Genomic DNA, 144,179 nt, shown 5'->3' with positions numbered 1-144,179 from the left:
CATTGACACCGGTGTGTCAGACCCACCATACTTGCTCCGGACACTGCGAGAGGGCTGTACAAGCAATGATCACACGCACGGCACAGCGGACACACCAGGAACCACGGTGTTGGCCGTCGAATGGCGCTAGCTGCGCAGCATTTGTGCACTGCCGCCGTCAGTGTCAGCCAGTTTGCCGTGGCATACGGAGCTCCATCGCAGTCTTTAACACTGGTAGCATGCCGCGACAGCGTGGACGTGAACCGTATGTGCAGTTGACGGACTTCGAGCGAGGGCATATAGTGGGCATGCGGGAGGCCGGGTGGACGTACCGCCGAATTGCTCAACACGTGGGGCGTGAGGTCTCTACAGTACATCGATGTTGTCGCCAGTGGTCGGCGGACGGTGCACGTGCCCGTCGACCTGGGACCGGACCGCAGCGACGCACGGATGCACGCCAAGACCGTAGGATCCTACGCAGTGCCGTAGGGGACCGCACCGCCACTTCCCAGCAAATTAGGGACACTGTTGCTCCTGGGGTATCGGCGAGGACCATTCGCAACCGTCTCCATGAAGCTGGGCTACGGTCCCGCACACCGTTAGGCCGTCTTCCGCTCACGCCCCAACATCGTGCAGCCCGCCTCCAGTGGTGTCGCGACAGGCGTGAATGGAGGGACGAATGGAGACGTGTCGTCTTCAGCGATGAGAGTCGCTTCTGCCTTGGTGCCAATGATGGTCGTATGCGTGTTTGGCGCCGTGCAGGTGAGCGCCACAATCAGGACTGCATACGACCGAGGCACACAGGGCCAACACCTGGCATCATGGTGTGGGGAGCGATCTCCTACACTGGCCGTACACCACTGGTGATCGTCGAGGGGACACTGAATAGTGCACGGTACATCCAAACCGTCATCGAACCCATCGTTCTACCATTCCTAGACCGGCAAGGGAACTTGCTGTTCCAACAGGACAATGCACGTCCGCATGTATCCCGTGCCCTCCAACGTGCTCTAGAAGGTGTAAGTCAACTACCCTGGCCAGCAAGATCTCCGGATCTGTCCCCCATTGAGCATGTTTGGGACTGGATGAAGCGTCATCTCACGCGGTCTGCACGTCCAGCATGAACGCTGGTCCAACTGAGGCGCCAGGTGGAAATGGCATGGCAAGCCGTTCCACAGGACTACATCCAGCTTCTCTACGGTCGTCTCCATGGGAGAATAGCAGCCTGCATTGCTGCGAAAGATGGATATACACTGTACTAGTGCCGACATTGTGCATGCTCTGTTGCCTGTGTCTATGTGCCTGTGGTTCTGTCAGTGTGACCATGTGATGTATCTGACCCCAGGAATGTGTCAATAAAGTTTCCCCTTCCTGGGACAATGAATTCACGGTGTTCTTATTTCAATTTCCAGGAGTGTATATATATTAAAAAAAACCAAGGACAAATTCCCACAGCTAAGAAAGATGCTCATGGTACTTGTGCACAAATCGAAACTGCATTAACACTAAGGTGTGATAATTAAGTAAGAATGAAAAATAGATCTGCTCTCAAGCTAAGTTAATTTTTGAGTGACTGAAAGAAGAAGCTGGGGAGGTGGCCAGAGATGAACTGTTTAAAGCTGGTAACAGTTGCTTAGCTGATTTAAAAGTTGCTGAAATTGACACAGCATTGAAGAAAGTGGATAGGTGGCAAGTGCTGATAAACAGAGTGCATCACTTTATCCAGAGAAACTTGAGGCAATGATAGAAGGCAGTGGCTATATTCAGTATAGACGAAACTGGTTTGCTCACGAAGAAAATGCTTAAAAGAAATTTTATCATGTGTGAATAAAAAAACCTTGCCAGGTTTTAAGCCCCCAAGGTTGACTGAAAATGATAGTAGGCACAAATCAACTGATGACTGTAAATTAAAACCACTCTTAGTTTATCAGACAGAAAATCTATGAGCTTTAAAAACATATGTAAAGCTGGGTTGCCCATGATGTGGAAGTTGAATGGTAGAGATTGGGTGACAGTTTTCCTTTTTTAGAAGAGGTTTGGTCATCACTTCATACCAGAAGTCAAACATTTTTCTCAATTAAAGCAAAACCCATTAAGAGTTGTCTGCTTGTGTCTGTATGTGTGGATGGATATGTGCGTGTGTGCGAGTGTATACCTGTCCTTTTTTCCCCCTAAGGTAAGTCTTTCCGCTCCCGGGATTGGAATGACTCCTTACCCTCTCCCTTAAAACCCACTTCCTTTTGTCTTCCCCTCTCCTTCCCTCTTTCCTGATGAGGCAACAGTTTGTTGCGAAAGCTTGAATTTTGTGCGTATGTATGTGTTTGTTTGTGTGTCTATCGACCTGCCAGCGCTTTCGTTCGGTAAGTCACCTCATATCACTCTCTCTCTCTCTCTCTCTCTCTCTCTCTCTCTCTCTCTCTCTATATATATATATATATATATATATATATATAACACGATAAAGCAAAACAAGGAACTTAATGTTAAATAATTTCGGAAGCAATTCATTGTTTTAGATCTGTGGGAATCATTGGACAATCTTTGAATGAAATTTCACAAATAACTGTAAATAGCATCTGGAAAAAACTATGTCCAATTTTTTTCTTCACTAAAACCCAGGACTCAGCAAAAGATCCTGATCAAATTGATAATGTGATTCCTGACGTGGGCAATCTTAGTAGACCACTTCATTTGGAGGTGGATGGTGGTGACGTTCAAGAACTAGTGGGTCCAGAAAATCAGGTGCTGACAATTGATGAGCTTATAGAAATGCATAAGAAAGTGAAAAATACTAAAAACCTGATTTTTTAGACCCATTTTCTCAGAAGATCAAATGACGGTTGCAGTCTTGACATGAGGCCTCTGTTCAGTTGAAAAAGTGTCAAAATTTTAGAAGAAATAGACTCCAATGAATGCACATTTTTGCTACAAAACAGGTCATCAAAAATTAACTAGCATGCTATGAGGAAATTTTGTATGAGAAGAAAAATTTGACTCATCAGATGACATTGTCACATTTTATGAATACTTCTCTGTTACAATAACTGCAATTTAGAATGCAACAACGCATAATACTCTCCTGTAATACAATTTTTTGTAATGTTCAACATTTTATTGAGCATTGCTCTTCTAAATTACATTCTTTACTTCACTTCCTGGTCCTGTTTAGGTGTAATTTTTATGTATTCATACGCAAAATTGGACGAAAATTTATGCAAATTTGACTTACATGGTTACTGCTCAGTCCCACCTATTGTGCAAGTCAGGGGTATTGTTTAAAAGAAACCCAATTTTTATTATCAAAACTTAAATGATTCATCTGATGCCCTACCTGTATAGTTTGGCCCTTTCTATTGTGATTATTCTATCTGTCTGTCCACCCTGTAAAAGACCAATATCCCATTATAATTTGATCTCTTCACCCCAAAATTGCAGGCCCTCATTGAGGCGATTTGATGTTTTCCAGACAGTTGTGCCTGTTGTCCTGTCTCCACTTTGATCCCACCCCACCTTCTTTTTCTTTTGTCATTATTTCTCTGCCAGTGTCTATGCCTTCAGTTTCTATTGTTGCCTCTTGACCTACCATCATGATATTCATGTCTAACATTGCCTTGATTTCTTCTCCTATAATTCTCCCCACTGACCCCATAAGTCCATCCTACATGGTTATTATTCTCCTGGCTAACATTTTATGGATTGTTTCTCTCCACAACTGTATCTAATTTGTCTACATATTTAAGAAATAGATCCAATGAATCATTTTGTCCATGTACTAAATCCCACTGTAGTCTTCCAAACAATCTTCTTTTGAGTGGATCTATCTGAGTCATTTGATCAAATGATTTATTTCAGTGTACAAAGTTCTGTAAATGGTTCCAGTTCTCCCTCTAAAAATAGGCCTATTTAAAAATTCTATCTTGCTCAGACTGTCCACAATTAGATCCAAAAACTTTTCTCAGATTCACTAAATGTTACACTCTGGTCAGATTTTTGATTGGCCCCTGATAATGGTTTCCTGTCAATAAACCTTTAGACAAATTTTATCTTCAAATTGTGTGTCATCTACAAAGTTATCTTTTACAAAGATATCTCTATAGTGTTGCAACAAATCAACAGGTTGTAACTTGTCACAAGGAAACCTATTCATCACTGTTCACACAAACCTCTGGATAAAGTATTTTCCTGAATTGCATTTGCTTTTTTGTCTGACATATTTACATCTTCACTTTTAATTCTTCACTGTCCTTTCTCTGCCTGGAATTTTCTTTGTCAAACTCATTTTCTAAGGCTGTGGCCCTATTTTCAACTAAGTCTATGCACTATTCTGTCATATTTCAGATTTTGCTGTAGACTCTGTCCTCCCAATTCTAGACTCCCTCTTCTCTGATTTAGAGCGTAAATAATTACTACTGAATTTCATTGTACATTCCAGATCAGATATTAAAAAATCACTATTGGATTTCTTCTGTTTTTATTTCTCCTATTTGGCTTAAAACTGTTGTCACCAAATCTTTCTGGTCTGGTTTCCTTTCAAGTTGCAAAGTTGTATCCCGATCCCAAGCTAATTAACTCCCCTCCCCCTCCCCTTGCCTTATTGACTGCATTTTCGTTAATTGTCACTTTCTTTATCTATTTCATGAACCTCTTTATAAAAAAAATGAATATTTGAACTTTAAGTACTTACACTGATATCTCACAACAGGGGCTGTGAAAATTTTAAGGAAAAATTCATGGGAGGTGGACCCACCTGTCTTGACATTTGCCGCTTCATGGAATACACATTATTGCTTAACAATAAGTATTATAACTACAATTTAAAAACCTGGTTAAAAGAACAAAAACACTCACAACAAAAAACTTCAACTGGATCATTCTAACAATTTATACCATTAAGAAGAGGGCTTAAAATCAGGAGTACACAGTCTCCAAAAACAAGAAGTCACACCAATTAAATGTGTCTGCAAGCAGTTGCAACAGTAAAATGAATCAGTACAATGAATTACAAATGACTGCTCTAAATGTACTAACAATCCGAAGCATGCATAACACGTTAAACAAATAGACAATGCTGACCCAAAATACAAAAAGGATAACAAGTGAAGCAACTGATTGCGGTATTTGGAAAGCCCTTAATGATCTATAAGCATTAATAAAATCCCTTAAGCAATAAAATACACCATACTCCCATATGCAAGCAAAGCTGGAAGGGATACGGTTTAAAATGTGACTCCCAGAAGTTACACATGAACAGAAATGTTGAAAATGACCCCTAAATAAATATAAAATCCCCAAAAAAACAAGATAAGCTGGCAAATACATTAGGCAGCTTTCACAGACAACAAGCAGGCAAGTTTTACAATGAGTGGAGTTATCTAATGACTGTGGATAAAAAGAAAAAACTCGGCAGCTCATACTCGTAAGTAAAAGGCTTTAAAACTTAAAACTCTCAACAAGTAGTAATAATGGTGCAAGATTTAAAGAAGTAGTTAAAGAGCAGGTATAGCGGAGTGGATTTCAATCCATTTTAGATTCTACTGATTTAATACATGATTACTCAAAAGTGAGTAATGGAAATGGTTTTGGCCAGTCTTCTCCATCAGGCAACCATTACAATAATCACAATATAAACAAAGACCATTGTGTCACCTGTGTGCCACAAATGGCAGAACCTTTGATAAATAAGCATGCACAAGACAACTAAAGTTTGTTGTACTTTAATAAAAGAAGGTGACACAATAGCAGATACAATGATTGGTACCATCCAAATCATACAAATACATGGGTCTACATCATAAAAACAATGGAACCCTAAGTTAGGAAATTCCACGCAAGGAACTTAGAGCAGTTAAAGAGCAGATATAGTGACGAGCAACCCTGAGCTTGCAGAACATGCTTTGAAGCTTATGTGCTTACTGAATTCACAATGTCAGATAGATCAAGAGTTCTCAGTTAACTGGCATTCCTGTTTCCTGGACCAGGTGCAGAGATGTGGGTCCCCCCTCCTCCCCTGCAGCAGAGACACATCCATCATCGAATGACATCTAGATTGGCCTGCAATCTGGTGCCTCCACCAGTCATACCATGTTGGCTCAAGTTAAGTGAATTTGATCATTTGATACATGCCATGGGGGGGAGTGTTGGCAATTAACTGGGAAATCTTGATCTATCTAATATTCTGAATCCCGTAAGCACATAAGCTTTGAAGCATGATCTGAAAGGCCAAGGTTTTTCATCACTATACCTGTTGTTTCACTATTCATTTAAACCTTGCATCCTTATTGCTTCTCCTAGAGTGTGTTAAGTTTTAAAGCATTTTGCTTTTGGGTATGAACTGTTGAGTTTTTTCTTTTGATCCACAACCATTACATAATTCCCCTCATTCTAAAATTTGAGTTCTTTTTGCCTGTTGGTTGTGATACCAGCATACTGTATTTGCCAGCTTATCTTGTGTTTTGGGAGATTTTGTATTTATTTATGGGTCATTTTCAACATTTCTATTAGTGTGTACCAGCTGGGAGTCACATTTTAATTGTATCCCTTCCCAGCTTTGCTTGTATTTTGGTAGATTGTGTATTTTATTACTAAAGGCATTTTATTAAGGCTTATAAATGATTAAGGGCTTTCCATCAGCCAAAATCAGTCTGTGACTTGTTACACTTTCTGCATTTTGGATGAGCACTGACTATTTGTTTAACATGTTATCCATGCTTGGGAACTGCTAGCACATCTAGTGCAGTCATCTGTTATTCATTTTACTGTTGAAACCACTTGCAGCCACATCTAATTGGTGTGTCTTCTTATTAGTTTTTCAAGACTTATGTGTTCTTGACTTTAAGCCCTGTTCTTAATGGTATAAATTGTTAAGGTTTTTTTATTAATTTAATCCTGTTCAAGTCTTTTGTTGTGAGCATTGTTATTCTTTCCATCAGGTTTTTGAATTGTAGTTTAATAATTGTTAAGCAATAAGTTGTATTCCATGAAACAACAAATGATAAGTTATGTGAATCCACATTCCATAAGTTTTTCCTTAAAATTACCACAACTGCTGTTGTGAGGTATCAGACAGTATATGTACTTAAAGTTCAAATATTAATTTCTTTTAATAAAGTGAATGATAACTTCATGAAGAAAGTGACAATAAATGAAAATTCAGTCAATCAGGCAAGGGGAGGGGGTTTATCAGCTGTGGATCAAGACACAACTTCACAACTTGAAGGAAAACCAGACCAGAGATATTTGGTGAGAATAGTTTTAAACCAAATAGGAAAAATGGGAACTGCAAAGCAGTCAAATAGTTATGTGTTTATATCTGACTAGGAATGCACAATGAAATTCAATAGTGATCATTTAAGCTCTAAATCATAGAACATGGAGTCTAGAACTGGGAGGACAGAGTCTACGACAAAATCTGAAATATGAAAGAACAGTGCATAGACTTAGTTGAAAACAGGGCCACAATTTTAGATAATGAGTTTGACAAAGAACACCCCAAACAGAGAAAGGACAGTGAAGAATTAAAAGCCGTGAAAAAAGCAATAGCGAAAGTTAGTAATTTAGGTACTGAAACAGAGGGAAAGAGAACCAAATGAAATGGCAAAATAAATGAGGCAGGACAGACTGCTGCAAAAGATGTAAATATGTTAGATAAAAAAGGAAATGCAATTCAGGAAAATACTTTATCCAGAAGTTTTTTTTGCGAACAGTTGTTAATAGGTTTTCTTGTGACAAGTTACAACTTGTTGATTTGTTGCAACACTATAGAGATATCTTTGTAACAGATAACTTTCTACATGTCAGATAATTTGAAGATAAAATTTGTCTAGAGGTTTACTGAAGGAGAAGTATTGTCACGGGCCAATCAAAATTATGACCAGAGGGTAATGTTTAGTGAATCTGAGAAAAGTTTTTTGAACTAATTGTGGACCGTCTGAGCGAAACAGAAATGTTAAATAGGCCTATTTTTAGAGAGAAAACTGGAACAATGAAAGATTTGTAGTAGAACCCAAGTACAGAACTTAGTACACTGAGATAAATCATTTGATCAAATGACTCAGGTAGATCCACTAAAAAAAAGATTGTTTTGAAGACTACAGTTGGATTTAGTTCTACACAAATTAGATACAGCTATGGAGAGAAACAATCAATAAAACGTTTGTCAGGAGAATAATGACCATGGAGGATGGAATTGTGGGGTCAATGGAGAATTACAGTAGAAGAAATCAAGGCAACAGTAGACATGAATATCATGATGGTAGGGCAAGAGATGACAATGGAAACTGAAGGCACAGACACTGGCAGAGAAATAATGATAAAAGAAACAGACAGATGGGACAGGATCAAAGTGGAGACAGGACAACATCAGATCGCCTCAATGGGGGCCTGCAGTTTTGGGGTGAACAGATCAAATTATAATAGGATATCTGTCTTCTACAGGGTACACAGATAGATAGAAAAATCACAATAAAAAGAGCAAAAGTCTACAGGTAGAGCATCAGATGAATCGTTTACGTTCTGATAAAAAAAATTGGGGTACTATGTGCGATGAGGAGTCATTAAGCAATAATGAGAGTAATACCCCTGACTTACACAATAGGTGGGAGTGAGCAATAATCATGTAAGTCAAATTTGCATAAATTTGGATCCAATTTTGCATATAAATATATAAAAATTAAATATAAATGGGACCAGAAAGCAAAGAAAACAATGTAATTTAGAAGAACAATGTTTCATAAAAAGTTAAAAAATACAAAAATTTATATTACAGGACAGTATTATGCATTGTAGCATTGTAAATTGCAGTTATTGTGACAGAGAAGGATTCATATAATGTGACAATGTCATCTGATGAGTCCATCTTTTTCTTCTCACGCAAAATTTCCTCATAGCATGCTAATGAATTTTTGACAGCCTGTTTTGTAGCAGAAATGTGCATTCATTGAAGTCTAGTTTTTCTAAAATTTTGACACTTTTTCAACCGAACAGAGACCTTATGTCAAGACTGCAACCGTCATTTGATCTTCTGAGGAAAATGGGACTAAAAAAATCAGGTTTTTCAGTATTTTTCTCTTTCTTATGCATTTCTATAAGTTCATCAATTGCAGCACCTGATTTTCTGAATCCACTAGTTCTTGAACTTCACCACCATCCACCTCTAAATGAAGTTGTCTGGTGAGATCGACCATGTCAGCAATCACATTATCAATTTCATCAAGATCTGTTGCTGAGTCTTGGGCTTTGGTGGAGAAAAAAATTGGACATAGTTTTTTCCAGATGTCATTTAAAGTTATTTGTGAAATTTCATTTCAAGATTGTCGATTGATTCTCACAGAATCTAAAACAATGTATTGTTTCCGAAATTATTTAACACTGAGTTCTCTGTTTTGTCTCAGATGCATAAATGAGCAATCTCATGAAGTAAGCTTAAAGTGGTTTAATGGCTCCCTGGTCCATTGGTTGTTGCAAGCTGGTTGTATTCAGTGGCAAACATATAACTTTCACCTGTTGATCAAAATAAATTAGAATAACAGGAGAATGACCTGGTGCATTGTCAACTAATAGACTAATAGCATCACTCTTACTGGATGTTGCTTTGATTGGCTATACTGTTTGACTTCAGATATCAAGTGAGGACCAATCCTGTTCTAAAAAAGGTTAAGCTGTCACGCAGACTCTAGCATTCAACTTCCATATCATGGGTAATTCAGCTTTACATGTTTCTTTAAATCTCACAGATTTTCTGTGTGATAAACTAAGAGAGGTTTTAATTTATAATCGTCAGTTGCATTTGTGCCTACTATCATTTTCAATCAAACTCTGTGGCTTTAAAACCTGGCAAGGTTTTTTCTTCATACGTGACAAAATTTCTTTTAGGCATCTTCTTCCTGAGTAAACCAGTTTCATCTATGCTGAATATGGTTTGGCAGGTACAGCCACTGTTTTCTATCATTGCCTCAAGTTTCTCTGGATAGAGAAACCATTTATCCACTTTCTGCAATGCTGTGTCAATTTCAGCAACTTTTAAATCTGCTTAGCAACTATTACTGAGCTAGGCTGGGCTGAGCATGAAGTTCAAAATAATAGTGAGGAAAGTGAAATGCACATTATTTCTAAATTGGAGGGATTATTTGAAGAAAAGGAAGACTTAGTTAAAGAAAGTGTTGGGCTCCAAGACCGTAAAGATGATGCAATGGTGGGAATAAGATTATGTCAGTGATGTTCTAAGTAATATCGGTGTAGGCAGTGATGATGGAGGTACTACTGCAGTGGTAAGATAATTTGAGAGTTCTGAAATTGAGTGTAGAACAAACAATGGAAAAACCGGAATGGCATAAAAAAACATTATGGAAAGGATAGATTGCTACTCATCATATAGAAGACATGTTTAGATGCGGACAAGCACACAAAAAAACTACTACATGTGTGATCCTTTGCTCTAAGGGATATGCTAATTTAGTGAACACTGAGAGGGAATAAATGGGTGGGGATTGTTTCAAAGATGTTGAAAATGATTTGTTATGTGAAGTTTCTTAGTGGAAGGAAATTTGAAGGAGTTAGGTTCCCCATAAATTAAAGTTACAATAGACCAGGCGGAGAGGAGCCACAGGGAATCATAGCAAATTAGTAAGGAATCACGTGTTGTTGACCTTCAAAATGGTTTGGTCAGGTAGATGCAAATTTCAGTTGGAATAAAAATGGAATAATAATCACTGAGACTGCAATTGATCTATTTATTTCAAATTGTAGTAGTAACTATGGTCAAATTAAAGAAATAGTAATTTATGGTGATAATCAATATCACAGTGAGGACAAGTTTATGGATTACTCAAACAAGCAAAAGTTTGAACAGTTGGCAAACTGTAAGTGAATCTGTACTTTAAATGCTGATCAAAAAGGCCACCCAAGGGAAATGTTACAGGAAATTTGAGATACATGTTGTCAAAAACCTCACAAAGTTAAAAACTATCAGTGCACATTTCACCTATATCATCATCAGTCATTTTTAAAAAGTTTTATAGTATTCCTCCTCCTAAAAGAAAAGAAATAGGAAGAGAAATATGGAAGGCGGAAATGTGGAGACTAATAGAAAGGAGTAGAAATGAAGACAATAACCCTTTTGTTGTTGTTTCAAAAAGAAGTGAAGGTGTTTGGCTAGAGCTTATTTAGTTATTTATTTTCTGTTCTGTGGGACCAAATTAAGGAGATGTCTCCATGGTCATGGAACGAGTCAATACATGAAATTATAATAAGATAGTAGAAAGAGATAAAACGAAATATAAGTAACATATTCAGGCAACAATTCGTAAGTTTAAATAAAGAAAATCAACAACGTAACAGTGGAATTTGCTTAATTTTTCAGCTCTTCCAGGAGCTCCTCGACAGAATAGAAGTAGTGAGCCATGAGGAAACTCTTCAGTTTAGACTTAAAAGTGCTTGGGCTACTGCTAAGATTTTTGAGTTCTTGTGGTAGCTTATTGAAAATGGATGCAGCAAAATACTGCACTCCTTTCTGCACAAGAGTCAAGGAAGTGCATTCCACATGCAGATTTGATTCCTGCCTAGTATTGACTGAGTGAAAGCTGCTAACTCTTGGGAATAAGCTAATATTGCTAACAACAAATGACATTAAAGAAAATATATACTGTGAGGGCAATGTCAGAATCCCCAGACTATTGAATAGGGGTCGACAAGAGGTTCTTGAACTTGCACGACACATAGCTCGAACAGCCTGTTTTTGAGCCAAAAATACCCTTTTTGAATCAGAATAATTACCCCAAAAAATAATACCATATGACATAAGCATATGACAATATACGAAGTAGACTACTTTTCGTGTTGAACTGTCACTTATTTCAGATACTGTTCTAATGGTAAATAAAGCAGCATTTAGTTTCTGAACAAGATCCTGAACATGGGCTTTCCACAACAGCTTACTATCTATCCGAACGCCTAGGAACTTGAACTGTTCCGTCTTATAAAATGCCCATTCTGTCTGATCAAAATATCGGTTCTTTTTTAATTGTGACTTAGGAACTGTAAAAACTGAGTCTTACTGTGATTTAGCATCAAATTATTTTCCACAAGCCATGAACTTATTTCATGAACTACATTATTTGATACTGTTTCAATATTACACACAAGATCCTTCACTACCAAGCTGGTGTCATCAGCAAACAGAAATATTTTTGAATCACCTGTAATACTAGAAGGCATATCATTTATATAAATAAGAAACAGCAGTGGCCCCAGCACTGACCCTTGGGGAATGCCCCACTTAACAGTGTCCCATTGGGACTGAACATCACTACCACTCTCAATATTGCGGAATATAACTTTCTGCTTTCTGTTCTTAAAGTAAGAGGCAAACCAATTGTAAGCTACTCCCCTTACTCCATAATGGTCCAACTTCTGTAGTAATATTTTGTGATCAACACAGTCAAAAGCTTTCGTTAAATCAAAGAAAACACCTAGTGTTCACAACCTTTTATTTAATCCGTCCAAAACCTCACACAGAAAAGAGAATATAGCATTTTCAGTTGTTAAACTATTTCTAAAACCAAACTGTACATTTGACAGCAAATTATGTGAAATTAAATGCTCCAGTAACCTTGTATATACAACCCTCTCGATAACTTTAGCAAACACCGATGGCATAGAAATAGGTCTATAATTGTCAACATTATCCCTTTTTATAAAGTGACTTCACTACCAAGTACTTTAATCGGCCAGGAAACCGACCACTCCTAAAGGAAAAGCTACAGATATGGCTAAGTACTGGGCTAACATACATAGAACAATACTTCAGTATTCTGCTAGATAACCCGTCATATCCATGAGAGTTCTTGCTCTTTAGTGATTTAATTATTAACTCAATCTTCCTCTTGTCAGTATCATGGAGGAGCATTTCAGGTAACAGTCTCGGAGCACTTTTTTCTACAAGCGCTATATGATTCCCTGTTGGGACTAGGTTTCTATTTAGTTCACCTGCTATATTCAGAAAGTGATTATTAAATACTGTACATATATGTGACTTATCAGTAACACGGACATTCCCACTACGCACTGATTCTATATCCTCGACCTGTCTCTGCAGACCAGCCACTTCCTTTACGACTGACCATATGGTTTTAATTTTATCCTGAGGCTTAGCTATTCTATCTGCATACCACATACTTTTTGCCTTCCTAATAACTTTTTTAAGCACCTTACAATACTGTTTGTAATGAGCTGCTGCATTTAGATTTTGACTATTTCTAATGTTTTGATACAATTGCCACTTTGTTCTACAGGATATTCTTATCCCTCTAGTAAGCCACCCAGGCTGCCTGTTTGTGCTAGTACCCTGTTTTGAACATTCTAATGGAAAACAACTTTCAAAGAGCACGAGAAAATTCTTGAGGAAAGCATTATATTTATCGTCTACAGTATCAGCACTATAAACATCTTGCCACTCTCGTTCCTTGATAAGGTTTACAAAGGTCTCAGCAACTGGATCAGCTTTCCTAAAAAGTTGATAACTATATTTAACATGTGTTGCAGCACAAAAATCTTTTAGAGTTAAAATTTGTGCATCATGATCTGAAAGGCCATTCACCTTTTTGCTAACAGAATGCCCTTCTAGTAATGAGGAACGAACAAAAATGTTGTCTATGGTTGTTCTACTGTTCCCTTGCACTCTCATTGGAAAGAATACGGTTTGCATAAGATTATATGAATTAAGGAGGTCTACCAGCATCCTTTTCCTTGCACAATCACCTATACAATTAATATTGAAGTCACCACATATAACTAACTTTTTGTATTTCCTACGAAGTGAACCAAGAACCTCCTCTAGCTTTAGCAAAAATGTTGTGAAATCGGAGTCTGGGGATCTACAAATAACAACAGTTAGATGTTTAGCTCCACTAAATTTAACCACACCTTGACTTAAGATACCTTAACAAATTTTTACTAAGAGAAAACAATCACCCTGATATGGATGAGCTAGTGCACAAATTTAAGTGTGTAAAGGTTATGAGCAGTCTAGATTTAACAGTTGGCTTTCATCAAATTCCTCTGGAACCTTGCCTTAGGAAATATGCTGCATTTGAAAATGGAGGTAAAAGCTATTTATATTTAGGTCCCACTTGGGATAAATTTGCCAGTCTTTTGGGAGTGACATTTCGTTCAAGTTAGGTATATCTATAGGTATAATTTTTATTACTGGTAAAACAAGGGAATAACGTTTAGACTTATTAAGGAAAGTTTCAAACAAACTAAAAGATTGGGAAAGACTTTGAAACGGGAAGAGCATAAATTTTTGGTAAATTAATTGAAACTTCTGTGGAATATTATTTCTGAAAAAAGAATTTTGCCAGATAAAGCTCAAATTGATGCTATTGCAAATTTTCCTGCTCCAAAAACCAAGAAATGGTATAAATGATTTTTGGCCTAACAGTATTTTACAAAACAAGCTTTAACTGTCACATGATTAAGTAAATTTTTAATGAAAAATTCAAGTGTGTCAGGATGTATATGTGGGGGAAATATATATATATATATATATATATATATATATATATATATATATATATATATATATATATATATATATATATATATATATATATATATATATATATTAGAGAGAAACATTCCACGTGGGAAAAATATATCTAAAAAGAAAGATGATGAAACTTACCAGACAAAAGCGCTGGCAGGTCGATAGACACACAAACAAACACAAACATACACACAAAATTCTAGCTTTCGCAACCAATGGTTGCCTCGTCAGGAAAGAGGGAAGGAGAAGGAAAGACAAAAGGATATGGGTTTTAAGGGAGAGGGTAAGGAGTCATTCCAATCCCGGGAGCGGAAAGACTTACCTTAGGGGGAAAAAAGGACAGGTATACACTCGCACACACACACATATCCATCCACACATACACAGACATAAGCAGACATTTTTTCTTTTTTTATATATATATATATATATATAAAAAAAACCTAAAACCTACTTTTGTACTGACGAGACATGTCTTTACCATTTAGTTTAGTGACAGATAGTAGTGATACGGGTTTAGGTTTAGAAGCACATTTATTTCAAAAGAGGAAACAGGGGGTCGAGGTGGAACATCATTCAATTGCATTTGCCAATTGTGTATTACAGAAACATGAGAAATCTTACACCATAACTGAAAAGGAATTCCTTGCAATTCATTTGGCATTCAGTGAGTTTAAAACCTACCTTCTTGGACACAAAGCAACTGCTTACTTCGACCACAAAGCACTAACCTGCATTGAAGAATGCAGTCTAATCATAATATAATAACCATATGGATTATATTTTTGCAGCAATTTATGACATTAAGTAGACTACATTCATGGTAAAGATTATGTCACTGATATCTTGACAACACTAGATCCTAGACTTAACACAGGTATTTAATAAGATCAACAATGTGGTATTACTATGCATTCCAAATTTAAGCTTTAGGAACCTACAGAAATGATTAACACTCAATTAACATCCAACATCCACTAGCAAGTAATGTACCTTCACTCATGATGCATGTAATTTGAGAGTGTACGCATCAATACAGTTCACAGACCCGCTTATAGAGACCACCCCAATCAGTTCCCTGGCATGCTCTAGTGAGCCACCAAAGAAACAGCATTATTTAAGCAATTGCAAAAGAGTGCTTGGCCTATTCTTTGTGCTTTATTACTGTTATCTGGTGGCTGTATTCAGTGCTGTGTGCAACCTGTAACTTTCACGTTGATCTTTAAAGTACTATGTTCCAAAAATCATGTTTGTTCCTGCTATAACAGCAAGTAAAACAGATCACATGTAATATTAGGGAAAACAAGCAAATCAAGTAAACCGACTATTGGCAAGATTACATAAAATACCATCAGTTGGTCATGTAGACAAGATGCCCATGTAGGGCCAAAACAAACTAAAAGGTTGTCAAAAACTGCTTTACAGATGATAATGGGAGAGCAGGATGGTAAGTAACTATAGTGGTCATCACTGTAACTGAAATCTCACCATAATTCTCAGTAAGTAGGAACTTAAGTCACATACCAACCAATCAATGGCTGCAATCAGTTGAGCATTTTCATCAATCACACTCTTATTTAAACCTTTGAAACTCATTGACGGGAAACCATCACAGCACCACAGGAAACATATGCTGCTTCTGGATGACACAAATCCAAATACAAGTAGGTGTCCAAGCAACACACCAAAATACATCTACATCAGGCAATTTCCACTGATCTGGCTGACACAGGACATAATGTAACCAGCTCTGACAACATTCCAACTGGAGCAGCAAGGCAAGGATCATATTGCCCATGATACCACAGCATTACTGCCTGCTGTCACCACATAAAACTGCTTAATGCCCTATCACTGAGAGGGAACGACTGTCCCCAGGGTGATACTTAAACCATCCTGACCATCATTGTGCTTCCTCTGGTGGTAGAAAATTGCTCTGACTCTACCATCATCATTGATGCCAACTAAAGGGATCTATCGATGATGAACCATGCTGTGGTGTACCCACATGGCACAGTCATAGCTGATGTACCTCCTAGATTACCTGTTGGGGAAATTCTGAAAATACCAGTGGGTAGGGGGAAAGAGAATTCAAAATTACGTATTTAAATGGAGTCAAAGATGAGGGAGAAACTCTGAAAATTTGCAGTGATACTAGAAGAAACCAAAATCATAATGAAAATTGGGAATTAGTCAAAAGCTGTTTAGGAGAAAGAGGGAGGAGAATGTTGAGCAATAATATAAATGGCATAAAGCAATTTTATTCAGAAGACCAAGACCAAATTTTGATGATTGGAAATTATTCTGGCCAAAACAACCTAGTGACCACATAATAAAGTACCTACATGATAGTTTTGGCCACTGTGGATCTACAAATTGCTTACAAAAGATATAGGAAAACATACATTGTGTTGGTGCACAAGTCTGTAGTGTTTTTCCATAAGTTTAATAAACACAACAGATACACATAATAGAGACTTTGGTCATTAATAATATATTTCCTGAACTATTTACAACAGTCTGCCAAGGCTGGGTATCTTTTTGATTCCGTGACTTTAGGAATCATGAGGTTTTGAAGTGAAGAATTTGTTGAACCATGTTCAAAGCACATTTTCATCCAGAAAGGCAGTTCTTTGGAAGTTGTTTGATAAAGAGCAGAAAAGGTGAAAATCTGGGGGCACAAGATCACTTGAATAACGTGGGTGCAGAATGACTTCCCAACCCAATTCCTCTACTGTGTTTTTTGTGGATGGGCATTATCATGGAATAACATCACTTCATGCAGTCTCCCTGGTCACTGTTCTTGCATTGGGTTTGCAATATGTCTCAGTTTTTCACAGTAAATGTCAGCAGTAATGGTTACACCTTGGGGAAACAATGTCATCACTGTTCCACCATATTAATAACATTTTAATTACTTTTGAATACATTATGGGAGTGACAATGATCAATATGTTACAAATAATTACCATTAAAAACAGTCTCGATCACAATTTATTTAGTATGGTGACTGGTTTCGACCACTACTGTGGTCATCTTCAGACCAATGAGTAAGAACCTGCTTGGTCTGAAGATGACCACAGTAGTGGTTGAAACTGGTCACCATACAAAATAAATGGTGATCAAGACTGTTTTTAATAGTAATTATGAATAACATTTTCTTTGGTGGATGCATGCAGGTCTTTGTTCAGGAGTTGCTGCTTTGTTTGGGCCAAATCATTCCTTTCTTTTCCTAATGCTAGCATAATGACACTGTTTCTTATCACCAGTAATAATGTAAGATAGGAATGGTTAGTGTTCGTGAGTCAACTGGTGACAAGCAAGCAGAGATGCACATATGGCTACTTGCTGATATTTGTGATTTTGGCTTAAAGTATATCATATCAATACACCCTATATTTTGAACCTTCCCCATTATAAGAAAATGATGCATGATGGTGGAATGGTCACAGTTCATCATGTTTGTCAGTTCTTGAGTACAATGACATGGATAATTGGGGATTACAGTGTTTAAATGATCTTCATTAAACCCCATAGGTCTTCCTGAATGTGGAGAGTCACTGACATCAAAACAATCCTCCTTAAAATGAGAAAACCATTTTCTTCACATGCTCTGTGCTGTGACGTTATCCCCATGTATGGCGCAAATGTTTCTGGTTGCCTCCACTGCTGTCACACTTCCACCCCCCACAACACAAAAAGGTCACAAATGTTCAGATTTCTTCACTTGGAACTCCATCTTCTAGTGTACACAGTTCCACTCATTACGGTAACTCCAACTGATAAAATGACAATATGTAGACAGAAAGAGCAAGAATGAACTACAAATAAAACAAGACAATTAAGAAACAAATCCTTAGCAACTGGATTACCAACATCCAATACGGAAATGCTATGAACTTATGCACACGTAATACTTTTGTAATATTCGGAGAAGGGTAAAAAAGAAACTTGCTGTTAGTGGCCATTGTCAAGGAGTAAAAGTTAGTATTCAGAGCACACTCAGTTAGCTGTGCGGTCTAACGCACTGCTTTCTGGGTGGGAAGGTGTGCTAGTCCACCGTCATGAATCCACTCAGGTGATTAGAGTAGAGGTCCCGTTTGCTATCCAGTCTGTGGATGGTTTTTTGGGCGGTTATCCATCTGCCTTGGCCAATGCAGGCTAGTTCTCCTCATTCTGCCTCAGTTACACTGTATCAGCGATTACTGCGCAAACATTTTCTCCACGTACGCGTACACTATAATTACTCTACCACGCAAACATTGGGGTTACACTCATTTGGTGTGAGACGTTCCCAAGGGGGTCCACTGGGGGCCAAACTGCACCATAATCCTGGGTTCACTGTGGGGTGGCGGAGAGGTAAGTGGACTACTGTAGCCTGTTGTGGGGTTGTGAACCACTGGGGGCTATGGCGGAGATGAAGCCTCTGTGTCATTTCTTGGTCTACAGTTCCATACAATACAACAGTAATCAGACCTGAAGCGCATTGATGCAGAACACTGTGCCTAAACATTTAGATTTCGCAGCAGTTGACATTTTTGAGCCATTACCAAAGACAAAATGGGGATTTTCTTACATATTCATAACTGTCACATTTTTTTCCAAATTTATAAAGTTATATGCAATGAAAAAAGTGGCAAGCAAACAGATCGTTTCCAAAATAACAAGTTATTATTTTATGCATGCTGGTATACAAGCTGTTCTGTCAGACAATGGGTCTCAATGTACATCTAAATCATGAGATACTTCATAAATGAAACAAAGATGTAACACATTTTTTCTTCTGGTGTACCACACTTCTGGTAACCCAGCTGAGAGATGCGTGAGGGAAATAAGAAGGCTCTGTAGGACATATTGTAGTAAAATCATGTTAACTGGATTGAACATGTCAATGATTTTGAGAAAATAATGAATATTTTACACCATACTTCAAATAGATTCCCATCTTCAGATAGATATCATGCTTACAAGAATCCTCCAAGTCTCATTTCTGAAAATATTGAATACTGAGTCTGTGAAGTCATGACACATCAGCAAACGGAAGAAAATGTTAAAGAGACTATGAAAAAGCAATCAGAAGCAAGAAAGGGGAGACATAATGTGAAAGGAAATTTAGTTCAGTTTAGGGTGGGGGATTTGGTTTTGGTGAAAACACAAGCAAAATATAAATTTATGACTTCTGAATTCAAGAAATTTTTGACATGTACATAGGGCATTTTGAGATAAAAGAAAATCTCATGCAATGCATACACACTTATTTATCCACAATTCAGGAAATTGTTTGTGCTGCAGAGCGTCACTGAATTAAAACTTTATAAACATGAAGCTTAATACAAAAATTTGAGTGATATGGAATTGTTTTTCCTTATTTTTTTCAAAATTATATCTTTTGAGAAAAATGATGGAAAATTTGCACAATATTTGAAAAAGGGGGATATGTGTTTTTAGCAACACGTGTCGTTTAACTAAAAAGATCTATCTGGCCTGAATTGTGGTATTCAAAATGTTGCACTAGAACAAACTACATTGTTATGTTTGGACTGAAAATTCTGGTATGATGACTCTCTCTGTTTTCATAATACGCAAATATTTTTCTTATTGACTTACATAAACTTTAAAATGTATTGGTTAACATTCTGCAGGCAAGAAATGAAATGAAAGTTTAGGTGCATGCTGAGAGGAAGGTACACAGACTGTTTATCTCGTGTCAGAGAGGAAGGGACACACAGGATTTATCTCCTGTCATAGTTTTTACTTTTTTTTGCATGAACTCAAGGGTTAATTTGTCAGCAATCAGGAAGTTGTATGCTGGTGAAGGCATTTACATGCTTCTTGGTAAAGAGTTGAGAAAGGAAACAGAAGTGTATATAGTACAGATTTTTCTTCTGTCTTTTATAAATACATCTTGAGTACTCCACAAGTAAAGAAAGTAAGTCTTCTGCAAGCTCACTGCAGGTTACTGCAATCCAGCTTAAGAAATTTGTATTCTTTTAGTGCTTAGTTGTGTTTATGCATTATTTGTTCTCTTGTACAATGAATATTTTGAAATGTAAGTAAATGTGGCCCTTGTATAAACTGTATATTGAAATTAATTGGTCTTGTGGGGGTAGAATAAGTTGAATTTTGAAGCTTCCTCTAATTATATTTCACCATGAATATGGAAGATTGGTGTTAAAAACTTGTCTATAACTGAGTTGGAACAAATTATTTTTTATTACTTATACTATTTGTCTTTTACTCAGCTGAAATTTTTATCACTTTTAAATTAAATATGTTTTTATGCCATGCTATGTCTAAGAATTATGCTTGTATGAATATAATAGAGGGAAATATTCCACATGGGAAAAATATATCTAAAAACAAAGATTTTGTAACTTACCAAACGAAAGCATTGGTACCATAGAGACAATAACAAACACAAACACACACACAAATTTCAAGCTTTCGCAACCCACGGTTGCTTCAACAGGAAAGAGGGAAGGAGAGGGAAATACGAAAGGATGTGGGTTTTAAGGGAGAGGGTAAGGAGTCATTCCAATCCCGGGAGTGGAAAGACTTACCTTGGTGGGAAAAAGGGACAGGTATACACTTGCATACACACACACACACACACACATATCAATCTGCACATATGTCTGCTTGTGTCCCCTTTTTCCCCCCAAGGTAAGTCTTTCCACTCCCGGGATTGGAATGACTCCTTATCTTCTCCCTTAAAACCCACATCCTTTTGTCTTTCCCTCTTTCCTGATGAAACAACCTTGGGTTGCGAAAGCTTGAAATTTGTGTGTCTGTATGTGTTTGTTATTGTCTCTATCAATGCTTTCGTTTGGTAAGTTACAGAATCTTTTTTTTTTTTTTTTTTTTTTTTAGATATAATTATGCTTGTATGACGTAAAAGGAATTTATGGTTATACTTAGCTATAAGGTTCTCTGGAATTCTCACACATTTTGGCACTTTCCTGCAAACTCCAACACCCATCTTTTTTTTCTTTTTTTTTTTAACAAAAAACATGTCAATCTTCCAAACTAATGCAGTGATGAAATACTGTATCCCAGAACCTGGGTTGGTTGAAGTAGATGTGTGTGTCCTCAGTGAAACAAAGTTCAAGGGGAATGGAAATGAAAATCTAACAGATTACATTCATTTCTACAGTGCTGTCAAAAATGTGGAAAGGGCCAAGAGAGGAATGTAGGTAGTGATTCATAAGAAGAACGATGATATTAATCTCAAATAACAAGCACAAAGTCACTGATGTTGGGGCTAATGGACTTACAAATGACACTGACAGCAAAGATGTGTTTAATGAAAAATTAATAAATGTGCTAGGGAGCATCTGTGCCCACAAAGAAAATAATTTTAATGGAATATTTTAAACATGACTACACTTCACCAACTGTGCATGAAAGAGCCTCAATGAGATGAAATTGGCTCACTGTTATTTTCAGTCCACTGAAGGTCTTTAATGGAAGATTTGATTGAAAAAGTCGGTGTGGCCACCAATTGTGGAGTAGTGGGAAGATAAGGAGATGACACAGTAAATACAAATGGAGAATAGTTATTGGATATATGTGAGACATTGTCCTTAAAGATTTCCATTGGTTTCTTTTCTCATAAGCAGTACACACAGGAGAAACCTTCCATTATACGAGGTCAATAATAGACCGTATTACTCAAAATAAAAATTTGAACATAAGAACAAATGATATTAGAATCCATAATGGTGCAGGATGTGGCTCAGACTATTTCCTGCTAGGTGCAATGATGGTGGTAACATTCGAAGGCCAAAGACAAATTAAAGGGGAAAGTATTCCCATGAGGACAGTGGATACTATCAAATACAACTTAGATGGCTTGAAACAAGAATCCGTACAATTTCTTTACAAATTAGAATCATCAAACAAACTGAGACTCTTAGATGAAGGAACAGTGCCGTATATGTAGCAAGGCATTAAAAAATGCATGTATCAAGCATCATTTGAAGCACAGAGGCAGTAAGAAGAAGAAAGAAAGTGGCTCCCAGAATGGTGGACTCAAAGCATTGAAGAAAAAGGAAACCTAGAAAATATATTCCGTAATAATTGGTTGAGAATGTAGAGTCTTGTATTTTAGAATGATTAGAGAATAAAAATGGACATCTGCAAAAGGCAAAATGAGATCTGAAAGGATAAACGCAAAAAAAATGATAAACACAAGCAGGCTAAAAACTAGCGGCAGCATGGAAAATAGTTGCAGGGCTGCATAAAGAAGTAAAACAAAGAGCAGGCCTGCTGATTGTCAGTCTGATACAGTGAGTGTAGCATTTTAGATGCCTGCTAACAGAAGAAACGACAGAATACAGAGAAATTAAGTGGGAGACACAGGAGAACCACAAGGGTGAACATGCAAAGGAAGTAACTACAAATGAGCTACAGAATGTGGCTACAAAAATGAAAATTGGGAAATCACTGTTGCCTGGAAATATCCCAAAAGAATTAGTGAGGTATGGCCCAAGCACTCTGTATGAATATCTGAGCATGTTATTTAATAAATGTATGTGGTATGGCAAGGAAATTTCAGGAAAGTGGAACTTGGCATATCTAAGCTCCATACATAAAAAAAGGAAGCAAGGAAGTGTTTGGCAGTTATTGTGGGATCAGTGTCACAAGTTCTACTAGCAGGCTATGTAGGAGGATTTTAAAATCACGAATGGAAATGTTTGTAAATTAAATGGAAGAACAGGGTGCCTTTAAAAGAGGCATGGACACTTTACCCTACGACAGACATGGAAAAGAGATTGGAAAGGAATCAAAGCAATCACTTGCTATCATAGGTCCTGATAATGTATATGTACTGCTAAAGCTATTGTTTGAGATGCTGTGGTCAAGGGAACTGCCAAAAATTTATGTAAGAAAAATCACATACCTCTACAGGTTGGCAGAATGTGTAGTTTAAATGGGGAAAGAAGTTTCTAGGTAGGCCTTCAGTATAACTAAAGGACTGAGGCATGGATGCTGTCTCTCTCCCACACTCGTTAAGATTATGTGCAGAAGACACTATATCTATGGTGTAAGAAGTGCATGGGCATGGGGAATGAAGTAGGGAACCAGTGTATGTACACACTGTACTATGCTGGCAATCAGGTTATTGCAGCAAACAATGAATCCTTATGAATAAATAATAAATCCTTATGAAGTTGCTGGAATAGTACAAAGAGTGGGACTAGAAAATTAATTTTCAGAAGAAGGAATGTTTATGTTGCAGAGAACAGGGCCACAACTTTGACATTGATGGACACCTTATTAAAGTGAGTAATAACTTACGTACTAGGATGTAAGATGGGGCAGAGATATTCAACAATGGCTCAGGTGGGGTAGAGTGGCTACCCAAAAATTAAATACCATACTTTGGTTCTCAAAAATGACTGTAACAGTTAAAATTAATTTATGCGGATCCAGTGTGAAATCAATAACAAGCTATTGGAGTGCTGGGAAGTCACAGACTGAAATAAAAAGAGAGTTAAGAACTTTAGAAATGAACCACTTGAGAAGAGCATGTAAAATTTCCCTATTTGAGAATGTAAGAAATGAGGAAAAACGAGAAAGGACACAGGCTCACTATTGTATTACAGAGAGAATAGAATAAAGACATCTAGGAGGGTTTGGGTATGTTACAAGAACGGTTGAAGACATATGGGCCAATGAGAGTACTTTCATGGCGAACTGCTGGTCAAAAAAGAGGAGGAAGACAATAAAAAGTCTGGATAAGTGGTATCCAAGAAGTGATGGAGAGAAGAGGAATAGAAGAGGATGAGGAGAAATGGCAAGGTAGAGGCATTTGGGGGCAGAGTTGTGGGATGCAGTGACAGCTGTAGGACCAAAGGTCAAGGAAACAGACGTGACTACAGTAATTGTGTATAGACCAATGTGGATGAGTAGGAAATAATGAAAGAGTTTTATAAATATTTGTGAAGCATTAAAAATATAAAGCATTCTTTCCTTTTGGATGGATAATGAAGGAGAAATGTGCAGAGGAAAAAACATATTTTGAATTTAGTAATCACTTATTTAATTTGAATTTTCTTGTATAAAAATAAATATATGTCAGTCACATAGAGTTTGATATAAATATGAAGAATAATACTTTCTAGAATGTTTGTAAGTGTATGCCAGATGCCAGTCAATGGAAAGTCCGGGTTGGAACTTCAACAAACACAAAGGATAGATTACTATGGCAACTCTACTGCTGAACAAAAGCAGCAATTGAGATTGGGGCAGGGAAGGTAGAGGAGGCAGAGAAGGGCAAAGCAGTATATGGGTGCGGTGAGAAAAGAGCACTGTCTGGAGGAGTGTGCAGGGTGTAGAAAGCAACAGGACAAGGTTCCCAGGGGCAGGCAATTATTGACGGGGGAGAGGCTGAGGCTGGGTAGTGGAAAAGGAGAAGAGCAGAGAGGGGAAAAGACTGGTGGATGCACTGGCAGAAAGCAGTGCATAATGAGGGTGAGGGGACATGAACAGGAAGGAGAGTACTCAACAGAAGGGGTGGAAACTATTGGGTGGAGGGTACAAGAACAGCAGGTTGTCATAGATTGAGGCTAGTATAACTTCAGGAGGGACAATGACTACGTTTACATACAACACATCTTCCAAAAGATGAAAACCAAATTTCGGTAATGGTTGTGCTTGCTTGTGTGAAAGAATGGTGTGCGGTTCTCTTTCTGTTTCTGACAAAGGCTGTGGCCAAAAGGTAATGTGTGTCTCTTAACTGTGCCAGTTTATGGCTTAATGTGTCACCTTAGTCGGTAGGAGTCTATCTTTTCCTCATATTGTTGACATTCCAAATTGATATTGCCATTGTTTATTTTCTCGTGAATACCTGATGCTCCATAGCAACACGCACTCCCATACATCATAAATGCATGATATTGAGTGTCTAGATGGTGGGGGGGGGGGGATGGGGGTTTATAATGCATCTGTTTTATAGGGAGCTTTGTTCAATAGTAGATTACAATACCTACCCTGATTAACAAAATTTCAGATTCCATTCTTTTTTCAGCTATGTTTTACCTAAAATAGCAAATGTGATGTTCAAGAAGAGAGTCTATGTGACTGTTGTGTTTCCTGTGATACCATTTTTATCTCTGAATTTAAAGAAGTTAATTATCCTACAAATTCCATTTGTTACATTTGATTATAATTGGCATTGATTTCTCACTACACAATATTTTGATAAAAATTTTTTTGAAACATTTCATTGCCAGTTAAATAAAGAACTGCTGTAAGTTTTGTAAAAACCAGTTGCAAGGAAGAAAGTAGATAATATTTGTGGCTCGAGAAATGAGATACATATCACAAATTTTAAAACTATTCAGTAATATATAATTAATTTACTTCTATAAATTTTACTTATACCAGAGTCACATTTCCTTGGTAAATATTAACTCAAGTATGCAGAAAAATATGTATAGTCTTGCTATGGAAATGAAGTAAGCAAGTCTTTGTTTGGAACTTCTGCAAAACATTCCATGTTTTTAGAGCTGTGTAGGGCACTATGATTTATATGTGCATCACGTACATCCTCTTCATTTAAAACTGTAACTTTTGAAGGCATACACATCTGAAATAAATTATAATCTCAACATGTGAAAGACTCTCTTTAGCATAATGCAAAATGCTAAAATGTGAAATTGGTTGTTTGACAAGACTGATGTGGAAATAGACCAGAAGGCCTTGTAATAGAGAATAAGGGTCTTCACTAACATTCCAGATCTGAGACCTGAAAATCATATCATAGACTTTGTCATGATGACAATTGGAGCTACAAATGTTATTACAAAACAAGATTGATGTCTCTAGTCACGACAACAATAATTCTTGAACTGGTATTTGTGCACTGCTATTTCCTGTTCCATTCAGTACTGCATTTACATTTCAGTTTTTCCTAATCAAGAAATGCAAATACTTTGTCAACAATTTTGTAACAAAGATTTTTTAATTGGACTTATGTGGTGGCAGTATTAGAAGCACAGGGAAATTCACAACCTTAGAGGAAATGCTTGTTCCATTTCATTGGATGCTGTGGCTTTCTGCAGTTCATGCCCAACACACTTGTCAAGCATGGCTTGAAGCTGTATGCATTATATTATAGAAAGACATTTTACATTTGGAATTTTGAAGGATAATGTGGCAGACAGAATCTCATATCACATTTTGCATTTGACCAGAATATGGTTACTGTATAAAAATTCTGTTAACCAATCAATGGCACTCACAAGAATATAATTGTGGACAACTATTATAGTAGTTATCTTTCAGCACAGCATATTACAGAAAATTAGCTAATATTCAGAGACCAACTGGAAAAATAACATGAAAGAATTTCCTCCAGAATTTTTACCAAACAGGTAGTGAGAAACTGGAAATTGTCTCTTCAGATTTCAAGAAAACTTCTGTCTTGTTTTGTGTCTAACGAGAAGAAACAAGGTTGAGCTTTATCTGTCATCATTGAATGATACTGATAAAATAGACACCACCAAAGGTAAGTCTTTTGTAAATTTGGACTACTATGCAACCAGTGGTGGAAGTATACTGTTAATTACATGCGTACATCAAACGCCACACAAAAGACAACAACACCTTCGCCTTGTTTTTCTGTTATCTGGATATTGCTTGAATAAATTCCCAATAGTTACTTTTTGCAAATAATCCAAGAAAAGGTTCAGAAGAACAACATGTCTTGCAAACCTGGCCTTTGTTCTAACAGAGAACCTCTACAATGAAAGTACTTAACTCTCTACTTTACCAGGGAATACACAAGGATTTTTGTAATCTTGTGTCAGAGTTAGGTGTTAGAGTTAGTGGTCATGGAGCATCTAGGATTAAAGTAGACAATAGCGTTATTGTAAACCCATCTAAAATATAATATTCCTACCTGGAGTTTCCACAGTTCAAATCAAATATCTGAGTGTTTGAATGGATTCTCCATAAATGTGTCAAAGTCAGTTATTGATGTAAAGAGTATCAGAGTAAAGTAAATCTCTTTGGACTCCACCAATAAGCTGTCTATCTCTTAAAAAAAAAAAAAAAAAAAAAATAGTCTCAATAAAGGCTGTGGAAAATCTTATATTATCATAAAAAACCTATGCTGGCTGGATGGGATACCCACTAAAGTGATTACAGCAATGTTTCATGTCATAGCAACTCTAGTAGCTCAACAATCAATCAATCTTTTGTACAGGGATGCTTTCCTGATGTGTTGAAATATGCTTCAGTCAGACATCTGTTCTAAAAAGGGCCAAGGGAAGAAACAAGAAACTCTTGCCCTATTTCTATTCTTTCAGTCCTGTTAAAAGTGTTGGAGAAAGTAACTGCAAACCAAATTATAGGGAAGTATAACTTCAAACGCAGTAAATTATTATTCTAACTAGAGTACATTATCACAGGGTGTACCTCAAGACTCCATTTTACGGCCAAGCATGCTGCTTTTGTATGTTAATTACTGACCGTTAAGTATATATTCATTATCATTTTTGTCTACAGAACATGAACTTCAGATCATGACACAGAAAAATTCTGGGATCTACCGTAAGTACTATGGATACCCTAGACTACCGTTTCAGTTAAATGGGTTTTATATCTTATTTATTAATTTTTTATTTGGTATGTGTATTCTATGGATCCGTACATGCGATAATTTGCTTCGATGTGGAACATGTCAATACAATTAGACAAATACAATTAATACTACAGAGTAATAATAATGTAGTATTTTCAAACTGAACATTGCAAAAACCCATATGAGAACACTTCAAAACCAAAAATTTGAAATTTTTGAAACTTAAAAAAAAAGAAAACCTATAAAATTATGGAAGAAATTAAAGTAATAATATTTCTTGAACTAAATGTGTACAAAAACATAAGAAGGAAATTTTCAGATATATGTATACTTCAAAGCAAAATGAGTCTAGTCACACATTATTTCAGAAGCTAAAAATCCTAAATGTTCTTTCCATATATATTTATGAGATTATAATCTTCTTTCACAGCAGACAAAACTTACTTGACAAGGATCATTCTAACCACATCTACATCTATGTGATTACTCTGCTATTCACAATAAAGTGCCTGGCTGAGGGTTCAATGAACCATCTTCAAGCTGTCTCTCTACCATTCCACTCTCGAATGGCACGCAGGAAAAATGAGCACTTAAATTTTTCTTTGCGAGCCCTGATTTCTCTTATTTTATCGTGATGATCATTTTTCCCTATGTATGTGGGTGTCAACAGAATGTTTTCGCAATTGGAGGAGAAAACTGGTGATTGAAATTTCATGAGAAAACGCCTTTGTTTTAATGATTGCCACTACAATTCACATATCATGTCTGTGACACTATCTCCCCTATTTTGCAATAATACAAAACGAGCTGCCCTTCTTTGTACTTTTTTGATGTCATCCGTCACTCCCACCTGATGCAGATCCCACACCGCACAGCAGTACTCCAGAATAGGGCGGACAACCGTGGTGTAAGCAGTCACTTTAGTAGACCTGTTGCTCCTTCTAAGTGTTTTGCCAATGGGTCGCAGTTTGCTATACCCACAATATTATCTATGTGATCATTCCAATTTAGGTTATTTGTGTTAGATGTCACATAATTGAAATTAAGCTGATTTCTTTTAGTACTCATGTGAATAACTTCACACTTTTCCTTATTCAGGGTCAACTGCCACTTTTCGCACCTTACAGATATCTTATCTAAATCATTTTGCAAGTCATTTGGATCATCTGATGACTTTACAAGACAGTAAATGACAGCATCATCTGCAAAGAATCTAAGTCGGCTACTCAGATTGTCTCCTACATCATTAATATAGATCAGGAACAATAGAGGGCCAGTAACACTTTCTTGGGGAACTCTGGATATTACTTCTGTTTTACTTGATGACTTTCTGTCTATTACTACAGACTGTGACCTTTCTGACAGTAAATCATGAATCCAGTCGCACAACTGAGGCAATACTCCATAGGCATGGAGTTTGGTTAGAAGACGCTTGTGTGGAACGGTGTCGAAAGCTTTCTGGAAATCTAAAAATATGGAATCAATTTGACATCCCCTGTCGATAGCACTTATTACTTCATGAGTATAAAGAGCTAGTTGTGTTTCACAAGAACGATATTTTCTGAAACCGTGCTGACTATGTGTCAAAAATGGTTCAAATGGCTCTGAGCACTATGGGACTCAACTGCTGAGGTCATTAGTCCCCTAGAACTTAGAACTAGTTAAACCTAACTAACCTAAGGACATCACAAACATCCATGCCCGAGGCAAGATTCGAACCTGCGACCGTAGCGGTCTTGCGGTTCCAGACTCCAGCGCCTTTAACCGCACGGCCACTTCGGCCGGCGACTATATGTCAATAAATTGTTTTCTTTGAGGTACTCCATAATGTTCGAATACAGCATATGTTCCAAAACCCTACTGCAAATTGACGTTAGTGATATAGGCCTGTAATTCAGCGGATTACTAGTACTTCCCTTTCTGGGTACTGATGTGACTTGAGCAATTTTCCAGTCTTTAGGTACAGATCTTTCTGTGAGCAAGTGGTTGTATATAATTGCTAGACATGGAGCTATTTTATCAGCATACTCTGAGAGGAAGCTGACTGGTATACAATCTGGATTGGAGGCCTTGTCTTTATTAAGTGATTCAAGCTGATTTGTTACTTCGAGGACATCTACTGCTATGTTTCTCATCTTGGCAGTCTTTGTCTTCTTTGGTGAGGGAGTTTTGGAAAACCGTGTTTAATAACTCTGCTTTAGTGGCACTGTCATCAGTGACTTCACTGTTGTTATCACGCAGTGAAGGTATTGATTGCGTCTTGCCACTGGTGTGCTTTATGTATGACCAGAATCTCTTTGGGTTTTCTGCCAGATTTCGAGACAGAATTTCATTGTGGAAATTATTAAAAGCTTCTCGCATTGAAGTATGCACCATGTTTCGAACTTCTGTAAAACTTTGCCAATCTTGGGGATTTTGTATTCTTTTAAATTTGGCATGCTTTTTTCATTGTTTCTGCAACAATGATCTGACCCATTTTGTGTAACAAGGGGGATCAGTACCATCACTTATTAATTTATGTGGTATTTATCTCTCAATTGCAGTTGATACTATCTCTTGAAGACATTCCACAACTCTTCTACACTTACATGATCAGATCGGAAGGAGTGATGACTCTCTTAAAAAGGCATTAAGAGCATTTTTATCAGCTTTTTTAAATAGATGTACTTTGCGTTTCTTTTTTATGGTTGCAGGTGTTACAGTATTCAGCCTAGCAGCAACTGCCTTGTGGTTGCTAATCCCTGTATTCGTCACAATACTGACTATTTGTCCAGGATTATTTCTTGATAAAAGGTCACGTATGCTTTCACAACCATTTACACTTTGAGTGGGCTCATGAACTAATTGTTCAAAATAATTTTCTGAGAAAGCATTCAGTACAATTTCGGATGACATTTTATGCCTGCTGAAGGCTTTAAATGTATAATTTTTCCAGCATTAACCTGTGCATGATGTTTTAGCAATAATCTCTGTCTTGCATATTACTCCGTCTATCACCTTTAAGCTCTCTGGTTTTCACATCTCATCTGGTGCAGTCCCCAACAATCAGTCTTTCTTTCTCTTCACATCAAGCTAGTCTCTCCTAAACGTGCAGTTCTGGGTGACTTTTCCAAATTACTGCTTTTCTTAATGCTCTCCAGTTCCTTTCCTTTGACTCCTCTTCCTGCCCTTTCATCCCTTCTGACAGAAAAAGGAGCCACTGGCCCTGAAAGGGAAACATTCCACGTTGGAAAAATATATCTAAAAACAAAGCTGCTGTAACTTACCAAACGAAAGCTTTGGTATGTTGATAGGAGACAACAAAAAACTTGTCTCTGTATATGTGCAGATGGATATGTATGTGCGTGCGAGTGTATACCTGTCCCATTTTCCCCTTAAGATAAATCTTTCTGCTCCCGGGATTGGGATGACTCCTTACCCTCTCCCTTAAAACCCACATCCTTTCCTTTCGTCTTTCCCTCTCCTTCCCTCTTTCCTGATGAAGCAACCGTGGGTTGTGAAAGCATGAATTTTGTGTGTGTGTTTGTGTTTGTTAGTGTCTCTATCAACATACCAACACTTTCGTTTGGTAAGTTTTTTTTAATATATATATATGGTTATAATAGAGGGAAACATTCCACGTAGGAAAAATATATCTAAAAACAAAGATGATGTGACTTACCAAATGAAAGTGCTGGCAGGTCGACAGACACACAAACAAACACAAACATACACACAAAATTCAAGCTTTCGCAACAAACTGTTGCCTCATCAGGAAAGAGGGAAGGAGAGGGAAAGACGAAAGGATGTGGGTTTTAAGGGAGAGGGTAAGGAGTCATTCAAATCCCGGGAGCGGAAAGACTTACCTTAGGGGGAAAAAAGGACGGGTATACACTCGCACACACACACATATCCATCCACACATATAAAGACACAAGCAGACATATTCAAAGGCAAAGAGTTTGGGCAGAGATGTTACGGTAAAAAGGAGAAGGTGAATACAAAGTGAAACTACTGGCAAAATCAGAAAGAAAAAATAAGACGACAGAAAAGATTTCGAAATGCAACAGTGACAATAACAAATGTAATTGTTGCGTTCAAATTAATGATATGAATGTAATAGAGGGAAACATTCCACGTGGGAAAAATATATCTAAAAACAAAGATATGTGACTTATCAAATGAAAGCTCTGGCACATCGATAGACACACAAACAAACACAAACATACACACAAAATTCTTGCTTTCACAACCAACGGTTGCTTCGTCAGGAAAGAGGGAAGGAGAGGGAAAGACGAAAGGATGTGGGTTTTAAGGGAGAGGGTAAGGAGTCATTCCAATCCCGGGAGCGGAAAGACTTACCTTATGGGGAAAAAAGGACAGGTACACACTCACACACACACACACACATATCCATCCGCACATACACAGACACAAGCAGACATGTGTGTGTGTGTGTGCGAGTGTATATCTGTCTTTTTTTCCCCCTAAGGTAAGTCTTTCCACTCCCGGGATTGGAATGACTCCTTACCCTCTCCCTTAAAACCCACATCCTTTCGTCTTTCCCTCTCCTTCCCTCTTTCCTGATGAAGCAACCGTTGGTTGCGAAAGCTTGAATTTTGTGTGTATGTTTGTGTTTGTTTGTGTGTCTATTGACCTGCCAGCACTTTTGTTTGGTAAGTCACATCATCTTTGTTTTTAGATATATTTTTCCCACATGGAATGTTTCCCTCTGTGTGTGTGTGTTTACCTGCTGCTGCTTGGTGATTGGATTTTTTTATCTATCTAACTACACAATATTGAAAATAGTTGTGTATGAAAATTTCAACATTCATTTTACCTTTTATCTGGCTGGAAACACTGATGCCCAAATGTGGTATGATTCTCACATTAACATTTTCAACAGAATCACAAGGACATCATGCAGCAGCACTTGATTAATTACTTCTAAATCGAGCTGTCTTTATGGATCACATGTAAGCTCCATAGTAAATAGCTTATCTGAACATGACAGTCAAATGATAGCAAAAATGCATTTCTACAAATAAGTTTTTCCTAAGCAGGGAAATATGCTTTTCACAGAATAATAAGTGATACTCAGTTGCACTATTCAGAGAAAATTTATGGGAAGAGTATTGCAAAGATAGGTTTATCAAGGATATCTAGTTTTCCTACTAAAGTTCAAACTTCTAATACTCCACACTCCAATTTGTAGAATGTTATCCCTTTGTTGATTTTTCCATCTTTTTCTCATGGTCATCTCCACCTTGGCAGCCCCTTCCAGAGATCCAAATGGTTGACTGATCAGAAATATTTTGTCAATACAGAGATAATCATGACATTTTTTTTTCAATTACAGGCCACATAACCTATGGATATTCCTTATGTTTCTTTAACGCAAGAGTTTCAGTTTCCTTCTGCTTCCTCACGCCATTTATCACTGCTGATTCTTCCACATTTAAGAGGCAGTTTCCTATCCCCATTAACTGTTCCACCCTCTTTGATAAGGCCGCTGGAAGAATGAAGATGAGTTCTTACGCCAGAAGTTTTTAAACACCATTGATGATGATTTTTATTAAAAATTTCAGCTGTAGTGGTGTTTGAACCCAGGACCCAGGATGCTACTCTTATATGAACAAGACCGGCAGACTCAAATTTAAATTCTTTAAAGTCGTTCCTACATGATTTCCTATTGGATAGCTCTTTTCTTATCTTTATTGGTCATGTTTGAATTTTAAATTATGGTTTTGCAAATCCTGCAAAATTTCTGCTGAACAACACTTTATACTGTTACAGGTATGGACAATGACACAGTAGTCATATACTAATGTTCCAGCTTTATGGTAGACCATAAGCATTGTTCTATATGTCAAGATCTTTTAACAATCTTAAATTTGCAGGATGTCTGTCCAATGTTACAGCCCTCTCATTCTATGATTTCACTGCTTCTGGCTCTTGTTGGTATGTGCCTAAAGGTCATTCATACCATTTTCTTGCCATTTACAATCACAGAATTGTCTCTCAACCACCTTGTCTGCTTCTTCTACTCTCACGGGAACCATTAGTTACAAATCAGCTTTCTCGGTCTCTTAATAAAAATATTAGTATTATTTACAAACAACACTGGCTATTCTGCTGACAGGTGGAATGATTAAGTATTTACAAACATTAAGAATACTGACTGGTCAAACACAGAGCCTTTAGGAACTCCATAGCTAACTTCCGTGTACCCTAAAAAGTAAAATTTATTTTCATGATGTATTTCTCCCAACTGTTGTCTGCCAGAAAGATAGGACTTAAAACTTGTCGCAACTTCATATGCATAGTCCACGTATATAAAGGGGAATGTCTTGACTGACTGATTCACCATCACTCAGCCCAAACTGCTAAGGACAGAAACCTTAAATTTGGAGAGGGTGTTGATCTTCCACTGTAGAGAGGGTGTTGATCTTCCACTGTAGGCATCATTTAAGATAGGATTTTTTTTAAAATTCCATCTCTAAGGGGGTGAAATAGGGGATGAAAGGCCTTTTTGAAAATATGTTGCTATTAAGGCAGGAATTGGTATTTGGTTTTCTCATCAAAAATAAAGAAACATGTGTCTCAGCACTTTTGGAAATTCAACCACTAACTGGGTAAAATAGTGACTTAAAGTTTTTTTGAAAATAAATCATTATTAAAGTACCACAAATGCTCTATTAAAGCTACACTTATGAAAATAGATATTAAATTTCTCTGTTTGGGGAGGGGGGGAAGTGTTTAAGTGCTTTTGGAAATTCGACCCATAATGGGATCAAATAGTGGTCGAAAATTTTTATTAAAATATCTAATTATGAAAGCATTATTAAAGATAAACCTAAGAACATTTGTATTTGGTTTCTGGGTTAGAAATAAAACTGTATAATTCACTGTTCCTGGAAATTCAGTCCCTAAGGGGGTACACATTTTTAAGAAAATATTTCGTTACCTTAAAAGTTTTTAAAGCTAAATCTATGAAAAACTGGTATTTCACTTCTCAGCTAGGTATAACAAAATATGTGGTATGGCATGGAAGTTTCTATGGAAATATTGCCACAACAACACAAAAGGCATGATTAACAAAATCCTTGAACTTCTGCAATCAGAATCAGTTTTTGGTTAGTAGTACATTCACAAAAGACAATGCTTCTATGTCCTTAATTAGTGTGAAAAGTTTTTTTTCTGAAACAGTTTTAAGAATCAATACTTTATTTTTATCCCAAAATGTTATAGATAGCCTTTCGTGAATGTCTCTTTCAGTTGTTTTAGGAAAACTAAATTATAGTGAAGTTGGTTAATAGTTTTATATCTGATGATGTGTATCAGCCTTTGTGAGAAGTGGCTTTAATGCTGACTATTTTAGATTTGTTGCATATATTCCTGAACTAAATGATACATTCATTATATTAGTAAGCTGGGAGTCTATTTTGTTTGAACTTTATCTGAGGATCTGATCTGCAGTATCATGACCACAGCAAACTTTATTTTTCATATGGTTCTAATGGCTCTAAGCACTATGTGACTTTACATCTGAGGTCATCAGTCCCCTAGACTTAGAACTACTTAAACCTAACTAACATAAGGACATCACACACATCCATGCTCGAGGCAGGATTCGAACCTACGACCATAGCTGCAGTTCCAGACTGAAGCGCCTAGAACCATTCGGCCACAGTGGCTGGCTTAAGTTCAACAATTTCATTTTGTAGTAATGTTTCACATAATAATTTAGACAATCTTTGCTTTTTACATTTATTAAAGATATTAACAATGTGTACAGGATCTTCAACATTTCATTGTTTACTTTTATGATGAATTTATTGTACTTTACTTTATTTCTACGCAAGATATTATTAGCAAATTTATGGACTGATTTCATTTTGTTGGTTCCTTCTCTGATACCTAGAAGTTATTTTCTAACTTTCCTATAAACATTTCAGCAGCTTCTTACATATGGTTCAATAACTGTAGTTTGATTTTGCTGCTGTAGTAAGTTTCCTACAAATTTACAGTGCTTTCCTCACATTCTGTCTTTCCATGTTAACTTTCATTTTCTTCACTGGGAATGTAACATCAAAGCAACATTTATGGCTACAGTTGAGTTTTTTTGTTGAAATTATCACGGGACTTATTTTTTCAAATTACTTGATGTAGAATGCAATTAAAAATCCATTTGTTGTCTTCATTAATAACTCTAGTTGTCATATAGCTGTGATTTATTCTAATGTTGTTTTTAAGTGTAAATTTAGATGCCTTGTGATCTGAAAAATCAGTATTTTCCACCTCATTGTCATTATCATATGTCCTTTTGCCAGTAAATATCTGAGCATTGCAGCTTCACTTCTTCGTGTAATGAACCACATTGTTATCAGCAGAGTAAATGACAATGAAGGTTGATCCTTCCCAACTGTCCTGTTTCCCCCCCCCCCCCCCCCCCCCATATCCTCCCACCCCCACACCATAAATTATTGTTATTATTATTGCTATTAATTTAATTGTATGATAACTTCGGCAGGGCTTGTCCAGCTTAATGTTGTTATCTATCACATTCCTTTGGTTATCAGGAATTAATGAGCTAGCTTGTTTGTCTGGAAACTGTTAATTACAAAAGAATAATCTCAGATTTTGTTGACATTGTTAATATGTAAAAATATACCCAATTAGCAAACTTCTTGTTAAAGTATATGAAAAACCAGTCTAAAGAGCTGATGTACCCCTACAACCAATGATTAACTACTCTTGTAGTCATTTAATCCCGGAGTAATTAGCATCCGTACTGTTGAGTGGTAAATTCGAGGGCGAATTTCTCCGAAGGGTGGAGGAATGTTGAGTGGTACTTAAGTAAATAAATTAGTGAAATCAAAGTGAAGTAGAAATTAGAATATAAATGAAAAACTTGGTTTAGTTTAGAGAATTACATACTGGCAAACAGCGGGCAGAACAGCAGAGCAGAAGAGACAATGACCGTGAAGTCAGCAAGTTCCACAAAAGCAGACGCTGTTGATTCAGCCGTCAGGGCATCGCCCGACCGGCTCACGTGTTTCTCAGTTGTCACATGTGAGCAAAGGCCCTCGCCTACATTCCAAGAGCCAATGACCGACGTTAAGAAGACTCTTCGAGAAGCTTTTCAACGTGACAGAAGAGGCAATGACCGGCTCACGTGATTCTCAATTGTCACATGTGATCAAAGGTCCTCGCCTACATTCCAAGAGCCAATGACCGACGTTAAGAAGATTCTTTGAGAAGCTTTTCAACGTGACAGACGAGGCAATGACCGTGAAGCCGTTCACCTCCTGTGAACTGAAGTGAATAAATACGCGAGACGCAGTGGGCCCGACACACGAAGTAAGAAGGGAAGAGTAGCAGTTGTTTTCAGTCAGTTTCGGTGCTGAAGACCGTCATGCAAGAAGAGACTCCATCATACACAGACGGACCAAGTCCGCCGCTGTAATTGAATAGCAAGCAGCAGCCTCGGCGCCAGAAGACAGAAGTTAAAAGGTATTTCAAGTCTGATTTTTACGTACCCGGGTGACTCGTGAGGACGGGAAGGAGACGGCCTCACATCAGCAGTCACCTGTGAGCTGGGATGAAGATCTGACAACCAAAGACTGGCAAGCGGGATTCCGTTGTTCAAGTCCGGGACATTGGCCTTCCCCCGCCGCGCCACTCCACTGGCCGAAGCACAACACACGTGGCCGCTTAGAGAAGAGAAACGCTGGGACGCCACATCCAAGGTATCACCATCCAATGCACGACTTAGCTTGCAATAATTAAACGGGCCACCTAGCGCTGCGCGTCTCCAGTCAGCTGGGCGAGACGGCGACATGAGATACACACTGCCACACGTCATCAGACGCTGCCGCTGCCGCAGCAGAAGGCTTCGCAAACGACACAGCTGCCGCTCTCAGAGCCAGAACATCGAGTAAGGAAACAGTTGTACAAATCTTCAATAAAAATTATCTTATGTAAAAATGCTGTTTCATTCTACCTCATATCCGAGCCAAGGAAGAACCCACCCTGCCCACATGTTGTTAAGAGGGAAAAATTAATTTATTTAGTATTTTCACCCCGACATAATGCTTTAGAATTAAATGCCCATTGCAGTGATGCGCATCCTGACAATTGACTAGCATCATTAGAGAAAACCCAGTTACATTTAGTGACAGAACTGTTACATTACATAAAACATCAATATTGAAATAGAATCCCTTCATTAGGCAAACTAACTAGCTTAATTCATTCAACAGGAATTTTTACTGTACCTAAAAGCCTTATTAAAACTAATCTCTCTCCACTATTCAGTTACACAGGAATGTATATCTTTAATTGTAATTTGTGAAAACTTAGTAAACAACAGCTAACTTAAATTTTAATTATTGTAAACTTATAACAGAAGCATGTTGCAGGCCATTTTAAGCCAGTCTGTGGGGTTTTATGAAATGTGGAAGATCTATTTCTGCAAAAATGGGAAAATGTACCACAGACAATTGGGAGTTCAGTCTATGACTCAGTGATTGGTCTTAATGAATGACTGTGAACTCGTAATTAATTTCATGAAGTGTGTTGATTTCTAATGATGTCACTGCTAACTGTGATGACAGGATTAGACTATGAACAATGTTACTTTGCTATGCACATCATTTTCATATTGATATGGTTGTTAGATTTCAAGGACAGTGATTTTAGAACTTTATTCAGTGACAGTATTAATTATATTATATTTGTTGATGATCTTTAAAATGTACTGTTGAAATGTTCTTGTCCCTTAAGCAAAAAACTTATAAGCATAATGGACACATTTTTCTCTGAAAAGTTGTAATTTTGTGGCAAATAATCAAAGCAACATAACAAGAAAGACAGCATCATTTTCAAAATTCAACCCCAGTGATTCTGGTATTTTTTTCCAGGATTTCCTGAACTTTCATTCTTAAGAATTTACCTTGTTTCCTTGTCTCTAGGGGCTCTTAAGGTCCCTTATTATTCAGTCCAAATGAACGGAAGTAACTAAGTTGTTTCTGAGTTTAACAGTGGTTACAAAGAAGGTCAAAGTATGCTGCAGAAAATGGAAAATGTCTTCAGGAAGCGGATGGTCAGTTCCCTCAGCACCATGCTCCCTATTTCATGTCACAAACTACAAATCAATCTTGAATGATTTTACTTATCGTTTGAAATAAAATATGACTTGACGATAGGCCACAGTGCACCATTCTGTCAATTTCAGAAAGTAGCGTGAGTCATCTTGTATGGACAAGTCTCAGTATTTCCTTAAACTATCTCCACAGACTGTAATAATTCTCTCAGTGACTGAAATTTTGATGCAAAGAAACCAAAATTACTGTATATTTCAAGAGTTAGTGCCCCTACATCACAAGGAAATGTCGTAAGACCATGTTTTACAGTATTATTTAAGATATGGCAGTTGTAAAGCTCATAAAGTTGATTAATTGTCATTTTTAGGTAAGATAAAATCCATCTGTTTTTGCCATAGTTTGCTTGAACATCGTCAGCACTGTATGCACTTACTTGATTCAGATGAAAGCCATTAGATTCTATGATGTTCTTTAATGTATGGAAAATGTCCTTGTGGGTTTATCTGGAGTCTTCACAAAAATCTAGCAGCCTCTTATATGTGTCCTATAATCAAAATCAAAGTATTGAACTGCATACAGAAAAGTTTTTAATTTCCATTGTTTGAAACATCCAAGGAAACAGAAAAATGGAAGACTTTACTGAGATTTCCTATGACTTCATCCTGACCGTATGTGCCAAACATTTTCCAAGACAGCCATTGCCTGAACTCTGCTACATGAATTTTTAGACACAGTAGTAGTATCTGGAAACAAGGAATGATGCAATTTCATTTGTCAATGTTGCTAGGGCCACACTTTACTCCATATAAACAGATGCAACTTCAGCATGTATCGTGGCATCTCAGGTGTTTTTTTCATTTTTTTATTTTATTTTATTTTTTTAAATAGGATACTGCTGCTGTGGCAGAACGGGATTTTGCATCTTCTGAAGATCCACTACAGATTTTCTCCCTTCAAATTTTATTGAAAGCATGGCAGGGCAACCACACAATTTACTGTGAAGTCATTTCCTCTTGTCAATCACATGGGAAAAATCTTTGTTCTCCAACCAGTCTTTCATTATTTTATTTTGGAAATATCATTACATTACAATGAGCACATTAGCTGATAAGAAAAAAATGTCAACACTTTTGTTTTCTCAAGGATGCACAGAAACAAAGTCTTGTACTTGGATATTTAGTGTTTCCAAATACAGTACACTTCAGTTACATGTAAATGTGTTCTTGGCTTGACTGAACAATTACGGTTTATTATATCATCAGTGATTAAAGTAGAAAAGAAGGATAGTAAGTGGTTACATAGTTTCTAGTATATATAAAAAAGAAAGTTGATCATTCTTTTATTTTGATTGTTTTAAATACATCATCAGGATCTCATGGCTAGTAAGATACTTAATGCTAAGACTGTGTAGTTTTCTTTAGCAACATGTATAAGTTTATGTGAGATCATACTCTGCGGTCTTTGATTGGCTAAAAATATTCCTATAAATGCTTAAATGCTATAGGAATAAAACCTCTGTACGTTAATTCTGTTCTGTCTCACTTGGACTTAAATTTGGAAGCTGAGTGTAAGAAATCACATGCTCGTGATGTTCATAATTATTGTTTTCTAAACATGATGTAGCTCATGACGGTGTGGGTCATCACACGACACTATATCTGATGGTCTTTTGTACTGTTGGTGACAGGCTGTAACAGACTATAAGAGCATAAGTTTTATCAGACAGTCTGTTTCAGCAAAATTATTCTGGATGTGTGATGGCATCATATGAATAAACCTACAATGTTTCAGCTGCTATTACAAGCAGCCTTCATGAAGGTGACTACTTTTGGCTTCTGGTTTCTGCTTTTCACTTGGTATTTGAATTTTCCATATCAAGTTTTGATTTGATGGCTGGATCAATGGAGAGGGATATCATATATCACTTTTGAGAAATTCTGATGTGAATTTTTTATTGATCGTCATCAGAAAATCCAGTGGAAGCTACCAGTGTGATACAGTGTTGCTTATGTAATGGCTAGTGGCATCTGAGACCTGTCAATGCTTTGTGGTACTTATGTTGCATGGGCTGCTCCACTAACATAGTCTGCCTGCTGGTTTACTGTAATTGGCAGATGAGATGGTGAGTTAGTAGCCACTTTGAATACCACTCTCCTTATCATCATAAAGAAAACTGTGAGTCTTTCGATTAACAAGGAGAACACACTGAATCAGCAATAATGACAGCCTGGAAGGTGAACTTCAGCAGCTATGAACCACTTTCAGGGTAAACAGCTATAGTGAGAGTACCATAAACAAAGCTATGGGAACAAAAGACAGCATCCCAGAAGACTACCATGGAAAATTTCCTGCCTATCATAAATACAAGCTTCTTGTGATAGGGTGGGCAAGATTCTACTCTAGGGCTGAATTAAATCTTCTACTAAATCAACAACAAAGCAGAAGACTTCCTGAGTTTCACTAATAAATTCATGAGCAAGCTTCACATACCAGGAGTATTGAGTGTAGTGACGATTGTAGACTGTGAAATATTGCAAGCTGAAAATTACTCCAGTGATTGTATTTTATGCTCCCGTGAATAACTGATTATGTTTTGCTTTTTCATTTTATATGTAATGTAGCTGCACACGTAATACATAATGTGTACAGGAATATGTCAAAATGTTAGCTATATGGGGAATTCCATTTAAAATTATAGATCAACTGTTTATGTTTATCCTCCCACTTAAAATGGTGAAACTAGTTTTACTATAAGCCTAATTGTTTTAAAATTTATGCCAATTAAAGTTGTGAAAATTTCATCTAATGGGAAAACTGTGCTAATGGGTGGCATTGAAGGTATTGTTACTATTCATTAAAAATCATACATCATCTTTCTGAGGACATATCTTAAATTAACAAACTTATGAAGTAACTGAGATTAAATGTTTGGATATTGTTTTGCTTTAATGCTTACAAGATTCTGAACTTTGATAATATATTTTTGTTTCTATATTTTTCTGAACCAGATGATACCCATCCCTGGGTAATAAAGTCACTAATTAGGATTTTGAATAATTTAGAATCATAAAAGATTCGTTTTGAGATGAATTCTACACTCATAAACAGGGAATTCCAGATTACAGACGCTTAAAAATGTTTTATGGACTTTGACAATTTACTAACCTGAAACACTTTCCATAAACTAGACAACAGTAAAGTGTTAAAGTCCATGCATAAATAATAAAATCTAAAGTAGCCAGTTTCAAAACATTAAGTGGTTTCACAAATCACACCACATTCTTACGTCAGTCTTTAAATAGCCACCCATACCCAAAATTGCCAGTTCTGGTCAAGCAAGTAAACATGTACTTACTACATAATAGTCTGTAACCAGTGAGCAAACTGGCAACATCTTATATCTTATGTTGCATAATGTTTTTGATCTGTGGTCAGTAATCACGTGAATAAGATACATGCACAATAATTCTGTGTCCAAATATCATGATGCCCATATCTCCAGATCTGTTAATGTGAAAGTCTGCCACCCATATGCAGGCACACTATAACTACATCAGTGAAAGTGAGAACCTGTGCTTCGACATCATAACATTGTAACATCATAACATTGTAACAAATACATAGCTGCCAACCCGGAGAAGAGGCTGTGCCAGCAATCACTCTACAGTGTGGAGGGGGCATGAGTTTACTCTACTCCTCTGGCCACAAAACTCCCAAATCTGAACCTAACCAAGAAACTGCAGGAAAATTGTGAGACTACCTCAGTCAGGCTGTTTGCACCATGGATCTTGAACTGAGAAAACAAGCATAGCTGGCCACAGCACTAGAATTTGTACGGCTCCACATCTCGTAATGGTCTGCACTGCACTAGACAATTATTCAGGTTTTTTATAGGTGGTCACATCAATGTCACTTGGCAATGTATATTTAATTGATGATATATTAATTTTCATTTCCATATTACAATTAATCCAAATTATTGTTTTCAATAAGAAAACCTCTTCAGCCACTAAATCACTCACACTTCCAACTGACAGGAAAATCTGCAGTTCACAATCCACAGCCACATCCATATTTCCTATTAACTGCTGCCTCCTACATTCGTTCTTTTCCACCTCATAGAAAGTGAGGTAATTTTTTTTTTATTTTTTTTGACATTGCCCTTCCATAGGGCAGAAGCTCATGTAATTTGCTAATGATAGATTTTTCTAGAGTGAGATAACGAATCCTGCCATCTTCATTGTTGTTGTTGTTGTTGTTGCTGCTGCTGGGGTGTTGAGAAATGAGAGACTAAATTTTTTTTCAGCTGTGGTACTGCTGCTAGTGTGAAGCAAATCAGCACTTTTTTTGTGGGAATCATGTCTCTATTTAATATTTTTATAAATATGATTTTGAACATTACAGAGGCACTCCTCTACCTATATGGTCTGTGACTAGTTCATAAATTTTGTTTCTTGTCCACTCCATTTCATAATGGAACACATCTAGAGACAACACACAACACTACTGTACAGACAGAGCAAACAGAAATTTTAGCAACGTGCAGTGGCATTAGTGGCAGGAGGCCATTTCCTTTGATCTGTACTCGCACAGCCATGGAACACTGGTTCATGTTGCGAAAATGACAACATGTTGTGAGTATTGGTAGTCCAATAGTAGCCATCAACAGTGCTGTGAACAGCATTGCAGACTGTGTCAAACTCAGTGCAAATGCACCTTTAGTAAGCTGTGGTGATGAAATAATTTGTAGAATAATTTACTCCACACTCAATGCAATCTATTAAACATTTTAGCAGCTTATTATAGTGAAATGTAAACAGTACCTTTTTAGAATTTTTAACACATATTTTTTGTAAGGCACACATGCTGTGTTGTGGGGCAATTGATACGATTGACAATGAAGGCACTTCATATGCCTAAATCGCAGTGCAAACACATTTACTACTTAAAGATGACCAATGCTGCAATCATCTGACCTTCTGGAACTTGCTACAAAATTGAATTTAAAATCTGAGCTTTTTTTTGCATATGTATATGTAGGGAGTGATTTTTATGCTTTGACTTCATGCAATACAACAAGGCAGTTACATAGCAAGCTCCAAAAGATCAGGTGATGGCAGCATAAGACTGCTGAAACCATTCGTCTTGGAGTAATAAATGTGTCTGCACTGAGATCACGGTGTATGAAGTGTGTTCATTGTAAATCATATTGTTTGCCCCATGGCACAGCATGTATACCTTACGTATATACTAAAAAAGTGCTGTTTACACTTCCCTATCATATGCTTCCTACATGTTTTCAGTATGTAATTTCAGAGACTATGAGACACATAGAACAGGGTGCATCAACAGGTATGTGATTTGTCATGCCTAGGCTATTTTTGTGATACAGAAGATTCCATCAGCAGATGTACTGAAAAAAAAGAGCTATACATGTGGCTTGGTCAGCAGACTAAATGTATTTAAGAACAAGCAGATAAATGTGGTAGGTGCAAACAGTTTGGACTTTGCCATTTTGTAGCTAGACAGCTTCTTACCACTAAGTGAAAACTCTTAGAGGCTATTGAGATAACAAAATGGCCTTCCAATATGAATTACAAGGAGAGTTACAGGTTTTCAAGAGGAGTCTCACATAGTACATTTTTTGGTCCACTCCTGTTCCTTACATATGTGAACGGCTTTCCACTTGATGTTCACCAATGTAAACAGTACACTGGAGATAACAGGAAGCACTGACCACAGGCTAAGCACCACTGTGTCACATACACAATTTGCTCATAAGATCCAGTAAATACTGCATCTGACATCTGTCCTTGATCCTGCCGTCCAATCACACTAGGGCAAAATGCTTAGCAATTCGTAAATAATAGATATAAAACACTAATCATAAGCCATATATAGTCACCATGATTAAGGTTCCTACACAAGCAACCAAACTACTGGTAGTTTTATCACACATGTCGTGGTCACATACCCAAAAGAATTTTATTGAAATGAGAAAAGTTTAGAGATTAAGAAATTTTACGGTTGATTTCTTATAACATTTGCTGTTATGAAATTTACATTCAACACCTAGCTTAATTCTGCATTCTGACTGAATTTGAAGTTCATCACTGATGTCAGCACATTGTATGGTGGTGGCTCAAGAAAACGTCATTAATTGTCAGAGATTTTATTAGGGGAAAAAAAAACCATAATACCATCATTCCATGACCAGTGTGTACTGATATCTGTTGATGATTCTGATGTAACAGGTGGTGGTCAGTGACCAGCTGTCAACTGTGCCAGAACACTGAGACATGAAATCAGTTGTAGCATGTGCACCACCCCATTCTACCCTACAGTTCAGGTCAGGGCGCACCTGCAGACACTGAAGTCCACACGATTCTTGCAGAGGGAGACAGCCCCCAGCGATAATGTCTGACCCTGTGAATGGAGGCATACAGCATCAGTCTACCCGCACAAGAACAGGCAGCCGAGCAGCTGCACCACCCAGGCCACAAATGGCTGCCCTCCAAGGAGGACGACTAGCTGCAGCTAAAGTTAGTTTGAATGTAGCCCACCAGCTGGAAGATGGGAGTGAACTTAGACGCCATGGTAGGCTCATTAATTGTTGAGCCCAGGCCTCATGAAGGCAACATGCAAAATCATATCACCCCAATACCTGACATGGATCTTCCAAAGTAGTAGGTGTTGAAAGATTGTCATGCCTTTGATTAAAACTGATGAGTATTTATATAGGTTTGGTGCTCATTTGTTTTTCCAAGGCACTGCTTCTAATGAAGTACACCAAAGAAAGATGGTGGCCAGAAAGTGTGGCAACTGGCCTGCCATCGTTGTGTTCGGCCCGTCTTTATGAGGCCTCATCAGCACTGCAAGCAGTGGGAACAGGCTGATGGATTGCTAAGTCTGATGTAATGTTGTTTTGGTCACCTCTGCATTCGCTGGCTTCCATGACACTTTTACAGCAGCCAGGCACTGCTGCTATTTTCATCTGTAGTACTGATAAAGAGCAATGGTGCTGTATTAACTCTATCCTCTGATACAGTCTGGATCTTAGCTCCTTGTAATTCTGCAAAGAAGCAACATGCAAGTCCATCCACATTAATAATCGTATTGTACACACTAAAAATGGTATACAATACAGTTCCTCTGTCAATATGAACCTCAATGTTTGTTGACTGCTTATTAAGCATACAGCATTAGCAAACTGGGGAAAAAAGTTAATGAACATCATTGTGACTCCAAGTGCACTGTGTCATTAATCCAATTAGTGTACTTTAGTACAAGATAAGCATTTGCAACATCATTTGTTGAATAACCTTATTTATAGAGTCATACATCCGTATTACTAGACACAATCAATATAGAACAAACTAAAAGGGACAGTGGTAGACTGTTTCACTCTTGCAAATTCTCATAATATACCACGTCTCGCGTAATCATATCCTGCGCTTGACATGTTCTCCAGTTTACTGGTAACTCTTCCTCTCTCAACAAATTATCTTAACAAATATTGGTAATTTGTTAACAGTAAAGGTTATAACAGACCAAAATCTGGTGAAACTGATCAAATGAATCATTCAATTCCAGTTTTGTATATATTTCAAGTGAGGAATACAATACAGGAAGCTAATTTTCAATTTATTTTAATTTTGTGTTTGTTTATAAAGGTTGACAACCAAATATAAAGTCAAGGCATAATAGTCATCGTATTAAATATACATTCAAGCAGTCCAAAATATAACTTTTAAGAACATTATCATGCCAAAAATATGTAATTTATTTTCAATGTAATAATATTTAGTTTCAAAGGGACCATGTGTACTTACGAATTTTCAAATCTGTTCCATGATGTATATAGCAATATATTATTATTCACTTGTTAACTTTTGATTACTTGATTATGAATACATATACAATTTCACTCAAAATTTTGCCTCATGCATGGAAAATGCAATTTAGGAAAGTATAAAACTTTTTCAAGTCAAATATTTTGGACATTTACAACAAACTAAAAGCCAAGAATATTCTGAGTATGAACCTAGACTCACTGAAAATAAAGCTGCATGATACTCTATTTCAGTGACGCTGCTACGCACTTAAAGAATTCATGAATGATTAACTGAATATTTGAACAGGGTGTAGTCTATCAGTTGTCTCATTATGTAAATATGTGAAGATATCTTTTCACAAAAAAGTTGCATTTATGTTTACATCACTTTATTAACCATAGTTTTGTATCAATTTAATTGTGTAAACCATATTTTGATGTGTCTCCTGTACTCTAATCAAATGATTAGCTTATGTATGTTATGAGACGAATAAATCACAATTCACAATTCATACTGGTATTATTTAAACTTTTTGCCATCAGAAGTTTGATTTACAGGCTTTTTACAAATGGGAAGTGTACTTTATTTATACTTTCTTACTGTTTGTAATTGCCACACATCAAATATGTAAATTAATTTCATAACATCTTTCTAGTATGTTCTAGAAAAATGCAATTTATTATAACAGTGCTTGGTGCCAAAACTGGCTCAGTAGTACTTTACATGTACCAGAGTGGCAACCTATGTTATGATGTATATGTGTCGTCTGTTCTTTCACACAGGTCTGAAACAACAGACACCATATTGATCCTGCAGCCACTATGAATTAAGACACAAGGGAATTAAAGTCATAACCTGCCAGTGGGCATTGATTTGTATCGATGGAGCATGGTGAAAATTTGTGCCAAACTAGGGTTCAAACTCTGGTCCCCTGCTTACTAGGTAGATGTGCTGACCACTAGACCATCCAGACACAGTGGTCACCACAACTGCTGGACTACCCTAGCATGCCCCCCATGAGACCCAAATTCTCAACCATTACTAATGTAGTGCCCCTGCTCATTAGCCTCATTACTCGCAGCATCTCGCTGATACACATAGGAGTTTGAGCTCCACGTGCATCTGCACTGAAGGGATCATTGGCCTCATTGCCATAATTATGTATGTGGTGTCTGTTCGAATGAAAGAACAGAGACCACATATATAATTACAGCAATGAAAACCAACGATCCCTTCAGTGCATATTCACATCAAGTACGAATCCTTATGGGGATTGGCAAAATACCTCTCAGTGTTTTGTGCGCAAGTACAATAGCAGTTCCCTCTTCAATAGTTCACACATGCGCGTGCGCACGCGCGCGCGCACACACACACACACACACACACACACACACACACAATACTCTGGGTCTTTTTTGATCCATATAACATGTTTCAGTTTCATGTCTCTTGATTTAGAACCTTTTTGAGTGAATACTCATACACTGCCATATGCAAAGGTTTGTCTGGAGAGCAAGCTTATCATTTCCAAATCTGTAATTATAGCAGTGCATGTTTTTGTTTCCCCCAACCAATGGTCACTGATGCAAATTATTGAGACTCTCTTAAGATTATTAGTTAGAAGCATTTGTTATTGTACTTCAGCCTTTTATATTTCAGTACTGCAATTTTAAAGGAAGCACATATTCTGCCCTTTGCCTATTGTTTACCTTAGTAATTTATTGGTGTTTCTTAACAGCAGACCCTCCTCCAGATATGGTGGTAGCATTACCACTCTCCTGTATGCTGGTTGTGTGCTTGCTGTCACTTCTAGTGGTTGTTGTCTTTATGCCATTTCTTTTGATACTGACATTGTTTTTGCTGCAGCTGCTGTGCACTGTTTTTAGCCTAAAAAAGCATCCACCATCAGTGACATTTACAGCTTGGCATTAATACACTTCACATACCACACGTAATCAATTACACTGTCAGAACAACTCAATGAAGTTCATTCCTGTCATATGTTAAATAGACTCTCATATCTAAGTCAAACGTGTTTCAGGTAACCCCGTTTTACAATATACTCTGAATGCTTTGATGGACTCTTACCTTAATCTTGTTTGTTTTAGGCAGTTAAATTTTTGTTTATTGAAAAACCACTTTCAACTGTTGCATCCCCATGTAAAAAGATTAAACTCAGTTCAATAACTTACCAAAGTTCCTAGTAGTTTTATTACCATAATAAAGCATTAATGAAAGCCATCTATGTTTAGAAATGAACTTAATTTTCTAAATAGCTTCTAAAATTTTGTCCAAAAGTGGTATCCAAAAATGGTATGTTTTACACAGCAAAGACTACTATATTGTACTTTGTCTCATCAGACATATACAAAACACACATACACAGATATGAAATCTTCATGGGTTATCAGCCGAGTGGCGTCGTCTTCTAGTCACAACGTTTCAATGGATTGCATATCCATCATCTTCAGGTGAAGCTGATGGACTGCGTATCCATCATCTTTGCCTGAAGATGATGGATACGCAATCCATTGAAACATTGCGACTAGAAGACAACGCTACTCAGCTGATAACCCATGAAGGTTTCATAGCTGAAATACGCCAAGATAGCCTGCAATCGCGTATAACACACATACACATTCACACATGTGCGACATTAGTACACACAGGCATCAGTGACCTTGCATATGTGTGTGTGTGTGTGTGTGTGTGTGTGTGTGTGTGTGTGTGTGTGTATGTGTGTGATGAAGCCACTCAGTGCCTCACCTACATGATGATTAGCAGTCTATCCTTTTCACATGCATTTCCAACCAGTATTTTTCATTGTTCGTTCTAGCAATCAGTTAAAGATATTCACAACAGAATATAAAATGCCATTCTGATATACACTAATGAATGTATAGATTGTATGGGAATTAGTTTTATAGTTCATTTTCATTTCTCTCTTATTATTAAACACAAAGACAGTTAGAAAATAAATACATTGGCAAGCAAATTTAAAAAATTCCTAGGTCCCGGAAGGGAATGTTATCAGCTGTATGATCATTCTTAACACACACCTCTAGGTCAGTGCAATTAGATAGATTTATAAGCGCAAAGCAGGAGGAACTAAACTTTATTACTTAACTTATCCACATGCTGGCACCATCTCATTTAATTATCCAACTGGATGACTAGGAACTTCATATGTGGTGCCTCATCCAGCATGTGCTCAATTGTCTATACATTGTGGGGCGTATGTCCTTACTTACAAGAAATGGTTGGTACAGGGTTCAAAAGTCACCATTAGTGTAGCAGGTAGAAATGGGCAGCAAATACAGTGTCTATACGTAAGGAACTCACAAGGACCAAGTAGTAATATTGGGTGAGGTGAGAAGTGGCCAACAGTCTGCGCACTGACAGTGCAAACTACATACATTTGACTTAGATATGAGAGTTTATTTAACATATGACAGGAATGAACTTCATTGAGTTGTTCTGACAGTGTAATTGATTACGTGTGGTATGTGAAGTGTATTAATGCCAAGCTGTAAATGTCACTGATGGTGGATGCTTTTTTAGGCTAAAAACAGTGCACAGCAGCTGCAGCAAAAACAATGTCAGTATCAAAAGAAATGGCATAAAGACAACAACCACTAGAAGTGACAGCAAGCACACAACCAGCATACAGGAGAGTGGTAATGCTACCACCATATCTGGAGGAGGGTCTGCTGTTAAGAAACACCAATAAATTACTAAGGTAAACAATAGGCAAAGGGCAGAATATGTGCTTCCTTTAAAATTGCAGTACTGAAATATAAAAGGCTGAAGTACAATAACAAATGCTTCTAACTAATAATCTTAAGAGAGTCTCAATAATTTGCATCAGTGACCATTGGTTGGGGGAAACAAAAACATGCACTGCTATAATTACAGATTTGGAAATGATAAGCTTGCTCTCCAGACAAACCTTTGCATATGGCAGTGTATGAGTATTCACTCAAAAAGGTTCTAAATCAAGATACATGAAACTGAAACATGTTATATGGATCAAAAAAGACCCAGAGTATTGTGTGTGTGTGTGTGTGTGTGTGTGTGTGTGTGTGTGTGCGCGCGCGCGTGCGCATGCGCATGTGTGAACTATTGAAGAGGGAACTGCTATTGTACTTGCGCACAAAACACCGAGAGGTATTTTGCCAATCCCCATAAGGATTCGTACTTGATGTGAATATGCACTGAAGGGATCGTTGGTTTTCATTGCTGTAATTATATATGTGGTCTCTGTTCTTTCATTCGAACAGACACCACATACATAATTATGGCAATGAGGCCAATGATCCCTTCAGTGCAGATGCACGTGGAGCTCAAACTCCTATGTGTATCAGCAAGATACTGCGAGTAATGAGGCTAATGAGCAGGGGCACTACATTAGTAATGGTTGAGAATTTGGGTCTCATGGGGGGCATGCTAGGGTAGTCCAGCAGTTGTGGTGACCACTGTGTCTGGATGGTCTAGTGGTCAGCACATCTACCTAGTAAGCAGGGGACCAGAGTTTGAACCCTAGTTTGGCACAAATTTTCACCATGCTCCATCGATACAAATCAATGCCCACTGGCAGCTTATGACTTTAATTCCCTTGTGTCTTAATTCATAGTGGCTGCAGGATCAATATGGTGTCTGTTGTTTCAGACCTGTGTGAAAGAACAGACGACACATATACATCATAACATGGGTTACCACTCTGGTACATGTAAAGTACTACTGAGCCTGTTTTGGCACCAAGCACTGTTATAATAAATTGCATTTTTCTAGAACATACTAGAAAGATGTTATGAAATTAATTTACATATTTGATGTGTGGCAATTACAAACAGTAAGAAAGTATAAATAAAGTACACTTCCCATTTGTAAAAAGCCTGTAAATCAAACTTCTGATGGCAAAAAGTTTAAATAATACCAGTATGAATTGTGAATTGTGATTTATTTGTCTCATAACATACATAAGCTAATCATTTGATTAGAGTACAGGAGACACATCAAAATATGGTTTACACAATTAAATTGATACAAAACTATGGTTAATAAAGTGATGTAAACATAAATGCAACTTTTTTGTGAAAAGATATCTTCACATATTTACATAATGAGACAACTGATAGACTACACCCTGTTCAAATATTCAGTTAATCATTCATGAATTCTTTAAGTGCGTAGCAGCGTCACTGAAATAGAGTATCATGCAGCTTTATTTTCAGTGAGTCTAGGTTCATACTCAGAATATTCTTGGCTTTTAGTTTGTTGTAAATGTCCAAAATATTTGACTTGAAAAAGTTTTATACTTTCCTAAATTGCATTTTCCATGCATGAGGCAAAATTTTGAGTGAAATTATATATGTATTCATAATCAAGTAATCAAAAGTTAACAAGTGAATAATAATATATTGCTATATACATCATGGAACAGATTTGAAAATTCGTAAGTACACATGGTCCCTTTGAAACTAAATATTATTACATTGAAAATAAATTACATATTTTTGGCATGATAATGTTCTTAAAAGTTGTATTTTGGACTGCTTGAATGTATATTTAATAGGATGACTATTATGCCTTGACTTTATATTTGGTTGTCAACCTTTATAAACAAACACAAAATTAAAATAAATTGAAAATTAGCTTCCTGTATTGTATTCCTCACTTGAAATATATACAAAACTGGAATTGAATGATTCATTTGATCAGTTTCACCAGATTTTGGTCTGTTATAACCTTTACTGTTAACAAATTACCAATATTTGTTAAGATAATTTGTTGAGAGAGGAAGAGTTACCAGTAAACTGGAGAACATGTCAAGCGCAGGATATGATTACGCGAGACGTGGTATATTATGAGAATTTGCAAGAGTGAAACAGTCTACCACTGTCCCTTTTAGTTTGTTCTATATTGATTGTGTCTAGTAATACGGATGTATGACTCTATAAATAAGGTTATTCAACAAATGATGTTGCAAATGCTTATCTTGTACTAAAGTACACTAATTGGATTAATGACACAGTGCACTTGGAGTCACAATGATGTTCATTAACTTTTTTCCCCAGTTTGCTAATGCTGTATGCTTAATAAGCAGTCAACAAACATTGAGGTTCATATTGACAGAGGAACTGTATTGTATACCATTTTTAGTGTGTACAATACGATTATTAATGTGGATGGACTTGCATGTTGCTTCTTTGCAGAATTACAAGGAGCTAAGATCCAGACTGTATCAGAGGATAGAGTTAATACAGCACCATTGCTCTTTATCAGTACTACAGATGAAAATAGCAGCAGTGCCTGGCTGCTGTAAAAGTGTCATGGAAGCCAGCGAATGCAGAGGTGACCAAAACAACATTACATCAGACTTAGCAATCCATCAGCCTGTTCCCACTGCTTGCAGTGCTGATGAGGCCTCATAAAGACGGGCCGAACACAACGATGGCAGGCCAGTTGCCACACTTTCTGGCCACCATCTTTCTTTGGTGTACTTCATTAGAAGCAGTGCCTTGGAAAAACAAATGAGCACCAAACCTATATAAATACTCATCAGTTTTAATCAAAGGCATGACAATCTTTCAACACCTACTACTTTGGAAGATCCATGTCAGGTATTGGGGTGATATGATTTTGCATGTTGCCTTCATGAGGCCTGGGCTCAACAATTAATGAGCCTACCATGGCGTCTAAGTTCACTCCCATCTTCCAGCTGGTGGGCTACATTCAAACTAACTTTAGCTGCAGCTAGTCGTCCTCCTTGGAGGGCAGCCATTTGTGGCCTGGGTGGTGCAGCTGCTCGGCTGCCTGTTCTTGTGCGGGTAGACTGATGCTGTATGCCTCCATTCACAGGGTCAGACATTATCGCTGGGGGCTGTCTCCCTCTGCAAGAATCGTGTGGACTTCAGTGTCTGCAGGTGCGCCCTGACCTGAACTGTAGGGTAGAATGGGGTGGTGCACATGCTACAACTGATTTCATGTCTCAGTGTTCTGGCACAGTTGACAGCTGGTCACTGACCACCACCTGTTACATCAGAATCATCAACAGATATCAGTACACACTGGTCATGGAATGATGGTATTATGGTTTTTTTTTTCCCGTAATAAAATCTCTGACAATTAATGACGTTTTCTTGAGCCACCACCATACAATGTGCTGACATCAGTGATGAACTTCAAATTCAGTCAGAATGCAGAATTAAGCTAGGTGTTGAATGTAAATTTCATAACAGCAAATGTTATAAGAAATCAACCGTAAAATTTCTTAATCTCTAAACTTTTCTCATTTCAATAAAATTCTTTTGGGTATGTGACCACGACATGTGTGATAAAACTACCAGTAGTTTGGTTGCTTGTGTAGGAACCTTAATCATGGTGACTATATATGGCTTATGATTAGTGTTTTATATCTATTATTTACGAATTGCTAAGCATTTTGCCCTAGTGTGATTGGACGGCAGGATCAAGGACAGATGTCAGATGCAGTATTTACTGGATCTTATGAGCAAATTGTGTATGTGACACAGTGGTGCTTAGCCTGTGGTCAGTGCTTCCTGTTATCTCCAGTGTACTGTTTACATTGGTGAACATCAAGTGGAAAGCCGTTCACATATGTAAGGAACAGGAGTGGACCAAAAAATGTACTATGTGAGACTCCTCTTGAAAACCTGTAACTCTCCTTGTAATTCATATTGGAAGGCCATTTTGTTATCTCAATAGCCTCTAAGAGTTTTCACTTAGTGGTAAGAAGCTGTCTAGCTACAAAATGGCAAAGTCCAAACTGTTTGCACCTACCACATTTATCTGCTTGTTCTTAAATACATTTAGTCTGCTGACCAAGCCACATGTATAGCTCTTTTTTTTCAGTACATCTGCTGATGGAATCTTCTGTATCACAAAAATAGCCTAGGCATGACAAATCACATACCTGTTGATGCACCCTGTTCTATGTGTCTCATAGTCTCTGAAATTACATACTGAAAACATGTAGGAAGCATATGATAGGGAAGTGTAAACAGCACTTTTTTAGTATATACGTAAGGTATACATGCTGTGCCATGGGGCAAACAATATGATTTACAATGAACACACTTCATACACCGTGATCTCAGTGCAGACACATTTATTACTCCAAGACGAATGGTTTCAGCAGTCTTATGCTGCCATCACCTGATCTTTTGGAGCTTGCTATGTAACTGCCTTGTTGTATTGCATGAAGTCAAAGCATAAAAATCACTCCCTACATATACATATGCAAAAAAAGCTCAGATTTTAAATTCAATTTTGTAGCAAGTTCCAGAAGGTCAGATGATTGCAGCATTGGTCATCTTTAAGTAGTAAATGTGTTTGCACTGCGATTTAGGCATATGAAGTGCCTTCATTGTCAATCGTATCAATTGCCCCACAACACAGCATGTGTGCCTTACAAAAAATATGTGTTAAAAATTCTAAAAAGGTACTGTTTACATTTCACTATAATAAGCTGCTAAAATGTTTAATAGATTGCATTGAGTGTGGAGTAAATTATTCTACAAATTATTTCATCACCACAGCTTACTAAAGGTGCATTTGCACTGAGTTTGACACAGTCTGCAATGCTGTTCACAGCACTGTTGATGGCTACTATTGGACTACCAATACTCACAACATGTTGTCATTTTCGCAACATGAACCAGTGTTCCATGGCTGTGCGAGTACAGATCAAAGGAAATGGCCTCCTGCCACTAATGCCACTGCACGTTGCTAAAATTTCCGTTTGCTCTGTCTGTACAGTAGTGTTGTGTGTTGTCTCTAGATGTGTTCCATTATGAAATGGAGTGGACAAGAAACAAAATTTATGAACTAGTCACAGACCATATAGGTAGAGGAGTGCCTCTGTAATGTTCAAAATCATATTTATAAAAATATTAAATAGAGACATGATTCCCACAAAAAAAGTGCTGATTTGCTTCACACTAGCAGCAGTACCACAGGTGAAAAAAAATTTAGTCTCTCATTTCTCAACACCCCAGCAGCAGCAGCAACAACAACAACAACAACAACAATGAAGATGGTAGGATTCGTTATCTCACTCTAGAAAAATCTATCATTAGCAAATTACATGAGCTTCTGCCCTATGGAAGGGCAATGTCAAAAAAAATAAAAAAAAAATTACCTCACTTTCTATGAGGTGGAAAAGAACGAATGTAGGAGGCAGCAGTTAATAGGAAATATGGATGTGGCTGTGGATTGTGAACTGCAGATTTTCCTGTCAGTTGGAAGTGTGAGTGATTTAGTGGCTGAAGAGGTTTTCTTATTGAAAACAATAATTTGGATTAATTGTAATATGGAAATGAAAATTAATATATCATCAATTAAATATACATTGCCAAGTGACATTGATGTGACCACCTATAAAAAACCTGAATAATTGTCTAGTGCAGTGCAGACCATTACGAGATGTGGAGCCGTACAAATTCTAGTGCTGTGGCCAGCTATGCTTGTTTTCTCAGTTCAAGATCCATGGTGCAAACAGCCTGACTGAGGTAGTCTCACAATTTTCCTGCAGTTTCTTGGTTAGGTTCAGATTTGGGAGTTTTGTGGCCAGAGGAGTAGAGTAAACTCATGCCCCCTCCACACTGTAGAGTGATTGCTGGCACAGCCTCTTCTCCGGGTTGGCAGCTATGTATTTGTTACAATGTTATGATGTTACAATGTTATGATGTCGAAGCACAGGTTCTCACTTTCACTGATGTAGTTATAGTGTGCCTGCATATGGGTGGCAGACTTTCACATTAACAGATCTGGAGATATGGGCATCATGATATTTGGACACAGAATTATTGTGCATGTATCTTATTCACGTGATTACTGACCACAGATCAAAAACATTATGCAACATAAGATATAAGATGTTGCCAGTTTGCTCACTGGTTACAGACTATTATGTAGTAAGTACATGTTTACTTGCTTGACCAGAACTGGCAATTTTGGGTATGGGTGGCTATTTAAAGACTGACGTAAGAATGTGGTGTGATTTGTGAAACCACTTAATGTTTTGAAACTGGCTACTTTAGATTTTATTATTTATGCATGGACTTTAACACTTTACTGTTGTCTAGTTTATGGAAAGTGTTTCAGGTTAGTAAATTGTCAAATTCCATAAAACATTTTTAAGCGTCTGTAATCTGGAATTCCCTGTTTATGAGTGTAGAATTCATCTCAAAACGAATCTTTTATGATTCTAAATTATTCAAAATCCTAATTAGTGACTTTATTACCCAGGGATGGGTATCATCTGGTTCAGAAAAATATAGAAACAAAAATATATTATCAAAGTTCAGAATCTTGTAAGCATTAAAGCAAAACAATATCCAAACATTTAATCTCAGTTACTTCATAAGTTTGTTAATTTAAGATATGTCCTCAGAAAGATGATGTATGATTTTTAATGAATAGTAACAATACCTTCAATGCCACCCATTAGCACAGTTTTCCCATTAGATGAAATTTTCACAACTTTAATTGGCATAAATTTTAAAACAATTAGGCTTATAGTAAAACTAGTTTCACCATTTTAAGTGGGAGGATAAACATAAACAGTTGATCTATAATTTTAAATGGAATTCCCCATATAGCTAACATTTTGACATATTCCTGTACACATTATGTATTACGTGTGCAGCTACATTACATATAAAATGAAAAAGCAAAACATAATCAGTTATTCACGGGAGCATAAAATACAATCACTGGAGTAATTTTCAGCTTGCAATATTTCACAGTCTACAATCGTCACTACACTCAATACTCCTGGTATGTGAAGCTTGCTCATGAATTTATTAGTGAAACTCAGGAAGTCTTCTGCTTTGTTGTTGATTTAGTAGAAGATTTAATTCAGCCCTAGGGTAGAATCTTGCCCACCCTATCACAAGAAGCTTGTATTTATGATAGGCAGGAAATTTTCCATGGTAGTCTTTTGGGATGCTGTCTTTTGTTCCCATAGCTTTGTTTATGGTACTCTCACTAGCTGTTTACCCTGAAAGTGGTTCATAGCTGCTGAAGTTCACCTTCCAGGCTGTCATTATTGCTGATTCAGTGTGTTCTCCTTGTTAATGGAAAGACTCACAATTTTCTTTATGATGATAAGGAGAGTGGTATTCAAAGTGGCTACTAACTCACCATCTCATCTGCCAATTACAGTAAACCAGCAGGCAGACTATGTTAGTGGAGCAGCCCATGCAACATAAGTACCACAAAGCATTGACAGGTCTCAGATGCCACTAGCCATTACATAAGCAACACTGTATCACACTGGTAGCTTGCACTGGATTTTCTGATGACAATCAATAAAAAATTCACATCAGAATTTCTCAAAAGTGATATATGATATCCCTCTCCATTGATCCAGCCATCAAATCAAAACTTGATATGGAAAATTCAAATACCAAGTGAAAAGCAGAAACCAGAAGCCAAAAGTAGTCACCTTCATGAAGGCTGCTTGTAATAGCAGCTGAAACATTGTAGGTTTATTCATATGATGCCATCACACATCCAGAATAATTTTGCTGAAACAGACTGTCTGATAAAACTTATGCTCTTATAGTCTGTTACAGCCTGTCACCAACAGTACAAAAGACCATCAGATATAGTGTCGTGTGATGACCCACACCGTCATGAGCTACATCATGTTTAGAAAACAATAATTATGAACATCACGAGCATGTGATTTCTTACACTCAGCTTCCAAATTTAAGTCCAAGTGAGACAGAACAGAATTAACGTACAGAGGTTTTATTCCTATAGCATTTAAGCATTTATAGGAATTTTTTTTAGCCAATCAAAGACCGCAGAGTATGATCTCACATAAACTTATACATGTTGCTAAAGAAAACTACACAGTCTTAGCATTAAGTATCTTACTAGCCATGAGATCCTGATGATGTATTTAAAACAATCAAAATAAAAGAATGATCAACTTTCTTTTTTATATATATTAGAAACTATGTAACCACTTACTATCCTTCTTTTCTACTTTAATCACTGATGATATAATAAACCGTAATTGTTCAGTCAAGCCAAGAACACATTTACATGTAACTGAAGTGTACTGTATTTGGAAACACTAAATATCCAAGTACAAGACTTTGTTTCTGTGCATCCTTGAGAAAACAAAAGTGTTGACATTTTTTCTTATCAGCTAATGTGCGAGTGTAGGAAAAGGGGGAGAAGGAAACATAGTAGGTGAATATGGATTGGGGGACAGAAATGAAAGCGGAAGCCGCCTGGTAGAATTTTGCACAGAGTACAACATAATCATAACTAACACTTGGTTTAAGAATCATGAAAGAAGGTTGTATACATGGAAGAACCCTGGAGATACTAAAAGGTATCAGATAGATTATATAATGGTAAGACAGAGATTTAGGAATAAGGTTTTAAATTGTAAGACATTTCCAGGGGCAGATGTGGACTCTGACCACAATCTACTGGTTATGACCTGTAGATTAAAACTGAAGAAACTGCAAAAAGGTGGGAATTTAAGGAGATGGGACCTGGATAAACTAAAAGAACCAGAGGTTGTACAGAGATTCAGGGAGAGCATAAGGGAGCAATTGACAGGAATGGGGGAAATAAATACAGTAGAAGAAGAATGGGTAGCTTTGAGGGATGAAGTAGTGAAGGCAGCAGAGGATCAAGTAGGTAAAAAGACGAGGGCTAGTAGAAATCCTTGGGTAACAGAAGAAATATTGAATTTAATTGATGAAAAGAGAAAATATAAAAATGCAGTAAGTGAAACAGGCAAAAAGGAATACAAACGTCTAAAAAATGAGATCGACAGGAAGTGCAAAATGGCTAAGCAGGGATGGCTAGAAGACAAATGTAAGGATGTAGAGGCCTATCTCACTAGGGGTAAGATACACTCCTGGAAATGGAAAAAAGAACACATTGACACCGGTGTGTCAGACCCACCATACTTGCTCCGGACACTGCGAGAGGGCTGTACAAGCAATGATCACACGCACGGCACAGCGGACACACCAGGAACCGCGGTGTTGGCCGTCGAATGGCGCTAGCTGCGCAGCATTTTTGCACCGCCGCCGTCAGTGTCAGCCAGTTTGCCGTGGCATACGGAGCTCCATCGCAGTCTTTAACACTGGTAGCATGCCGCGACAGCGTGGACGTGAACCGTATGTGCAGTTGACGGACTTTGAGCGAGGGCGTATAGTGGGCATGCGGGAGGCCGGGTGGACGTACCGCCGAATTGCTCAACACGTGGGGCGTGAGGTCTCCACAGTGCATCGATGTTGTCGCCAGTGGTCGGCGGAAGGTGCGCGTGCCCGTCGACCTGGGACCGGACCGCAGCGACGCAGGGATGCACGCCAAGACCGTAGGATCCTACGCAGTGCCGTAGGGGACCGCACCAACACTTCCCAGCAAATTAGGGACACTGTTGCTCCTGGGGTATCGGCGAGGACCATTCGCAACTGTCTCCATGAAGCTGGGCTACGGTCCCGCACACCGTTAGGCCGTCTTCCGCTCACGCCCCAACATCATGCAGCCCGCCTCCAGTGGTGTCGCGACAGGCGTGAATGGAGGGACGAATGGAGACGTGTCGTCTTCAGCGATGAGAGTCGCTTCTGCCTTGGTGCCAATGATGGTCGTATGCGTGTTTGGCGCCGTGCGGGTGAGCGCCACAATCAGGACTGCATACGACCGAGGTACACAGGGCCAACACCCGGCATCATGGTGTGGGGAGCGATTTCCTACACTGGCCGTACACCACTGGTGATCGTCGAGGGGACACTGAATAGTGCACGGTACATCCAAACCGTCATCGAACCCATCGTTCTACCATTCCTAGACCGCCAAGGGAACTTGCTGTTCCAACAGGACAATGCACGTCCGCATGTATCCCGTGCCACCCAACGTGCTCTAGAAGGTGTAAGTCAACTACCCTGGCCAGCAAGATCTCCGGATCGGTCCCCCATTGAGCATGTTTGGGACTGGATGAAGCGTCGTCTCACGCAGTCTGCACGTCCAGCACGAACGCTGGTCCAACTGAGGCGCCAGGTGGAAATGGCATGGCAAGCCGTTCCACAGGACTACATCCAGCATATCTACGATCGTCTCCATGGGAGAATAGCAGCCTGCATTGCTGCGAAAGGTGGATATACACTGTACTAGTGCCGATATTGTGCATGCTCTGTTGCCTATGTCTATGTGCCTGTGGTTCTGCCAGTGTGATCATGTGATGTATCTGACCCCAGGAATGTGTCAATAAAGTTTCCCCTTCCTGGGACAATGAATTCACGGTGTTCTTATTTCAATTTCCAGGAGTGTAGATATCGCCTACAGGAAAATTAAAGAGACCTTTGGAGATAAGAGAATGACTTGTATGAATATCAAGAGCTCAGATGGAAACCCAGTTCTAAGCAAAGAAGGGAAAGCAGAAAGGTGGAAGGAGTATATAGAGGGTCTATACAAGGGCGATGTACTTGAGGACAATATTATGGAAATGGAAGAGGATGTAGATGAAGATGAAATGGAAGATACGATACTGCGTGAAGAGTTTGACAGAGCACTGAAAGACCTGAGTCGAAACAAGGCCCCCGGAGTAGATAATATTCCATTGGAACTACTGACGGCCGTGGGAGAGCCACTCCTGACAAAACTCTACCATCTGGTGAGCAAGATGTATGAAACAGGCGAAATACCCTCAGACTTCAAGAAGAATATAATAATTCCAATCCCAAAGAAAGCAGGTGTTGACAGATGTGAAAATTACCGAACTATCAGCTTAATAAGTCACAGCTGCAAAATACTAACACGAATTCTTTACAGACGAATGGAAGAACTAGTAGAAGCCAACCTCGGGGAAGATCAGTTTGGATTCCGTAGAAACACTGGAACACGTGAGGCAATACTGACCTTACGACTTATCTTAGAAGAAAGATTAAGGAAAGGCAAACCTACGTTTCTAGCACTTGTAGACTTAGAGAAAGCTTTTGACAATGTTGACTGGAATACTCTCTTTCAAATTCTTAAGGTGGCAGGGGTAAAATACAGGGAGCGAAAGGCTATTTACAATTTGTACAGAAACCAGATGGCAGTTATAAGAGTCGAGGGGCATGAAAGGGAAGCAGTGGTTGGGAAGGGAGTAAGACAGGGTTGTAGCCTGTCCCCGATGTTGTTCAATCTGTATATTGAGCAAGCAGTAAAGGAAACAAAAGAAAAATTCGGAGTAGGTATTAAAATTCATGGAGAAGAAATAAAAACTTTGAGGTTCGCCGATGACATTGTAATTCTGTCAGAGACAGCAAAGGACTTGGAAGAGCAGTTGAATGGAATGGACAGTGTCTTGAAAGGAGGATATAAGATGAACATCAACAAAAGCAAAACAAGGATAATGGAATGTAGTCTAATTAAGTCGGGTGATGCTGAGGGAATTAGATTAGGAAATGAGGCACTTAAAGTAGTAAAGGAGATTTGCTATTTGGGGAGCAAAATAACTGATGATGGTCGAAGTAGAGAGGATATAAAATGTAGGCTGGCAATGGCAAGGAAAGCGTTTCTGAAGAAGAGAAATTTGTTAACATCCAGTATTGATTTAAGTGTCAGGAAGTCATTTCTGAAAGTATTCGTATGGAGTGTAGCCATGTATGGAAGTGAAACATGGACGATAAATAGTTTGGACAAGAAGAGAATAGAAGCTTTCGAAATGTGGTGCTACAGAAGAATGCTGAAGATTAGATGCGTAGATCACATAACTAATGAGGAAGTATTGAATAGGATTGGGGAGAAGAGAAGTTTGTGGCACAACTTGACCAGAAGAAGGGATCGGTTGGAAGGACATGTTCTGAGGCATCAAGGGATCACCAATTTAGTATTGGAGGGCAGCGTGGAGGGTAAAAATCGTAGGGGGAGACCAAGAGATGAATACACTAAGCAGATTCAGAAGGATGTAGGTTGCAGTAGGTACTGGGAGATGAAAAAGCTTGCACAGGATAGAGTAGCATGGAGAGCTGCATCAAACCAGTCTCAGGACTGAAGACCACAACAACAAGAACAATGTGCTCATTGTAATGTTATGATATTTCCAAAATAAAATAATGAAAGACTGGTTGGAGAACAAAGATTTTTCCCATGTGATTGACAAGAGGAAATGACTTCACAGTAAATTGTGTGGTTGAACTGCCATGCTTTCAATAAAATTTGAAGGGAGAAAATCTGTAGTGGATCATCAGAAGATGCAAAATCCTGTTCTGCCACAGCAGCAGTATCCTATTTAAAAAAAATAAAATAAAATGAAAAAATGAAAAAAAACAACACCTGAGATGCCATGATACATGCTGAAGTTGCATCTGTTTATATGGAGTAAAGTGTGGCCCTAGCAACATTGACAAATGAAATTGCATCATTCCTTGTTTCCAGATACTACTACTGTGTCTAAAAATTCATGTAGCAGAGTTCAGGCAATGGCTGTCTTGGAAAATGTTTGGCACATACGGTCAGGATGAAGTCATAGGAAATCTCAGTAAAGTCTTCCATTTTTCTGTTTCCTTGGATGTTTCAAACAATGGAAATTAAAAACTTTTCTGTATGCAGTTCAGTACTTTGATTTTGATTATAGGACACATATAAGAGGCTGCTAGATTTTTGTGAAGACTCCAGATAAACCCACAAGGACATTTTCCATACATTAAAGAACATCATAGAATCTAATGGCTTTCATCTGAATCAAGTAAGTGCATACAGTGCTGACGATGTTCAAGCAAACTATGGCAAAAACAGATGGATTTTATCTTACCTGAAAATGACAATTAATCAATTTTATGAGCTTTACAACTGCCATATCTTAAATAATACTGTAAAACATGGTCTTACGACATTTCCATGTGATGTAGGAGCACTAACTCTTGAAATATACAGTAATTTTGGTTTCTTTGCATCAAAATTTCAGTCACTGAGAGAATTATTACAGTCTGTGGAGATAGTTTAAGGAAATACTGAGACTTGTCCATACAAGATGACTCACGCTACTTTCTGAAATTGACAGAATGGTGCACTGTGGCCTATCGTCAAGTCATATTTTATTTCAAACGATAAGTAAAATCATTCAAGATTGATTTGTAGTTTGTGACATGAAATAGGGAGCATGGTGCTGAGGGAACTGACCATCCGCTTCCTGAAGACATTTTCCATTTTCTGCAGCATACTTTGACCTTCTTTGTAACCACTGTTAAACTCAGAAACAACTTAGTTACTTCCGTTCATTTGGACTGAATAATAAGGGACCTTAAGAGCCCCTAGAGACAAGGAAACAAGGTAAATTCTTAAGAATGAAAGTTCAGGAAATCCTGGAAAAAAATACCAGAATCACTGGGGTTGAATTTTGAAAATGATGCTGTCTTTCTTGTTATGTTGCTTTGATTATTTGCCACAAAATTACAACTTTTCAGAGAAAAATGTGTCCATTATGCTTATAAGTTTTTTGCTTAAGGGACAAGAACATTTCAACAGTACATTTTAAAGATCATCAACAAATATAATATAATTAATACTGTCACTGAATAAAGTTCTAAAATCACTGTCCTTGAAATCTAACAACCATATCAATATGAAAATGATGTGCATAACAAAGTAACATTGTTCATAGTCTAATCCTGTCATCACAGTTAGCAGAAATAGATCTTCCACATTTCATAAAACCCCACAGACTGGCTTAAAATGGCCTGCAACATGCTTCTGTTATAAGTTTACAATAATTAAAATTTAAGTTAGCTGTTGTTTACTAAGTTTTCACAAATTACAATTAAAGATATACATTCCTGTGTAACTGAATAGTGGAGAGAGATTAGTTTTAATAAGGCTTTTAGGTACAGTAAAAATTCCTGTTGAATGAATTAAGCTAGTTAGTTTGCCTAATGAAGGGATTCTATTTCAATATTGATGTTTTATGTAATGTAACAGTTCTGTCACTAAATGTAACTGGGTTTTCTCTAATGATGCTAGTCAATTGTCAGGATGCGCATCACTGGAATGGGCATTTAATTCTAAAGCATTATGTCGGGGTGCAAATACTAAATAAATTAATTTTTCCCTCTTAACAACATGTGGGCAGGGTGGGTTCTTCCTTGGCCCGGATATGAGGTAGAATGAAACAGCATTTTTACATAAGATAATTTTTATTGAAGATTTGTACAACTGTTTCCTTACTCGATGTTCTGGCTCTGAGAGCGGCAGCTGTGTCGTTTGCGAAGCCTTCTGCTGCGGCAGCGGCAGCGTCTGATGACGTGTGGCAGTGTGTATCTCATGTCGCCGTCTCGCCCAGGTGACTGGAGACGCGCAGCGCTACGTGGCCCGTTTAATTATTGCAAGCTAAGTCGTGCATTGGATGGTGATACCTTGGATGTGACGTCCCAGCGTTTCTCTTCTCTAAGCGGCCACGTGTGTTGTGCTTCGGCCAGTGGAGCGGCGCGGCGGGGGAAGGCCAATGTCCCGGACTTGAACAACGGAATCCCACTTGCCAGTATTTGGCTGTCAGATCTTCATCCCAGCTCACAGGTGACTGCTGATGTGAGGATGTCTCCTTCCCGTCCTCACGAGTCACCCGGGTACGTAAAAATCAGACTTGAAATACCTTTTAACTTCTGTCTTCTGGCGCCGAGGCTGCTGCTTGCTATTCCATTACAGCGGCAGACTTGGTCCATCTGTGTATGATGTAGTCTCTTCTTGCACGACGGTCTTCAGCACTGAAACTGACTGAAAACAACTGCTACTCTTCCCTTCTTACTTCGTGTGTCGGGCCCACTGCGTCTCGCGTATTTATTCACTTCAGTTCACTGGAGGTGAACGACTTCACGGTCATTGCCTCGTCTGTCACGTTTAAAAGCTTCTCAAAGAATCTTCTTAACATCGGTCATTGGCTCTTGGAATGTAGGCGAGGACCTTTGATCACATGTGACAATTGAGAATCACGTGAGCCAGTCATTGCCTCTTCTGTCACGTTGAAAAGCTTCTCGAAGAGTCTTCTTAACGTCGGTCATTGGCTCTTGGAATGTAGGCGAGGGCCTTTGCTCACATGTGACAACTGAGAAACACGTGAGCCGGTCGGGCGATGCCCTGACGGCTGAATCAACAGCGTCTGCTTTTGTGGAACTTGCTGACTTCACGGTCATTGTCTCTTCTGCTCTGCTGTTCTGCCCGCTGTTTGCCAGTATGTAACTCTCTAAACTAAACCAAGTTTTTCATTTATATTCTAATTTCTACTTCACTTTGATTTCACTAATTTATTTACTTAAGTACCACTCAACATTCCTCCACCCTTCGGAGAAATTCGCCCTCGAATTTACCACTCAACAGTACGGGTGCTAATTACTCTGGGATTAAATGACTACAAGAGTAGTTAATCATTGGTTGTAGGTCTTTAGACTGGTTTTTCATATACTTTAACAAGAAGTTTGCTAATTGGGTATATTTTTACATATTAACAATGTCAACAAAATCTGAGATTATTCTTTTATAATTAACAGTTTCCAGACAAACAAGCTAGCTCATTAATTCCTGATAACCAAAGGAATGTGATAGATAACAACATTAAGCTGGACAAGCCCTGCCGAAGTTATCATACAATTAAATTAATAGCAATAATAATAACAATAATTTATGGTGTGGGGGTGGGAGGATATGGGGGGGGGGGGGGGGGAGAAAAACAGGACAGTTGGGAAGGATCAACCTTCATTGTCATTTACTCTGCTGATAACAATGTGGTTCATTACACGAAGAAGTGAAGCTGCAATGCTCAGATATTTACTGGCAAAAGGACATATGATAATGACAATGAGGTGGAAAATACTGATTTTTCAGATCACAAGGCATCTAAATTTACACTTAAAAACAACATTAGAATAAATCACAGCTATATGACAACTAGAGTTATTAATGAAGACAACAAATGGATTTTTAATTGCATTCTACATCAAGTAATTTGAAAAAATAAGTCCCGTGATAATTTCAACAAAAAAACTCAACTGTAGCCATAAATGTTGCTTTGATGTTACATTCCCAGTGAAGAAAATGAAAGTTAACATGGAAAGACAGAATGTGAGGAAAGCACTGTAAATTTGTAGGAAACTTACTACAGCAGCAAAATCAAACTACAGTTATTGAACCATATGTAAGAAGCTGCTGAAATGTTTATAGGAAAGTTAGAAAATAACTTCTAGGTATCAGAGAAGGAACCAACAAAATGAAATCAGTCCATAAATTTGCTAATAATATCTTGCGTAGAAATAAAGTAAAGTACAATAAATTCATCATAAAAGTAAACAATGAAATGTTGAAGATCCTGTACACATTGTTAATATCTTTAATAAATGTAAAAAGCAAAGATTGTCTAAATTATTATGTGAAACATTACTACAAAATGAAATTGTTGAACTTAAGCCAGCCACTGTGGCCGAATGGTTCTAGGCGCTTCAGTCTGGAACTGCAGCTATGGTCGTAGGTTCGAATCCTGCCTCGAGCATGGATGTGTGTGATGTCCTTATGTTAGTTAGGTTTAAGTAGTTCTAAGTCTAGGGGACTGATGACCTCAGATGTAAAGTCACATAGTGCTTAGAGCCATTAGAACCATATGAAAAATAAAGTTTGCTGTGGTCATGATACTGCAGATCAGATCCTCAGATAAAGTTCAAACAAAATAGACTCCCAGCTTACTAATATAATGAATGTATCATTTAGTTCAGGAATATATGCAACAAATCTAAAATAGTCAGCATTAAAGCCACTTCTCACAAAGGCTGATACACATCATCAGATATAAAACTATTAACCAACTTCACTATAATTTAGTTTTCCTAAAACAACTGAAAGAGACATTCACGAAAGGCTATCTATAACATTTTGGGATAAAAATAAAGTATTGATTCTTAAAACTGTTTCAGAAAAAAAACTTTTCACACTAATTAAGGACATAGAAGCATTGTCTTTTGTGAATGTACTACTAACCAAAAACTGATTCTGATTGCAGAAGTTCAAGGATTTTGTTAATCATGCCTTTTGTGTTGTTGTGGCAATATTTCCATAGAAACTTCCATGCCATACCACATATTTTGTTATACCTAACTGAGAAGTGAAATACCAGTTTTTCATAGATTTAGCTTTAAAAAACTTTTAAGGTAACGAAATATTTTCTTAAAAATGTGTACCCCCTTAGGGACTGAATTTCCAGGAACAGTGAATTATACAGTTTTATTTCTAACCCAGAAACCAAATACAAATGTTCTTAGGTTTATCTTTAATAATGCTTTCATAATTAGATATTTTAATAAATATTTTCGACCACTATTTGATCCCATTATGGGTCGAATTTCCAAAAGCACTTAAACACTTCCCCCCCCTCCCCAAACAGAGAAATTTAATATCTATTTTCATAAGTGTAGCTTTAATAGAGCATTTGTGGTACTTTAATAATGATTTATTTTCAAAAAAACTTTAAGTCACTATTTTACCCAGTTAGTGGTTGAATTTCCAAAAGTGCTGAGACACATGTTTCTTTATTTTTGATGAGAAAACCAAATACCAATTCCTGCCTTAATAGCAACATATTTTCAAAAAGGCCTTTCATCCCCTATTTCACCCCCTTAGAGATGGAATTTTAAAAAAAATCCTATCTTAAATGATGCCTACAGTGGAAGATCAACACCCTCTCTACAGTGGAAGATCAACACCCTCTCCAAATTTAAGGTTTCTGTCCTTAGCAGTTTGGGCTGAGTGATGGTGAATCAGTCAGTCAAGACATTCCCCTTTATATACGTGGACTATGCATATGAAGTTGCGACAAGTTTTAAGTCCTATCTTTCTGGCAGACAACAGTTGGGAGAAATACATCATGAAAATAAATTTTACTTTTTAGGGTACACGGAAGTTAGCTATGGAGTTCCTAAAGGCTCTGTGTTTGACCAGTCAGTATTCTTAATGTTTGTAAATACTTAATCATTCCACCTGTCAGCAGAATAGCCAGTGTTGTTTGTAAATAATACTAATATTTTTATTAAGAGACCGAGAAAGCTGATTTGTAACTAATGGTTCCCGTGAGAGTAGAAGAAGCAGACAAGGTGGTTGAGAGACAATTCTGTGATTGTAAATGGCAAGAAAATGGTATGAATGACCTTTAGGCACATACCAACAAGAGCCAGAAGCAGTGAAATCATAGAATGAGAGGGCTGTAACATTGGACAGACATCCTGCAAATTTAAGATTGTTAAAAGATCTTGACATATAGAACAATGCTTATGGTCTACCATAAAGCTGGAACATTAGTATATGACTACTGTGTCATTGTCCATACCTGTAACAGTATAAAGTGTTGTTCAGTGGAAATTTTGCAGGATTTGCAAAACCATAATTTAAAATTCAAACATGACCAATAAAGATAAGAAAAGAGCTATCCAATAGTAAATCATGTAGGAACGACTTTAAAGAATTTAAATTTGAGTCTGCCGGTCTTGTTCATATAAGAGTAGCATCCTGGGTCCTGGGTTCAAACACCACTACAGCTGAAATTTTTAATAAAAATCATCATCAATGGTGTTTAAAAACTTCTGGCGTAAGAACTCATCTTCATTCTTCCAGCGGCCTTATCAAAGAGGGTGGAACAGTTAATGGGGATAGGAAACTGCCTCTTAAATGTGGAAGAATCAGCAGTGATAAATGGCGTGAGGAGCAGAAGGAAACTGAAACTCCTGCGTTAAAGAAACATAAGGAATATCCATAGGTTATGTGGCCTGTAATTGAAAAAAAAATGTCATGATTATCTCTGTATTGACAAAATATTTCTGATCAGTCAACCATTTGGATCTCTGGAAGGGGCTGCCAAGGTGGAGATGAACATGAGAAAAAGATGGAAAAATCAACAAAGGGATAACATTCTACAAATTGGAGTGTGGAGTATTAGAAGTTTGAACTTTAGTAGGAAAACTAGATATCCTTGATAAACCTATCTTTGCAATACTCTTCCCATAAATTTTCTCTGAATAGTGCAACTGAGTATCACTTATTATTCTGTGAAAAGCATATTTCCCTGCTTAGGAAAAACTTATTTGTAGAAATGCATTTTTGCTATCATTTGACTGTCATGTTCAGATAAGCTATGTACTATGGAGCTTACATGTGATCCATAAAGACAGCTCGATTTAGAAGTAATTAATCAAGTGCTGCTGCATGATGTCCTTGTGTTTCTGTTGAAAATGTTAATGTGAGAATCATACCACATTTGGGCATCAGTGTTTCCAGACAGATAAAAGGTAAAATGAATGTTGAAATTTTCATACACAACTATTTTCAATATTGTGTAGTTAGATAGATAAAAAAATCCAATCACCAAGCAGCAGCAGGTAAACACACACACACAGAGGGAAACATTCCATGTGGGAAAAATATATCTAAAAACAAAGATGATGTGACTTACCAAACAAAAGTGCTGGCAGGTCAATAGACACACAAACAAACACAAACATACACACAAAATTCAAGCTTTCGCAACCAACGGTTGCTTCATCAGGAAAGAGGGAAGGAGAGGGAAAGACGAAAGGATGTGGGTTTTAAGGGAGAGGGTAAGGAGTCATTCCAATCCCGGGAGTGGAAAGACTTACCTTAGGGGGAAAAAAAGACAGGTATACACTCGCACACACACACATGTCTGCTTGTGTCTGTGTATGTGCGGATGGATATGTGTGTGTGTGTGAGTGTGTACCTGTCCTTTTTTCCCCATAAGGTAAGTCTTTCCGCTCCCGGGATTGGAATGACTCCTTACCCTCTCCCTTAAAACCCACATCCTTTCGTCTTTCCCTCTCCTTCCCTCTTTCCTGACGAAGCAACCGTTGGTTGTGAAAGCAAGAATTTTGTGTGTATGTTTGTGTTTGTTTGTGTGTCTATCGATGTGCCAGAGCTTTCATTTGATAAGTCACATATCTTTGTTTTTAGATATATTTTTCCCACGTGGAATGTTTCCCTCTATTATATTCATATCATTAATTTGAACGCAACAATTACATTTGTTATTGTCACTGTTGCATTTCGAAATCTTTTCTGTCGTCTTATTTTTTCTTTCTGATTTTGCCAGTAGTTTCACTTTGTATTCACCTTCTCCTTTTTACCGTAACATCTCTGCCCAAACTCTTTGCCTTTGAATATGTCTGCTTGTGTCTTTATATGTGTGGATGGATATGTGTGTGTGTGCGAGTGTATACCCGTCCTTTTTTCCCCCTAAGGTAAGTCTTTCCACTCCCGGGATTTGAATGACTCCTTACCCTCTCCCTTAAAACCCACATCCTTTCGTCTTTCCCTCTCCTTCCCTCTTTCCTGATGAGGCAACAGTTTGTTGCGAAAGCTTGAATTTTGTGTGTATGTTTGTGTTTGTTTGTGTGTCTGTCGACCTGCCAGCACTTTCATTTGGTAAGTCACATCATCTTTGTTTTTAGATATATTTTTCCTACGTGGAATGTTTCCCTCTATTATAACCATATATATATATTAAAAAAAACTTACCAAATGAAAGTGTTGGTATGTTGATAGAGACACTAACAAACACAAACACACACACAAAATTCATGCTTTCACAGCCCACGGTTGCTTCATCAGGAAAGAGGGAAGGAGAGGGAAAGACGAAAGGAAAGGATGTGGGTTTTAAGGGAGAGGGTAAGGAGTCATCCCAATCCCGGGAGCAGAAAGATTTATCTTAAGGGGAAAATGGGACAGGTAGACACTCGCACGCACATACATATCCATCTGCACATATACAGAGACAAGTTTTTTGTTGTCTCCTATCAACATACCAAAGCTTTCGTTTGGTAAGTTACAGCAGCTTTGTTTTTAGATATATTTTTCCAACGTGGAATGTTTCCCTTTCAGGGCCAGTGGCTCCTTTTTCTGTCAGAAGGGATGAAAGGGCAGGAAGAGGAGTCAAAGGAAAGGAACTGGAGAGCATTAAGAAAAGCAGTAATTTGGAAAAGTCACCCAGAACTGCACGTTTAGGAGAGACTAGCTTGATGTGAAGAGAAAGAAAGACTGATTGTTGGGGACTGCACCAGATGAGATGTGAAAACCAGAGAGCTTAAAGGTGATAGACGGAGTAATATGCAAGACAGAGATTATTGCTAAAACATCATGCACAGGTTAATGCTGGAAAAATTATACATTTAAAGCCTTCAGCAGGCATAAAATGTCATCCGAAATTGTACTGAATGCTTTCTCAGAAAATTATTTTGAACAATTAGTTCATGAGCCCACTCAAAGTGTAAATGGTTGTGAAAGCATACGTGACCTTTTATCAAGAAATAATCCTGGACAAATAGTCAGTATTGGGACGAATACAGGGATTAGCAACCACAAGGCAGTTGCTGCTAGGCTGAATACCGTAACACCTGCAACCATAAAAAAGAAACGCAAAGTACATCTATTTAAAAAAGCTGATAAAAATGCTCTTAATGCCTTTTTAAGAGACAGTCATCACTCCTTCCGATCTGATCATGTAAGTGTAGAAGAGTTGTGGAATGTCTTCAAGAGATAGTATCAACTGCAATTGAGAGATAAATACCACATAAATTAATAAGTGATGGTACTGATCCCCCTTGTTACACAAAATGGGTCAGATCATTGTTGCAGAAACAATGAAAAAAGCATGCCAAATTTAAAAGAATACAAAATCCCCAAAATTGGCAAAGTTTTACAGAAGTTCGAAACATGGTGCGTACTTCAATGCGAGAAGCTTTTAATAATTTCCACAATGAAATTCTGTCTCGAAATCTGGCAGAAAACCCAAAGAGATTCTGGTCATACATAAAGCACACCAGTGGCAAAACGCAATCAATACCTTCACTGCGTGATAACAACTGTGAAGTCACTGATGACAGTGCCACTAAAGCAGAGTTATTAAACACGGTTTTCCAAAACTCCCTCACCAAAGAAGACAAAGACTGCCAAGATGAGAAACATAGCAGTAGATGTCCTCGAAGTAACAAATCAGCTTGAATCACTTAATAAAGACAAGGCCTCCAGTCCAGATTGTATACCAGTCAGCTTCCTCTCAGAGTATGCTGATAAAATAGCTCCATGTCTAGCAATTATATACAACCACTTGCTCACAGAAAGATCTGTACCTAAAGACTGGAAAATTGCTCAAGTCACACCAGTACCCAGAAAGGGAAGTACTAGTAATCCGCTGAATTACAGGCCTATATCACTAACGTCAATTTGCAGTAGGGTTTTGGAACATATACCGTATTCGAACATTATGGAGTACCTCAAAGAAAACAATTTATTGACATATAGTCGCCGGCCGAAGTGGCCGTGCGGTTAAAGGCGCTGGAGTCTGGAACCGCAAGACCGCTACGGTCGCAGGTTCGAATCTTGCCTCGGGCATGGATGTTTGTGATGTCCTTAGGTTAGTTAGGTTTAACTAGTTCTAAGTTCTAGGGGACTAATGACCTCAGCAGTTGAGTCCCATAGTGCTCAGAGCCATTTGAACAATTTTTGACACATAGTCAGCACGGTTTCAGAAAATATCGTTCTTGTGAAACACAACTAGCTCTTTATACTCATGAAGTAATAAGTGCTATCGACAGGGGATGTCAAATTGATTCCATATTTGTAGATTTACAGAAAGCTTTCGACACCATTCCACACAAGCGTCTTCTAACCAAACTCCATGCCTATGGAGTATTGCCTCAGTTGTGCGACTGGATTCATGATTTCCTGTCAGAAAGGTCACAGTCTGTAGTAATAGACAGAAAGTCATCAAGTAAAACAGAAGTAATATCCAGAGTTCCCCAAGAAAGTGTTACAGGCCCTCTATTGTTCCTGATCTATATTAATGATATAGGAGACAATCTGAGTAGCCGACTTAGATTCTTTGCAGATGATGCTGTCATTTACTGTCTTGTAAAGTCATCAGATGATCCAAATGACTTGCAAAATGATTTAGATAAGATATCTGTAAGGTGCGAAAAGTGGCAGTTGACCCTGAATAAGGAAAAGTGTGAAGTTATTCACATGAGTACTAAAAGAAATCAACTTAATTTCAATTACGTGACATCTCACACAAATAACCTAAATTGGAATGATCACATAGATAAAATTGTGGGTAGAGCAAACTACGATCCATTGGCAGAATACTTAGAAGGAGCAACAGGGCTACTAAAGCGACTGCTTACACCACACTTGTCCGCCCTATTCTGGAGTACTGCTGTGCGGTGTGGGATCTGCATCAGGTGGGAGTGACGGATGACATCAAAAAAGTACAAAGAAGGGCAGCTCGTTTTGTATTATCGCACAATAGGGGAGATAGTGTCACAGACATGATATGTGAATTGTAGTGGCAATCATTAAAACAAAGGCGTTTTCTCATGAAATTTCAATCACCAGTTTTCTCCTCCAATTGTGAAAACACTCTGTTGACACCCACATACATAGGGAAAAATGATCACCACGATAAAATAAGAGAAATCAGGGCTCGCACAGAAAAATTTAAGTGCTCGTTTTTCCTGCATGCCATTCGAGAGTGGAATGGTAGAGAGACAGCTTGAAGGTGGTTCATTGAACCCTCAGCCAGGCACTTTATTGTGAATAGCAGAGTAATCACATAGATGTAGATGTGGTTAGAATGATCCTTGTCAAGTAAGTTTTGTCTGCTGTGAAAGAAGATTATAATCTCATAAATATATATGGAAAGAACATTTAGGATTTTTAGCTTCTGAAATAATGTGTGACTAGACTCATTTTGCTTTGAAGTATACATATATCTGAAAATTTCCTTCTTATGCTTTTGTACACATTTAGTTCAAGAAATATTATTACATAAATTTCTTCCATAATTTGATAGGTTTTCTTTTTTTAAGTTTCAAAAATTTCAAATATTTGGTTTTGAAGTGTTCTCATATGGGTTTTTGCAATGTTCAGTTTGAAAATACTACATTATTGTTATTCTGTAGTATTAATTGTATTTGTCTAATTGTATTGACATGCTCCAGATCGAAGCAAGTTATCGCATGTACGGATCCATAGAATACACATACCAAATAAAAAATTAATAAATAAGATATAAAACCCATTTAACTGAAACCGGTAGTCTAGGGTATCCATAGTACTTACGGTAGATCCCAGAATTTTTCTGTGTCATGATCTGAAGTTCATGTTCTGTAGACAAAAATGATAATGAATGTATACTTAATGGTCAGTAATTTACATATAAAAGCAGCATGCTTGGCCCTAAAATGGAGTCTTGAGGTACACCCTGTGATAGTGTACTCCAGTTAGAATAATAATTTACTGCGTTTGAAGTTATACTTCCCCATAATTTGGTTTGCAGTTACTGTCTCCAACACTTTTAACAGGACTGAAAGAATAGAAATAGGGCAAGAGTTTCTTGTTTCTTCCCTTGGCCCTTTTTAGAACAGATATCTGACTGAAGCATATTTCAACACATCAAGAAAGCATCCCTGTACAAAAGATTGATTAATTGTTGAGCTACTAGAGTTGCTAGGACATGATACATTGCTGTAATCACTTCAGTGGGTATCCCATCCAGCCAGCATAGGTTTTTTATGATAATATAAGATTTTCCACAGCCTTTATTGAGACTATTTTTTTTAAAGAGATAGACAGCTTATTGGTGGAGTCCAAAGAGATTTACTTTACTCTGATACTCTTTACATCAAAAACTGACTTTGACACATTTATGGAGAATCCATTCAAACACTCAGATATTTGATTTGAACTGTGGAAACTCCAGGTAGGAATATTATATTTTAGATGGGTTTACAATAACGCTATTGTCTACTTTAATCCTAGATGCTCCATGACCACTAACTCTAACACCTAACTCTGACACAAGATTACAAAAATCCTTGTGTATTCCCTGGTAAAGTAGAGAGTTAAGTACTTTCATTGTAGAGGCTCTCTGTTAGAACAAAGGCCAGGTTTGCAAGACATGTTGTTCTTCTGAACCTTTTCTTGGATTATTTGCAAAAAGTAACTATTGGGAATTTATTCAAGCAATATCCAGATAACAGAAAAACAAGGCGAAGGTGTTGTTGTCTTTTGTGTGGCGTTTGATGTACGCATGTAATTAACAGTATACTTCCACCACTGGTCGCATAGTAGTCCAAATTTACAAAAGACTTGCCTTTGGTGGTGTCTATTTTATCAGTATCATTCAATGATGACAGATAAAGCTCAACCTTGTTTCTTCTCGTTAGACACAAAACAAGACAGAAGTTTTCTTGAAATCTGAAGAGACAATTTCCAGTTTCTCACTACCTATTTGGTAAAAATTCTGGAGGAAATTCTTTCGTGTTATTTTTCCAGTTGGTCTCTGAATATTAGCTAATTTTCTGTAATATGCTGTGCTGAAGGATAACTACTATAATAGTTGTCCACAATTATATTCTTGTGAGTGCCATTGATTGGTTAACAGAATTTTTATACAGTAACCATATTCTGGTCAAATGCAAAATGTGATATGAGATTCTGTCTGCCACATTATCCTTCAAAATTCCAAATGTAAAATGTCTTTCTATAATATAATGCATACAGCTTCAAGCCATGCTTGACAAGTGTGTTGGGCATGAACTGCAGAAAGCCACAGCATCCAATGAAATGGAACAAGCATTTCCTCTAAGGTTGTGAATTTCCCTGTGCTTCTAATACTGCCACCACATAAGTCCAATTAAAAAATCTTTGTTACAAAATTGTTGACAAAGTATTTGCATTTCTTGATTAGGAAAAACTGAAATGTAAATGCAGTACTGAATGGAACAGGAAATAGCAGTGCACAAATACCAGTTCAAGAATTATTGTTGTCGTGACTAGAGACATCAATCTTGTTTTGTAATAACATTTGTAGCTCCAATTGTCATCATGACAAAGTCTATGATATGATTTTCAGGTCTCAGATCTGGAATGTTAGTGAAGACCCTTATTCTCTATTACAAGGCCTTCTGGTCTATTTCCACATCAGTCTTGTCAAACAACCAATTTCACATTTTAGCATTTTGCATTATGCTAAAGAGAGTCTTTCACATGTTGAGATTATAATTTATTTCAGATGTGTATGCCTTCAAAAGTTACAGTTTTAAATGAAGAGGATGTACGTGATGCACATATAAATCATAGTGCCCTACACAGCTCTAAAAACATGGAATGTTTTGCAGAAGTTCCAAACAAAGACTTGCTTACTTCATTTCCATAGCAAGACTATACATATTTTTCTGCATACTTGAGTTAATATTTACCAAGGAAATGTGACTCTGGTATAAGTAAAATTTATAGAAGTAAATTAATTATATATTACTGAATAGTTTTAAAATTTGTGATATGTATCTCATTTCTCGAGCCACAAATATTATCTACTTTCTTCCTTGCAACTGGTTTTTACAAAACTTACAGCAGTTCTTTATTTAACTGGCAATGAAATGTTTCAAAAAAATTTTTATCAAAATATTGTGTAGTGAGAAATCAATGCCAATTATAATCAAATGTAACAAATGGAATTTGTAGGATAATTAACTTCTTTAAATTCAGAGATAAAAATGGTATCACAGGAAACACAACAGTCACATAGACTCTCTTCTTGAACATCACATTTGCTATTTTAGGTAAAACATAGCTGAAAAAAGAATGGAATCTGAAATTTTGTTAATCAGGGTAGGTATTGTAATCTACTATTGAACAAAGCTCCCTATAAAACAGATGCATTATAAACCCCCATCCCCCCCTCCATCTAGACACTCAATATCATGCATTTATGATGTATGGGAGTGCGTGTTGCTATGGAGCATCAGGTATTCACGAGAAAATAAACAATGGCAATATCAATTTGGAATGTCAACAATATGAGGAAAAGATAGACTCCTACCGACTAAGGTGACACATTAAGCCATAAACTGGCACAGTTAAGAGACACACATTACCTTTTGGCCACAGCCTTTGTCAGAAACAGAAAGAGAACCGCACACCATTCTTTCACACAAGCAAGCACAACCATTACCGAAATTTGGTTTTCATCTTTTGGAAGATGTGTTGTATGTAAACGTAGTCATTGTCCCTCCTGAAGTTATACTAGCCTCAATCTATGACAACCTGCTGTTCTTGTACCCTCCACCCAATAGTTTCCACCCCTTCTGTTGAGTACTCTCCTTCCTGTTCATGTCCCCTCACCCTCATTATGCACTGCTTTCTGCCAGTGCATCCACCAGTCTTTTCCCCTCTCTGCTCTTCTCCTTTTCCGCTACCCAGCCTCAGCCTCTCCCCCGTCAATAATTGCCTGCCCCTGGGAACCTTGTCCTGTTGCTTTCTACACCCTGCACACTCCTCCAGACAGTGCTCTTTTCTCACCGCACCCATATACTGCTTTGCCCTTCTCTGCCTCCTCTACCTTCCCTGCCCCAATCTCAATTGCTGCTTTTGTTCAGCAGTAGAGTTGCCATAGTAATCTATCCTTTGTGTTTGTTGAAGTTCCAACCCGGACTTTCCATTGACTGGCATTTGGCATACACTTACAAACATTCTAGAAAGTATTATTCTTCATATTCATATCAAACTCTATGTGACTGACATGTATTTATTTTTTTACAAGAAAATTCAAATTAAATACGCGATTACTAAATTCAAAATATGTTTTTTCCTCTGCACATTTCTCCTTCATTATCCATCCAAAAGGAAAGAATGCTTTATATTTTTAATGCTTCACAAATATTTATAAAACTCTTTCATTATTTCCTAATCATCCACATTGGTCTATACACAATTACTGTAGTCACGTCTGTTTCCTTGACCTTTGGTCCTTTTCACAATTGATGTACATACATCAGCTCAAATTACCTTCATTAGGTCATTCCTCACTAGTTTCATTCTTCTAGTAGCCTCAGATACAAATTCTTTTGTTTGTTATGAGGGTCCTACAGCTGTCACTGCATCCCACAACTCTGCCCCCAAATGCCTCTACCTTGCCATTTCTCCTCATCCTCTTCTATTCCTCTTCTCTCCATCACTTCTTGGATACCACTTATCCAGACTTTTTATTGTCTTCCTCCTCTTTTTTGACCAGCAGTTCGCCATGAAAGTACTCTCATTGGCCCATATGTCTTCAACCGTTCTTGTGACATACCCAAACCCTCCTAGACGTCTTTATTCTATTCTCTCTGTAATACAATAGTGAGCCTGTGTCCTTTCTCTTTTTTCCTCATTTCTTACATTCTCAAATAGGGAAATTTTACATGCTCTTCTCAAGTGGTTCATTTCTAAAATTCTTAACTCTCTTTTTATTTCAGTCTGTGACTTCCCAGCACTCCAATAGCTTGTTATTGATTTCACACTGGATCCGCATAAATTAATTTTACCCCACCTGAGACATTGTTGAATATCTCTGCCCCATCTTACATCCTAGTACGTAAGTTATTACTCGCTTTAATAAGGTGTCCATCAATGTCAAAGTTGTGGCCCTGTTCTCTGCAACATAAACATTCTTTCTTCTGAAAATTAATTTTCTAGTCCCACTCTTTGTACTATTCCAGCAACTTCATAAGGATTTATTATTTATTCATAAGGATTCATTGTTTGCTGCAATAACCTGATTGCCAGCATAGTACAGTGTGTACATACACTGGTTCCCTACTTCAGTCCCCATGCCCATGCACTTTTTACACCATAGATATAGTGTCTTCTGCACATAATCTTAATGAGTGTGGGAGAGAGACAGCATCCATGCCTCAGTCCTTTAGTTATACTGAAGACCTACCTAGAAACTTCTTTCCCCATTTAAACTACACATTCTGCCAACCTGTAGAGGTATGTGATTTTTCTTACATAAATTTTTGGCAGTTCCCTTGACCACAGCATCTCAAACAATAGCTTTAGCAGTACATATACATTATCAGGACGTATGATAGCAAGTGATTGCTTTGATTCCTTTCCAATCTCTTTTCCATGTCTGTCGTAGGGTAAAGTGTCCATGCCTCTTTTAAAGGCACCTGGTTCTTCCATTTAATTTACAAACATTTCCATTCGTGATTTTAAAATCCTCCTACATAGCCTGCTAGTAGAACTTGTGACACTGATCCCACAATAACTGCCAAACACTTCCTTGCTTCCTTTTTTTATGTATGGAGCTTAGATATGCCAAGTTCCACTTTCCTGAAATTTCCTTGCCATACCACATACATTTATTAAATAACATGCTCAGATATTCATACAGAGTGCTTGGGCCATACCTCACTAATTCTTTTGGGATATTTCCAGGCAACAGTGATTTCCCAATTTTCATTTCTGTAGCCACATTCTGTAGCTCATTTGTAGTTACTTCCTCTGCATGTTCACCCTTGTGGTTCTCCTGTGTCTCCCACTTAATTTCTCTGTATTCTGTCGTTTCTTCTGTTAGCAGGCATCTAAAATGCTACACTCACTGTATCAGACTGACAATCAGCAGGCCTGCTCTTTGTTTTACTTCTTTATGCAGCCCTGCAACTATTTTCCATGCTGCCGCTAGTTTTTAGCCTGCTTGTGTTTATCATTTTTTTTGCGTTTATCCTTTCAGATCTCATTTTGCCTTTTGCAGATGTCCATTTTTATTCTCTAATCATTCTAAAATACAAGACTCTACATTCTCAACCAATTATTTTTTTCAAATATTGTGCAAATTTTCCATCATTTTTCTCAAAAGATATAATTTTGAAAAAAATAAGGAAAAACAATTCCATATCACTCAAATTTTTGTATTAAGCTTCATGTTTATAAAGTTTTAATTCAGTGACGCTCTGCAGCACAAACAATTTCCTGAATTGTGGATAAATAAGTGTGTATGCATTGCATGAGATTTTCTTTTATCTCAAAATGCCCTATGTACATGTCAAAAATTTCTTGAATTCAGAAGTCATAAATTTATATTTTGCTTGTGTTTTCACCAAAACCAAATCCCCCACCCTAAACTGAACTAAATTTCCTTTCACATTATGTCTCCCCTTTCTTGCTTCTGATTGCTTTTTCATAGTCTCTTTAACATTTTCTTCCGTTTGCTGATGTGTCATGACTTCACAGACTCAGTATTCAATATTTTCAGAAATGAGACTTGGAGGATTCTTGTAAGCATGATATCTATCTGAAGATGGGAATCTATTTGAAGTATGGTGTAAAATATTCATTATTTTCTCAAAATCATTGACATGTTCAATCCAGTTAACATGATTTTACTACAATATGTCCTACAGAGCCTTCTTATTTCCCTCACGCATCTCTCAGCTGGGTTACCAGAAGTGTGGTACACCAGAAGAAAAAATGTGTTACATCTTTGTTTCATTTATGAAGTATCTCATGATTTAGATGTACATTGAGACCCATTGTCTGACAGAACAGCTTGTATACCAGCATGCATAAAATAATAACTTGTTATTTTGGAAACGATCTGTTTGCTTGCCACTTTTTTCATTGCATATAACTTTATAAATTTGGAAAAAAATGTGACAGTTATGAATATGTAAGAAAATCCCCATTTTGTCTTTGGTAATGGCTCAAAAATGTCAACTGCTGCGAAATCTAAATGTTTAGGCACAGTGTTCTGCATCAATGCGCTTCAGGTCTGATTACTGTTGTATTGTATGGAACTGTAGACCAAGAAATGACACAGAGGCTTCATCTCCGCCATAGCCCCCAGTGGTTCACAACCCCACAACAGGCTACAGTAGTCCACTTACCTCTCCGCCACCCCACACTGAACCCAGGATTATGGTGCAGTTTGGCCCCCAGTGGACCCCCTTGGGAACGTCTCACACCAAATGAGTGTAACCCCAATGTTTGCGTGGTAGAGTAATTATAGTGTACGCGCACGTGGAGAAAATGTTTGTGCAGTAATCGCTGATAGAGTGTAACTGAGGCAGAATGAGGGGAACTAGCCTGCATTGGCCAAGGCAGATGGATAACCGCCTACAAAACCATCCACAGACTGGCTAGCAAACGGGACCTCTACTCTAATCACCTGAGTGGATTCATGACGGTGGACTAGCACACCTTCCCACCCAGAAAGCAGTGCGTTAGACCGCACAGCTAACTGAGTGTGCTCTGAATACTAACTTTTACTCCTTGACAATGGCCACTAACAGCAAGTTTCTTTTTTACCCTTCTCCCAATATTACAAAAGTATTACGTGTGCATAAGTTCATAGCATTTCCGTATTGGATGTTGGTAATCCAGTTGCTAAGGATTTGTTTCTTAATTGTCATGTTTTATTTGTAGTTCATTCTTGCTCTTTCTGTCTACATATTGTCATTTTCTCAGTTGGAGTTACCGTAATGAGTGGAACTGTGTACACTAGAAGATGGAGTTCCAAGTGAAGAAATCTGAACATTTGTGACCTTTTTGTGTTGGGGGGGTGGAAGTGTGACAGCAGTGGAGGCAACCAGAAACATTTGTGCCATACATGGGGATAACGTCACAGCACAGAGTATGTGAAGAAAATGGTTTTCTCATTTTAAGGAGGATTGTTTTGACATTTGCTTGTGTCTGTGTATGTGTGGATGGATATGTGTGTGTGTGCGAGTGTATACCTGTCCTTTTTTCCCCCTAAGGTAAGTCTTTCCGCTCCCGGGATTGGAATGACTCCTTACCCTCTCCCTTAAAACCCATATCCTTTTGTCTTTCCTTCTCCTTCCCTCTTTCCTGACGAGGCAACCATTGGTTGCGAAAGCTAGAATTTTGTGTGTATGTTTGTGTTTGTTTGTGTGTCTATCGACCTGCCAGCGCTTTTGTTTGGTAAGTTTCATCATCTTTCTTTTTTTTATATATATATATATATATATATATATATATATATATATATATATATATATTTTTTTTTCCCATCATATACATCCTGACACACTTGAATTTTTCATTAACAACTTACTTAATCATGTGACAGTTAAAGCTTGATTCCAAATTAAGTTTTTGTAAAATACTGTTAGGCCAAAAATCATTTATACCATTTCTTGGTTTTTGGAGCAGGAAAATTTGCAATAGCATCAATTTGAGCTTTATCTGGCAAAATTCTTTTTTCAGAAATAATATTCCACAGAAGTTTCAATTAATTTACCAAAAATTTACACTCTTCTCATTTCAAAGTGTTTCCCAATCTTTTAGTTTGTTTGAAACTTTCCTTAATAAGTCTAAACGTTATTCCCTTGTTTTACCAGTAATAAAAATATACCTATAGATATACCTAACTTGAACGAAATGTCACTCCCAAAAGACTGGCAAATTTATCCCAAGTGGGACCTAAATATAGATAGCTTTTACCTCCATTTGAAAATGCAGCATATTTCCTAAGGCAAGGTTCCAGAGGAATTTGATGAAAGCCAACTGTTAAATCTAGACTGCTCATAAACTTTACACACTTAAATTTGTGCACTAGCTCATCCATATCAGGGTGATTGTTTTCTCTTAGTAAAAATTTGTTAAGGTAGCTTAAGTCAAGGTGTGGTTAAATTTAGTGGAGCTAAACATCTAACTGTTGTTATTTGTAGATCCCCAGACTCCGATTTCACAACATTTTTGCTAAAGCTAGAGGAGGTTCTTGGTTCACTTCGTAGGAAATACAAAAAGTTAGTTATATGTGGTGACTTCAATATTAATTGTATAGGTGATTGTGCAAGGAAAAGGATGCTGGTAGACCTCCTTAATTCATATAATCTTATGCAAACCGTATTCTTTCCAATGAGAGTGCAAGGGAACAGTAGAACAACCATAGACAACATTTTTGTTCGTTCCTCATTACTAGAAGGGCATTCTGTTAGCAAAAAGGTGAATGGCCTTTCAGATCATGATGCACAAATTTTAACTCTAAAAGATTTTTGTGCTGCAACACATGTTAAATATAGTTATCAACTTTTTAGGAAAGCTGATCCAGTTGCTGAGACCTTTGTAAACCTTATCAAGGAACAAGAGTGGCAAGATGTTTGTAGTGCTGATACTGTAGACGATAAATATAATGCTTTCCTCAAGAATTTTCTCGTGCTCTTTGAAAGTCGTTTTCCATTAGAACGTTCAAAACAGGGTACTAGCACAAACAGGCAGCCTGGGTGGCTGACTAGAGGGATAAGAATATCCTGTAGAACAAAGTGGCAATTGTATCAAAACGTTAGAAATAGTCAAAATCTAAATGCAGCAGCTCATTACAAACAGTATTGTAAGGTTCTTAAAAAAGTTATTAGGAAGGCAAAAAGTATGTGGTATGCAGATAGAATAGCTAAGCCTCACGATAAAATTAAAACCATATGGTCAGTCGTAAAGGAAGTGGCTGGTCTGCAGAGACAGGTCGAGGATATAGAATCAGTGCGTAGTGGGAATGTTCGTGTTACTGATAAGTCACATAAATGTACAGTATTTAATAATCACTTTCTGAATATAGCAGGTGAATTAAATAGAAACCTAGTCCCAACAGGGAATCATATAGCGCTTGTAGAAAGAAGTGCTCCGAGACTGTTACCTGAAATGCTCCTCCATGATACTGACAAGAGGAAGATTGAGTTAATAATTAAATCACTAAAGAGCAAGAACTCTCATGGATATGATGGGGTATCTAGCAGAATACTGAAGTATTGTTCTATGTATGTTAGCCCAGTACTTAGCCATATCTGTAGCTTTTCCTTTAGGAGTGGTCGGTTTCCTGGCCGATTAAAGTACTTGGTAGTGAAGTCACTTTATAAAAAGGGATAATGTTGACAATTATAGACCTATTTCTATGCCATCGGTGTTTGCTAAAGTTATCGAGAGGGTTGTATATACAAGGTTACTGGAGCATTTAATTTCACATAATTTGCTGTCAAATGTACAGTTTGGTTTTAGAAATAGTTTAACAACAGAAAATGCTATATTCTCTTTTCTGTGTGAGGTTTTGGACGGATTAAATAAAAGGTTGCGAACACTAGGTGTTTTCTTTGATTTAACGAAAGCTTTTGACTGTGTTGATCACAAAATATTACTACAGAAGTTGGACCATTATGGAGTAAGGGGAGTAGCTTACAATTGGTTTGCCTCTTACTTTAAGAACAGAAAGCAGAAAGTTATATTCCGCAATATTGAGAGTGGTAGTGATGTTCAGTCCCAATGGGACACTGTTAAGTGGGGCATTCCCCAAGGGTCAGTGCTTGGTAGTGAAGGATCTTGTGTGTAATATTGAAACAGTATCAAATAATGTAGTTCATGAAATAAGTTCGTGGCTTGTGGAAAATAATTTGATGCTAAATCACAGTAAGACTCAGTTTTTACAGTTCCTAAGTCACAATTAAAAAAGAACCGATATTTTGATCAGACAGAATGGGCATTACAGTTCAAGTTCCCAAGCGTTCGGATAGATAGTAAGCTGTTGTGGAAAGCCCATGTTCAGGATCTTGTTCAGAAACTAAATGCTGCTTTATTTACCATTAGAACAGTATCTGAAATAAGTGACAGTTCAACACGAAAAGTAGTCTACTTCGCATATTGTCATATGCTTATGTCATATGGTATTATTTTTTGGGGTAATTCTTCTGATTCAAAAAGGGTATTTTTGGCTCAAAAACAGGCTGTTCGAGCTATGTGTCGTGTAAGTTCAAGAACCTCTCGTCGACCCCTATTCAGTAGTCTGGGGATTTTGACATTGCCCTCTTTAATGTCATTTATTGTTAGCAATATTAGCTTATTCCCAAGAGTTAGCAGCTTTCACTCAGTCAATACTAGGCAGGAATCAAATCTGCATGTGGAATGCACTTCCTTGACTCTTGTACAGAAAGGAGTGCAGTATTCTGCTGCATCCATTTTCAATAAGCTACCACAAGAACTCAAAAATCTTAGCAGTAGCCGAAACACTTTTAAGTCTAAACTGAAGAGTTTCCTCATGGCTCACTCCTTCTATTCTGTCGAGGAGCTCCTGGAAGAGCTGAAAAATTAAGCAAATTCCAGTGTTACGTTGTTGATTTTCTTTATTTAAACTTACAAATTGTCGCCTGAATATGTTACTTATATTTCGTTTTATCTCTTTCTACTATCTTATTATAATTTCATGTATTGACTCGTTCCATGACCATGGAGACATCTCCTTAATTTGGTCCCACAGAACAGAAAATAAATAACTAAATAAGCTCTAGCCAAACACCTTCACTTCTTTTTGAAACAACAACAAAAGGGTTATTGTCTTCATTTCTACTCCTTTCTATTAGTCTCCACATTTCCGCCTTCCATATTTCTCTTCCTATTTCTTTTCTTTTAGGAGGAGGAATACTATAAAACTTTTTAAAAATGACTGATGATGATATAGGTGAAATGTGCACTGATAATTTTTAACTTTGTGAGGATTTTGACAACATGTATCTCAAATTTCCTATAACATTTCCCTTGGGTGGCCTTTTTGATCAGCATTTAAAGTACAGATTCACTTACAGTTTGCCAACTGTTCAAACTTTTGCTTGTTTGAGTAATCCATAAACTTGTCCTCACTGTGATATTGATTATCACCATAAATTACTATTTCTTTAATTTGACCATAGTTACTACTACAATTTGAAATAAATAGATCAATTGCAGTCTCAGTGATTATTATTCCATTTTTATTCCAACTGAAATTTGCATCTACCTGACCAAACCATTTTGAAGGTCAACAACACGTGATTCCTTACTAATTTGCTATGATTCCCTGTGGCTCCTCTCCGCCTGGTCTATTGTAACTTTAATTTATGGGGAACCTAACTCCTTCAAATTTCCTTCCACTAAGAAACTTCACATAACAAATCATTTTCAACATCTTTGAAACAATCCCCACCCATTTCTCCCCTCTCAGTGTTCACTAAATTAGCATATCTCTTAGAGCAAAGGATCACACATGTAGTAGTTTTTTTGTGTGCTTGTCCGCATCTAAACATGTCTTCTATATGATGAGTAGCATTCTATCCTTTCCATAATGTTTTTTCATGCCATCCCGGTTTTTCCATTGTTTGTTTTACACTCAATTTCAGAACTCTCAAATTATCTTACCACTGCAGTAGTACCTCCATCATCACTGCCTACACCGATATTACTTAGAACATCACTGACATAATCTTATTCCCACCATTGCATCATCTTTACGGTCTTGGAGCCCAACACTTTCTTTAACTAAGTCTTCCTTTTCTTCAAATAATCCCTCCAATTTAGAAGAAATGTGCATTTCACTTTCCTCACTACTATTTTGAACTTCATGCTCAGCCCAGCCTAGCTCAGTAATAGTTGCTAAGCAGATTTAAAAGTTGCTGAAATTGACACAGCATTGCAGAAAGTGGATAAGTGGTTTCTCTATCCAGAGAAACTTGAGGCAATGATAGAAAACAGTGGCTGTACCTGCCAAACCATATTCAGCATAGATGAAACTGGTTTACTCAGGAAGAAGATGCCTAAAAGAAATTTTGTCATGTATGAAGAAAAAACCTTGCCAGGTTTTAAAGCCACAGAGTTTGATTGAAAATGATAGTAGGCACAAATGCAACTGACGATTATAAATTAAAACTTCTCTTAGTTTATCACACAGAAAATCTGTGAGATTTAAAGAAACATGTAAAGCTGAATTACCCATGATATGGAAGTTGAATGCTAGAGTCTGCGTGACAGCTTTCCTTTTTTAGAACAGGATTGGTCCTCACTTGATATCTGAAGTCAAACAGTATAGCCAATCAAAGCACAACCCAGTAAGAGTGATGCTATTAGTCTTTTAGTTGACAATGCACCAGGTGATTCTCCTGTTATTCTAATTTATTTTGATCAACAGGAGAAAGTTATATGTTTGCCACTGAATACACCAAGCTTGCAACAACCAATGGACCAGGGAGCCATTAAACCACTTTAAGCTTACTTCATGAGATTGCTCATTTATGCATCTGAGACAAAACAAGGAACTCGGTGTTAAATAATTTCGGAAGCAATTCATTGTTTTAGATTCTGTGAGAATCAATCGACAATCTTGAAATGAAATTTCACAAATAACTTTAAATGACATCTGGAAAAAACTACGTCCAATTTTTTTCTCCACCAAAGCCCAAGACGCAGCAACAGATCTTGATGAAATTGATAATGTAATTGCTGACATGGTCAATCTCACCAGACAACTTCATTTAGAGGCGGATGGTGGTGAAGTTCAAGAACTAGTGGATTCAGAAAATCAGGTGCTGCAATTGATGAGCTTATAGAAATGCATAAGAAAGAGAAAAATACTGAAAAACCTAATTTTTTAGACCCATTTTACTCAGAAGATCAAATGACGGTTGCAGTCTTGACATAAGGCCTCTGTTCAGTTGAAAAAGTGTCAAAATTTTAGAAAAACTAGACTTCAATGAATGCACATTTCTGCTACAAAACAGGCTGTCAAAAATTCATTAGCATGCTATGAGGAAATTTTGGCGTGAGGAGAAAAAGATGGACTCATCAGATGACATTGTCACATTATATGAATCCTTCTCTGTCACAATAACTGCAATTTACAATGCTACAATGCATAATACTGTCCTGTAATATAAATTTTTGTATTTTTTAACTTTTTATGAAACATTGTTCTTCTAAATTACATTGTTTTCTTTGCTTTCTGGTCCCATTTATATTTAATTTTTATATATTTATATGCATAATTGGACCCAAATTTATGCAAATTTGACTTACACGATTATTGCTCACTCCCACCTATTGTGTAAGTTAGGGGTATTACTCTCATTATTGCTTAATGACTCCTCATCGCACGTAGTACCCCAATTTTTTTTTATCAGAACGTAAATGATTCATCTGATGCTCTACCTGTAGACTTTTGCTCTTTTTATTGTGATTTTTCTATCTATCTGTGTACCCTGTAGAAGACAGATATCCTATTATAATGTGATCTGTTCACCCCAAAACTGCAGGCCCCCATTGAGGCGATCTGATGTTGTCCTGTCTCCACTTTGATCCTGTCCCATCTGTCTGTTTCTTTTATCATTATTTCTCTGCCAGTGTCTATGCCTTCAGTTTCCATTGTCATCTCTTGCCCTACCATCATGATATTCATGTCTGCTGTTGCCTTGATTTCTTCTCCTGTAATTCTCCCCCTTGACCCCATAATTCCATCCTCCATGGTCATTATTCTCCTGACAAACGTTTTATTGATTGTTTCTCTCCATAGCTGTATCTAATTTGTGTAGAACTAAATCCAACTGTAGTCTTCAAAACAATCTTCTTTTGAGTGGATCTACCTGAGTCATTTGATCAAATGATTTATCTCAGTGTACTAAGTTCTGTACTTGGGTTCTGCTACAAATCTTTCATTGTTCCAGTTTTCTCTCTAAAAATAGGCCTATTTAACATTTCTATTTTGCTCAGACGGTCCACAATTAGTTCAAAAAACTTTTCTCAGATTCACTAAACATTACCCTCTGGTCATAATTTTGATTGGCCCGTGACAATACTTCTCCTTCAGTAAACCTCTAGACAAATTTTATCTTCAAATTATCTGACATGTAGAAAGTTATCTGTTACAAAGATATCTCTATAGTGTTGCAACAAATCAACAAGTTGTTACTTGTCACAAGAAAACCTATTAACAACTGTTCGCAAAAAAAAACTTCTGGATAAAGTATTTTCCTGAATTGCATTTCCTTTTTTATCTAACATATTTACATCTTTTGCAGCAGTCTGTCCTGCCTCATTTATTTTGCCATTTCATGTGGTTCTCTTTCCCTCTGTTTCAGTACCTAAATTACTAACTTTCGCTATTGCTTTTTTCACGGCTTTTAATTCTTCACTGTCCTTTCTCTGTTTGGAATTTTCTTTGTCAAACTCATTATCTAAAATTGTGGCCCTGTTTTCAACTAAGTCTATGCACTGTTCTTTCATATTTCAGATTTTATCGTAGACTCTGTCCTCCCAGTTCTAGACTCCATGTTCTCTGATTTAGAGCTTAAATGATCACTATTGAATTTCATTGTACATTCCTAGTCAGATATAAACACATCACTATTTGATTGCTTTGCAGTTCCCATTTTTCCTATTTGGTTTAAAACTATTCTCACCAAATATCTCTGGTCTGGTTTCCCTTCAAGTTGTGAAGTTGTGTCTTGATCCACAGCTGATTAACCCCCTCCCCTTGCCTGATTGACTGAATTTTCATTTATTGTCACTTTCTTCATGAAGTTATCATTCACTTTATAAAAAAAATTAATATTTGAACTTTAAGTACTTATACTGTCTGATACCTCACAACAGCAGTTGTGATAATTTTAAAGAAAAACTCATGGAATGTGGATTCACATAACTTATCATTTGTTGTTTCATGGAATACAACTTATTGCTTAACAATTATTAAACTACAATTCAAAAACCTGATGGAAAGAATAACAATGCTCACAACAAAAGACTTGAACAGGATTAAATTAATAAAAAAACCTTAACAATTTATACCATTAAGAACAGGGCTTAAAGTCAAGAACACATAAGTCTTGAAAAACAAATAAGAAGTCACACCAATTAGATGTGGCTGCAAGTGGTTTCAACAGTAAAATGAATAACAGATGACTGCACTAGATGTGCTAGCAGTTCCCAAGCATGGATAACATGTTAAACAAATAGTCAGTGCTCATCCAAAATGCAGAAAGTGTAACAAGTCACAGACTGATTGTGGCTGATGGAAAGCCCTTAATTATCTATAAGCCTTAATAAAATGCCTTTAGCAATAAAATATACAATCTACCAAAATACAAGCAAAGCTGGGAAGGGATACAATTAAAATGTGACTCCCAACTGGTACACACTAATAGAAATGTTAAAAATGACCCATAAATAAATGCAAAATCTCCCAAAACACAAGATAAGCTGGCAAATACAGTATGCTGGTATCACAACCAACAGGCAAAAAGCAATCAAATTTTAGAATGAGGGGAATTATGTAATGGTTGTGGATCAAAAGAAAAGACTCAACAGTTCATACCCACAAGCAAAATGCTTTAAAACTTAACACACTCCAGGAGAAGCAATAAGGATGCAAGGTTTAAATGAATAGTGAAACAACAGGGATAGTGATGAAAAACCTTGGCCTTTCAGATCACGCTTCAAAGCTTATGTGCTTACTGGATTCAGAATATTAGATAGATCAAGATTTCCCAGTTAATTGCCAACACTCCCCCCATGGCATGTATCAAATGATCAAATTTACTTAACTTGAGCCAACATGGTATGACTGGTGGAGGCACCAGATTGCAGGCCAATCTAGATGTCATTCGATTTTGGATGTGTCTCTGCTGCAGGGGGGGAGGGGGGGACCCACATCTCTGCACCTGGTCCAGGAAACAGGAATGCCAGTTAACTGAGAACTCTTGATCTATCTGACATTGTGAATTCAGTAAGCACATAAGCTTCAAAGCATGTTCTGCAAGCTCAGGGTTGCTCGTCACTATGCCTGCTCTTTAACTGCTCTAAGTTCCTTGCGCGGAATTTCCTAACTTAGGGATCCATTGTTTTTATGATGTAGACCCATGTATTTGTATGATTTGGATGGTACCAATCATTGTATCTGCTATTGTGTCACCTTCTTTTATTAAAGTACAACAAACTTTAGTTGTCTTGTGCATGCTTATTTATCAAAGGTTCTGCCATTTGTGGCACACAGGTGACACAATGGTCTTTGTTTATATTGTGATTATTGTAATGGTTGCCTGATGGAGAAGACTGGCCAAAACCATTTCCATTACTCACTTTTGAGTAATCATGTATTAAATCAGTAGAATCTAAAATGGATTGAAATCCACTCCGCTATACCTGCTCTTTAACTACTTCTTTAAATCTTGCACCATTATTACTACTTGTTGAGAGTTTTAAGTTTTAAAGCCTTTTACTTACGAGTATGAGCTGCCGAGTTTTTTCTTTTTATCCACAGTCATTAGATAACTCCACACATTGTAAAAATTGCCTGCTTGTTGTCTGTGAAAGCTGCCTACTATATTTGCTAGCTTATCTTAATTTTTGGGGATTTTATATTTATTTAGGGGTCATTTTCAACTTTTCTGTTCATGTGTAACTTCTGGGAGTCACATTTTAAACCGTATCCCTTCCAGCTTTGCTTGCATATTGGAGTATTGTGTACACTCCTGGAAATTGAAATAAGAACACCGTGAATTCATTGTCCCAGGAAGGGCAAACTTTATTGACACATTCCTGGGGTCAGATACATCACATGATCACACTGACTGAACCACAGGCACATAGACACAGGCAACAGAGCATGCACAATGTCGGCACTAGTACAGTGTATATCCACCTTTCGCAGCAATGCAGGCTGCTATTCTCCCATGGAGACGATCGTAGAGATGCTGGATGTAGTCCTGTGGAACGGCTTGCCATGCCATTTCCACCTGGCGCCTCAGTTGGACCAGCGTTCGTGCTGGACGTGCAGACCGCGTGAGACGACGCTTCATCCAGTCCCAAACATGCTCAATGGGGGACAGATCCGGAGATCTTGCTGGCCAGGGTAGTTGACTTACACCTTCTAGAGCATGTTGGGTGGCACGGGATACATGCGGACGTGCATTGTCCTGTTGGAACAGCAAGTTCCCTTGCCGGTCTAGGAATGGTAGAAAGATGGGTTCGATGACGGTTTGAATGTACCATGCACTATTCAGTGTCCCCTTGACGATCACCAGTGGTGTACGGCCAGTGTAGGAAATCGCTCCCCACACCATGATGCCGGGTGTTGGCCCTGTGTGCCTCGGTCGTATGCAGTCCTGATTGTGGCGCTCACCTGCATGGCGCCAAACACGCATACGACCATCATTGGCACCAAGGCAGAAGCGACTCTCATCGCTGAAGACGACACGTCTCCATTCGTCCCTCCATTCACGCCTGTCGCGACACAACTGGAGGCGGGCTGCACGATGTTGGGGCGTGAGCGGAAGACGGCCTAACGGTGTGCGGGACCGTAGCCCAGCTTCATGGAGACGGTTGCGAATGGTCCTCGCCGATACCCCAGGAGCAACAGTGTCCCTAATTTGCTGGGAAGTGGCGGTGCGGTCCCCTACGGCACTGCGTAGGATCCTACGGTCTTGGCGTGCATCCCTGCGTCGCTGCGGTCCGGTCCCAGGTCGACGGGCACGTGCACCTTCCGCCGACCACTGGCGACAACATCGATGTACTGTGGAGACCTCACGCCCCACGTGTTGAGCAATTCGGCGGTACGTCCACCCAGCCTCCCTCATGCCCACTATATGCCCTCGCTCAAAGTCCGTCAACTGCACATACGGTTCACGTCCACGCTGTCGCGGCATGCTACCAGTGTTAAAGACTGCGATGCAGCTCCGTATGCCACGGCAAACTGGCTGACACTGACGGCGGCGGTGCACAAATGCTGCGCAGCTAGCGCCATTTGACGGCCAACACCGCGGTTCCTGGTGTGTCCGCTGTGCCGTGCGTGTGATCATTGCTTGTACAGCCCTCTCGCAGTGTCCGGAGCAAGTATGGTGGGTCTGACACACCGGTGTCAATGTGTTCTTTTTTCCATTTCCAGGAGTGTATTGTATTGCTTAAGGGATTTTATTAATGCTTATAGATCATTAAGGGCTTTCCAAATACCACAATCAGTTGCTTCACTTGTTATCCTTTTTGTATTTTGGGTCAGCATTGTCTATTTGTTTAACGTGTTATGCATGCTTGGGATTGTTAGTACATTTAGAGTAGTCATTTGTAATTCATTGTACTGATTCATTTTACTGTTGCAACTGCTTGCAGACACATCTAATTGGTGTGACTTCTTGTTTTTGGAGACTGTGTACTCCTGATTTTAAGCCCTCTTCTTAATGGTATAAATTGTTAGAATGATCCAGTTGAAGTTTTTTGTTGTGAGTGTTTTTGTTCTTTTAACCAGGTTTTTAAATTGTAGTTATAATACTTATTGTTAAGTAATAATGTGTATTCCATGAAGCGGCAAATGTCAAGATAGGTGGGTCCACCTCCCATGAATTTTTCCTTAAAATTTTCACAGCCCCTGTTGTGAGATATCAGTGTAAGTACTTAAAGTTCAAATATTCATTTTTTTTTTATAAAGAGGTTCATGAAATAGATAAAGAAAGTGACAATTAACGAAAATGCAGTCAATAAGGCAAGGGGAGGGGGAGGGGAGTTAATTAGCTTGGGATCGGGATACAACTTTGCAACTTGATAGGAAACCAGACCAGAAAGATTTGGTGACAACAGTTTTAAGCCAAATAGGAGAAATAAAAACAGAAGAAATCCAATAGTGATTTTTTGATATCTGATCTGGAATGTACAATGAAATTCAGTAGTAATTATTTACGCTCTAAATCAGAGAAGAGGGAGTCTAGAATTGGGAGGACAGAGTCTACAGCAAAATCTGAAATATGACAGAATAGTGCATAGACTTAGTTGAAAATAGGGCCACAGCCTTAGAAAATGAGTTTGACAAAGAAAATTCCAGACAGAGAAAGGGCAGTGAAGAGTTAAAAGTGAAGATGTAAATATGTCAGACAAAAAAGCGAATGCAATTCAGGAAAATACTTTATCCAGAGCTTTGTGTGAACAGTGATGAATAGGTTTCCTTGTGACAAGTTACAACCTGTTGATTTGTTGCAACAATATAGAGATATATTTGTAAAAGATAACTTTGTAAATGACACACAATTTGAAGATAAAATTTGTCTAAAGATTTATTGACAGGAAACCATTATCAGGGGCCAATCAAAAATCTGACCAGAGTGTAACATTTAGTGAATCTGAGAAAAGTTTTTGGATCTAATTGTGGACAGTCTGAGCAAGACAGAATTTTTAAATAGGCCTATTTTTAGAGGGAGAACTGGAACCATTTACAGAACTTCGTACACTGAAATAAATCATTTGATCAAATGACTCAGATAGATCCACTCAAAAGAAGATTGTTTGGAAGACTACAGTGGGATTTAGTACATGGACAAAATGATTCATTGGATCTATTTCTTAAATATGTAGACAAATTAGATACAGTTGTGGAGAGAAACAATCCATAAAATGTTAGCCAGGGGAATAATAACCATGTAGGATGGAATTATGGGGTCAGTGGGGAGAATTATAGGAGAAGAAATCAAGGCAATGTTAGACATGAATATCATGATGGTAGATCAAGAGGCAACAATAGAAACTGAAGGCATAGACACTGGCAGAGAAATAATGACAAAAGAAAAAGAAGATGGGGTGGGATCAAAGTGGAGACAGGACAACAGGCACAACTGTCTGGAAAACATCAGATCGCCTCAATGGGGGCCTGCAATTTTGGGGTGAAGAGATCAAATTATAATGGGATATTGAACTTTTACATCGTGGACAGACAGATAGAATAATCACAATAGAAAGGGCCAAACTATACAGGTAGGGCATCAGATGAATCATTTAAGTTTTGATAATAAAAATTGGGTTTCTTTTAAACAATACCCCTGACTTGCACAATAGGTGGGACTGAGCAGTAACCATGTAAGTCAAATTTGCATAAATGTTCGTCCAATTTTGCGTATGAATACATAAAAATTACACCTAAACAGGACCAGGAAGTGAAGTAAAGAATGTAATTTAGAAGAGCAATGCTCAATAAAATGTTGAACATTACAAAAAATTGTATTACAGGAGAGTATTATGCATTGTTGCGTTCTAAATTGCAGTTATTGTAACAGAGAAGCATTCATAAAATGTGACAATGTCATCTGATGAGTCAAATTTTTCTTCTCATACAAAATTTCCTCACAGCATGCTAATTAATTTTTGATGGCCTGTTTTGTAGCAGAAATGTGCATTCATTGGAGTCTATTTTTTCTAAAATTTTGACACTTTTTCAACTGAACAGAGGCCTCATGTCAAGACTGCAACTGCCATTTGATCTTCTGAGTAAAATTGGTCTAAAAAATCAGGTTTTTCAGTATACAGCTGCAAAATACTAACACGAATTCTTTACAGACAAATGGAAAAACTAGTAGAAGCCGACCTCGGGGAAGATCAGTTTGGATTCCGTAGAAATACTGGAACACGTGAGGCAATACTGACCCTACGACTTATCTTAGAACCTAGATTAAGGCAAGGTAACCTACATTTCTAGCATATGTAGACTTAGAGAAAGCTTTTGACAATGTTGACTGGAATACTCTCTTTCAAATTCTAAAGGTGGCAGGGGTAAAATACAGGGAGCGAAAGGCTATTTACAATTTGTACAGAAACCAGATGGCAGTTATAAGAGTCGAGGGGCATGAAAGGGAAGCAGTGGTTGGGAAGGGAGTAAGACAGGGTTGTAGCCTCTCCCCGATGTTGTTCAATCTGTATATTGAGCAAGCAGTAAAGAAAACAAAAGAAAAATTAGGAGTAGGTATTAAAATTCATGGAGAAGGAATAAAAACTTTGAGGTTCGTCGATGACATTGTAATTCTGTCAGAGACAGCAAAGGACTTGGAAGAGCAGTTGAATGGAATGGACTGTGTCTTGAAAGGAGGATATAAGATGAACATCAACAAAAGCAAAACGAGAATAATGAAATGTAGTCGAAATTAAGTCGGGCGATGTTGAGGGTATTAGATTAGGAAATGAGACACTTAAAGTAGTAAAGGATGTTTGCTATTTGGGGAGCAAAATAGCTGATGATGGTCGAAGCAGAGAGGATATAAAATGTAGACTGGCAATGGCAAGGAAAGCGTTTCTGAAGAAGAGAAATTTGTTAACATCGAGTATAGATTTAAGTGTCAGGAAGTCATTTCTGAAAGTATTTGAATGGAGTGTAGCCATGTATGGAAGTGAAACATGGACGATAAATAGTTTAGACAAGAAGAGAATAGAAGCTTTCGAAATGTGGTGCTACAGAAGAATGCTGAAGATTAGATGGGTGGATCACATAACTAATGAGGAGGTGTTGAATAGGATTTGGGAGAAGAGGAGCTTGTGGCACAACTTGACTAGAAGAAGGGATCGGTTGGTAGGACATGTTCTGAGGCATCAAGGGATCACCAATTTAGTATTGGAGGGCAGCGTGGAGGGTAAAAAATCATAGAGGGAGACCAAGAGATGAATACACTAAGCAGATTTAGAAGGATGTAGGTTGCAATAGATACTGGGAGATGAAGAAGCTTGCACAGGATAGAGTAGCATGGAGAGCTGCATCAAACCGGTCTCAGGACTGTAGACCGCAACAACAACAACAACAATTCAGTGACGCTCTGCAGCACAAACAATTTCCTAAATTGTGGATAAATAAGCGTGTATGCATTTGCGTGAGATTTTCTTTTATCTCAAAATGCCCTATGTACATGTCAAAAATTTCTTTAATTCAGAAGTCAGAAATTTATATTTTGCTTATGTTTTCACCAAAACCAAATCCCCCACCCTAAACTGAACTAAATTTCCTTTCACATAATGTCTCCTTGTTCTTGCCTCTCTTTGATTTTTCATACTCTCTTTAACATTTTCTTCCCCTTGCTGACATGTCATGACTTCACAAACTAAGTATTCAGTATTTTCAGAAATAAGACATGGAGGATTCTTGTTAAGCAGCTGGGAATCTGTTTGAAGTATGGTGTAAAGTATTCATTATTTACTCAAAATCATTGACATGTTCAATCCACTTAACGTGATTTTACTACATTACGTCATACAGAGTCTCCTTATTTCCCTCATGCATCTCTCAGCTGGGTTACTTGAAGTATGGGTCACCACAATAAAAATGTGTTTCATCTTTGTTTCATCTATGAAGTGTTCCATGATTTAGATGTAGATTGAGACCAATTGTCTGACAGAACAGCTTGCATATCAGCTTGCATAAAAAAATTACCTGTTATTTTGAAAATGATGTGTTTGCTTGTCACTTTTTTCATTATTTCCATTTTGTCTCTCATAATGGGTCAAAAATGTCAACTTCTGCGAAATCTAAATTCTGGTTAGGCAAAGTGTTCTGCATCAATGCCATTCAAGTCTGATTACTAACTTGTACTCCTTGACAATGGCCACTAACAGCAAGTTTCTTTTTTACCCTTCTACCAATATTATAGAAGTATTACGTGTGCATAAGTTCATAGCATTTCCATTTTGGATGTTGGTAATCCAGTTGCTAAGGATTTATTTCTTAATTGTCATGTTTCATTTGTAGTTCACTCTTGCTCTTACTGTCTACATATTGTCATTTTATCAGTTGGATTTACCGTAATGAATGAAACTGTGTACACTAGAAGATGGAGTTCCAAGTGAAGAAATCTGAACATTTGTGACCTTTCTGTGTTCAGGGGGGTGGAGGCGTGACAGCAGTGAAGGCAACCAGAAACATTTGAGCCATATATGAGGATAAGGTGAAGAAAATGGTTTTCTCATTTTAAGGAGGATTGTTTTGATGTCAGTGACTCTTCACATTCAGGAAGACCAATGGGGTTTAATGAAGATCATGTAAACACTGTAATCCCCAATAATCCATGTCATTGTACTCAAGAACTGACAAACATGATGAACTGTGACCATTCCACCATCATGCATCATTTTCTTATAATGGGGAAGGTTCAAAATATAGGGTGTATTGATATGATATACTTTAAGCCAAAATCACAAATACCAGCAGGTAGCCATATGTGCATCTCTGCTTGCTTGTCACCAGTTGGCTCACGAACACTAACCATTCCTATCTTACATTATTACTGGTGATAAGAAACAGTGTCATTATGCTAGCATTAGGAAAAGAAAGGAATGATTTGGCCCAAACAAAGCAGCAACTCCTGAACAAAGACCTGCATGCATCCACCAAAGAAAATGTTATTCATAATTACTATTAAAAACAGTCTTGATCACAATTTATTTTGTATGGTGACCGGTTTCGACCTCTACTGTGGTCATCTTCAGACCAAGCAGGTTCTTACTCATTGGTCTGAAGATGATCACAGTAGTGGTCAAAACCAGTCACCATACTAAATAAATTGTGATCGAGACTGTTTTTAATGGTAATTATTTGTAACATATTGATCATTGTCACTCCCATAATGTATTCAAAAGCAATTAAAATGTTATTCATATGGTGGAACAGTGATGACATTGTTTCCCCAAGGTGTAACCATTACTGCTGACATTTACTGTGAAAAACTGAGACATATTGCAAACCCAATGCGAGAACAGTGACCAGGGAGACTGCATGAAGTGATGTTATTCCATGATAATGCCCATCCACAAAAAACACAGTAGAGGAATTGGGTTGGGAAGTCATTCTGCACCCACGTTATTCAAGTGATCTTGTGCCCCCAGATTTTCACCTTTTCTGCTCTTTATCAAACAACTTCCAAAGAACTTCCTTTCTGGATGAAAATGTGCTTTGAACATGGTTCAACAAATTCTTCACTTCAAAACCTCATGATTCCTAAAGTCACGGAATCAAAAAGATACCCAGCCTTGGCAGACTGTTGTAAATAGTTCAGGAAATATATTATTAATGACCAAAGTCTCTATTATGTGTATCTGTTGTGTTTATTAAACTTATGGAAAAACACTACAGACTTGTGCACCAACACAATGTATGTTTTCCTATATCTTTTGTAAGCAATTTGTAGATCCACAGTGGCCAAAACTATCATGTAGGTACTTTATTATGTGGTCACTAGGTTGTTTTGGCCAGAATAATTTCAAATCATCAAAATTTGGTCTTGGTCTTCTGAATAAAATTGCTTTATGCCCTTTATATTATTGCTCAACATTCTCCTCCCTCTTTCTCCTAAACAGCTTTTGACTAATTTCCAATTTTCATTATGATTTTGGTTTCTTCTAGTATCACTGCAAATTTTCAGAGTTTCTCCCTCATCTTTGACTCCATTTAAATACGTAATTTTGAATTCTCTTTCCCCCTACCCACTGGTATTTTCAGAATTTCCCCAACAGGTAATCTAGGAGGTACAGTAGTTATGACTGTGCCATGTGGGTACATCCCAGCATGATTCAGTATCGGTAGATCCCTTTAGTTGGCATCAATGATGATGGTAGAGTCAGAGCAATTTTCTACCACCAGAGGAAGCACAATGATGGTCAGGATGGTTTAAGTATGACCCTGGGGACAGTTGTTCCCTCTCAGTGATAGGGCGTTAAGCAGTTTGTGTGCCATTTTGCACTTCCTGTCGATCTCATTTTTGAGACGTTTGTATTCCTTTTTGCCTGCTTCATTTCCTGCATTTTTATATCTTCTCCTTTCATCAATTAAATTCAGTATATCTTCTGTTACCCAAGGATTTCTACTAGCCCTTGTCGTTTTACCTACTTGATCCTCTGCTGCCTTCACTACTTCATCCCTCAAAGCTACCCATTCTTCTTCTACTGTATTTCTTTCCCCCATTCCTGCCATTTGTTCCCTTACGCCTCTCCCTGAAACTCTGTACAACCTCTGGTTTAGTCAGTTTATCCAGGTCCCATCTCCTTAAATTCCCACCTTTTTGCAGTTTCTTCGGTTTTAATCTACAGTTCATAACCAATAGATTGTGGTCAGAGTCCACATCTGCCCCTGGAACTGTCTTACAATTTAAAACCTGGTTCCTAAATCTCTTGTCTTACCATTATATAATCTATCTGGAATCTGTCAGTATCTCCAGGCTTCTTCCATGTATACAAACTTCTTTTATGATTCTTGAACCAAGTGTTAGCTATGATTAAGTTGTGCTCTGTGCAAAATTCTACCAGGCGGCTTCCTCCTTCATTTCTTAGCCCCAATCCATATTCACCTACTACGTTTCCTTCTCTCCCTTTTCCTACTACCGAATTCTAGTCACCCATGACTATTAAATTTTCGTCTCCCTCCACTATCTGAATAATTTCTTTTATTTCATCAAACATTTCTTCAGTTTCTTCGTCATCTGCAGAGCTAATTGGCATATAAACTTGTACTACTGTAGTAGGCATGGGCTTCGTGTCTATCTTGCCCACAATAATGCGTTCACTATGCTGTTTGTAGTAGCTTATCCGCATTCCTATTTTTTTTATTCATTTTATTCATTATTAAACCTACTCCACCATTACCCCTATTTGACTTTGTATTTATAACCCTGTAATTTGAGTGATATGAATTTTTTTATTTATTATTTTTTTTTTTAAATATTACACCTCATGAGAAGAATGAAGGAAGATTTTCACAATATTTGAAAAAGGGGGATACAGAGCAAACTACATTGTTGTTTTTGGACTGAAAATTCTGGTATGATGACTCTCTCTGTTCTCATAATACACAAATATTTTCCTTACTGACTTACAAAAACTTTACATTGTTGGTTAACAGTCTACAGGTAAGAAATGAAATAAAAGTTAGGTGCATGCTGAGAGGAAGGTACACAGACTGGACTGTTTATCTTGGTTAGAGAGGAAGGGACACACAGGATTTACCTCCTGTCATATTTTGTTTACTTTTTTTTTCAGAAACTCAAGGATTAATTTGTCAGCAATCAGAAAGTTGTAGGTTGGTGTCAGCATTTACATGCTTCTTGGTAAAGAAGTGAGAAGGAAACAGAAGTGTATATAGTACAGATTTTTCTTCTGTCTTTTATAAATACTTCTTGTGTATGCCACAAGTAGAGAAAGTATGTCTTCTGCAAGCTTATTGCAGGTTAATGCAATCCAGCTTTAGAAATTTGTATTCTTTTAGTCCTTAGTTGTGTTTATGTATTATCTGCTCTCTTGTACAATGAATATTTTAAAACATAAGTAAATTTGGCCCTTTTATAAACTGTACATTGAAATGCATTGGTCTTCTGGGGTAGAATAAGTTGAATTTTGAAGCTTCCTCTAATTATATTTCACCATGAATATGGAAGATTGGTTATAAAAATTTGGCTATAACTGAATTGGAACAAATTATTATTTATTACTTATACTATTTGTCTTATGCTCAGCTGAAATTTTTATCACTTTAAATTTAAATATGTTTTTATGCCATGCTATGTCTAAGAAGTATGTTTGTATGATGTAAAAGGAATTTATATTTTTGCTACACACAAAGTCATTGCTGTCAGGGCTAATGGATGTACAAATAACTCTGACAACAAAGTCAAAGATGTGTTTTATGAAAAATTGGTATGTGTGCTAGAGAGCATATGTGACCACAAAGAAATAATTTTAATGCGAGATTTTAAACATGGGAGAAACCTTCCAGAAATATCAGGTCAATAATAGACCATATTACTCAAAATAAAAATTTGAACATAAGAATAAATGATAGGTTTGACAGTGGTGCAAAATGTGGCTCACAGCATTTCCTGTTAGCTGCAAAGATGGTGGTAACATCCAAAGGCTAAAGACAACTTAAAGAGGAAAATATACCCACAGGGGCAGTGGTTGTAATGAAATACACTTAGGTGGCTTGAAACAATAACCTGTACAATTTCTTTATAAATTAGAATCATCAAAAAAATGGAGACACTTAGACGAAGGAACAGTGTGACACATGTAGCAAGGCATTAAAAATGCATACATCACTCAGCATTTGAAGCACAGAGGCAGTAAGAAAAGAAAGAAAGTGACTCCCAAAATGGTGGACTCAAAGCATTGAAGAAAAAGGAAACCTAGGATAGATATTCTGTAGTAATTGGTTGAGAATGTGGGACAAACATGGTAGTGTCTTTTATGTTAGGAAGATTAGGTAAGTAAAAATGGATATCTGCAAAAGTCACAATGGGATCTGAAAGGATAATGCAAAAAAGGTGATCAATGCAACGGGGCACAAAACTAGTGAAATGTGGAAAATAGTTGCAGGGCTGCAGAACGAAGTATAAGAAAGAACAAACCTGCTGATTTTGTCTGATAGAATGAGTGTAGCATATTAGATGGCTGCTAACAGAAGAAAGGACAGAATACAGAGAAATAAAGTGGGAGACACGGGAGAACCATGAGGATGAACATGCAGAGAAAGTAAGTTGAAATGAAAGTAACTACAAGTGAAGTACAGAAGGTGGCTACAAAAATGAAACTTGGGAAATCACTGTTGCCTGGAAATATGAGGGTGAGTCAGATGAAAACCTTACATATTTTTTAAATTATTATTTATTGTGCAGAAGTGGTACAATGCTGTATCACTTTTCAACATAATCTCCCCCACACTCAGTGCAAGTCCTCCAGTGCTTACAAAGTGCGTAAGTTCCTTTAGAAAAAAATTCTTTTGGTATTCTGTGCAACCACCCATGCACTGCATGGTGTACCTCTTCATCGGAACAGAACTTCTTTCCTCCCATTGCGTCTTTGAGTGGTTCGAACATATGGAAATCACTTGGGGCAAGGTCTGGTGAGTATGGCGGATGAGGAAGACACTCAAAATGCAAGTCTGTGATTGTTGCGACTGTTGTGCAGGCAGTGTGGGGCCTTGCATTGTCGTGTTGCGAAAGGACACCTGCTGACAGCATTTCACGTCACTTTGATTTGATTGCAGGCAACAGATGATTTTTTAGGAGATCTGGGTATGATACAATGGTGACAGTGGTCCCTCCAGGCATGTAATGCTCCAAAACGACGCCTTTGTCATCCCAAAAGAGAGTCAGCATAACCTTCCCTGCTGATGGTTCTGTTTGAAACTTCTTTGGTTTTGGTGATGAGGAATGGCGCCATTCCTTGCTCGCTCTCTTCATGTCCGGTTGGTGGAAGTGAACCCAGGTTTTGTCCCCAGTGACGATTCTTGCAAGGAAGCCATCACCTTTTCATTCAAAGTGGCAAAGAAGTTCTTCACAAGCATCAATATGTCATTCTCTCATTTCAGGAGTCAGCTGCCATGGCACCCATCTTGCAGACACTTTGTGAAACTGGAGCACATCATGCACAATGTGGTGTGCTGACCCATGACTAATCTGTAAAAATGCTACATTGTCATTCAGTGTCACTCCGTGGATTTCCTTCTCAATGACTTAAACTGCTGCAATGTTCTGTGGAGTCACAACTCATTCTGCCTGTCCTGGATGAGGAGCATCTTCCACTGAAATCACACCATTTGCGAACTTTCTGCTCCATTTGTAGACTTGCTGCTGTGACAAACATGCATCACCGTACTGAACCTTCGTTTGTCAATGAATTTCAATAGGTTTCACACCTTCACTACGCAAAAACTGAATAACAGAATGCTGTTCTTCCCTGGTGCAAGTCGCAAGTGGGGCAGCCATCTTTATACTGATACTGCGGCAGTATGTGTGCATCTGCACTATGCTGCCACCTACAGGCCATTCTGCATGTTGTTTGTAGCACACTTAGCAACTTACAGGATAATGGCAAGAAATTTCGATTTGAACAATGGAAAATCCAGGATGGAATGTAACAATACCAGAGAAGGAAAACCGCCGCCCACCACACAATGGAGATGCGAGTCACGATAGGCACAACAAAAAGATTTGTATAATTAAAGCTTCCGGCCATTAAGGCATATGTCAGCAGTAGACACACATACACACACACATAAACGCAACTTGCGCAGATGTCTGCAGTCTCAGAGAGCTCAGCTCTCTGAGACTGCAGACGTGTGTGCAAGTTGCGTTTATGTGAGTTTGTGTGTGTGTGTATGTGTCTACTGCTGACAAAGGCCTTAATCGCCGAAAGCTTTAATTGTGTGAATCTTTATGTTGTGCCTATCGCGACTCAGCTTCTCCGCTGTATGGTGGGTGGCAGCTTTCCTTCTCTGGTATTGTGAAATTTCGATTTGTTATTACAAATTTAAAGTTTTCATTTGACTCACCCGTGTATCCCAAAAGAATTAGTGAGTTATGGTCCAAGCATTGTGTATGAACATCTAAGTAAGTCATTTAATAAATGTATGTGGTATGGCAAAGAAATTCCAGGAAAGTGGAACTTGGCGTATCTAAGCCCCATACATAAAAAAGGAAGCAAGGAAGTGTTTAGCACTTATTGTGGAATAAGTGTCACAAGTTCTACTAGCAGGCTATGTGGGAAGGTTTTAAAGTCAAGAATGGACAAGTTTGTAAATGACGTAGAAGAAAAAGGTGACTTTAAAAGCAGCATGTTATGGGTAGCTAAACTTAACCATAATCAGATAATGGAAAAGAGGCTGGAAAGGGAGCAGTCATTTGCTTTTATGTCTGTATATGAGACAGTACTACTAAAGCTATTGTTTGAGGTGCTGTGGTCAAGGGAACTGTCAAAAATTTACGTAATAGCCTCTACAGGTTGGCAGAATGTATCGTTGAAGTGGGGAAAGAAATTTCTAGATAAGCCTTCAGTGTAGCTAAAGGACTGAGTAATCTATGCTGCCTGTCTCCCATACTCTTTGGGATGTGTGTGCAGAAGACACTACATCTATCCATGGGTATGGGGGCTCAAGTAGGGAACCAGTGTATGTAAACACTGTCCTATGCTGGCAATCCAGTTGTTGCAGCAGAACAGAATATATCATAAATGCTTATGAAGTTTCTGGAATAGTAAAAAGAGTGGGACTAGAAAATTAATTTGAAGAAGAAGGAATATTTATGTTGCATAGAAGAGGGACGCAGCTTTATGTTAATGGACACTGTGGTGTCACCGCCAGACACCACACTTGCTAAGTGGTAGCCTTTAAATCGGCCGCGGTCCGTTAGTATATGTCGGACCCGCGTGTCGCCACTATCAGTGATTGCAGACCGAGCACCGCCACACAGCAGGTCTAGAGAGACTTCCTAGCACTCGCCCCAGTTGTACAACCAACTTTGCTAGCAATGGTTCACTGACAAAATATGCTCTCAGTTGCCGAGACGATAGTTAGCATAGCCTTCAGCTACGTCATTTGCTACGACCTAGCAAGGTGCCATTACCAGTTACTATTGAGATTATGAATAATGTACCGTCAAGAGCGATGTTCACCATTTATGGATTAAAGTTAAGTATTCCACCAGCTACGTCCATTTTAAGTCTAATTTCCTTGTCCTGTTCCAGACCTCACACCAGCCTGCGTGAGCTAAAACGCGTGCCTTTCGGCTTCCTCTAGTAAACCAGTGTTGGCTCTCCTGCCAACCCACAACAGACACCTTATTCAAGTGTGAGGGAGATGTTCAGGTTAGTTACACCAAACAACCCCCATTTAGCAGTAGTTCATTTATTCACCCAAACACAAGCAAGGCTCACAAAGAACTGGCTATAGTGGAAGAGGCCAAAGTTGATCTTAGCTTAGTACGGAGCACTTTTGAGAGGCCGGGGGGGAGGGGGGGGGGGGTGTGACTATGGCATCGGCAGGAGCGGTTTGCAGGAGCTGGACCACAGTCAGCTCAACAGCGTCAGCGTCATCGGGGAGCTGTGTGGGTAGATGTCGTGAAGGAAAGTTTCGACCACTGAACCTGGAAGTCGTTGAAGCGAGCCAGGTGTCATACTGGGCGTGCTGATCATGCGGCGACAGGTATACTGGTGGTTTGCAGGTGGAATGGAGGGATGGCGACGATGTCTCCCACGGGCGTGGTGAACACACAAAGCATGTCCAGGTCGACGTCGGGTGGGAGGGAAACACATTGCACCAGGTGGCAGTGTGTGTAAGTCCGCAGTAGAGGGCGAGGTCGGAGGAGAGCTCAACGACTGGAGCTGGAAGTCACTCAACTGAGTGTGTAAGTACGACGTGGAGGGAGTGGTCAGAGCGTCATGAGCCATGACAGTGAGTGGCGTAGTCATGGCCTGAATGGGGGTAGAAGAAAGCTCGACATGAGCAGGCTTAAGTCTGTTGAGAGAGACTGTAACAACTGAATCTTTCATCAGGATGTCATAGGTGTTGGCTGAGCGCCGGAGAACTTGGTACGGGCTGGTATATGGAGGTTGGAGGGGAGCACGGACAGTGTCACCTCGGAGCATGATGTACTCATACTTGTCCAGAGATTTCGGGATGAGAACCTTAGGGCGGGAGTGACTGGTGGGCAGAGGGATATGGAGGTTGATGAAGTGGCGTCTGATGCGGTCCACGAAGGAAGGTAAGTCAGACTGAGGGAGAGAAGCGGAAGGGCTCACAAGTTCGCCAGGGAGAACAATGTTCTGGCCTTATACGAACTCGGCTATTGTGCCTTTGAGGTCTTCCTTATAGACCGCACGAATGCCGAGTAGCATAAGGGGAAGGGCCTCCGTCCCTAGAGAGTCGTGGCATCAAAGAGCCACCTTGAAAGTGTGGTGCCAGGGCTTAACTAGCCGGTTACTTTGCGGGTGATATGCTGTGGTATGGATGCACCGGATGCCACAAATGTTACAAATCTCATTGAACAGGGCCAACTCAAATTGTCTGCCCTGGTCAATCGTGATGATAGCTGGACATCCAAAACGCTATACCCATGACTTGACGAAAGCTCGAGCAACAGTTTCTGCCATAATATTGGGGAGGGGGACAGCCTCGAGAACATAACGAAAGCTGTTAGAGGGGGGGAGGAGAGGGGCGACAATGTCAATATGAATATGCTGGAAACACCCAGGAGGAATCGAAAATGCGCTGAGGGGAGGTGAAGTGTGCTTGTGTACTTTGCAGCGTTGGCATACGATGCAGGAGTGTGAACATTGCTGGCAGTCCTTGTTGACATTTCTCCACACAAAGTGCTCCGCTACGAGGCGGGCAGACGCACGAACACCGGAGTGGGCTAAATTATGCAATGCTTTGAAGACAGCTCGACGGAGTGTGGTTGGGATGAGGGGGCGTAACGTGCCCGTACTGTCGTCGCACTAGATCTCACCAGAAATGCCATGGAAGGTGGTGAGGATGAAGTGTAGTGAGGAGGTAGAGTCTGAAATCAGGTTTTGTGTTCCCTCGTTGCCGGGTTGGAGGGTAGGCAGTTCAGAGAAGTCTAACACTGAATGGACAGTGTCGACTCATGAAAGAAAATCAGCAACCATTCGCTTCGTAGACCGCGATCAAATGTGGAATATTTCCGTTGTGCATTGGTGAGCTTATGCGAGAAGAACTGCAGAGGCAAAGTTTGGCCGTCGATTGTCTGGCTAAGGGCAGTGCCAATGGCTGTATCGCTCGCATCTGTGGTGATGAAAAGCTGCACATTGGGATGAGGATGCACGATGGTGCAGGCCTCGGCAAGAAGATTTTTGAGGGCAGTGAAAGAGTCAGTCAATATCAGGGGTCCATGGAATGGGCCGAGATTCAGAAGTGTTGGTGCCTGCCAAGGCATCCGTCATTGGAGCCTGAATCTCTGCAACCCTCAGGTACATGGCGGTGATAATAATTAACCGTCCCCAGAAAGCGCCGGAGCTCTTTGAATGACGAAGGTCTGGGTAGGTTTAGTATTGTTTGTACTTTCTCAGGGGGTGGTGAAATGCCATCGGTAGAGACACAAAAACCAAGAAAAGTGACAGCGGGTTGATGTAGCTGCAATTTGTCCTGGTTAGTCTCGATGCCTGCTGCCGCGAGAGTCTTCATAACAATTTGCACATGTCGAATGTTGTTCTCGATGGAGGATCTGAACACAAGAATGTCATCAAGATATGCAAAGCAGAATTTTAGGTCGAATAGCACATCGTTGATAAAGCGTTGCCAGGTCTGGGTTGCGTTTTTCAGACCGAAGGGCATGAATCGAAACTGAAATAATATGATCGGGGTGGTGATTGCAGTCTTCTCGATGTCTTCAGGTGCCATGGGGATCTGGTGGTAGGCCCATTTGCAATCAATGAAAGAGAATGTGGTCGCATCTGTGAGGGAACTGGTAAAGTCGGCAATGTTGGGTATGGGGTAGGTGTCCATAAGTGTTCGTGCGTTTAGTCGACAGTAGTCTCTGCACATGCGCCAGGACCCGTCTTTCTTGGGTGTCATCTGTATGGGCGTAGACCAGCTACTGGCAGAGGGTTCAATGACGCCGGAGCTTAGTATTTCAGAAATCTGATTTTTAAGGTCGGAGAGGTGCTCGGGACAAAGTCGAGATGGTTTACTGGAGATCAGGGGACCTGGCATGAGGGGAAGCTTGTGAACCGTGCTGTTGGTGACAACGGAAATGTTGCCGGCAGCACGGAAGGCGGTTTGCTTACAATGTGTGGCGGGCGGGGAAAGTGAGGCGTGGTCTTGGTGTTTGGAGCCACTTGGCAGATCCAACGTGAGCCGAGGAGGCAAAGTGCCCCAGGAGTCAACGTGACAAGATGGCCGCCGGCCCGAATCAGTGGCACCATGGTCAGGTGAGCTCGGTAGAGCTCATGAGCCGTTAGTGAGTCCACTGTCCAAGGGCACAGCTTGTGGCAGCACATTCGCGGGCGAAAAGCTTGGCGCGAGTGCACTGTTTTGTGTTGTCAGTGATGATCACACGGTGGCGCGGAGGAGCCAAAGTTGCATAGTTTGAGGTGCTGTCCGTGAGGGGCAGGGTGGGAGCCGTCAGTTCGGGAACATGTGACACTCGTCATGCATGCGCACTTGTGTCCTGCCGAGTGTCAAATGCTGCCGTGTTAGGAGGGTGTGGCCCTGCGAAGCTGTCAGTACATGTTATGGCAGTCTTGATAGCACAGTTGCGAGGGGTAGTGGGAGGTAAACACACGGAGGCTCGATTGCTGGGACTGCAAGCAGATTCGGTGCACTTACTGACCTTGCTTTGTCCTCGCTGTAGTGTCTGTAATTCCTTTGCTGCATCAGAGAGCTGGAGCTGAGTTTCATGGAGCCGGAGGGAGAGCTCGAAGTTTTCCTTGTGTAGGCGAGTGACGTTTTCAAGCTCGACAAGGCACTTGTGCGTTGTTTCTTGTAACGTCGTCAATAGAGATGAGCATGTACGGATGTGATGAGCCCGGACTGATGTGTCATGATGGGGAAACACGCTGTTTCGCACTAGGTCCGGTGTCGCAAGAAGTCAATGCCTAGTATAGGTTTGTCAATTTCGCACACTAAAAAAGTCCACTCGAGTTTTAAGTTTGCGGAGAGTGAGACGATGTGGGAAGTTGAACCTGAGCATTGTAGTTTAGTTGAATTCACGGCCTGCAGTGAAGTATGATGAGGGCGGATGTTCGACAACACTAAGGACGTAGGCAGCAGCAAAACCTCGGCACCTGTGTCCACTAGGAAAAGGTATCCCAACAAAAGTCTTTAATGTAAAGTCGTCCGCAGTTACCCGGTCGTTGCTGGACATAATGGAGCACTGGGGGGTGCCTGTCATGTTGTGCGCAGGAGGCGGCACCCGGACCTACCTGCGATTGGTGTTTGGGAAGTAGCAGGGTGGTCTGCAGTTCCGTGCCGCCTCACCAAACCATGTGTGGAAGTAACAGTGCAGGCAGTGTGGTTGCATTTCCCGTGGAACTTTCATTGCCAGTGGCGGTGGCTGAGGTTCGGTGGCCACAGCAGGCTCGGTTGCAGGAGGGGGTGTGACCATGGGCGGAGCTGGTGACGTCCCAGTAGCTTGTTTACTGCTTCCCGGAGCAAGTGGAACGGTCGGCCCCAGCCACGTCTGGCCACAGGACGATGAACCTGAACCTGAGACTTGTCAGTTAGGCAGTTGCTGGCGAAATAGAGCAGTGATGCATCGTGTAGCTTGTCAGAAATTGTTATTCTTTGCTTGACAGGCTTGGGAGGCCTCTGAGCCAGAGCAAAGCAAATGTGAGGAGATAGTTTATTTGACCAGATGGCAAGGAGAGCTGTGTCAGAGAGTAGATCGGCGCCGACCAGGGCACGTAGCCGTCTCCAGAGCTGGAAAAGTTTGTCGTTGCCTAGTTGCTCGACTTGGAGCACTTGCCGTATTGCTGCCTCAGTTGAGTGTGCAAGCCGACGTAGAACTGTCTTTTTGGCTAGAGTGTACCGGGTAGATGAGTCCGGGGCATCGACCAGGCCAGCAATCCTGGTCATGCAGGTGGGTGATGAGGCACAGAAACCTGGTTGACTCGTCAGTTTGTAATGGTCGAACACCTCGTCCGCAATTTTGAACCAGGTTGTAGCTCTGTCGGAAGTAAACGGCAGCAGTGTTGGTAAGCATTGTAGAATGTCCAGAAGAACAGGTTGAGTTGAGTTCGTGAAGGACTGCCTGAAACGAGCTGTTGTTGCTGTTGTATTCCAGGAGAGTGTGCCTCCAGGGATGTGGCAGTGACAGCTGTTCGGGTGGCAACGTGAAGGTGACACGTTGTGGTTGAGCATGTTCCGTCGCGACGTGGAAGGCCGACGCGGGTGAGACACCGTAATGTGTCGATTGCGGTTGCGGAAGTTCAACACATTGTGAGTGTGTTCAGACTGACACATCGCGGAAGACCGACGCGGATGAGGCAGCGAGATGTGCCGAGAACGGTAGCGGAAGCTCGACTGGAGCCGGCGTGGGGGAGACAGGTGAGAAAAAGTTCAAAGTTTGAGAACGCGTGTTAGTCCATGGAAAGCTCGACGTATGATCAGAGCCGGGGCCACCTGTGTTGCAGGGAGCCTGCAGAGGTACGGGCTGTCCAGGACCACAGTGTGGGAAATGACGTCGAATGTGGGATAGAATGTGTGAATGTTCACTGTTCATAGTCACTCCACTCAAAACGGTGTGCGGATAAAGTGAATGTCATGGCACAAAACACTGAGGCATAGCAGTGGGATGGTGGTGGAGGTCAGGCACAGATAAAAAGTTATTGTTCCTGTTGCAGGCCGAGGTATCGAAGTAGGAAGGCATGTGCTGATGCTGAACCAAGGCAGGCACGGGTGTGGTCAGATGCTGAGGAGGTTGACCTGTGAACGAAGCAGTTCTGGCCATGTGGCAGGTATCCGCGCGGTACTGCACGGATTGCAACGTGGCAAATCGTTGTCCTGGCAGTGGTAGGTTGTCCAATGAAGCATTTGCAGAAATCGACATGGGGCCCGCACTGCACAAATATCCGTAAGAGGGGTAACTGCACAGTCGATGAGGCAGGGCACATGTGATGGTAACAAAGGCGTTTGATAGCCAGAGTCATGCACACTCCTAACCTCACTTACTGTTGCAGGCTCGAAAACGTCCGGTGAAATCGGCGTAATCGGCGAGTGAGAGGCATCGTGTTGCAGTCCTGGCGGGTGTACATCGCCCGCAACGCGATGCATGTCGATCACAAAATCCGGCGTTAGGCACTGGGCCGAAGTCATTGTTCGAATGGTGTGTCGATGTAATACACGCGGAGGTAAAACGGCGAAAACAGAAGACGTTACAATGCGGGGACACCAGTGAGGGAGATTTTCAGGTTAGTTACACCAAACAACCCTCATTTAGCAGTAGTTCATTTATTCACCCAAACACAAGCAAGGTTCACAAAGAACTAGCTGTGGCGGAAGAGGCCAAAGATAATCTTAGCTTAGTTCAAAGATGGGTGCATCAATGTTGGTGTCGATTTCATCGGCGCCACAAGTGTATAAGAGCTTAGATACTTGGATGTAAGATGGGGCAGAGATATTCAACAATGACTCAGGTATGGCAGAGTGGCTACCCAGAAACTAAATCCTGTACTTTGGTTTTCAAAAATGACTGTACAGTTAAGATTCATTTATGCAGATCCAGTGTGAAAGCAATAACAAGCTATGGGAGTGAGTGCTGAGAACTCACAGAATATGTAAAATTTCCCTGCTTGAGAATGTAAGAAATGAGGAATAAGAGGAAGGACAAAAACTCATTTTAGTATTACAGATAGAATAGAAGAAAGACAGCTAGGATTATTTGGGCATGTCACAACAACAGATGGCCAAAGAGAGTACTTTCTTGGCAACCTCCTGGTCAGAGAAGAGGAAGTGATGGAGAGAAGAGGATGAGAAAAAATGGCAGGATAGAGGCATTTGGTGACAGAATTGTGGGATGCACTGACAGCTGTAAGACCCATGTAATAAACAAAATGTAAAATATATCCAGAATATGTATCTGAGATTACTAGAAGAATGAAACTAGTGGGAAAAGACCTAATGAAGGTAATTTGAACTGATGTATGCACATAAATCGTAAAAAGGATGTAAACACAAGGAAACAGACATGGCTACAGTAATTGGATTTGGACCAACATGGATGAGCGGGAAATAATGAAACATAAATAATGAAACAATTTCATATTTTATCAGATGGAAAATAAAGAAAAAATTTGGAGAGGAAGAAACATATTTTGAATTTTGTAATCACATATTTCATTTGTATTGTCTTGTATAAAAGTAAATATGTGGCAGTCACATGGACTTTGATATAAATGCTTCAATCAATACCTTTAAGAATGTTTGTACGTGTATTCTAAATGTTTCAATCAATGGAAAGTCCAGACTGGAACATCAATAAACAGTGGAAAGTCCAGGTTGGAACATGAACAAACACAAAGGAGAGATCACAATAGCAACTCAATTGTTGAATGAAAACAGCAATTGTGAGTGTGGCTGGGAATGGGAGGGTGGGGGCAGTGAGGGGTAAAGCAGTGTATGGGTGGGATGAGAAATGAACACTGCCTGGAGGAGTGTGCAGGGACTAGAAATCAAAAGGACAAGGTTGCTAAGGGTTGGCTGTGATTGGGGGGGGGGGGACTGTGGAAACGGGAGAAGACTTGTGAATGCATTGGCAGAACGCAGTGCACAATAAGGGTGAGGGGACATGAATGGGAAGGAGCGTACTGAACAGAGCAGGCGGAAACTATATACGAGTATAAGAACAGCAGGTTGTCGTACATTGAGGCCGGGATAACTTCAGGCATGGAGAATCACTATGTTTACATGCAACAAATTTGGGAAACCATTTTTTTGTGTCATGTTTTCATTTTAAGGTCTGAAGTAGCAATATGGCACCTGGAAAACAGCTGTTACAGTTTCTGATTTAGTTAGCACAATCGCTATTTTTCTTCAATTAGACAAGGTGTAAAAGCTTCAGTCTAATATTTCTAGTTGTAAAAAGGAACTCCATCCATATAAGCAATAAAAAAAAATGAAACCTGACAGGCCAAGTACTTTTCAAAACTGATTGTGTTTACATGGGAGTGAAAATCAATTGTGGAATTGGAAAACTGGAAACTATAAGGGCACTTTCAGAATGATTCTACAAAGTTTACAAGACCAACCAGAAGCAGTATTGGGAAATCGGTATACAAAATCCGGTTTTGGAGCCCCATGTAAGCAGGGTGAATGTGTTGTTCATATTTGCTAAATGTATGTACTTTTCCCTTGTGCTAAGGAGAGTCTTAATTAGGTCTTAGACGGGTGTTTTCTGTCAAATCACAAATTACATTTTGTGAAGATACAAAAGATTTTACATGTTCTAAAAATAGTCCATATACATTACCTCTTTTATTGGCAAAATTATATTTTGATATTGGCCTCACAATGTTACTTTCAGAATTTTAAAAATAAATTATGCAAAACATTAAACTGTTTAAAATAACAAACTGGTACATGCTAACCTAAACCTTAGTTTTATTATTTTCATAATTTTTAACACAAAATTTTCAATATTATGCAAAAACATACCTAAAATTTAGAATTTCATAGTATCAAAAATTTTATTTACATGGGATAATTAATTTCCTCATAACACTGTAAGGAAAAGATACATTGCTTCTTACTGTAAAGACGACATGTTAGGCTGCACACAGGCACAATTTTAGAGACTCAACATTAGTTTTCGGCCACAGCCTTCATCAGTAAAGGAAAGAGGAACACACACCATCCATTCATACAAGCAGGCACACCTCATGCATATATGACGGCCAACACTAGCAGTTTGGACCAGAGTGCAGCTGTCACATGGGATGCAAGCAGCAGTCTGGAGGGGGCGGGGAGGGGAAGGGATAGCAATGTACAGGTGGGGGAAGAGAGCAGTGCTGTCTGGAAAAAAATGTAGGGACTCAACTGTAGACTACTCCCTGTACACTCTGCCAGTGATTCTCCCCCCAGTCTGTACCCTACTATCCCTTTCCCACCCCCTCCAGACTGTTGCTTCCATTGTTTGCGTGAAAGAATGGTGTGCGTTTCTCTCTCTTTTTCTGACAAAGGCTGTGGCTGAAAGGTAGTGTGTAGGTCTCTTTTAACTGTGCCAGTCTACAGCTTAATGTGACATCTTTATGGTAAGCAGCAGTCTATCTTTTCCTTATATTGCTGACTTTCCAACCTGAAGTTTCTCATGATGAATACCTTATGTTCCATAGTGACAAACACTTTCATGCATCAAAAATGCGTGATATTGAGTGTCTGGAGGAGGAGGGCAGGAGGTTTTTATAATGCATCTGTTGTATAGGGACCTTTGTGCAGTAATAGATTACAGTACCTACCCTGATTGACAATATTATGATTCATTCTTTTTTCTAATTTTTTTTTAATCTAAAATAACAAATCTGATGTTTAAGAGGAGAGTCTATATGACTGACATATTCTTTGGAACATTTCTTTAAATTCCATGCTTTTTGTGTTTCCTGTAATACTTTGGAACACCATTTTTTTCTCTGAGTTTAAAGAAGTTAATTATCCTACAAATTCTATTTGTTTCATTTGACTGTAATTGGCATTGATTTATCACTAAATAGTATTTTGATACATTTTTTTAAATATTTCATTGTCAGTTAAATAAGTTTCATAGAAACCAGTCACAAGGAAGAAAGTGGATAATATTTGTTTAATTTTATGAACATTTCATTTCAAAACTATTCAGTAATATGTAATTATTTTATTTCTGTAAATTCTGTTTACATCCAGAGTCATGTTTCCTTGGTAAATGTTAACTCAAGTATACAGAAAAATATGTACAGTCTTGGTTTCAAAATGAAGTAAGCAAGTCTTTGTTTGGAACTTCTGCAGAACATTCTGGGTTGGGCACTATGATTTATATTTGCATAATGTACATCTTCTTACTTTTAAACTGTAGCTTTTGAAGGCATACGTATCTGAAATGAATTATAATGTCAACATGTGAAAGACTCTCTTTAGCATGCAGTAAAATGTTAAAATGTGAAATTGATTGTTTGACAAGAGTGATGTGGAAATAGACCATAATGCCTTATAATAATGAATGAGAGTCTTCACTAACATTCCATACCTGGGACCTGAAAATCATATTATAGACATTGTCAAGATGACAATTTTAGTGACAAATAATATGACAATAAGATGAGAGTTGTAGTCACAAATATTATGACAAAACAAGATTGAGTGTTAAACATCTTCTCTACCAATGGTAACAATAATTCTTGAACTGGTTTTTGTGCACTGCTATTGCCTGTTCCATTCAGCACTGCATTTACATTTCAGTTTTTCCTAATCAAGAAATGCAAACTCTTTGTCAAGAAGTTTGTAGCAATTTTTTTTAAATTGGACTTATGGGGCCACAGTATTAGAAGAACAGGAAAATTCACAACCTGAGATGAAATGCTTGTTCCATTTCATGTATGATGTGGTTTTGTGCAGTACATGCCCAACACACCTGTCAAGCACAGCTTGAGGTTGTATGCCTTATATTATAGAAAGACACTGTACACTGGTAATTCAGAATGATAATGTAGCAGACAGAATCCTGCATCAGATCTTGTATTTAACCAGCTTATGGTTATCAAGGGCACTCACAGGAATATAATTGTGGACAACTATTATAGCAGTTATCCTTTAGCAAAGCAGGTTCTAGAAAATAAGCTAATCTTTGTAGAGCAACTGGAAAAAAACACGAAATAATTTCCTCGAGAATTTTTGTCAAACAGGTTGTGAGAAACTGGAAATTGTGTTTTAAGATTTCAAGAAAACTTCTGTCTCATTTTGTACCTAACAAGAAGAACTGAGGTTGTGCTTTTTCTGTCCTCAATAAATGATACTGATAAAACAGACACCATTACGGGCAAGTCTTTTCTAAATTTGGACTACTATGCAACCAGAGGTGGAATGTATACTGTTGATTACATGCGTACATTATATACCACACAAAGGACAACAAGGAGGTGGGCTTTGGCCTAGTTTTTCCGTTATCTGGATATTGCTTGAATAAATTCCCAATTGTTGTTTTTCGCAAGCTGTCGAGGAAAAGGTTCAGAAGAAGAACATACCTTACAAACCTGGCTTTGATTCTAACAGAGAGCAACTTCAATGGAAATGCTTAACTCCCTACTCTACCAAGGAGTGCACAAGAATTTCTGTCATCTTGTGTCAGAGTTAGATGGTAGAATTACCGTATTTACTCGAATCTAAGCCGCACTTTTTTCCGATTTTTGTAATCCAAAAAACCGCCTGCGGCTTAGAATCGAGTGCAAAGCAAGCGAAGTTCAGAAAAATGTTGGTAGGTGCCGCAACAAATATAACTTCTGTCGAATATATGTAGCGCTACGCAGGTATGCTGTGTAGGCACAAAGATAAATACTTTCGCCAAAACCTCTGCGTCAGTAAATAAATTAAAAAAAAAAAAGAAAGGTGGAAGACGAGCTTTTTTTTTTCTCCGCCCCGAGTTTCGACCACTGCATTTTCATACATTATCCAACGAAGTAAATACAAATTCCGTATTGTTCATCTTCGAATGTAGCAGAATTTCAATTTACTACGAAAATCCGACTGGCAAGACTGTTTAGGATGTTTGTCAATATGGGCAACTCTACGTTCTGAATTTTTTCCTACCAGTGAGAAGAGATAGCTGCTAATAGGAACCTGATGAAATGTGAATCACATGCAGTATTCTCTTCACCATAAGAATAATCGAATATAAACATTTTGCCATGTATTCTTTCGCGTTTGCTGCTATCTCATTTAAATCCTGTCTGCCTAATAAACTACGAAACTAGAGTGAGACAACAGCAAACGCGGAAGAATATACGTATCGTGTCATGTTTATATTCGTATTATTCTTATGCCTAATGTGATACAGTCAGAAATGAAGCACGGCAACTGACTAGATTTTTAAATCTAAGATGACTCTAATTTCTGTGCAGAATTTGATGTACTAAAGAAGCGGCTGCAAAGATTTTCAAACGGAGAAAAATTTTCGCCGAACTCTCGTTCAGAACATGTTCTATCATACGCAGTCTATTATTTGGTTCTTGTTGATCATTATCAAAGAAAGCAGCAGTGTGAGTAACAACAAATAGCAGTCTCTTGCCATTGTTTCGCTAATGTGACGATTCCTCTCTTTTTAAGCGGCGGTAGCGCGCACAAAAGCAAGCCGTGCCGCGAGCGGCGACAGGCCGTAAACACGCACTATCAGAATGCGACAAACAATGCAAGACACAGTACAGTAATCCATTTTCAGCTTAGGATGACGTGAACACCTATAACAAAGAAAACGGCACTTATCAGATCAAAGCAAAATAAGCAATCAATTCAAACCAGACAGAGCACGTGAAAAAGGAAGAGTACTCGTATAAATACGGACGGAGCGCCTGACGCATAGCAATGGCTACCTGGTAAAGCTTAACTGCTAAGCTTACGACTCGAACCAAACTACTGTCGCTGTATCGTCATTCATTCGACGTAAATTGTGTCTCATATTACAATGGGCCAACTTTGTTTCGATTTGGAGGCGCGGCCTAAAACTTTTCTCTCCCCTTGAATTTCGAGTCGCAAATTTCAGGTGCGGCTTAGATTCGGGAAAATTTTTTTTTCCTTTATTTCGAGTCTCATTTTTTAGGTGCGGCTTAGATTCGAGTGCGGCTTAGATTCGAGTAAATACGGTAGTGGTCATGGAGCATCTAGGATAAATGTAGATGACAGCCTTATTGTAAACCCAACTCAAATATCAACAGTGACATTCACAATTAAAAGTCGCTTACACAAAACTTTTGGCTACAGCCTTCATCAGAAATGAGAAATACACACCATACACAAACAAGCAAGTGCGCTCATGCACACCTGATTGCCTACTCCAGCAGCTCATTAATATTCCTACCTGGAGTTTCCACTGTTCTATTCAAATACTGAGTGTTTAAATGGATTCTTCATAAATGTGGCAAAGTCAGTTTTTGATGTAAAGAGTTTCAGAGTAAAGTAAATCTCTTTGGACACTACCAGTAAGCTGCATATCTCATAATTTTTAAAACAGTCTCAATAAAGGCTTTGGAAAATGTTATATTACCATTAAAGAACTGTGCTGGCTGGGATGGGACACACACAAAAGTGATTAAAGCAATGTATCATATAATAGCACCTCCACTAGCTCTAATCATCAATTTTTTGAACAGGGATGCTTTCCTGATTTGTTGAAGCATGCTTAAGTCAGACCTCCATTCAAGAAAGGGTCAAGGGAAGATACAGGAAACTATTGCCCTATTTCTATTCTTCCAATCCCATCAAAAGTGTTGGTGAAAGTAACTTCACACCAGGTTCAAAATTTTATTGTAAAAAATGATGATATTGTAAGTGACCAACTTGGATACCAACAAGGGAAAAAAACTGAATGCAGCAAATACCTTTTCTCAAAGTTATGCAAAGCACTTGATCAGAGGAATGAAGTTGCATGTATCTTCTGTGATCTTACATAAGCTTTTGACTCCACAAATCATGCCTTGCATATGTCCAGATTACATAAAAATGGGATGAACGTCAATGTTCTGAAATGGTTTACATCATACCTACAGAATAGAAAACAAACTGGAAGTATAATTTCCAATGCAGTAAATTATTATTCTAAATGGAGTACAGTATCACAGGGTGCACTGCAAGCTCCATTTTAGGGCCAAGTATGTTTCTTTTCTATGTAAATAACTTACCGTTAAATATAAATTCTTTACCAATTCTGTCTACAGAAATTCTGGGATCTATCATGAGTACTGCAGATGCACTGGATTGCTGGTTCCAGTTAAATGGGTTTTATTTTATTTATTTATTCGGTATGCATATTCCATGGATCTGTATATGCAAGTAATTCACTTGGATGTGGAATGTGTCATTACAATTATACAAATACAGTTAATACTACAGGATAATAATAAAATAGTATTTGTTAACTGAGCACTGCAAAAACCTATATAAGAACATGTCAGGACCAAAAATTTGAAATTTGTGAAACTGAAAGTATGACAAACTATCAACTAGTGGAAGACATTAACGTAAGAAAATTCCTTGAACTAAATGTGGACAAACCTTGGCAGAATACACATATCGACTTTGTATCAGATAGACTAAACTGAGAAGTTTTGCTTTTGCAGTGCAAATACTAGCAAATTATACTGACATGTGTACACAAAATTGCCTACCATAGCTGTTTTAAATCTGTCATTAGGTATGGTGTAATTTCCTGGGGAAGTTCAAATAGTGTATCTCGAATACTGAAACCACAGAAGAAAATTATCAGATACGTGTGTAATGCACCTAAAAATGTGTGTAGTCACAAATTATTTCAGTAGCTACAAATCCTAACAGTACTTTCCACATATATTTATGAAATTATAATCTTCTTTAACAATAGACAAAACTCATTTGAGGAGAGTCATTCTAACCACATATAAACACGAGAAAAAAATAATTTAATGCTACCACACACACACATTGAAATGATATGCACGAACTCCACAGTATTTGGGGATGCAATATATAATAAATTAAGGGGGAACAACATATTTAACATGAAGTTAGAGATTCTAAAAATATAGCTACATTAGATTTTCCAGGAGAAATGCTACTGCAAGGATGGTTTGAAAAGTTCTCGGAATCACCACGAGAGGTCAGCACTAGCACAACAAGTTGTTCATGTGATATTCACTGGACTGTTTCCTGTAAACATGTGCCATGTCAGTGCTGCTGGAAGCGAGCTGTGGCAGTGACGTGGCTCTGTTGTTGTTGTTTATAGTTGGTGTGATGAATGGCAGATAGCTCAAAATCTAGAAAAATGAAGTTGCAGATGAGTAGGAAAAACAATCTTGTAATGTTCAGCTACCCAGGATTATTAGTGTGCTACATGACACCATCGGATCGATTTAAAACATCTAGATGTAACACTGCAAAGTGATACAAAATGGAATGAGCATGTAAGCATTGTAGTGGGGAAGGCAAATGGTCAACTTTGGTTTATTGAGGGGAGTTTCAGCGAAGTATGGATCACCTGTAAAGGAGACAATATACAGTACGCTTGTGCAACCCATTCTTGAGTACTACAATTCAGAGTCAGGCTGCTAGAATTGTTATCAGTATATCTGATCAATGCGGAAGTATTATTGGCATGTTTTGGGAACTGAACTGGGAATCCCTGGAGAGTAGGCAACATTCTTTCCCAGAAACACTACTGTGAAAACTTAGAGAACTGGTGTCTGAAGCTGACTGTACAATGATCCTAATGTCGCCTTTGTACATGTCACTGACAGTATAGAACCCTTGTCAGTGTTCTTTATCAGCTCCTTCATCTTGAACTTGAAAGCAGGTATTTTGTTGACCCCATCTTTGCTGTATCAATATCTCTGCTACATTTAGCACCAAAATCAGCTGCACATTGTTCAAGGTAATACACAGAGCTTTGGTGGTGGGAAATAGAGGTAAGATGAAATGATGTAAATACGTGAGACCTGCTTTCCATTTCATTTATTTCTTTATCAGTTACTTTGAAATCTTAGAGCTCAAACAGTTTCTCAGCAGAATTCAAGTGTGGATCGCATCAAGACATCTGTCCAGCCATTCTTTTCACCTTTCTCAAAATATTAACAGCAAAACAGCTCTGGGTGTATACTTCTTATTTTATTTATTTATTTTTGGCCACTGGTTTTCTGATTGGTTTGAAAATTCCTCTCCTGTGCTATCACCTTCATCTTGGTGTGGCATCAGTTATTTATTGACATAGATCTATATATTCTAATGTCTGTCTTTTCCTACAGTTTTATCCTCTATAGCACACACTATGGAAGTTACTCCTTGATGTCTTAACACAAGACCTATCGTCCCTTCCCCTCTCCTTGTCAATGTTTCCCACAAGTTGCTCACCGATTGTGCCAAGAACCTTCTTATTCCCTATCAGACCACCTAATTTTCAACATCCTTCTTAGCAACATACCTTACGCACTTTGATTTTCTTCATTTATGGTTTCACCACAGTCCATGATTCACTATGGCACAATGGGATGTGCTCCAAACATACATTCTTAGAAATGCCTTCATCATATTTAGGCTGATGTCTGATACTAGCAAAATGCTCTCTTTGCCTAAGAGACTATGCTTTTTATATCTTCTTTGCTTCGTCTGTCATGTGTTATGTTGCTTCTCAGGAAATGTACAACTGCAATGTACAATTACTTTATTTCATCTACTTCGTGGCACACAATTTTCATGTTTAGTTTATTGTTAAGTTCATTTCTGCTAATCCTCGTTACTTTCATCTTTCTTCAGTTTACTTTCAAATTAATAATCAGTCTGTTCATTCCATTCAAAAAGTCTCGCAATTTTTCATCTCTTTCTCTGGGGATAGCCACGCTGTCAGCGGTTCTTTCAATTGACAGCCTTTTCCCCTGAATTTTAATCACGCTGCTGAAACATTCTTTTATTTCCGTCGCTGTTTCTTCTATCTAATATGACCACTTCGTTTTTGGTCTTCCATTATTATTTTTCCCTCTCACTTATTATACCGCCCAGATGAAGCAAGGGCCTACCTAGAGGGTCCCCCTCAATGAGTATTCAGCAAACGTTGCTCCTTATGGTTTTCTGCATCAGACGCTTGGTTTAGGCACCCATGCTGACTGTGTTCATCGGCGACGAAGCCTGGAATTATCTCGCCAGTACCGGTACCATAACTGGATGTTTAGTATCCCGCCCGGAAGGCGGCGCGTGGGTTGGATCACGAAAAGGTAAAACACGTCGGTACTACTGTATGAATTTAAATCCCCTTTACTCAAGTAATAAGAATTCATAACTTGCAAGGTGATGCGAAGTTCAAGCGAAGTTTCCTGGCTGGCTGCACCTGATGAAAAGGGCAGAATCTGTAGCGGAGCTCGTAGAGCTGCACGGCACCAGATAGAGGGTGCTGCCGTCGGTGTCTCGTGGTAGTGCCAACTTTTGAAACTATGTGGCATCGTTACTATTGATACCACAGGATGCCCACTGGGTGGCGATAGGTGGCCTTCTCAAATGCATCACGTTCTATGCTCTATCGGACAGATGGCGTGTACGGCGCGAAACGTCTGAAAGCAAACACCTAGCGACAATCTTTGGAAAAGTCCACACCAAAGGAGGGAGCGTTAATAGTCTGAACAACGTTTTCGTGGCATTACCTGAGTGATCTCGTCACTCTGGAAGACACAATGGACCAACAGAAGTATGCATATATCCTTGAAGGCGATGTCTACTCCTACATGAAGTTTGTTTTTCCTCTGCTCGATGGCATCTACCAGCAGGACAACACAACGTTCCACACAGCTTGCAGTATACGTGGGTGATTCGAAGAGCACCAGGATGAATTTATCGTCCCCTGGCCACGGAACTCCACGTATTTAAAACCAATCGAAAATTTGGGGGACAACCTGGATCGCGCTTGTATGCGCCATGGGTCTTCAACCGACAAACTGATCGCAGCTGGTCACGGCGCGGTAGTCTGCCACATCGCTGTCGTTGCCATCCAGAACCTCAACCACTTTCTTCCTGCATGTCCTGGAGCGGTGCACGCTGCAAACGATGGTTGTGCATGTTTTTGAGGGGTGGTGATATTATTGTGACTGGACAGAGTATATCCATCGTACGGGATGCCTTTTCATTTTTACAAGAATCAAACAATTTTTTCGGATTGATGTCGCTCTTGTATTCTGCAATTCTACGGTAAATACTTGCACCGATAACTCTTTTTGCCTTCTTGGCGATGCTTGCACGGTTTAACGTCGAAATGACTCTTCGAGGCACGTTGGCAGACTGAACAGCATATAGAACGTGCATTTTTCCTGTTCACGATAGGAGAAAAAGTGAACTTTACTGTTAAAGAGGAACTGGTGGCAGTTACAGACGGATTTTCTGTTGGGTTTTACGATGAATGTGCAGCAATCACTGAAAGGCACACGCGCAGAAGAGACTCCAAAAGGGCACAGATCATTTCTTTTTTGCTACCCACGTAGCGGCGCTTACTAAATCACCGCAATACCGTAGTGGTCGTTTTCATCTTCGGCCGTTCTGATTCTAACGGTGTATGAAATTTTTGTTACTAGTGTTTGACCTGCGAGGAAAGAAGCTACGTATGTTTTTTGGTCACTGTCATGTGTGCCATGTCCTGATTTCACTTCTAAACCTCTCCATTTCTGTTCTCAGTTATAAGACTCAGCACACGATATACCCTGTGGCAAGTACAAACTGTTATATATGTCAAGACAGTTTCGGTTCTCTGTTATTTGTTACTCCTCACATAAGGACGTTTCCCCTCTTCAGTCACAAAACAGTACTCCAGAAAGTTTTGATCTGGCTACATTTTCCTGAAGCTATATACTGGAAATGTATTAATATAAAAACATTAAAATACAAATTAATAAACAAAAAATATAAAATAATATAAAAACTTGAAAAAACTGACTGAAACATGTAACATTTATGCTATAACTTTTCTATTTGTGTGAATGACTATCTGATGTAACATATGCTTGTTCGTGGCTATGTGTTACATTGGTTTCTTTATGCGTGTTCTTTACCTTCGGACTTCCAGTTCAAAACTTTTATACAGTCTTTTAATTGATCAACACAGGCATGCATGCTAACCAAAACAACATTTACGCACTTAACTATGCAAGACTCTGGTATCATGTCAGAACAAATCCCTGAATATAAAGCTTGCCTATCCATCACTGAGAATATAGAACAACACAATATTTCTGAACACATTACTCTACATATATACTCCGCTAGCCACCAAGCGGTGTGTGACGGAGGGCACTATTGCGCCAAAGTCATATTCCTCCCCCCCCCCCCCCCCCCCCCCTCCTCTGTTCCACTCGCGGATCGCGCGAGGGAAAAACAACTGTCTGAACGCCTCAGTATGAGCTCGTAATTTCCCTTAACTTTGAATGGTGGTCATTGCGCGATTTGAAAGTTGGTGGTAATAATATATGCTCTACATCCTCGGCGAAGATCGGATTTTGGAATTTAGTGAGCAGCCTCTTCCGTTTAGCGCTTCGTCTATCTGCAGGTGTGTCCCGCTTCAAACTTTCTATGAGATTTGTAACGCTCTCGTGATGGCTAAATGTACCAGTCACGAATCTTGCCGCTCTTCTTTGGATCTTCTCAATCTCTTGACTCAGACCCAACTGGTAAGGGTCCCATACAGACGAACAATAAGACTGGGCGAACTAACGTATTGCAAGCAATTTCCTTTGTTGAAGGACTGCATCGCTTCAGGATTCTACCAATAAACCGCAATCTAGAGTTCGCCTTACCCGTTACTTGTGTAATCTGATCGTTCCATTTGAGATTATTTCGAATAGTCACACCCAGATACTTAACGGATGTTACCACTTCCAAAGACTGGGCATTTATTTGTACTCGTACATTAATGGGGATTTTCGCCTTGTTATACGCAGTAGGTTACACTTACTAATAATGGGAGACAACTGCCAGTCATTACACCAAGCATTTATCTTTTCATGTGATACTAGTTTCCTGTAGACTACGACGTCATCGGCAAACAGTCTAATGCTGCTGTCAATACCATCAACAAGATCGTTTATGTAAATCGTAAAAAGCAGCAAGACTTTTATGCTGCCCTGGGGCACACCTGATGTTATGCTTGTTTCTGTTGAAGTCTCCTCATTCAGGACGACATACTGCTCTCTGTTAGAAAACTTTCTATCCAACCGCATATGTCATCGGATAGACCGTAAACGCGCACTTTTTGGAGCAAGCGACAGTGCGGGATTGAGCTGAACGGCTTTCGAAAGTCGAGGAATATGCCATCAACCTGGGAGCCGGCGTCTAGAGCCTGTTGTATGTCACGCAGAAAGAGGGCCAACTGTATCTCTCATGACCGCTGTTTCCTAAAACCGTGCTGGTTTCTGCAGATGAGCTTCTCAGAGTCTAGAAAGGTCATTATGTCTGAACACAAAATATGTTCCATGATTCTACAACAAATCGAAGTCAGTGAAACTGGCCGGTAATTATGTGCATCCGATTTTCTATCCTTTTCATAGATTTCTATGACCTGGGCCTTCTTCCAGTCCCGTGTAACTTTCCGCTGTTCCAATGATCTCTGTCTGATTATGACAGTACGTTTAGCAAGGCAACAGTAATGAATACACGTACAAAATAAATATATATGGAAGCTATGCAAAATGAGAAAACGCTCACTATTCTCTAAACGCACTAGACAATGTCTGAACGTGTGCATAATAACGACATGGTTTAGCTGTGCAACAAACGAATGGTAGCTTTACTATGCAATGCAACAAAAGTCATTTGCAACGCGATGAGCTGTAAGAAATCAGGCTGCTTTTGATATTATTTAAATAAATCTCGCTATGTGAACAGCGAGCAAGCCAGGCGCCAGCAAATCACATACGAGTAGCCAAATCACTCGCTATAACACATGTACGGATGATCGTATTTCAGAAACTTTTTGAAAAGGCAGTTGATATGTGAAGGCTCAGTGAAGAATACCTTTAAAACTATTGCGAATTAGTTGTGCATTAATTACCAGAGTCAGAAAATATGAACACGTATACATTGCTGACCACTGTTGTAAATAATTATTGTAATTTCGCATATAGAATATAAAATTCATGAAATAAACTCTTTAGATAAAACTTCCTGCTACCGTAAGTACTTTAAAAAGGAAACGGGTGAAGAGTGAAGTGATCCTTTGCTGAGTTCATGCTTATTATGAAGTGCTTAAACCGGCAATATTCTGATAACCAAAGCACAGATTACAATACTGAAAAAACTGGAACTGAAAATGGTGCCTAAACGCGACATCTCGTTTTCCGCAATACCAGCGTACGCAAATGCAGAGCCAGATATTACCTTATTCGATGTATTCAAATTTGCAGCAGTTGCATTCCAAAATCAAGCCTTCACACTAGCATGGACCCATGCAATTCAATACATTTACTTCTAACAGTTCTCGATTAACAAGAGCTCGCCAACGAGTACCACGTACTGCCTACCCGACAACAATATAAAACTTGGAATCCAAAGACTCTATACATGGACTCCGGGAATACGCTTTCTGTGGAAATACAACATATAAAACTGTCATCTCTGATAAATATAAAAACTTTACTAGCAACAATTAAATAATGAAAGTAATATTACTGGTAGGAAGGTAGGAGCATTGGTGAATCGCGTAATAAGCTAAGTTGGTTGTCGTGAGACATGGGAATGGTCTAGTAAGACATGTCGAAACCTACCCTAAAATATTTTACACAGGAAGAAGACAACGACAGAAATGCACTGCAGAAATTTTAGCTGCTAAGAGGCACTGCAAGTATTTTGTAGGAAATGTTGATGTTACATATCTTTGCCGTGTTTTGTACAGCCCTGTTCGCTTAGCGCGTGACTCGGCGAATCACTCACGCAATGCCGCTTAGCGGAATTATCCTGGGTTACAAGCACCTAAAACCAGGTTTACAATGGTGTGAATGGAAGAGAACACGCGCGAATGAGCATCTGCAGAAAATTCACTACCAGTTGCTTCTATATGGGTAGAATCGTATATACTAGAGGGAACGGAAGAGAACACGTGGTAGTGAACATTGCCTGCGAACATTGTGTTATTAGTTTTTATTTTTTGGAGCTAATATTCGGCATACAGGAGACAACTCTTATCTTGCTAGAGCCACAATGCGAAACTTTGCTATTCAATGAGGCCTATTTTGCATCACGAGCGCACTGTTCTTGACGGAGTATGCAAAATGGCGCAGGGAGTGAATAATTTAAGTGTCTGAATTTGTATGGAAGCGTGATATGCGCGTAGATCGTGCATTTTACACGGAATTGTATCTCCATGTCTCCTTAGCACTGGTCCAAAATTTCCCTTGTATGTCGGCTGTCAGTTTGCCTTGGCATCTCATTACCACTGAGGGGAAATTTATAAACAGATCTTTAATTATCGACGTCGAGCATCATGTCAAGAGATGACACAGCTAGCATTTCCACTGCAGGTGTAGGGTCTAATGGTCATATTCCTTTTGTTTTGTACAGCAAAAGTGGTCTAGTGGCAAAGAGCGCGCTTTGTGATCCTCAGTGCGCGGGATCAAATCCCGTTCAGACCACAACTAATCTCACAGATGTTGGAGTGGTCACGAAAGACATGTGGTTCGGATTCCACGTTAAACTGCAGGTCTTCATTTTCCAATCAGGGAACTGGGGAAGGCTAGGGATACGTAAGTAGCTGCAGTGGCGTCCAGTTGAAAGACCTGCAAGAGTCCTACCGGGTACACCAGACAGAAGTGTCTCTCGCTCGTACTTGTTAGCTTGTTGGCTCCGGTGAAAACCTGGCTAAAACTATACAAACACTTTTGAATAACTTCATATCGACAGTTCAATTCTTGCTCACGTAATTCTGATAAAAGTGGCTAGCAGAGAAAATAAAATCATGGCAGTGTTTGATGTCACTGACTACTTCCACAATGCGGACTTGTAATTTGTTGAAATGAAATGTGTTTTGCAGTACTATATTTTGTATCAATTCCTGTAGGCCATTCCTTATAATAATCTTTGAATGTTGTACATTTGACTACCAGTGAAACAGTTCTTTGTTTATTCCCTGTAGTTGTCACAATTATGCGAAGTGTCTCTTGAATGACAGAAACAAACATTTTTCTTGCACCTGGCACACCGGACATTTATTTTTTATTTTTTTAGACAGAACTTGGACGGAGCTGGAAATGGTCCCGGCCGTTGTTCTGCATATTGCGCTGCATACCAGGCATATTTGATGAAATTCGCAAAGCGTGGCGAAGAAAACTGGTGATGCACAAATGACCGGAGCTTAAGAATACTACTCTGCAGATAAACGTGGAATCAGAGAGATGTATCGTAAATTATATTGTCAGACAATTTCTTGAAAAATGCTTTCCACTGTCGAAAAAATTCTTTGTCGAGAAGTTGAATCGCAGTAGTAGTTCCAGGCGGAATCCACATTACATCTACAGCTTTTCCGTTGTCCTCCAAAAAACAGAGGCGTCCTTATGTCCAGACCATGAATCCAACAAAATCAACGAATTAGTTTCTGCAGCTGGTAGGAATACGCTTCGAACGAAATGTTGAAAATTATTCTTTCCCATTTTTCCAGATTTTGGTACGTCGATTAAAATATTTTTGCGACTAAACATTCCATTTTTTTATTTTCGGTCCTAATTTGTCTTGCGTTTCTTGACAGATATACAGCTGCGGAAACAGTAAACCACTCATATTTATCACTGGCATTATCGTATATGAATGTGTCATTGCATTCATAGATTGGGCGACAGACTCCGTCTTTTTTCCACCCCGAAATGACGAAGTGTGGTGTTCACGCAGATCTTTCACAAAACCTGACTTACCAGCGTTAAAACAGCAAGTTTCATCTTTACGTCAGCTATGAATTTCTCTATAGCATTGTCTATCACTGGCAGCTGCTCTACAAGTTTACACTACTTAAAATTCTGTACGATTTCTTGAACCTGCGTAGCCAGGTCGACTAAGCCTGGAAATTAGCAGTGTTCATGTCAGATGCAATTTGGAGGGCCCAGTCTCGTAGATGTCCATCGGTAACGGTGCATAGCCACTCACGAGTAGTTCTAAATCTTTCGAGCAGTTTTTCATTCAGATGGTTTCATGTTTCCGTTTGGTGCCCCTACTGCGATTTGTACAGTTCACACTCCGATTTTAAGAAACGAAAATGCATTTGCCCTCAGCGTAACTTCAAGCGTTTTTTCCCTCCTTCGTTTAAATAATAGTTCACTGCCTTTTCTTTGTCGCTGAAAGCTGTTGCAGTACGTGTTCCTTTTAAGCTTGCAAGGTATTCTTCTTCAGAACTGTTACTGGCGCAACTGACGTCGTCTGAACCACTATTGATGGAAGCGTCACAGTTATTTCCTATTTCTTCTAACTTATCCACAATTTCAAACGAAATGTTGATATCATTCGAATGAATGTCAAAGAAATGAACTAACAAGTGACACATATGTATGTCCGCAGGAAAAGTAGGTGATTTCGGCTGGAAATCACGTTCTTCAAATTTCATCATTGTTGAATTGAGAACGTTAATTGGATTATACATCACTGTGTGACTGGAAGAAAGAAAAGTACTATTAGTAGGCTTGCCTTACGAAAGCACTATAAATATTAATTCAGCTTTAGCTGTATTGTCAGTATTTACAGGGTGTTTCAAAAATGACCGGTGTATTTGAAACGGCAATAAAAACTAAACGAGCAGCGATAGAAATACACCGTTTGTTGCAATATGCTTGGGACAACAGTACATTTTCAGGCGGAAAAACTTTCGAAATTACAGTAGTTACAATTTTCAACAACAGATGGCGCTGCAAGTGATGTGAAAGATATAGAAGACAACGCAGTCTGTGGGTGCGCCATTCTGTACGTCGTCTTTCTGCTGTAAGCGTGTGCTGTTCACAACGTGCAAGTGTGCTGTAGACAACATGGTTTATTCCTTAGAACAGAGGATTTTTCTGGTGTTGGAATTCCACCGCCTAGAACACAGTGTTGTTGCAACAAGACGAAGTTTTCAACGGAGGTTTAATGTAACCAAAGGACCGAAAAGCGATACAATAAAGGATCTGTTTGAAAAATTTCAACGGACTGGGAACGTGACGGATGAACGTGCTGGGAAGGTAGGGCGACCGCGTACGGCAACCACAGAGGGCAACGCGCAGCTAGTGCAGCAGGTGATCCAACAGCGGCCTCGGGTTTCCGTTCGCCGTGTTGCAGCTGCGGTCCAAATGACGCCTACGTCCACGTATTGTCTCATGCGCCAGAGTTTACACCTCTATCCATACAAAATTCAAACGCGGCAACCCCTCAGCGTCGCTACCATTGCTGCACGAGAGACATTCGCTAACGATATAGTGCACAGGATTGATGACGGCGATATGCATGTGGGCAGCATTTGGTTTACTGACGAAGCTTATTTTTACCTGGACGGCTTCGTCAATAAACAGAACTGGCTCATAGGGGAACCGAAAAGCCCCATGTTGCAGTCCCATCGTCCCTGCATCCTCAAAAAGTACTGGTCTGGGCCGCCATTTCTTCCAAAGGAATCATTGGCCCATTTTTCAGATCCGAAACGATTACTGCATCACGCTATCTGGACATTCTTCGTGAATTTGTGGTGATACAAACTGCCTTAGACGACACTGCGAACACCTCGTGGTTTATACAAGATGGTGCCCGGCCACATCGCACAGCCGACGTCTTTAATTTCCTGAATGAATATTTCGATGATCGTGTGATTGCTTTGGGCTATCCGAAACATACAGGAGGCGGCGTGGATTGGCCTCCCTATTCGCCAGACTTGAACCCCTGTGACTTCTTTCTGTGGGGACACTTGAAAGACCAGGTGTACCGCCAGAATCCAGAAACAATTGAACAGCTGAAGCAGTACATCTCATCTGCATGTGAAGCCATTCCGCCAGGCACGTTGTCAAAGGTTTCGGGTAATTTCATTCAGAGACTACGCCATATTATTGCTACGCATGGTGGATATGTGGAAAATATCGTACTATAGAGTTTCCCAGACCGCAGCGCCATCTGTTGTTGAAAATTGTAACTACTGTAATTTCGAAAGTTTGTCTGCCTGAAAATGTACTGTTGTCCCAAGCATATTGCAACAAACGGTGTATTTCTATCGCTGCTCGTTTAGTTTTTATTGCCGTTTCAAATATACCGGTCATTTTTGAAACACTCTGTACCAATACTGCAAAAAGCAACTGACAGTTTGTGATAGATGTTACTTGAGTGGCTAATTCGAGAGAGTAATAACTGTGTATGTAGTGTCAGAGAAACTAGCAACGAACAGTACCCTGAAACGTCCTTTACGAATTACGATTGGGTTGCGTCATGTTTCCCGTTTACAAATGTACAGCTGACCTCGGCTCCGTGTGTGTGTGTGTGTGTGTGTGTGTGTGTGTGTGTGTGTGTGTGTGTGTGCGCCTAGTTGTGCAGTTGCTACAGCTCCAGTAAGGGTGTAAATTTCTACTGGCGCCTGGCGCGCTACAAATTTGGCAATTTTCAGCCATTTTTTTTAAACATTTGCAGTGCCTCTTAGCAGCTAAAATTTGGACAGTGCATTTCTTTCCCTGTCTTCTTCCTGTTTAAAAAATTTCAGGTAGGATTTCGACATGTCTTATAAGACCATTCCCTTGTGAGTAGCAGGCACGAAGAACCTATTCCTCGGCCGTCATGGAATTACAAATGCAGCAGTAACAGAAACATGTTTAGTTAATAGAATACATACAATTGAAGTAGTCAGTGTTGCAGCACAGCTTGATGACCGTGGTCGGTAGGGTATGCTTAGCTCAGCACACGACCACTGGTGGACGGCCACCAGCGCGGACAGGCAGCCGCAGTCAAGGAGCGAAGTCAGCACTTTGGCGGGCACGGAGCTGCATCAGGCATGCAAACATCAAGCTCACAGGGGCAGCTAACACTAGTGCTGCAGATGCAAATGCAGCATCCAGCCAGTAGCTAGCAGAAGAGATGGTGCAAGAGGCGTCCAGGCGTGAACGTCTAATGACACACTGTCAAGACAGTGACATCCACTTGCGAAACATAAAAAAACAGCATAATTTTTATTTGTGAGATTATGTATTTCCATTCATAGCACGAACGGAAATATTTCAAAGCATGCGCCACTGTTCTGTAACTCTAACGAGTAACTCCATTTGTTAGTAGCATAAGGAACTGCTTACATAAATATTATCATTTATGTTTGAGCAATATTGTATTTGTGGATAATATTATTTGTATAACCAATTATTTCAAAAGTTAAAGTTAATGAAAAGTAGAATGTGTATTACAAGGAAACTGCAGTATGGGCCGCTCTCCGGTCGGCCACGCTTTCAAATACGCCCGCCGCCTGTTATATCACCGCGTTTCCCATAACCGCCACCGTGGCACGAGGGCGCTGCCACGAACGATTACGCCACTGCCAGTAACATACAAGCATTTCCTCTCCGCAGCTCCAATGGCGGGTGTACTTGATGTTCGAACATTAATCCACTGACCACTTTTTTAAGTGCTTGAAAACTGAGTAACATTTACAGACTTTCACAGTGGCCAGGGCTCGACGTCTTCCGAATTGACATTTTACTGAACAGTGATTGATTTCTAAATCGTATATACCCGTATGTGCCACCGGCCTTGCCGCAGTGATAACACCGGTTCCCGTAAGGTCACCGATGTTAAGCGCTGTCGGGCCCTTGAATGGGTGACCCTCCGGTCTGGCCAGCGCTGTTGGCAAGCGGGGTGCACTCATCCCTTGTGAGGCAAACTGAGGAGCTACTTGATAGAGAAGTAGAGGCTCCGATCTCGTAAACTGACATACGGCCGGGAGATCCGGTGCTGTCCACATGCCTCTCCATATCTGCAACCAGTGACGCCTGTGGTCTGAGGATGACACGGCGGCCGGTCGGTACCGTTGGGGCTTCCCAAGGCCTGTTCGGACGGAGTTTAGTTTTTATGTATCTGTATGTATTTCTACATTCAGATCTACTGTTAGCAACTGACTCCGCAACTTCAGCAACAAAGTTATGTATTATTTTTACTATTTAATATTCGATGTAGACTAAATTAATATCTGCATCCTCCGTTCATGAGTAGCATCTGTTCCTTGTTCCTGTATCCACTAAAGAACCACACAGGGTGCAAAGAAAGTCATAAATGAAGTAAGGCGTATTAAAGATTTATTGTAGTCGTATGAGAGTCGCACCAGATAGGTTAAGTCTTTTTTTACTGTAACGACTTTGAGAGTAGTAGTCTGTGTCAGTCGATTCGTTGTAGCAATGACCTGTGCTCTGTGTGCTACTGTTAGCACTCGGATGAGCGATGAAATACGTATGGAGGAATGTTTATAACGTGGTCTTATAAGGGGATATTACAAAAAGAGATATACCACCATGTAATAATTAACGTGTTGTGGTTGTTGTGGTCTTCAGTCCTGAGACTGGTTTGATTCAGCTCTCCATGCTACTCTATCCTGTGCAAGCTTCTTCATCTCCCAGTACCTACTGCAACCTACATCCTCCTGAATCTATTTAGTGTATTCATCTCTTGGTCTCCCTCTGCGATTATTACTCTCCACGCTGCCCTCCAATACTAAATTGCTGATCCCTTGATGCCTCAGAATATGCTCTACCAACCGATCCCTTCTTGTAGTCAAGTTGTGCCACAAATTTCTCTTCTCTCCAATTATAATAAACGTAACGTTGCTGTAAAAGGAGCGAGGGAGTATATGGAAATTATTTATTTGCCACTGAAGAGCGATGTCCAGCAACAATCCAGCTAAGTGATAATTACTTGTAAAGTGCAGTTTCTCACTACCCGTTTCCGTTCACATTATAGGCTATTGAATTTAAACCGATGTAAACGAGCAATGAGTGAACACTCTCAAAATGTTGCAATTATGTGTTTCATTAATTCCAATGCAATAGAAACTGTTCACTCATTTGAATACTGTTGCTGTATCTGCCATAATGGAATGGACTGGAATATAGCGTGTAAACAACTGATTTCTTTTATCACCTATTTTCACAACCTTTCATTACAAATTATTTCGGCACTCAAGTATAAAGTTTTATTACGAGCCTGCTGTTTCGGTTATTGAGTGAATCACACAGTTTAGTGGCTGCACTATTTTATCTGTATGAGTAGTTGTTTTGATTAATCCTTGCATAGTATTTTCATGTGCCTGCATTATAGATTGAACGATTATTGTATTTATTACGTTGTTAGATAATTATGTGAGCCAGTGATGCAGTGTTGCTCATGGTTTGTTACTCCATGTCAACCTTCCGTTTGCCATAGGAGATTTATTTCACTCTAATTTCCAGTTGTCAGTACGCGATCATAAAAGTGGAATGATTTTACCGCGCGTACTGAAACGTAGTTATATCTCGGCGTCGGGTAGTCCGATGTCTTCACGGTCATATTTTCAGTAGATGAACTTCTAGAATAGGACAACCCGACGGCCGCGTTGTAAACTGTCTACCGAAGACCCTTTTGGAGGTGCCCAGAGTCTGTTCATGTCACCCTGGAGCAGGCCCCAATTGGAAGTCGCTAGATGTGGCCAATCGGCTAACGGTGGTAGTGGTTAGTTGTGCTTGACGCTGAAAGACCCAAATTGGGTCGACGCTTTGTATGGAGGCGTTCTCTGTGTAGGCATCAGTACGTCCAGGGAGTCCATAACTTACACGGGCTCGCCCTGGTGTTGTTATGAAAAGGTCCCGCTTCTCGCCACGTATAGCCCCAGCCAGCAACCGTCGGCAAGCGGCATGTGGTAACATTACCTACCTCAGAGCATTCGCCATGCTGATTCAGCGCTTTTCTGCCGGAAACATTGGAATCAAGCAAGCAGCAAACTGGCCCGTCTGCCCTCGGGTTGCGAAGTCCGCTGAGAAGCTGTTGGCGTTACATTAACAACAATGAAAGATTGTAATAATGAATATTTATTTACGAAACGACAAGAATCCGTCGCACGTTTTGCCAATAAAAGAATGCATATCCTTCTCACGTACGTAACTGTTACCTGCATTAGTGCTGTAAAGAAGACTTCCTCATACAGCTTTAACATGCAGCGCGCCAACTTGTGAGACATGGGGGTCTGCCAGACGTGGGTGGAATCCACAAGGCACATTAACGCAGTCGGTCTCGTAAACCGGCAAGCCTGAATGTGGTTTTCAGACGGTTTTCCTCGTTCGTTTAAATAAATGCTAGGATGGTTTCAAATCTCCCCCTCAGAAGATACGACACACTTCATTCCGTTCCTTCAGTGGCGAAAAGAAAGGCATCCGGCCACAAAACTTTTACTAAATAAGTTTTCCAAATCACGAAAAACGAACACCGTACAACGTGATAAACATTGGGAAAGAGAGAAACAGATTGCTATGATAAAGGAGCAATCTCATCTTTTAATTTTGCTCTCCTTCTCTTGCACCCGCGTTGCGGAATTTATTCGTTCCCGACATGTAAAAGTTTCGCAGTGGAACACGTCAAACAGTGAATCATCTGCGTATGGGTTTGCATTCCACATTACCGTCAACTTCCTAAGACGTCATCTGAAAGTGTTACTTTTTGATGGAACAATATTTTTCCTGAATGGTTATGAAGAGCCAGTCTCCCCGCACTTAATCTTTTTCTTTAATAGTCTCTGTGTATTATAATAATTGTATTCTGTGACACCATAGTGGAAGTCTGTCGATGATCAGCGATATTCAAGTGGCCTGTTGCTGAAACAGAACAGAGTAGGAAAACAAATTTCTCTTCTTGTTGGGTAAGCAAGCCAGCTCATTCGCTTGTACTTTGTCTTTCTCTGGGAGTCTGTCGTGCCGTGCAGTCATGCTGCGCAAGTTATTTTTAAATTATAGTATTTGATGGCTTAAGGTAATTAAATGTGGTATCTGTTTAGAAATGTACCTACTCCCAGCTTCAATAATTAGATTTATTTTTGTGTGTGTAATTTGTTACAGACAGGATCTGGCGAACTCGGCAGATCATTGTGAAGAGACGTAATGACCGACGCAAATTGCATTCAGCCATTAATTTGTTTTTCTTCACAGTAATCAGCGAGCTTGAGATAAAAGACTGATCATTTCAATGTATCTTGCATTCATTTCATGCAAGAAATGTACGAATGATTCGGTCATTCGTCTCCGAAAAATGTTGCTGTCGGTCTTTGCCCATGTCAGACACTGGTCACTGTTCTATAATTAGCTGGCCCAGCATCTTACAATGATGTGTTGCTCTCCTGTGAAATTGTAAGCATAAAGTAAAAGTAGAGTAAAAAGAGAGGTGCAACGCGTCGGTCTTTATTCCGTTTCTGCAAATAGGCCACCAGCATCTTCTCGCGACTGCGTCGGCGAGGCCACTCAGAACCCTTGGAACCGCTGCTTAACGACTTTATGTGGTAGGTACTCGGTATGGTCGATATAGTACAGTGCTCTCGGGAGGTCTCGCTTAGAGTTCTCATCGAGTTTCGTCTTTTTTAATTTCTATATTAGATCAAAAACAAAAATACTGGGAACCGACACTACAAAAAATCACTGAACACGTCTCCCAAGGGCAAACCTACATCGTCTTCACACTACCGTCTCTCTCTGCCTTTCCTTCTTCCACTCCATTTCACCTCTTCCTGCCCACCCTCCTACATCTCAGTATTAACCACTCCCCTTTCCACTGCTTTTGCATTGACTGTTTGCTACCTTGTACTCGTCTTTTACCCTTCCCACACACCCTCTCGAAGTGGATTATTGACCACCACAATACTTCTTTATCCTACTCACATTTAAATAATTACATATGGACGTAAATGAAACTACGCGGTACACATGTGTCAAAGCACGTATCAAAAGAACATGTAGCTAAAATGAAAATCGGAACTGGCAGGCAAGTTGGCAAAATTATACACAGAGAAGCAAACAGGTCTACATTTAACCAGCAGAAAGCAATTAAACATTGGTGGTAAAATATTTTGTGGTGTTTCACACCAAGGAATTTGTCTTGCTATTACTCAAAGTGATAGGAGGGCAAAAACATAAATTCTAAACTCAGGAATACCTGGAAACTAGTCATGAAGACGACCCTTCAGCTGTATGCAGTAATCAGACACTTAAATAACTTTTGAAAGGAACTGTTTCTATATCTGTAAGCAAAGAAAAATTGTTAATATTTTTGGTTCTAGGCCACTGATGATATTTTCAGAATATTTTAGTCGCTGCAAAATCGGATGAGAAGTAACAAATACAAAAACTTCATTCGCTCTGTATGATGTTTAGCCAGCTCCTACGTTTCTACCGCTGACACTATTTATTTTTCATCCAAATATCTTTCTATTTTCCTCCAAGAAATTGTATTCGTGAATTAATTTGTGTCGTGCCACAGATTATCATTTTTCGGTTTTCCACATACAATTTTGCCTTACGTACACACTCATAGACAGCCGCCTGCAATTCTTTGCTGCTGCCGAACCTCTTTCCTGACAGCGCGTCGACTATGTTATCGAATAACACATAACTAGGTAGAGCGAGATTCGGTGAATATCTTCCGTGTTGCACAGCAGTAAACCCATGCGATGTCAACTTTGCATTTTTAGCATTGCTGTTGTCGGGTCGCGCATAGTCGTTCTGGACAAGCACTCCTTTCGACCATTTTCCCTATCGCCTTTGCTGAATCCTGCGCCTAAGTCGCGCAAGAGGGCTCCAGTAAATGCTGCGCTTGACATTTGTTCCTTGTGGAAGCCAGTGCATTAGCAGTACGTCACAGATGTCCCAAAAGACGGAGATAACCTGCTTACCTGCAGGTGGAGCACCACGAAATTTCTTGGGCCGGAGACTCCTAGTATGTTTCTGTTGCATAGATTGGACTTCCTTTCCAGCTGATAGTAGTTGGCTGGTTCAAATGGCTCTGAGCACTATGGGACTCAACTGCTGAGGTCATTAGTCCCCTAGAACTTAGAACTAGTTAAACCTAACTAACCTAAGGACATCACAAACATCCATGCCCGAGGCAGGATTCGAACCTGCGACCGTAGCGTTCTTGCGGTTCCAGACGGCAGCGCCTTTAACCGCACGGCCACTTCGGCCGGCCTGATGGTAGTGGCACCATGATTAGTCCCCTATCCGCAGTTTCTCCAAAGACTCTGGATCTTCATTCTTCATTTATAAGAGTCGACGACAGATTTCAACTCTGTTCTGCTCGGCCAGTGTCTAGTCCCGTGGAATCCAATGTGCACTCATGTTTTTCACTTCCAGGTCGTCATCAAAAACACAATGCAGGGTTGCACAGTCGACATCTGTCCCAATTAATCAAAGGTTACGCGCCTATCAGCCATCAGTTATTATGGGAATCACGGAAAACCATATTTGTTTTGCCGGGCGTAAATCTGAACCCTTGTCCCCGGAACGAGAGGCCAGAGTGCTAACCACAGAGACACCACGCTCTGTGCTGTCCTACGTACAGGTATCATAAGAGGCTTAGTGATTAAGTTTTAATTACCATCACGAAAAAAATAGTTGCCTAATTAATTTGTTTGCATGTAGGTGCCAGCCTAACCGTCACTTCACAGTATCGTAGCACACAGCCAGAAGAGCAGAAACAAAATTCTTCGTCCCATCTTCATTTTATCAGTGGCCTTCGCCATTTTGTTTTGGATCGTCTAGCGTTGTGCGACGGTACTGTGACGTGGTCATTTTACTGTGTACCAGGACTACAGGCATGTGACTGCAAACTAACAAAAAAGTAATTAATTAACTTTATCTTTTCGAAATGATAATTAAACCTGCCCACCTTTTGGGCAGCATACGAATACCGCGGCGAAATAACTAGGCGTCTTTTGAGGAGATACATGAATCTATCCAATTTTGCACTTGTTCATAAGGCCGAAAGTGCTGGTCACCCAGGCCTTGTGCCATTGATCGAGAAAGATGGTAGTCAGAAGGATCAATGTTTGGATAATACCGCGGGAGCCGTAGGAACTTCCCGTTTGAAGGTTTCAAAACATGTTTTGAAGGGTTTTGCGACTTTGGATCGAGCGTTGTCGTCCTGAAAAATCACCTCTTCATGTCTATTGCTGTATTGTGGCCGTTTGTCTTTCAGCGTTCAGCTCAAATACATCAACTGCTTTCGATAATGATCTCTTATGATTGTTTCCGTCGATTTAAATAGCTTCTAAAACCTTTCTTCCACCGCCATGCCGGTCTCCGAAGTCAAAACCGCCACCCATGAAGCGCTGAAACCATTTTCTACACATTCTTTCACTATCTGGTGCCTCACCGTAGGTCTTACCAATTGTTTTACGAGCCTCAACTGCAGATTTCTTCATGTTGAAGCAGCAAATTAAAAATTTCCGCATATGACAAGAATTGGGCGTAAGTTAACACATTCCATCGGGAATAACTTTAAGATGCACTCACAAATCTGCTAATATTTTGATGGCGTTATGTTGTCAAATTCCTATGCTTATTGTATGGAATTTGCGCACCATCACTTGCCTCTACTGCCATCTATTGCAAAACGGCGGAAGAAAAGTTGTAGACCTAACATTTCTCCGTCCTACTACTGCCTCCTTAGGTTAATTGTTTCTGAATGGCTTAGCAAACGTCCCATTAAACATCCCCTACTTGTGGTACGGTCATCGACACACTTCTTTCCTCAGCTTTTGTTTTCAGTACTTCGAATGTTACTTGTCCATTTAACTCTTAATAGTTTTCGATAGCACCACACTTAAAACATTTTTTTCCGGTTTCTCCTTCTCCGGATTTCCAATGGTACGCGTTTCAGTTCCATACACTGCTGTGATCCAGACGTGTCTTCGATGGAACTTATTCCTCAAACCATGTCAGTATCCGATATGAGTGGAACGCTCTTTTGCTGAATAAAACTTCCTGCGCATGTAGCAATTCGCATTCGACATCGTTCTTGATTCGGCCATCCTTTGTGATCTTGTTTCCTATGTAAGGGAATTCTTTTACTTTTTCCACTGCTGTATCGTCCCCAGTTTTGATGTTCAAGAAGTTTATTGTATTTACCTGCTTAGCTCTCTTCTGCTCAGGCAGCACCAAATATGGCTTCGAAATTACTTCCACTAGTATGGTCGAAATAGATTGTGATGAATGCTAAATCCATGAGAAACAACTGAAACTAACCTTTGACAAGACCTGTCACACTGTGACTGTGATTAATGCGAGTGCGGTTTATTCACATGTTCGTTCTCCTAATGATGACGATGATGATGATGATGATGACGAAAATTACTACAATAAAGAGGGACGAGACAAGCGACACTGTGCCAGCACTTCTTTCGATTGTATTGAGAACGTCAATTACATCATCATGGGCAATTCTCTCAGCTTCAGAAATCGAACCAACCATTTCCGGGTCTAGTGCGGCCACACAGTCGAGCGTTTCCTATCTGGGCTACAGAGATACAGTAGATGTAAAAGCTGATGAAGTTCAGCAGAGGTTCTGTGATCTATGAAAGCAATGGAATAGTTCAGAGTCGATGTGCAGTATAGACAACGTTCTCTGCTGAAATAATCAGAAAGTTAAGTCTACGAGATGGATCTAAGAATCCTTCTCGTTATCATAATACTGAAGATGAATAACAAACGCGCTGCTCTTGCCAACTATAAAAAAGTAGTGTGTACGGAATGAAATTAATTTCTATGATGTTCATTATTTGGTGAGCAGAAGGAGCGACTATTACTGTGCTTCGGAAACAAGAAACAAAATGGTACTGGTACTCATTCTATCTCTTATATCCTCGGAGAAGAAACAGGAAATTTGTTTGCAATGGGTTCCCGATTGACAATGCGTAACTTCGTGATGTGTTTTAGGGTCACGTGCCATGTAGTTATTCCAATGGGCAGCGAAGATACCCCCCGAGTCAGACTATTGTGAGAGGGTATTACTCATTGGCCTTCACCAGCCGTCTGGAGACGATTCTGCTTGCTGTATTTACAAAGCCGGCCGGAGTGGCCGTGCGGTTCTAGGCGCTACAGTCTGGAGCCGAGCGACCGCTACGGTCGCAGGTTCCAATTCTGCCTCGGGCATGGATGTGTGTGATGTCCTTAGGTTAGTTAGGTTTAATTAGGTCTAAGTTCTAGGAGACTGACGACCTCAGAAGTTAAGTCGCATAGCGCTCAGAGCCTTGTATTTACAAACTGACTTTTACGAACAGCTAAGCTACTAGAGTTAATGACAGGAGGCTGTCACGCAAAGGTTCAAGAAGTATGCAGGAAGGGACTGTGTGTTTTACTCTGTGATGGTCCTTAGCAGTAAAAAGAAATGACGAGAGAACAGACACGGGCTGTCGACGAAGTGGACATTACATAATGAGAACAACCTCCAACGGTAAAAGGGTCGGGTAAGAAATTGTCTGTTTCCTTTTCAGAGAAATCATCCGGTTATTCGTCTCGACCAGTTTAGGGAAACTACGAAATACTTAACTATCGACGGAGATTTGAACTACTCCGCATCCGGATGAAAGTCTAATGTACTAATGGTCGCTCAGTCTTGCTTAGTTACCAGATGATGAAAATCTACAAACTTTACAAAGAAAGAGACTGGAAATAAAGGATGAGTTTTCAAAGTGATTGTAAATACATTACTTGAAATTGAAGCTACAAGAAGTCTTAGTCTACGTTGCACTACACACTAAAATGGAACAAAAATCTGCGAACGTTCTTTTTGGACAGCAAGCAGAAACTCAAGACAAGGAATGGAGAGCACCTAACAAACTGAAACAGAAATTTATGATTCTCCGGGAACCACAATCGGTAAATGGCAGAGGTGTCTTCTGAAGTGGAACGCCTACTTCTCCAGAATTGTACAACAATTACTTTTCTGGAAATCCGTGTTGCTGGTCAACACAACACGTGAACTAAAGTAAATGATCTGAATCGACGACCACGCTTTTTTCAAGGTAAGCGAAGACATCCGTGGAGAGAGTAGGAGAAAAAGGCATTAAGTCCAGGTGAATAATTTTCACAGAAAAGCTCTGTCAAAAGTTAACTGCAATAATTCATACGCCATTATTCCGTCCATGGTACATACTTAGGGGAATAACTCTCCCTCTTCCACTTCTTTTAATAACAAATAAAATGTACAAAAATGTATTTTGCTCATTTCGAGTGTTTTGATATTTACAACAAATCTGAAAATCATTCATTCTTGGACTTCAGGGAAAGAAACTGCTTTAAGTTCCTGTACAAAAATCACTCTTTATAGGGTCTGATAAAGTGACAGTAGTAGTTGTTGAACTTCCATTACATCTTTTTCTGACAACTCTTACCTTGATTTGCCCATTTAAGGATGCAGAAATTTTTCTTCTTGTAGTGTTTCGCTCATTTCTTTCTGCAATCTTTTTTATTGTCTTATGGTCCTCATTAAAGTTATCCGTGTTACACTGTACGATTCGCGATGTATGGGAAAACAATAAATTCTACGAAATTTGACATATGGTTAAGGTTAGGACGGAATCAAGGAATAAAACATCTGCCTCTTTAACTAAGTTCAGGGTCTCCAGCTTAAAATAAAAAAGCTACTGTTAGAATGATCAAAATTATTATTAGTAGTAGCAGGGTAGTGGGATTCTCGGTGCAATTTTGATATCAAACTAATATGCAAATTAATTAAATTGTTCAATTAATTACCCCTACCCCCGTCCTCGACCACCCACCCCCCCGCCAGATGACGTCATGTGCTTTTCTCAGCTGTACTTATGCCCCAGCCTCCTCATCCCCCTCCCCCTCCCCCACCACCATCCCTCCCACCAACCTAGTCTATTGGCAGATACTTTGAATTTTGGCGGGAATTTCGAATTTTGGCGGAAATTTCTTTGTCCCAGGGCTGTGCTGACATCTCTCCCCACCTCGTACCCCCCCCCCCACCCTCCGGGAACTGGCGGTAAATCAAAAATAGGCAGTACCCTTTCCGGGACTGGAACACTGGTCCTCATGGGCGGGAAGGCCAAATGCACCCCTCCCCCCTCCCCGCAACACAATTAAACGACCAGAGGTGCTTGGAATTGACGGGAAATTAAAAATGGCGGTGCACTTTCTTGGACTCCAACCATGGTGCTCCTGGGTGGAAAGCACAAGTGCACACCCAACACATGGAAACTGTCTAGATGTGGGACAGGAAGATTAGGTTAATTTACTTTATTTATTTTGGTCAGGAAACTGAGGCAAAGATCGATTCTAATTACGTAATTAAGCACAAAGTTCAGGCCTAATTGCACAACTATATGCATAGTGCTGCACAAGGACGGCATAAAATCGCAATACAGCGCAAAAACTGACGATACCATAGAACTGGTGTTATCCTGCTGAGAAAAAAATTTTGCAATACCACTCGAAACTAGCGACAGACAGACTCAATCTGTACCCTACACCTACAAGCTGGCGGGAAAAGAGGCTGGCTTGTAAGGCACTATCTTTATTCTTTCTGGTGGGAAATACGTTCAACTGACTAGATGCTGGTGTTGGACAGACAGGGTTTTAGAAAGTGTATTATCTGCAAGCATACAGTAACTATCGTTGTTTGCCGTCAGGGTTTGCTACAGACGCCTACTACAAATTGCCCTACAGCCCAGGTAATCGAACCCAATACACGCTATCGCATCTGAGAGAAAAAAGTGTGTCACAGTTCTAATTACACTTCGAAATTGACATGAAAAAACCAGCATTCATAATGAACAGGCCATAATGCAGCACTTGTACTGGGGAAAATCGTCATCCTACAGACTGCAAAG

The sequence above is a fragment of the Schistocerca piceifrons genome, chromosome 3 (genome assembly GCF_021461385.2).
Source record: "Schistocerca piceifrons isolate TAMUIC-IGC-003096 chromosome 3, iqSchPice1.1, whole genome shotgun sequence".
Lineage (NCBI taxonomy): Eukaryota > Metazoa > Arthropoda > Insecta > Orthoptera > Acrididae > Schistocerca > Schistocerca piceifrons.
Note: the sequence above shows the minus strand (reverse complement) of the source record.